The sequence below is a fragment of the Notolepis coatsorum genome (assembly GCF_963971535.1).
Source record: "Notolepis coatsorum genome assembly, chromosome: 2".
Lineage (NCBI taxonomy): Eukaryota > Metazoa > Chordata > Actinopteri > Aulopiformes > Paralepididae > Notolepis > Notolepis coatsorum.
Window position 1 is genome coordinate 78451880 of NC_140166.1, and position 144179 is coordinate 78596058.

At 47.7% G+C, this 144179-nt stretch overlaps 1 protein-coding gene across 2 annotated transcripts; it reads right to left on the minus strand.

Annotated features, from left to right (window-relative positions):
- Positions 1-40766: 40766 nt before the first annotated feature.
- Positions 40767-101852, minus strand: slc39a13 (solute carrier family 39 member 13). 2 transcript variants are annotated; one of them, XM_084307839.1, is made up of 10 exons: positions 101748-101852; positions 93219-93608; positions 89219-89326; positions 85477-85622; positions 78398-78523; positions 74921-75010; positions 66578-66628; positions 65179-65311; positions 55359-55458; positions 40767-43069 (listed from the first exon to the last, which is right to left on the minus strand). In XM_084307839.1, the coding sequence occupies exons 2-10, from the start codon at positions 93544-93546 to the stop codon at positions 42994-42996; spliced, it is 1158 nt and encodes a 385-aa protein (XP_084163965.1). In that variant the 5' UTR covers positions 93547-93608; positions 101748-101852; the 3' UTR covers positions 40767-42993. The 2 variants fall into 2 exon arrangements, with proteins under 2 accessions (XP_084163965.1, XP_084163966.1); XM_084307840.1 differs by having other exon boundaries at positions 93219-93590; positions 101748-101824.
- Between the last annotated feature and the right edge of the window lie 42327 nt (positions 101853-144179).

A 144179-nucleotide genomic window follows, 5' to 3' on the forward strand; every position in this document is an offset into this window, starting at 1 on the left:
AGGAGGAGGAGGCAGCATGGTGCTGTGAGACGTGGAGGAGGAGGAGGCAGCATGGTGCTGTGAGACGTGGAGGAGGAGGAGGCAGCATGGTGCTGTGAGACGAGGAGGAGGAGGCAGCATGGTGCTGTGAGACGTGGAGGAGGCAGCATGGTGCTGTGAGACGTGGAGGAGGAGGAGGAAGAGGAGGAGGAGGCAGCATGGTGCTGTGAGACGTGGTGGTGGCAGCATGGTGCTGTAAGACGTGGAGGAGGAGGCAGCATGGTGCTGTGAGACGTGGAGGAGGAGGCAGCATGGTGCTGTGAGACGTGGAGGAGGAGGAGGCAGCATGGTGCTGTGAGACGTGGAGGAGGAGGCAGCATGGTGCTGTGAGACGTGGAGGAGGAGGCAGCATGGTGCTGTGAGACGTGGAGGAGGAGGCAGCATGGTGCTGTGAGACGTGGAGGAGGAGGAGGCAGCATGGTGCTGTGAGACGTGGAGGAGGAGGCAGCATGGTGCTGTGAGATGTGGAGGAGGAGGAGGCAGCATGGTGCTGTGAGACGTGTAGGAGGAGGAGGCAGCATGGTGCTGTGAGACGTGGAGGAGGAGGCAGCATGGTGCTGTGAGACGAGGAGGAGGAGGCAGCATGGTGCTGTGAGACGTGGAGGAGGAGGAGGCAGCATGGTGCTGTGAGACGTGGAGGAGGAGGAGGCAGCATGGTGCTGTGAGACGAGGAGGAGGAGGCAGCATGGTGCTGTGAGACGTGGAGGAGGCAGCATGGTGCTGTGAGACGTGGAGGAGGAGGAGGAAGAGGAGGAGGAGGCAGCATGGTGCTGTGAGACGTGGTGGTGGCAGCATGGTGCTGTGAGACGTGGAGGAGGAGGAGGCAGCATGGTGCTGTGAGACGTGGAGGAGGAGGCAGCATGGTGCTGTGAGACGTGGAGGAGGAGGAGGCAGCATGGTGCTGTGAGACGTGGAGGAGGAGGCAGCATGGTGCTGTGAGACGTGGAGGAGGAGGAGGCAGCATGGTGCTGTGAGACGTGGAGGAGGAGGCAGCATGGTGTTGTGAGACGTGGAGGAGGAGGAGGCAGCATGGTGCTGTGAGACGTGGAGGAGGAGGCAGCATGGTGCTGTGAGATGTGGAGGAGGAGGAGGCAGCATGGTGCTGTGAGACGTGTAGGAGGAGGAGGCAGCATGGTGCTGTGAGACGTGGAGGAGGAGGAGGCAGCATGGTGCTGTGAGACGTGGAGGAGGAGGCAGCATGGTGCTGTGAGACGTGGAGGAGGAGGAGGCAGCATGGTGCTGTGAGACGTGGAGGAGGAGGCAGCATGGTGCTGTGAGATGTGGAGGAGGAGGAGGCAGCATGGTGCTGTGAGACGTGTAGGAGGAGGAGGCAGCATGGTGCTGTGAGACGTGGAGGAGGAGGAGGCAGCATGGTGCTGTGAGACGTGGAGGAGGAGGCAGCATGGTGCTGTGAGACGTGGAGGAGGAGGAGGCAGCATGGTGCTGTGAGACGTGGAGGAGGAGGCAGCATGGTGCTGTGAGACGTGGAGGAGGAGGAGGCAGCATGGTGCTGTGAGACGTGGAGGAGGAGGCAGCATGGTGCTGTAAGACGTGGAGGAGGAGGAGGCAGCATGGTGCTGTGAGACGTGGAGGAGGAGGCAGCATGGTGCTGTGAGATGTGGAGGAGGAGGAGGCAGCATGGTGCTGTGAGACGTGTAGGAGGAGGAGGCAGCATGGTGCTGTGAGACGTGGAGGAGGAGGCAGCATGGTGCTGTGAGACGTGGAGGAGGAGGCAGCATGGTGCTGTGAGACGTGGAGGAGGAGGCAGCATGGTGCTGTGAGACGTGGAGGAGGAGGAGGCAGCATGGTGCTGTGAGACGTGGAGGAGGAGGAGGCAGCATGGTGCTGTGAGACGTGGAGGAGGAGGCAGCATGGTGCTGTGAGACGTGGAGGAGGAGGAGGCAGCATGGTGCTGTGAGACGTGGAGGAGGAGGAGGCAGCATGGTGCTGTGAGACGTGGAGGAGGAGGAGGAGGCAGCATGGTGCTGTGAGACGTAGAGGAGGAGGCAGCATGGTGCTGTGAGACGTGGAGGAGGAGGCAGCATGGTGCTGTGAGACGTGGAGGAGGAGGCAGCATGGTGCTGTGAGACGAGGAGGAGGAGGCAGCATGGTGCTGTGAGACGTAGTGGAGGAGGAGGCAGCATGGTGCTGTGAGACGAGGAGGAGGAGGCAGCATGGTGCTGTGAGACGTAGTGGAGGAGGAGGCAGCATGGTGCTGTGAGACGAGGAGGAGGAGGCAGCATGGTGCTGTGAGACGTGGAGGAGAAGGAGGCAGCATGGTGCTGTGAGACGTGGAGGAGGAGGCAGCATGGTGCTGTGAGACCAGGAGGAAGAGGAGGAGGAGGCAGCATGGTGCTGTGAGACGTGGTGGTGGCAGCATGGTGCTGTGAGACGTGGAGGAGGAGGCAGCATGGTGCTGTGAGACGTGGAGGAGGAGGCAGCATGGTGCTGTGAGACGTGGAGGAGGAGGAGGCAGCATGGTGCTGTGAGACGTGGAGGAGGAGGCAGCATGGTGCTGTGAGACGTGGAGGAGGAGAAGGCAGCATGGTGCTGTGAGACGTGGAGGAGGAGGAGGCAGCATGGTGCTGTGAGACGTGGAGGAGGAGGCAGCATGGTGCTGTGAGACGAGGAGGAGGAGGCAGCATGGTGCTGTGAGACGAGGAGGAGGAGGCAGCATGGTGCTGTGAGACGAGGAGGAGGAGGCAGCATGGTGCTGTGAGACGTGGAGGAGGAAGAGGAGGAGGAGGCAGCATGGTGCTGTGAGACGTGGAGGAGGAGGAGGCATCATGGTGCTGTGAGACGTGGAGGAGGAGGAGGCAGCATGGTGCTGTGAGACGAGGAGGAGGCAGCATGGTGCTGTGAGATGTGGAGGAGGCAGCATGGTGCTGTGAGACGAGATGGAGGAGGAGGAGGCAGCATGGTGCTGTGAGACGTGGAGGAGGAGGAGGCAGCATGGTGCTGTGAGACGTGGAGGAGGCAGCATGGTGCTGTGAGACGTGGAGGAGGCAGCATGGTGCTGTGAGACGTGGAGGAGGAGGCGGCAGCATGGTGCTGTGAGACGTGGAGGAGGAGGCGGCAGCATGGTGCTGTGAGATGAGGAGGAGGAGGCAGCATGGTGCTGTGAGACGTGGAGGAGGAGGAGGCAGCATGGTGCTGTGAGACGTGGTGGAGGAGGAGGAGGCAGCATGGTGCTGTGAGACGTGGAGGAGGAGGAGGAGGCAGCATGGTGCTGTGAGACGTGGAGGAGGCAGCATGGTGCTGTGAGACGTGGAGGAGGAGGAGGCAGCATGGTGCTGTGAGACGTGGAGGAGGAGGAGGCAGCATGGTGCTGTGAGACGAGGAGGAGGAGGAGGCAGCATGGTGCTGTGAGACGTGTAGGAGGAGGAGGCAGCATGGTGCTGTGAGACGTGGAGGAGGAGGAGGCAGCATGGTGCTGTGAGACGTGGAGGAGGAGGCAGCATGGTGCTGTGAGACGTGGAGGAGGAGGAGGCAGCATGGTGCTGTGAGACGTGGAGGAGGAGGCAGCATGGTGCTGTGAGACGTGGAGGAGGAGGAGGCAGCATGGTGCTGTGAGACGTGGAGGAGGAGGCAGCATGGTGCTGTGAGACGTGGAGGAGGAGGAGGCAGCATGGTGCTGTGAGACGTGGAGGAGGAGGCAGCATGGTGCTGTGAGATGTGGAGGAGGAGGAGGCAGCATGGTGCTGTGAGACGTGTAGGAGGAGGAGGCAGCATGGTGCTGTGAGACGTGGAGGAGGAGGCAGCATGGTGCTGTGAGACGTGGAGGAGGAGGCAGCATGGTGCTGTGAGACGTGGAGGAGGAGGAGGCAGCATGGTGCTGTGAGACGTGGAGGAGGAGGCAGCATGGTGCTGTGAGACGTGGAGGAGGAGGAGGCAGCATGGTGCTGTGAGACGTGGAGGAGGAGGAGGCAGCATGGTGCTGTGAGACGTGGAGGAGGAGGAGGAGGCAGCATGGTGCTGTGAGACGTAGAGGAGGAGGCAGCATGGTGCTGTGAGACGTGGAGGAGGAGGCAGCATGGTGCTGTGAGACGTGGAGGAGGAGGCAGCATGGTGCTGTGAGACGAGGAGGAGGAGGCAGCATGGTGCTGTGAGACGTAGTGGAGGAGGAGGCAGCATGGTGCTGTGAGACGAGGAGGAGGAGGCAGCATGGTGCTGTGAGACGTAGTGGAGGAGGAGGCAGCATGGTGCTGTGAGACGAGGAGGAGGAGGCAGCATGGTGCTGTGAGACGTGGAGGAGAAGGAGGCAGCATGGTGCTGTGAGACGTGGAGGAGGAGGCAGCATGGTGCTGTGAGACCAGGAGGAAGAGGAGGAGGAGGCAGCATGGTGCTGTGAGACGTGGTGGTGGCAGCATGGTGCTGTGAGACGTGGAGGAGGAGGCAGCATGGTGCTGTGAGACGTGGAGGAGGAGGCAGCATGGTGCTGTGAGACGTGGAGGAGGAGGCAGCATGGTGCTGTGAGACGTGGAGGAGGAGGCAGCATGGTGCTGTGAGACGTGGAGGAGGAGAAGGCAGCATGGTGCTGTGAGACGTGGAGGAGGAGGAGGCAGCATGGTGCTGTGAGACGTGGAGGAGGAGGCAGCATGGTGCTGTGAGACGAGGAGGAGGAGGCAGCATGGTGCTGTGAGACGAGGAGGAGGAGGCAGCATGGTGCTGTGAGACGAGGAGGAGGAGGCAGCATGGTGCTGTGAGACGTGGAGGAGGAAGAGGAGGAGGAGGCAGCATGGTGCTGTGAGACGTGGAGGAGGAGGAGGCATCATGGTGCTGTGAGACGTGGAGGAGGAGGAGGCAGCATGGTGCTGTGAGACGAGGAGGAGGCAGCATGGTGCTGTGAGACGTGGAGGAGGCAGCATGGTGCTGTGAGACGAGATGGAGGAGGAGGAGGCAGCATGGTGCTGTGAGACGTGGAGGAGGAGGAGGCAGCATGGTGCTGTGAGACGTGGAGGAGGAGGAGGCAGCATGGTGCTGTGAGACGTGGTGGAGGAGGAGGAGGCAGCATGGTGCTGTGAGACGTGGAGGAGGAGGAGGAGGCAGCATGGTGCTGTGAGACGTGGAGGAGGCAGCATGGTGCTGTGAGACGTGGAGGAGGAGGAGGCAGCATGGTGCTGTGAGACGTGGAGGAGGAGGAGGCAGCATGGTGCTGTGAGACGAGGAGGAGGAGGAGGCAGCATGGTGCTGTGAGACGTGTAGGAGGAGGAGGCAGCATGGTGCTGTGAGACGTGGAGGAGGAGGAGGCAGCATGGTGCTGTGAGACGTGGAGGAGGAGGCAGCATGGTGCTGTGAGACGTGGAGGAGGAGGAGGCAGCATGGTGCTGTGAGACGTGGAGGAGGAGGCAGCATGGTGCTGTGAGACGTGGAGGAGGAGGAGGCAGCATGGTGCTGTGAGACGTGGAGGAGGAGGCAGCATGGTGCTGTGAGACGTGGAGGAGGAGGAGGCAGCATGGTGCTGTGAGACGTGGAGGAGGAGGCAGCATGGTGCTGTGAGATGTGGAGGAGGAGGAGGCAGCATGGTGCTGTGAGACGTGTAGGAGGAGGAGGCAGCATGGTGCTGTGAGACGTGGAGGAGGAGGCAGCATGGTGCTGTGAGACGTGGAGGAGGAGGCAGCATGGTGCTGTGAGACGTGGAGGAGGAGGCAGCATGGTGCTGTGAGACGTGGAGGAGGAGGAGGCAGCATGGTGCTGTGAGACGTGGAGGAGGAGGCAGCATGGTGCTGTGAGACGTGGAGGAGGAGGAGGCAGCATGGTGCTGTGAGACGTGGAGGAGGAGGAGGCAGCATGGTGCTGTGAGACGTGGATGAGGAGGAGGAGGCAGCATGGTGCTGTGAGACGTAGAGGAGGAGGCAGCATGGTGCTGTGAGACGTGGAGGAGGAGGCAGCATGGTGCTGTGAGACGTGGAGGAGGAGGCAGCATGGTGCTGTGAGACGAGGAGGAGGAGGCAGCATGGTGCTGTGAGACGTAGTGGAGGAGGAGGCAGCATGGTGCTGTGAGACGAGGAGGAGGAGGCAGCATGGTGCTGTGAGACGTAGTGGAGGAGGAGGCAGCATGGTGCTGTGAGACGAGGAGGAGGAGGCAGCATGGTGCTGTGAGACGTGGAGGAGAAGGAGGCAGCATGGTGCTGTGAGACGTGGAGGAGGAGGCAGCATGGTGCTGTGAGACCAGGAGGAAGAGGAGGAGGAGGCAGCATGGTGCTGTGAGACGTGGTGGTGGCAGCATGGTGCTGTGAGACGTGGAGGAGGAGGCAGCATGGTGCTGTGAGACGTGGAGGAGGAGGCAGCATGGTGCTGTGAGACGTGGAGGAGGAGGAGGCAGCATGGTGCTGTGAGACGTGGAGGAGGAGGCAGCATGGTGCTGTGAGACGTGGAGGAGGAGAAGGCAGCATGGTGCTGTGAGACGTGGAGGAGGAGGAGGCAGCATGGTGCTGTGAGACGTGGAGGAGGAGGCAGCATGGTGCTGTGAGACGAGGAGGAGGAGGCAGCATGGTGCTGTGAGACGAGGAGGAGGAGGCAGCATGGTGCTGTCAGACGAGGAGGAGGAGGCAGCATGGTGCTGTGAGACGTGGAGGAGGAAGAGGAGGAGGAGGCAGCATGGTGCTGTGAGACGTGGAGGAGGAGGAGGCATCATGGTGCTGTGAGACGTGGAGGAGGAGGAGGCAGCATGGTGCTGTGAGACGAGGAGGAGGCAGCATGGTGCTGTGAGACGTGGAGGAGGCAGCATGGTGCTGTGAGACGAGATGGAGGAGGAGGAGGCAGCATGGTGCTGTGAGACGTGGAGGAGGAGGAGGCAGCATGGTGCTGTGAGACGTGGAGGAGGAGGAGGCAGCATGGTGCTGTGAGACGTGGATGAGGCAGCATGGTGCTGTGAGACGTGGAGGAGGAGGCGGCAGCATGGTGCTGTGAGATGAGGAGGAGGAGGCAGCATGGTGCTGTGAGACGTGGAGGAGGAGGAGGCAGCATGGTGCTGTGAGACGTGGTGGAGGAGGAGGAGGCAGCATGGTGCTGTGAGACGTGGAGGAGGAGGAGGAGGCAGCATGGTGCTGTGAGACGTGGAGGAGGCAGCATGGTGCTGTGAGACGTGGAGGAGGAGGAGGCAGCATGGTGCTGTGAGACGTGGAGGAGGAGGAGGCAGCATGGTGCTGTGAGACGAGGAGGAGGAGGAGGCAGCATGGTGCTGTGAGACGTGGAGGAGGAGGCAGCATGGTGCTGTGAGACGTGGAGGAGGAGGAGGCAGCATGGTGCTGTGAGACGAGGAGGAGGAGGAGGCAGCATGGTGCTGTGAGACGTGGAGGAGGAGGCAGCATGGTGCTGTGAGACGAGGAGGAGGAGGAAGCATGGTGCTGTGAGACGAGGAGGAGGAGGCAGCATGGTGCTGTGAGACGAGGAGGAGGAGGCAGCATGGTGCTGTGAGACGTGGAGGAGGAAGAGGAGGAGGAGGCAGCATGGTGCTGTGAGACGTGGAGGAGGAGGCATCATGGTGCTGTGAGACGTGGACGAGGAGGAGGCAGCATGGTGCTGTGAGACGAGGAGGAGGCAGCATGGTGCTGTGAGACGTGGAGGAGGCAGCATGGTGCTGTGAGACGAGATGGAGGAGGAGGAGGCAGCATGGTGCTGTGAGACGTGGAGGAGGAGGAGGCAGCATGGTGCTGTGAGACGTGGAGGAGGAGGAGGCAGCATGGTGCTGTGAGACGTGGACGAGGCAGCATGGTGCTGTGAGACGTGGAGGAGGAGGAGGCAGCATGGTGCTGTGAGACGTGGAGGAGGAGGCAGCATGGTGCTGTGAGACGTGGAGGAGGAGGCAGCATGGTGCTGTGAGACGTGGAGGAGGAGGAGGCAGCATGGTGCTGTGAGACGAGGATGAGGAGGCAGCATGGTGCTGTGAGACGTGGATGAGGAGGAGGCAGCATGGTGCTGTGAGACGTGGAGGAGGAGGAGGCAGCATGGTGCTGTGAGACGTGGAGGAGGAGGAGGCAGCATGGTGCTGTGAGACGTGGAGGAGGAGGAGGCAGCATGGTGCTGTGAGACGTGGAGGAGGAGGAGGCAGCATGGTGCTGTGAGACGAGGAGGAGGAGGCAGCATGGTGCTGTGAGACGAGGAGGAGGAGGCAGCATGGTGCTGTGAGACGTGGAGGAGGCAGCATGGTGCTGTGAGACGTGGAGGAGGAGGAGGCAGCATGGTGCTGTGAGACGAGGAGGAGGAGGCAGCATGGTGCTGTGAGACGTGGAGGAGGCAGCATGGTGCTGTGAGACGTGGAGGAGGAGGAGGAAGAGGAGGAGGAGGCAGCATGGTGCTGTGAGACGTGGTGGTGGCAGCATGGTGCTGTGAGACGTGGAGGAGGAGGAGGCAGCATGGTGCTGTGAGACGTGGAGGAGGAGGCAGCATGGTGCTGTGAGACGTGGAGGAGGAGGAGGCAGCATGGTGCTGTGAGACGTGGAGGAGGAGGCAGCATGGTGCTGTGAGACGTGGAGGAGGAGGCAGCATGGTGCTGTGAGACGTGGAGGAGGAGGCAGCATGGTGCTGTGAGACGTGGAGGAGGAGGAGGCAGCATGGTGCTGTGAGACGTGGAGGAGGAGGCAGCATGGTGCTGTGAGATGTGGAGGAGGAGGAGGCAGCATGGTGCTGTGAGACGTGTAGGAGGAGGCAGCATGGTGCTGTGAGACGTGGAGGAGGAGGCAGCATGGTGCTGTGAGACGAGGAGGAGGAGGCAGCATGGTGCTGTGAGACGTGGAGGAGGAGGAGGCAGCATGGTGCTGTGAGACGTGGAGGAGGAGGAGGCAGCATGGTGCTGTGAGACGAGGAGGAGGAGGCAGCATGGTGCTGTGAGACGTGGAGGAGGCAGCATGGTGCTGTGAGACGTGGAGGAGGAGGAGGAAGAGGAGGAGGAGGCAGCATGGTGCTGTGAGACGTGGTGGTGGCAGCATGGTGCTGTGAGACGTGGAGGAGGAGGAGGCAGCATGGTGCTGTGAGACGTGGAGGAGGAGGCAGCATGGTGCTGTGAGACGTGGAGGAGGAGGAGGCAGCATGGTGCTGTGAGACGTGGAGGAGGAGGCAGCATGGTGCTGTGAGACGTGGAGGAGGAGGAGGCAGCATGGTGCTGTGAGACGTGGAGGAGGAGGCAGCATGGTGTTGTGAGACGTGGAGGAGGAGGAGGCAGCATGGTGCTGTGAGACGTGGAGGAGGAGGCAGCATGGTGCTGTGAGATGTGGAGGAGGAGGAGGCAGCATGGTGCTGTGAGACGTGTAGGAGGAGGAGGCAGCATGGTGCTGTGAGACGTGGAGGAGGAGGAGGCAGCATGGTGCTGTGAGACGTGGAGGAGGAGGCAGCATGGCGCTGTAAGACGTGGAGGAGGAGGAGGCAGCATGGTGCTGTGAGACGTGGAGGAGGAGGCAGCATGGTGCTGTGAGATGTGGAGGAGGAGGAGGCAGCATGGTGCTGTGAGACGTGTAGGAGGAGGAGGCAGCATGGTGCTGTGAGACGTGGAGGAGGAGGAGGCAGCATGGTGCTGTGAGACGTGGAGGAGGAGGCAGCATGGTGCTGTGAGACGTGGAGGAGGAGGAGGCAGCATGGTGCTGTGAGACGTGGAGGAGGAGGCAGCATGGTGCTGTGAGACGTGGAGGAGGAGGAGGCAGCATGGTGCTGTGAGACGTGGAGGAGGAGGCAGCATGGTGCTGTGAGACGTGGAGGAGGAGGAGGCAGCATGGTGCTGTGAGACGTGGAGGAGGAGGCAGCATGGTGCTGTGAGACGTGGAGGAGGAGGAGGCAGCATGGTGCTGTGAGACGTGGAGGAGGAGGAGGCAGCATGGTGCTGTGAGACGAGGAGGAGGAGGCAGCATGGTGCTGTGAGACGTGGAGGAGGCAGCATGGTGCTGTGAGACGTGGAGGAGGAGGAGGAAGAGGAGGAGGAGGCAGCATGGTGCTGTGAGACGTGGTGGTGGCAGCATGGTGCTGTGAGACGTGGAGGAGGAGGAGGCAGCATGGTGCTGTGAGACGTGGAGGAGGAGGCAGCATGGTGCTGTGAGACGTGGAGGAGGAGGAGGCAGCATGGTGCTGTGAGACGTAGTGGAGGAGGAGGCAGCATGGTGCTGTGAGACGAGGAGGAGGAGGCAGCATGGTGCTGTGAGACGTGGAGGAGAAGGAGGCAGCATGGTGCTGTGAGACGTGGAGGAGGAGGCAGCATGGTGCTGTGAGACCAGGAGGAAGAGGAGGAGGAGGCAGCATGGTGCTGTGAGACGTGGTGGTGGCAGCATGGTGCTGTGAGACGTGGAGGAGGAGGCAGCATGGTGCTGTGAGACGTGGAGGAGGAGGCAGCATGGTGCTGTGAGACGTGGAGGAGGAGGAGGCAGCATGGTGCTGTGAGACGTGGAGGAGGAGGCAGCATGGTGCTGTGAGACGTGGAGGAGGAGAAGGCAGCATGGTGCTGTGAGACGTGGAGGAGGAGGAGGCAGCATGGTGCTGTGAGACGTGGAGGAGGAGGCAGCATGGTGCTGTGAGACGTGGAGGAGGAGGAGGCAGCATGGTGCTGTGAGACGTGGAGGAGGAGGAGGCAGCATGGTGCTGTGAGACGTGGAGGAGGAGGAGGCAGCATGGTGCTGTGAGACGAGGAGGAGGAGGCAGCATGGTGCTGTGAGACGTGGAGGAGGCAGCATGGTGCTGTGAGACGTGGAGGAGGAGGAGGAAGAGGAGGAGGAGGCAGCATGGTGCTGTGAGACGTGGTGGTGGCAGCATGGTGCTGTGAGACGTGGAGGAGGAGGAGGCAGCATGGTGCTGTGAGACGTGGAGGAGGAGGCAGCATGGTGCTGTGAGACGTGGAGGAGGAGGAGGCAGCATGGTGCTGTGAGACGTGGAGGAGGAGGCAGCATGGTGCTGTGAGACGTGGAGGAGGAGGCAGCATGGTGCTGTGAGACGTGGAGGAGGAGGCAGCATGGTGCTGTGAGACGTGGAGGAGGAGGAGGCAGCATGGTGCTGTGAGACGTGGAGGAGGAGGCAGCATGGTGCTGTGAGATGTGGAGGAGGAGGAGGCAGCATGGTGCTGTGAGACGTGTAGGAGGAGGCAGCATGGTGCTGTGAGACGTGGAGGAGGAGGCAGCATGGTGCTGTGAGACGAGGAGGAGGAGGCAGCATGGTGCTGTGAGACGTGGAGGAGGAGGAGGCAGCATGGTGCTGTGAGACGTGGAGGAGGAGGAGGCAGCATGGTGCTGTGAGACGAGGAGGAGGAGGCAGCATGGTGCTGTGAGACGTGGAGGAGGCAGCATGGTGCTGTGAGACGTGGAGGAGGAGGAGGAAGAGGAGGAGGAGGCAGCATGGTGCTGTGAGACGTGGTGGTGGCAGCATGGTGCTGTGAGACGTGGAGGAGGAGGAGGCAGCATGGTGCTGTGAGACGTGGAGGAGGAGGCAGCATGGTGCTGTGAGACGTGGAGGAGGAGGAGGCAGCATGGTGCTGTGAGACGTGGAGGAGGAGGCAGCATGGTGCTGTGAGACATGGAGGAGGAGGAGGCAGCATGGTGCTGTGAGACGTGGAGGAGGAGGCAGCATGGTGTTGTGAGACGTGGAGGAGGAGGAGGCAGCATGGTGCTGTGAGACGTGGAGGAGGAGGCAGCATGGTGCTGTGAGATGTGGAGGAGGAGGAGGCAGCATGGTGCTGTGAGACGTGTAGGAGGAGGAGGCAGCATGGTGCTGTGAGACGTGGAGGAGGAGGAGGCAGCATGGTGCTGTGAGACGTGGAGGAGGAGGCAGCATGGTGCTGTGAGACGTGGAGGAGGAGGAGGCAGCATGGTGCTGTGAGACGTGGAGGAGGAGGCAGCATGGTGCTGTGAGACGTGGAGGAGGAGGAGGCAGCATGGTGCTGTGAGACGAGGAGGAGGAGGAGGCAGCATGGTGCTGTGAGACGTGGAGGAGGAGGCAGCATGGTGCTGTGAGACGAGGAGGAGGAGGAAGCATGGTGCTGTGAGACGAGGAGGAGGAGGCAGCATGGTGCTGTGAGACGAGGAGGAGGAGGCAGCATGGTGCTGTGAGACGTGGAGGAGGAAGAGGAGGAGGAGGCAGCATGGTGCTGTGAGACGTGGAGGAGGAGGCATCATGGTGCTGTGAGACGTGGACGAGGAGGAGGCAGCATGGTGCTGTGAGACGAGGAGGAGGCAGCATGGTGCTGTGAGACGTGGAGGAGGCAGCATGGTGCTGTGAGACGAGATGGAGAAGGAGGAGGCAGCATGGTGCTGTGAGACGTGGAGGAGGAGGAGGCAGCATGGTGCTGTGAGACGTGGAGGAGGAGGAGGCAGCATGGTGCTGTGAGACGTGGACGAGGCAGCATGGTGCTGTGAGACGTGGAGGAGGAGGAGGCAGCATGGTGCTGTGAGACGTGGAGGAGGAGGCAGCATGGTGCTGTGAGACGTGGAGGAGGAGGCAGCATGGTGCTGTGAGACGTGGAGGAGGAGGAGGCAGCATGGTGCTGTGAGACGAGGATGAGGAGGCAGCATGGTGCTGTGAGACGTGGATGAGGAGGAGGCAGCATGGTGCTGTGAGACGTGGAGGAGGAGGAGGCAGCATGGTGCTGTGAGACGTGGAGGAGGAGGAGGCAGCATGGTGCTGTGAGACGTGGAGGAGGAGGAGGCAGCATGGTGCTGTGAGACGTGGAGGAGGAGGAGGCAGCATGGTGCTGTGAGACGAGGAGGAGGAGGCAGCATGGTGCTGTGAGACGAGGAGGAGGAGGCAGCATGGTGCTGTGAGACGTGGAGGAGGCAGCATGGTGCTGTGAGACGTGGAGGAGGAGGAGGCAGCATGGTGCTGTGAGACGAGGAGGAGGAGGCAGCATGGTGCTGTGAGACGTGGAGGAGGCAGCATGGTGCTGTGAGACGTGGAGGAGGAGGAGGAAGAGGAGGAGGAGGCAGCATGGTGCTGTGAGACGTGGTGGTGGCAGCATGGTGCTGTGAGACGTGGAGGAGGAGGAGGCAGCATGGTGCTGTGAGACGTGGAGGAGGAGGCAGCATGGTGCTGTGAGACGTGGAGGAGGAGGAGGCAGCATGGTGCTGTGAGACGTGGAGGAGGAGGCAGCATGGTGCTGTGAGACATGGAGGAGGAGGCAGCATGGTGCTGTGAGACGTGGAGGAGGAGGCAGCATGGTGCTGTGAGACGTGGAGGAGGAGGAGGCAGCATGGTGCTGTGAGACGTGGAGGAGGAGGCAGCATGGTGCTGTGAGATGTGGAGGAGGAGGAGGCAGCATGGTGCTGTGAGACGTGTAGGAGGAGGCAGCATGGTGCTGTGAGACGTGGAGGAGGAGGCAGCATGGTGCTGTGAGACGAGGAGGAGGAGGCAGCATGGTGCTGTGAGACGTGGAGGAGGAGGAGGCAGCATGGTGCTGTGAGACGTGGAGGAGGAGGAGGCAGCATGGTGCTGTGAGACGAGGAGGAGGAGGCAGCATGGTGCTGTGAGACGTGGAGGAGGCAGCATGGTGCTGTGAGACGTGGAGGAGGAGGAGGAAGAGGAGGAGGAGGCAGCATGGTGCTGTGAGACGTGGTGGTGGCAGCATGGTGCTGTGAGACGTGGAGGAGGAGGAGGCAGCATGGTGCTGTGAGACGTGGAGGAGGAGGCAGCATGGTGCTGTGAGACGTGGAGGAGGAGGAGGCAGCATGGTGCTGTGAGACGTGGAGGAGGAGGCAGCATGGTGCTGTGAGACGTGGAGGAGGAGGAGGCAGCATGGTGCTGTGAGACGTGGAGGAGGAGGCAGCATGGTGTTGTGAGACGTGGAGGAGGAGGAGGCAGCATGGTGCTGTGAGACGTGGAGGAGGAGGCAGCATGGTGCTGTGAGATGTGGAGGAGGAGGAGGCAGCATGGTGCTGTGAGACGTGTAGGAGGAGGAGGCAGCATGGTGCTGTGAGACGTGGAGGAGGAGGAGGCAGCATGGTGCTGTGAGACGTGGAGGAGGAGGCAGCATGGCGCTGTAAGACGTGGAGGAGGAGGAGGCAGCATGGTGCTGTGAGACGTGGAGGAGGAGGCAGCATGGTGCTGTGAGATGTGGAGGAGGAGGAGGCAGCATGGTGCTGTGAGACGTGTAGGAGGAGGAGGCAGCATGGTGCTGTGAGACGTGGAGGAGGAGGAGGCAGCATGGTGCTGTGAGACGTGGAGGAGGAGGCAGCATGGTGCTGTGAGACGTGGAGGAGGAGGAGGCAGCATGGTGCTGTGAGACGTGGAGGAGGAGGCAGCATGGTGCTGTGAGACGTGGAGGAGGAGGAGGCAGCATGGTGCTGTGAGACGTGGAGGAGGAGGCAGCATGGTGCTGTGAGACGTGGAGGAGGAGGAGGCAGCATGGTGCTGTGAGACGTGGAGGAGGAGGCAGCATGGTGCTGTGAGATGTGGAGGAGGAGGAGGCAGCATGGTGCTGTGAGACGTGTAGGAGGAGGAGGCAGCATGGTGCTGTGAGACGTGGAGGAGGAGGCAGCATGGTGCTGTGAGACGTGGAGGAGGAGGCAGCATGGTGCTGTGAGACGTGGAGGAGGAGGCAGCATGGTGCTGTGAGACATGGAGGAGGAGGAGGCAGCATGGTGCTGTGAGACGTGGAGGAGGAGGAGGCAGCATGGTGCTGTGAGACGTGGAGGAGGAGGAGGCAGCATGGTGCTGTGAGACGTGGAGGAGGAGGAGGAGGCAGCATGGTGCTGTGAGACGTAGAGGAGGAGGCAGTATGGTGCTGTGAGACGTGGAGGAGGAGGCAGCATGGTGCTGTGAGACGTGGAGGAGGAGGCAGCATGGTGCTGTGAGACGAGGAGGAGGAGGCAGCATGGTGCTGTGAGACGTAGTGGAGGAGGAGGCAGCATGGTGCTGTGAGACGAGGAGGAGGAGGCAGCATGGTGCTGTGAGACGTAGTGGAGGAGGAGGCAGCATGGTGCTGTGAGACGAGGAGGAGGAGGCAGCATGGTGCTGTGAGACGTGGAGGAGAAGGAGGCAGCATGGTGCTGTGAGACGTGGAGGAGGAGGCAGCATGGTGCTGTGAGACCAGGAGGAAGAGGAGGAGGAGGCAGCATGGTGCTGTGAGACGTGGTGGTGGCAGCATGGTGCTGTGAGACGTGGAGGAGGAGGCAGCATGGTGCTGTGAGACGTGGAGGAGGAGGCAGCATGGTGCTGTGAGACGTGGAGGAGGAGGAGGCAGCATGGTGCTGTGAGACGTGGAGGAGGAGGCAGCATGGTGCTGTGAGACGTGGAGGAGGAGAAGGCAGCATGGTGCTGTGAGACGTGGAGGAGGAGGAGGCAGCATGGTGCTGTGAGACGTGGAGGAGGAGGCAGCATGGTGCTGTGAGACGTGGAGGAGGAGGAGGCAGCATGGTGCTGTGAGACGTGGAGGAGGAGGAGGCAGCATGGTGCTGTGAGACGTGGAGGAGGAGGAGGCAGCATGGTGCTGTGAGACGAGGAGGAGGAGGCAGCATGGTGCTGTGAGACGTGGAGGAGGCAGCATGGTGCTGTGAGACGTGGAGGAGGAGGAGGAAGAGGAGGAGGAGGCAGCATGGTGCTGTGAGACGTGGTGGTGGCAGCATGGTGCTGTGAGACGTGGAGGAGGAGGAGGCAGCATGGTGCTGTGAGACGTGGAGGAGGAGGCAGCATGGTGCTGTGAGACGTGGAGGAGGAGGAGGCAGCATGGTGCTGTGAGACGTGGAGGAGGAGGCAGCATGGTGCTGTGAGACGTGGAGGAGGAGGCAGCATGGTGCTGTGAGACGTGGAGGAGGAGGCAGCATGGTGCTGTGAGACGTGGAGGAGGAGGAGGCAGCATGGTGCTGTGAGACGTGGAGGAGGAGGCAGCATGGTGCTGTGAGATGTGGAGGAGGAGGAGGCAGCATGGTGCTGTGAGACGTGGAGGAGGAGGAGGCAGCATGGTGCTGTGAGACGTGGAGGAGGAGGCAGCATGGTGCTGTGAGACATGGAGGAGGAGGAGGCAGCATGGTGCTGTGAGACGTGGAGGAGGAGGCAGCATGGTGTTGTGAGACGTGGAGGAGGAGGAGGCAGCATGGTGCTGTGAGACGTGGAGGAGGAGGCAGCATGGTGCTGTGAGATGTGGAGGAGGAGGAGGCAGCATGGTGCTGTGAGACGTGTAGGAGGAGGAGGCAGCATGGTGCTGTGAGACGTGGAGGAGGAGGAGGCAGCATGGTGCTGTGAGACGTGGAGGAGGAGGCAGCATGGTGCTGTGAGACGTGGAGGAGGAGGAGGCAGCATGGTGCTGTGAGACGTGGAGGAGGAGGCAGCATGGTGCTGTGAGATGTGGAGGAGGAGGAGGCAGCATGGTGCTGTGAGACGTGTAGGAGGAGGAGGCAGCATGGTGCTGTGAGACGTGGAGGAGGAGGAGGCAGCATGGTGCTGTGAGACGTGGAGGAGGAGGCAGCATGGTGCTGTGAGACGTGGAGGAGGAGGAGGCAGCATGGTGCTGTGAGACGTGGAGGAGGAGGCAGCATGGTGCTGTGAGACGTGGAGGAGGAGGAGGCAGCATGGTGCTGTGAGACGTGGAGGAGGAGGAGGCAGCATGGTGCTGTGAGACGTGGAGGAGGAGGAGGCAGCATGGTGCTGTGAGACGTGGAGGAGGAGGAGGAGGCAGCATGGTGCTGTGAGACGTAGAGGAGGAGGCAGCATGGTGCTGTGAGACGTGGAGGAGGAGGCAGCATGGTGCTGTGAGACGTGGAGGAGGAGGCAGCATGGTGCTGTGAGACGAGGAGGAGGAGGCAGCATGGTGCTGTGAGACGTAGTGGAGGAGGAGGCAGCATGGTGCTGTGAGACGAGGAGGAGGAGGCAGCATGGTGCTGTGAGACGTAGTGGAGGAGGAGGCAGCATGGTGCTGTGAGACGAGGAGGAGGAGGCAGCATGGTGATGTGAGACGTGGAGGAGAAGGAGGCAGCATGGTGCTGTGAGACGTGGAGGAGGAGGCAGCATGGTGCTGTGAGACCAGGAGGAAGAGGAGGAGGAGGCAGCATGGTGCTGTGAGACGTGGTGGTGGCAGCATGGTGCTGTGAGACGTGGAGGAGGAGGCAGCATGGTGCTGTGAGACGTGGAGGAGGAGGCAGCATGGTGCTGTGAGACGTGGAGGAGGAGGAGGCAGCATGGTGCTGTGAGACGTGGAGGAGGAGGCAGCATGGTGCTGTGAGACGTGGAGGAGGAGAAGGCAGCATGGTGCTGTGAGACGTGGAGGAGGAGGAGGCAGCATGGTGCTGTGAGACGTGGAGGAGGAGGCAGCATGGTGCTGTGAGACGAGGAGGAGGAGGCAGCATGGTGCTGTGAGACGAGGAGGAGGAGGCAGCATGGTGCTGTGAGACGAGGAGGAGGAGGCAGCATGGTGCTGTGAGACGTGGAGGAGGAAGAGGAGGAGGAGGCAGCATGGTGCTGTGAGACGTGGAGGAGGAGGAGGCATCATGGTGCTGTGAGACGTGGAGGAGGAGGAGGCAGCATGGTGCTGTGAGACGAGGAGGAGGCAGCATGGTGCTGTGAGACGTGGAGGAGGCAGCATGGTGCTGTGAGACGAGATGGAGGAGGAGGAGGCAGCATGGTGCTGTGAGACGTGGAGGAGGAGGAGGCAGCATGGTGCTGTGAGACGTGGAGGAGGCAGCATGGTGCTGTGAGACGTGGAGGAGGCAGCATGGTGCTGTGAGACGTGGAGGAGGAGGCGGCAGCATGGTGCTGTGAGATGAGGAGGAGGAGGCAGCATGGTGCTGTGAGACGTGGAGGAGGAGGAGGCAGCATGGTGCTGTGAGACGTGGTGGAGGAGGAGGAGGCAGCATGGTGCTGTGAGACGTGGAGGAGGAGGAGGAGGCAGCATGGTGCTGTGAGACGTGGAGGAGGCAGCATGGTGCTGTGAGACGTGGAGGAGGAGGAGGCAGCATGGTGCTGTGAGACGTGGAGGAGGAGGAGGCAGCATGGTGCTGTGAGACGAGGAGGAGGAGGAGGCAGCATGGTGCTGTGAGACGTGTAGGAGGAGGAGGCAGCATGGTGCTGTGAGACGTGGAGGAGGAGGAGGCAGCATGGTGCTGTGAGACGTGGAGGAGGAGGCAGCATGGTGCTGTGAGACGTGGAGGAGGAGGAGGCAGCATGGTGCTGTGAGACGTGGAGGAGGAGGCAGCATGGTGCTGTGAGACGTGGAGGAGGAGGAGGCAGCATGGTGCTGTGAGACGTGGAGGAGGAGGCAGCATGGTGCTGTGAGACGTGGAGGAGGAGGAGGCAGCATGGTGCTGTGAGACGTGGAGGAGGAGGCAGCATGGTGCTGTGAGATGTGGAGGAGGAGGAGGCAGCATGGTGCTGTGAGACGTGTAGGAGGAGGAGGCAGCATGGTGCTGTGAGACGTGGAGGAGGAGGCAGCATGGTGCTGTGAGACGTGGAGGAGGAGGCAGCATGGTGCTGTGAGACGTGGAGGAGGAGGCAGCATGGTGCTGTGAGACGTGGAGGAGGAGGAGGCAGCATGGTGCTGTGAGACGTGGAGGAGGAGGCAGCATGGTGCTGTGAGACGTGGAGGAGGAGGAGGCAGCATGGTGCTGTGAGACGTGGAGGAGGAGGAGGCAGCATGGTGCTGTGAGACGTGGAGGAGGAGGAGGAGGCAGCATGGTGCTGTGAGACGTAGAGGAGGAGGCAGCATGGTGCTGTGAGACGTGGAGGAGGAGGCAGCATGGTGCTGTGAGACGTGGAGGAGGAGGCAGCATGGTGCTGTGAGACGAGGAGGAGGAGGCAGCATGGTGCTGTGAGACGTAGTGGAGGAGGAGGCAGCATGGTGCTGTGAGACGAGGAGGAGGAGGCAGCATGGTGCTGTGAGACGTAGTGGAGGAGGAGGCAGCATGGTGCTGTGAGACGAGGAGGAGGAGGCAGCATGGTGCTGTGAGACGTGGAGGAGAAGGAGGCAGCATGGTGCTGTGAGACGTGGAGGAGGAGGCAGCATGGTGCTGTGAGACCAGGAGGAAGAGGAGGAGGAGGCAGCATGGTGCTGTGAGACGTGGTGGTGGCAGCATGGTGCTGTGAGACGTGGAGGAGGAGGCAGCATGGTGCTGTGAGACGTGGAGGAGGAGGCAGCATGGTGCTGTGAGACGTGGAGGAGGAGGCAGCATGGTGCTGTGAGACGTGGAGGAGGAGGCAGCATGGTGCTGTGAGACGTGGAGGAGGAGAAGGCAGCATGGTGCTGTGAGACGTGGAGGAGGAGGAGGCAGCATGGTGCTGTGAGACGTGGAGGAGGAGGCAGCATGGTGCTGTGAGACGAGGAGGAGGAGGCAGCATGGTGCTGTGAGACGAGGAGGAGGAGGCAGCATGGTGCTGTGAGACGAGGAGGAGGAGGCAGCATGGTGCTGTGAGACGTGGAGGAGGAAGAGGAGGAGGAGGCAGCATGGTGCTGTGAGACGTGGAGGAGGAGGAGGCATCATGGTGCTGTGAGACGTGGAGGAGGAGGAGGCAGCATGGTGCTGTGAGACGAGGAGGAGGCAGCATGGTGCTGTGAGACGTGGAGGAGGCAGCATGGTGCTGTGAGACGAGATGGAGGAGGAGGAGGCAGCATGGTGCTGTGAGACGTGGAGGAGGAGGAGGCAGCATGGTGCTGTGAGACGTGGAGGAGGAGGAGGCAGCATGGTGCTGTGAGACGTGGTGGAGGAGGAGGAGGCAGCATGGTGCTGTGAGACGTGGAGGAGGAGGAGGAGGCAGCATGGTGCTGTGAGACGTGGAGGAGGCAGCATGGTGCTGTGAGACGTGGAGGAGGAGGAGGCAGCATGGTGCTGTGAGACGTGGAGGAGGAGGAGGCAGCATGGTGCTGTGAGACGAGGAGGAGGAGGAGGCAGCATGGTGCTGTGAGACGTGTAGGAGGAGGAGGCAGCATGGTGCTGTGAGACGTGGAGGAGGAGGAGGCAGCATGGTGCTGTGAGACGTGGAGGAGGAGGCAGCATGGTGCTGTGAGACGTGGAGGAGGAGGAGGCAGCATGGTGCTGTGAGACGTGGAGGAGGAGGCAGCATGGTGCTGTGAGACGTGGAGGAGGAGGAGGCAGCATGGTGCTGTGAGACGTGGAGGAGGAGGCAGCATGGTGCTGTGAGACGTGGAGGAGGAGGAGGCAGCATGGTGCTGTGAGACGTGGAGGAGGAGGCAGCATGGTGCTGTGAGATGTGGAGGAGGAGGAGGCAGCATGGTGCTGTGAGACGTGTAGGAGGAGGAGGCAGCATGGTGCTGTGAGACGTGGAGGAGGAGGCAGCATGGTGCTGTGAGACGTGGAGGAGGAGGCAGCATGGTGCTGTGAGACGTGGAGGAGGAGGCAGCATGGTGCTGTGAGACGTGGAGGAGGAGGAGGCAGCATGGTGCTGTGAGACGTGGAGGAGGAGGCAGCATGGTGCTGTGAGACGTGGAGGAGGAGGAGGCAGCATGGTGCTGTGAGACGTGGAGGAGGAGGAGGCAGCATGGTGCTGTGAGACGTGGATGAGGAGGAGGAGGCAGCATGGTGCTGTGAGACGTAGAGGAGGAGGCAGCATGGTGCTGTGAGACGTGGAGGAGGAGGCAGCATGGTGCTGTGAGACGTGGAGGAGGAGGCAGCATGGTGCTGTGAGACGAGGAGGAGGAGGCAGCATGGTGCTGTGAGACGTAGTGGAGGAGGAGGCAGCATGGTGCTGTGAGACGAGGAGGAGGAGGCAGCATGGTGCTGTGAGACGTAGTGGAGGAGGAGGCAGCATGGTGCTGTGAGACGAGGAGGAGGAGGCAGCATGGTGCTGTGAGACGTGGAGGAGAAGGAGGCAGCATGGTGCTGTGAGACGTGGAGGAGGAGGCAGCATGGTGCTGTGAGACCAGGAGGAAGAGGAGGAGGAGGCAGCATGGTGCTGTGAGACGTGGTGGTGGCAGCATGGTGCTGTGAGGCGTGGAGGAGGAGGCAGCATGGTGCTGTGAGACGTGGAGGAGGAGGCAGCATGGTGCTGTGAGACGTGGAGGAGGAGGAGGCAGCATGGTGCTGTGAGACGTGGAGGAGGAGGCAGCATGGTGCTGTGAGACGTGGAGGAGGAGAAGGCAGCATGGTGCTGTGAGACGTGGAGGAGGAGGAGGCAGCATGGTGCTGTGAGACGTGGAGGAGGAGGCAGCATGGTGCTGTGAGACGAGGAGGAGGAGGCAGCATGGTGCTGTGAGACGAGGAGGAGGAGGCAGCATGGTGCTGTGAGACGAGGAGGAGGAGGCAGCATGGTGCTGTGAGACGTGGAGGAGGAAGAGGAGGAGGAGGCAGCATGGTGCTGTGAGACGTGGAGGAGGAGGAGGCATCATGGTGCTGTGAGACGTGGAGGAGGAGGAGGCAGCATGGTGCTGTGAGACGAGGAGGAGGCAGCATGGTGCTGTGAGACGTGGAGGAGGCAGCATGGTGCTGTGAGACGAGATGGAGGAGGAGGAGGCAGCATGGTGCTGTGAGACGTGGAGGAGGAGGAGGCAGCATGGTGCTGTGAGACGTGGAGGAGGAGGAGGCAGCATGGTGCTGTGAGACGTGGATGAGGCAGCATGGTGCTGTGAGACGTGGAGGAGGAGGCGGCAGCATGGTGCTGTGAGATGAGGAGGAGGAGGCAGCATGGTGCTGTGAGACGTGGAGGAGGAGGAGGCAGCATGGTGCTGTGAGACGTGGTGGAGGAGGAGGAGGCAGCATGGTGCTGTGAGACGTGGAGGAGGAGGAGGAGGCAGCATGGTGCTGTGAGACGTGGAGGAGGCAGCATGGTGCTGTGAGACGTGGAGGAGGAGGAGGCAGCATGGTGCTGTGAGACGTGGAGGAGGAGGAGGCAACATGGTGCTGTGAGACGAGGAGGAGGAGGAGGCAGCATGGTGCTGTGAGACGTGGAGGAGGAGGCAGCATGGTGCTGTGAGACGTGGAGGAGGAGGAGGCAGCATGGTGCTGTGAGACGAGGAGGAGGAGGAGGCAGCATGGTGCTGTGAGACGTGGAGGAGGAGGCAGCATGGTGCTGTGAGACGAGGAGGAGGAGGAAGCATGGTGCTGTGAGACGAGGAGGAGGAGGCAGCATGGTGCTGTGAGACGAGGAGGAGGAGGCAGCATGGTGCTGTGAGACGTGGAGGAGGAAGAGGAGGAGGAGGCAGCATGGTGCTGTGAGACGTGGAGGAGGAGGCATCATGGTGCTGTGAGACATGGACGAGGAGGAGGCAGCATGGTGCTGTGAGACGAGGAGGAGGCAGCATGGTGCTGTGAGACGTGGAGGAGGCAGCATGGTGCTGTGAGACGAGATGGAGGAGGAGGAGGCAGCATGGTGCTGTGAGACGTGGAGGAGGAGGAGGCAGCATGGTGCTGTGAGACGTGGAGGAGGAGGAGGCAGCATGGTGCTGTGAGACGTGGACGAGGCAGCATGGTGCTGTGAGACGTGGAGGAGGAGGAGGCAGCATGGTGCTGTGAGACGTGGAGGAGGAGGCAGCATGGTGCTGTGAGACGTGGAGGAGGAGGCAGCATGGTGCTGTGAGACGTGGAGGAGGAGGAGGCAGCATGGTGCTGTGAGACGAGGATGAGGAGGCAGCATGGTGCTGTGAGACGTGGATGAGGAGGAGGCAGCATGGTGCTGTGAGACGTGGAGGAGGAGGAGGCAGCATGGTGCTGTGAGACGTGGAGGAGGAGGAGGCAGCATGGTGCTGTGAGACGTGGAGGAGGAGGAGGCAGCATGGTGCTGTGAGACGTGGAGGAGGAGGAGGCAGCATGGTGCTGTGAGACGAGGAGGAGGAGGCAGCATGGTGCTGTGAGACGAGGAGGAGGAGGCAGCATGGTGCTGTGAGACGTGGAGGAGGCAGCATGGTGCTGTGAGACGTGGAGGAGGAGGAGGCAGCATGGTGCTGTGAGACGAGGAGGAGGAGGCAGCATGGTGCTGTGAGACGTGGAGGAGGCAGCATGGTGCTGTGAGACGTGGAGGAGGAGGAGGAAGAGGAGGAGGAGGCAGCATGGTGCTGTGAGACGTGGTGGTGGCAGCATGGTGCTGTGAGACGTGGAGGAGGAGGAGGCAGCATGGTGCTGTGAGACGTGGAGGAGGAGGCAGCATGGTGCTGTGAGACGTGGAGGAGGAGGAGGCAGCATGGTGCTGTGAGACGTGGAGGAGGAGGCAGCATGGTGCTGTGAGACGTGGAGGAGGAGGCAGCATGGTGCTGTGAGACGTGGAGGAGGAGGCAGCATGGTGCTGTGAGACGTGGAGGAGGAGGAGGCAGCATGGTGCTGTGAGACGTGGAGGAGGAGGCAGCATGGTGCTGTGAGATGTGGAGGAGGAGGAGGCAGCATGGTGCTGTGAGACGAGTAGGAGGAGGCAGCATGGTGCTGTGAGACGTGGAGGAGGAGGCAGCATGGTGCTGTGAGACGAGGAGGAGGAGGCAGCATGGTGCTGTGAGACGTGGAGGAGGAGGAGGCAGCATGGTGCTGTGAGACGTGGAGGAGGAGGAGGCAGCATGGTGCTGTGAGACGAGGAGGAGGAGGCAGCATGGTGCTGTGAGACGTGGAGGAGGCAGCATGGTGCTGTGAGACGTGGAGGAGGAGGAGGAAGAGGAGGAGGAGGCAGCATGGTGCTGTGAGACGTGGTGGTGGCAGCATGGTGCTGTGAGACGTGGAGGAGGAGGAGGCAGCATGGTGCTGTGAGACGTGGAGGAGGAGGCAGCATGGTGCTGTGAGACGTGGAGGAGGAGGAGGCAGCATGGTGCTGTGAGACGTGGAGGAGGAGGCAGCATGGTGCTGTGAGACGTGGAGGAGGAGGAGGCAGCATGGTGCTGTGAGACGTGGAGGAGGAGGCAGCATGGTGTTGTGAGACGTGGAGGAGGAGGAGGCAGCATGGTGCTGTGAGACGTGGAGGAGGAGGCAGCATGGTGCTGTGAGATGTGGAGGAGGAGGAGGCAGCATGGTGCTGTGAGACGTGTAGGAGGAGGAGGCAGCATGGTGCTGTGAGACGTGGAGGAGGAGGAGGCAGCATGGTGCTGTGAGACGTGGAGGAGGAGGCAGCATGGCGCTGTGAGACGTGGAGGAGGAGGAGGCAGCATGGTGCTGTGAGACGTGGAGGAGGAGGCAGCATGGTGCTGTGAGATGTGGAGGAGGAGGAGGCAGCATGGTGCTGTGAGACGTGTAGGAGGAGGAGGCAGCATGGTGCTGTGAGACGTGGAGGAGGAGGAGGCAGCATGGTGCTGTGAGACGTGGAGGAGGAGGCAGCATGGTGCTGTGAGACGTGGAGGAGGAGGAGGCAGCATGGTGCTGTGAGACGTGGAGGAGGAGGCAGCATGGTGCTGTGAGACGTGGAGGAGGAGGAGGCAGCATGGTGCTGTGAGACGTGGAGGAGGAGGCAGCATGGTGCTGTGAGACGTGGAGGAGGAGGAGGCAGCATGGTGTTGTGAGACGTGGAGGAGGAGGCAGCATGGTGCTGTGAGATGTGGAGGAGGAGGAGGCAGCATGGTGCTGTGAGACGTGTAGGAGGAGGAGGCAGCATGGTGCTGTGAGACGTGGAGGAGGAGGCAGCATGGTGCTGTGAGACGTGGAGGAGGAGGCAGCATGGTGCTGTGAGACGTGGAGGAGGAGGCAGCATGGTGCTGTGAGACGTGGAGGAGGAGGAGGCAGCATGGTGCTGTGAGACGTGGAGGAGGAGGAGGCAGCATGGTGCTGTGAGACGTGGAGGAGGAGGAGGCAGCATGGTGCTGTGAGACGTGGAGGAGGAGGAGGAGGCAGCATGGTGCTGTGAGACGTAGAGGAGGAGGCAGTATGGTGCTGTGAGACGTGGAGGAGGAGGCAGCATGGTGCTGTGAGACGTGGAGGAGGAGGCAGCATGGTGCTGTGAGACGAGGAGGAGGAGGCAGCATGGTGCTGTGAGACGTAGTGGAGGAGGAGGCAGCATGGTGCTGTGAGACGAGGAGGAGGAGGCAGCATGGTGCTGTGAGACGTAGTGGAGGAGGAGGCAGCATGGTGCTGTGAGACGAGGAGGAGGAGGCAGCATGGTGCTGTGAGACGTGGAGGAGAAGGAGGCAGCATGGTGCTGTGAGACGTGGAGGAGGAGGCAGCATGGTGCTGTGAGACCAGGAGGAAGAGGAGGAGGAGGCAGCATGGTGCTGTGAGACGTGGTGGTGGCAGCATGGTGCTGTGAGACGTGGAGGAGGAGGCAGCATGGTGCTGTGAGACGTGGAGGAGGAGGCAGCATGGTGCTGTGAGACGTGGAGGAGGAGGAGGCAGCATGGTGCTGTGAGACGTGGAGGAGGAGGCAGCATGGTGCTGTGAGACGTGGAGGAGGAGAAGGCAGCATGGTGCTGTGAGACGTGGAGGAGGAGGAGGCAGCATGGTGCTGTGAGACGTGGAGGAGGAGGCAGCATGGTGCTGTGAGACGTGGAGGAGGAGGAGGCAGCATGGTGCTGTGAGACGTGGAGGAGGAGGAGGCAGCATGGTGCTGTGAGACGTGGAGGAGGAGGAGGCAGCATGGTGCTGTGAGACAAGGAGGAGGAGGCAGCATGGTGCTGTGAGACGTGGAGGAGGCAGCATGGTGCTGTGAGACGTGGAGGAGGAGGAGGAAGAGGAGGAGGAGGCAGCATGGTGCTGTGAGACGTGGTGGTGGCAGCATGGTGCTGTGAGACGTGGAGGAGGAGGAGGCAGCATGGTGCTGTGAGACGTGGAGGAGGAGGCAGCATGGTGCTGTGAGACGTGGAGGAGGAGGAGGCAGCATGGTGCTGTGAGACGTGGAGGAGGAGGCAGCATGGTGCTGTGAGACGTGGAGGAGGAGGCAGCATGGTGCTGTGAGACGTGGAGGAGGAGGCAGCATGGTGCTGTGAGACGTGGAGGAGGAGGAGGCAGCATGGTGCTGTGAGACGTGGAGGAGGAGGCAGCATGGTGCTGTGAGATGTGGAGGAGGAGGAGGCAGCATGGTGCTGTGAGACGTGTAGGAGGAGGCAGCATGGTGCTGTGAGACGTGGAGGAGGAGGCAGCATGGTGCTGTGAGACGAGGAGGAGGAGGCAGCATGGTGCTGTGAGACGTGGAGGAGGAGGAGGCAGCATGGTGCTGTGAGACGTGGAGGAGGAGGAGGCAGCATGGTGCTGTGAGACGAGGAGGAGGAGGCAGCATGGTGCTGTGAGACGTGGAGGAGGCAGCATGGTGCTGTGAGACCAGGAGGAAGAGGAGGAGGAGGCAGCATGGTGCTGTGAGACGTGGTGGTGGCAGCATGGTGCTGTGAGACGTGGAGGAGGAGGCAGCATGGTGCTGTGAGACGTGGAGGAGGAGGCAGCATGGTGCTGTGAGACGTGGAGGAGGAGGCAGCATGGTGCTGTGAGACGTGGAGGAGGAGGCAGCATGGTGCTGTGAGACGTGGAGGAGGAGAAGGCAGCATGGTGCTGTGAGACGTGGAGGAGGAGGAGGCAGCATGGTGCTGTGAGACGTGGAGGAGGAGGCAGCATGGTGCTGTGAGACGAGGAGGAGGAGGCAGCATGGTGCTGTGAGACGAGGAGGAGGAGGCAGCATGGTGCTGTGAGACGAGGAGGAGGAGGCAGCATGGTGCTGTGAGACGTGGAGGAGGAAGAGGAGGAGGAGGCAGCATGGTGCTGTGAGACGTGGAGGAGGAGGAGGCATCATGGTGCTGTGAGACGTGGAGGAGGAGGAGGCAGCATGGTGCTGTGAGACGAGGAGGAGGCAGCATGGTGCTGTGAGACGTGGAGGAGGCAGCATGGTGCTGTGAGACGAGATGGAGGAGGAGGAGGCAGCATGGTGCTGTGAGACGTGGAGGAGGAGGAGGCAGCATGGTGCTGTGAGACGTGGAGGAGGAGGAGGCAGCATGGTGCTGTGAGACGTGGTGGAGGAGGAGGAGGCAGCATGGTGCTGTGAGACGTGGAGGAGGAGGAGGAGGCAGCATGGTGCTGTGAGACGTGGAGGAGGCAGCATGGTGCTGTGAGACGTGGAGGAGGAGGAGGCAGCATGGTGCTGTGAGACGTGGAGGAGGAGGAGGCAGCATGGTGCTGTGAGACGAGGAGGAGGAGGAGGCAGCATGGTGCTGTGAGACGTGTAGGAGGAGGAGGCAGCATGGTGCTGTGAGACGTGGAGGAGGAGGAGGCAGCATGGTGCTGTGAGACGTGGAGGAGGAGGCAGCATGGTGCTGTGAGACGTGGAGGAGGAGGAGGCAGCATGGTGCTGTGAGACGTGGAGGAGGAGGCAGCATGGTGCTGTGAGACGTGGAGGAGGAGGAGGCAGCATGGTGCTGTGAGACGTGGAGGAGGAGGCAGCATGGTGCTGTGAGACGTGGAGGAGGAGGAGGCAGCATGATGCTGTGAGACGTGGAGGAGGAGGCAGCATGGTGCTGTGAGATGTGGAGGAGGAGGAGGCAGCATGGTGCTGTGAGACGTGTAGGAGGAGGAGGCAGCATGGTGCTGTGAGACGTGGAGGAGGAGGCAGCATGGTGCTGTGAGACGTGGAGGAGGAGGCAGCATGGTGCTGTGAGACGTGGAGGAGGAGGCAGCATGGTGCTGTGAGACGTGGAGGAGGAGGAGGCAGCATGGTGCTGTGAGACGTGGAGGAGGAGGCAGCATGGTGCTGTGAGACGTGGAGGAGGAGGAGGCAGCATGGTGCTGTGAGACGTGGAGGAGGAGGAGGCAGCATGGTGCTGTGAGACGTGGATGAGGAGGAGGAGGCAGCATGGTGCTGTGAGACGTAGAGGAGGAGGCAGCATGGTGCTGTGAGACGTGGAGGAGGAGGCAGCATGGTGCTGTGAGACGTGGAGGAGGAGGCAGCATGGTGCTGTGAGACGAGGAGGAGGAGGCAGCATGGTGCTGTGAGACGTAGTGGAGGAGGAGGCAGCATGGTGCTGTGAGACGAGGAGGAGGAGGCAGCATGGTGCTGTGAGACGTAGTGGAGGAGGAGGCAGCATGGTGCTGTGAGACGAGGAGGAGGAGGCAGCATGGTGCTGTGAGACGTGGAGGAGAAGGAGGCAGCATGGTGCTGTGAGACGTGGAGGAGGAGGCAGCATGGTGCTGTGAGACCAGGAGGAAGAGGAGGAGGAGGCAGCATGGTGCTGTGAGACGTGGTGGTGGCAGCATGGTGCTGTGAGGCGTGGAGGAGGAGGCAGCATGGTGCTGTGAGACGTGGAGGAGGAGGAGGCAGCATGGTGCTGTGAGACGTGGATGAGGCAGCATGGTGCTGTGAGACGTGGAGGAGGAGGCGGCAGCATGGTGCTGTGAGATGAGGAGGAGGAGGCAGCATGGTGCTGTGAGACGTGGAGGAGGAGGAGGCAGCATGGTGCTGTGAGACGTGGTGGAGGAGGAGGAGGCAGCATGGTGCTGTGAGACGTGGAGGAGGAGGAGGAGGCAGCATGGTGCTGTGAGACGTGGAGGAGGCAGCATGGTGCTGTGAGACGTGGAGGAGGAGGAGGCAGCATGGTGCTGTGAGACGTGGAGGAGGAGGAGGCAGCATGGTGCTGTGAGACGAGGAGGAGGAGGAGGCAGCATGGTGCTGTGAGACGAGGAGGAGGAGGAGGCAGCATGGTGCTGTGAGACGTGGAGGAGGAGGCAGCATGGTGCTGTGAGACGAGGAGGAGGAGGAAGCATGGTGCTGTGAGACGAGGAGGAGGAGGCAGCATGGTGCTGTGAGACGAGGAGGAGGAGGCAGCATGGTGCTGTGAGACGTGGAGGAGGAAGAGGAGGAGGAGGCAGCATGGTGCTGTGAGACGTGGAGGAGGAGGCATCATGGTGCTGTGAGACATGGACGAGGAGGAGGCAGCATGGTGCTGTGAGACGAGGAGGAGGCAGCATGGTGCTGTGAGACGTGGAGGAGGCAGCATGGTGCTGTGAGACGAGATGGAGGAGGAGGAGGCAGCATGGTGCTGTGAGACGTGGAGGAGGAGGAGGCAGCATGGTGCTGTGAGACGTGGAGGAGGAGGAGGCAGCATGGTGCTGTGAGACGTGGACGAGGCAGCATGGTGCTGTGAGACGTGGAGGAGGAGGAGGCAGCATGGTGCTGTGAGACGTGGAGGAGGAGGCAGCATGGTGCTGTGAGACGAGGATGAGGAGGCAGCATGGTGCTGTGAGACGTGGATGAGGAGGAGGCAGCATGGTGCTGTGAGACGTGGAGGAGGAGGAGGCAGCATGGTGCTGTGAGACGTGGAGGAGGAGGAGGCAGCATGGTGCTGTGAGACGTGGAGGAGGAGGAGGCAGCATGGTGCTGTGAGACATGGAGGAGGAGGAGGCAGCATGGTGCTGTGAGACGAGGAGGAGGAGGCAGCATGGTGCTGTGAGACGAGGAGGAGGAGGCAGCATGGTGCTGTGAGACGTGGAGGAGGCAGCATGGTGCTGTGAGACGTGGAGGAGGAGGAGGCAGCATGGTGCTGTGAGACGAGGAGGAGGAGGCAGCATGGTGCTGTGAGACGTGGAGGAGGCAGCATGGTGCTGTGAGACGTGGAGGAGGAGGAGGAAGAGGAGGAGGAGGCAGCATGGTGCTGTGAGACGTGGTGGTGGCAGCATGGTGCTGTGAGACGTGGAGGAGGAGGAGGCAGCATGGTGCTGTGAGACGTGGAGGAGGAGGCAGCATGGTGCTGTGAGACGTGGAGGAGGAGGAGGCAGCATGGTGCTGTGAGACGTGGAGGAGGAGGCAGCATGGTGCTGTGAGACGTGGAGGAGGAGGCAGCATGGTGCTGTGAGACGTGGAGGAGGAGGCAGCATGGTGCTGTGAGACGTGGAGGAGGAGGAGGCAGCATGGTGCTGTGAGACGTGGAGGAGGAGGCAGCATGGTGCTGTGAGATGTGGAGGAGGAGGAGGCAGCATGGTGCTGTGAGACGTGTAGGAGGAGGCAGCATGGTGCTGTGAGACGTGGAGGAGGAGGCAGCATGGTGCTGTGAGACGAGGAGGAGGAGGCAGCATGGTGCTGTGAGACGTGGAGGAGGAGGAGGCAGCATGGTGCTGTGAGACGTGGAGGAGGAGGAGGCAGCATGGTGCTGTGAGACGAGGAGGAGGAGGCAGCATGGTGCTGTGAGACGTGGAGGAGGCAGCATGGTGCTGTGAGACGTGGAGGAGGAGGAGGAAGAGGAGGAGGAGGCAGCATGGTGCTGTGAGACGTGGTGGTGGCAGCATGGTGCTGTGAGACGTGGAGGAGGAGGAGGCAGCATGGTGCTGTGAGACGTGGAGGAGGAGGCAGCATGGTGCTGTGAGACGTGGAGGAGGAGGAGGCAGCATGGTGCTGTGAGACGTGGAGGAGGAGGCAGCATGGTGCTGTGAGACGTGGAGGAGGAGGAGGCAGCATGGTGCTGTGAGACGTGGAGGAGGAGGCAGCATGGTGTTGTGAGACGTGGAGGAGGAGGAGGCAGCATGGTGCTGTGAGACGTGGAGGAGGAGGCAGCATGGTGCTGTGAGATGTGGAGGAGGAAGAGGCAGCATGGTGCTGTGAGACGTGTAGGAGGAGGAGGCAGCATGGTGCTGTGAGACGTGGAGGAGGAGGAGGCAGCATGGTGCTGTGAGACGAGGAGGAGGAGGCAGCATGGTGCTGTGAGACGTGTAGGAGGAGGAGGCAGCATGGTGCTGTGAGACGTGGAGGAGGAGGAGGCAGCATGGTGCTGTGAGACGTGGAGGAGGAGGCAGCATGGTGCTGTGAGACGTGGAGGAGGAGGAGGCAGCATGGTGCTGTGAGACGTGGAGGAGGAGGCAGCATGGTGCTGTGAGACGTGGAGGAGGAGGAGGCAGCATGGTGCTGTGAGACGTGGAGGAGGAGGCAGCATGGTGCTGTGAGACGTGGAGGAGGAGGAGGCAGCATGGTGCTGTGAGACGTGGAGGAGGAGGCAGCATGGTGCTGTGAGATGTGGAGGAGGAGGAGGCAGCATGGTGCTGTGAGACGTGTAGGAGGAGGAGGCAGCATGGTGCTGTGAGACGTGGAGGAGGAGGCAGCATGGTGCTGTGAGACGTGGAGGAGGAGGCAGCATGGTGCTGTGAGACGTGGAGGAGGAGGCAGCATGGTGCTGTGAGACGTGGAGGAGGAGGAGGCAGCATGGTGCTGTGAGACGTGGAGGAGGAGGAGGCAGCATGGTGCTGTGAGACGTGGAGGAGGAGGAGGCAGCATGGTGCTGTGAGACGTGGAGGAGGAGGAGGAGGCAGCATGGTGCTGTGAGACGTAGAGGAGGAGGCAGTATGGTGCTGTGAGACGTGGAGGAGGAGGCAGCATGGTGCTGTGAGACGTGGAGGAGGAGGCAGCATGGTGCTGTGAGACGAGGAGGAGGAGGCAGCATGGTGCTGTGAGACGTAGTGGAGGAGGAGGCAGCATGGTGCTGTGAGACGAGGAGGAGGAGGCAGCATGGTGCTGTGAGACGTAGTGGAGGAGGAGGCAGCATGGTGCTGTGAGACGAGGAGGAGGAGGCAGCATGGTGCTGTGAGACGTGGAGGAGAAGGAGGCAGCATGGTGCTGTGAGACGTGGAGGAGGAGGCAGCATGGTGCTGTGAGACCAGGAGGAAGAGGAGGAGGAGGCAGCATGGTGCTGTGAGACGTGGTGGTGGCAGCATGGTGCTGTGAGACGTGGAGGAGGAGGCAGCATGGTGCTGTGAGACGTGGAGGAGGAGGCAGCATGGTGCTGTGAGACGTGGAGGAGGAGGAGGCAGCATGGTGCTGTGAGACGTGGAGGAGGAGGCAGCATGGTGCTGTGAGACGTGGAGGAGGAGAAGGCAGCATGGTGCTGTGAGACGTGGAGGAGGAGGAGGCAGCATGGTGCTGTGAGACGTGGAGGAGGAGGCAGCATGGTGCTGTGAGACGTGGAGGAGGAGGAGGCAGCATGGTGCTGTGAGACGTGGAGGAGGAGGAGGCAGCATGGTGCTGTGAGACGTGGAGGAGGAGGAGGCAGCATGGTGCTGTGAGACAAGGAGGAGGAGGCAGCATGGTGCTGTGAGACGTGGAGGAGGCAGCATGGTGCTGTGAGACGTGGAGGAGGAGGAGGAAGAGGAGGAGGAGGCAGCATGGTGCTGTGAGACGTGGTGGTGGCAGCATGGTGCTGTGAGACGTGGAGGAGGAGGAGGCAGCATGGTGCTGTGAGACGTGGAGGAGGAGGCAGCATGGTGCTGTGAGACGTGGAGGAGGAGGAGGCAGCATGGTGCTGTGAGACGTGGAGGAGGAGGCAGCATGGTGCTGTGAGACGTGGAGGAGGAGGCAGCATGGTGCTGTGAGACGTGGAGGAGGAGGCAGCATGGTGCTGTGAGACGTGGAGGAGGAGGAGGCAGCATGGTGCTGTGAGACGTGGAGGAGGAGGCAGCATGGTGCTGTGAGATGTGGAGGAGGAGGAGGCAGCATGGTGCTGTGAGACGTGTAGGAGGAGGCAGCATGGTGCTGTGAGACGTGGAGGAGGAGGCAGCATGGTGCTGTGAGACGAGGAGGAGGAGGCAGCATGGTGCTGTGAGACGTGGAGGAGGAGGAGGCAGCATGGTGCTGTGAGACGTGGAGGAGGAGGAGGCAGCATGGTGCTGTGAGACGAGGAGGAGGAGGCAGCATGGTGCTGTGAGACGTGGAGGAGGCAGCATGGTGCTGTGAGACGTGGAGGAGGAGGAGGAAGAGGAGGAGGAGGCAGCATGGTGCTGTGAGACGTGGTGGTGGCAGCATGGTGCTGTGAGACGTGGAGGAGGAGGAGGCAGCATGGTGCTGTGAGACGTGGAGGAGGAGGCAGCATGGTGCTGTGAGACGTGGAGGAGGAGAAGGCAGCATGGTGCTGTGAGACGTGGAGGAGGAGGAGGCAGCATGGTGCTGTGAGACGTGGAGGAGGAGGCAGCATGGTGCTGTGAGACGTGGAGGAGGAGGAGGCAGCATGGTGCTGTGAGACGTGGAGGAGGAGGAGGCAGCATGGTGCTGTGAGACGTGGAGGAGGAGGAGGCAGCATGGTGCTGTGAGACAAGGAGGAGGAGGCAGCATGGTGCTGTGAGACGTGGAGGAGGCAGCATGGTGCTGTGAGACGTGGAGGAGGAGGAGGAAGAGGAGGAGGCAGCATGGTGCTGTGAGATGTGGTGGTGGCAGCATGGTGCTGTGAGACGTGGAGGAGGAGGAGGCAGCATGGTGCTGTGAGACGTGGAGGAGGAGGCAGCATGGTGCTGTGAGACGTGGAGGAGGAGGAGGCAGCATGGTGCTGTGAGACGTGGAGGAGGAGGCAGCATGGTGCTGTGAGACGTGGAGGAGGAGGCAGCATGGTGCTGTGAGACGTGGAGGAGGAGGCAGCATGGTGCTGTGAGACGTGGAGGAGGAGGAGGCAGCATGGTGCTGTGAGACGTGGAGGAGGAGGCAGCATGGTGCTGTGAGATGTGGAGGAGGAGGAGGCAGCATGGTGCTGTGAGACGTGTAGGAGGAGGCAGCATGGTGCTGTGAGACGTGGAGGAGGAGGCAGCATGGTGCTGTGAGACGAGGAGGAGGAGGCAGCATGGTGCTGTGAGACGTGGAGGAGGAGGAGGCAGCATGGTGCTGTGAGACGTGGAGGAGGAGGAGGCAGCATGGTGCTGTGAGACGAGGAGGAGGAGGCAGCATGGTGCTGTGAGACGTGGAGGAGGCAGCATGGTGCTGTGAGACGTGGAGGAGGAGGAGGAAGAGGAGGAGGAGGCAGCATGGTGCTGTGAGACGTGGTGGTGGCAGCATGGTGCTGTGAGACGTGGAGGAGGAGGAGGCAGCATGGTGCTGTGAGACGTGGAGGAGGAGGCAGCATGGTGCTGTGAGACGTGGAGGAGGAGGAGGCAGCATGGTGCTGTGAGACGTGGAGGAGGAGGCAGCATGGTGCTGTGAGACATGGAGGAGGAGGAGGCAGCATGGTGCTGTGAGACGTGGAGGAGGAGGCAGCATGGTGTTGTGAGACGTGGAGGAGGAGGAGGCAGCATGGTGCTGTGAGACGTGGAGGAGGAGGCAGCATGGTGCTGTGAGATGTGGAGGAGGAGGAGGCAGCATGGTGCTGTGAGACGTGTAGGAGGAGGAGGCAGCATGGTGCTGTGAGACGTGGAGGAGGAGGAGGCAGCATGGTGCTGTGAGACGTGGAGGAGGAGGCAGCATGGTGCTGTGAGACGTGGAGGAGGAGGAGGCAGCATGGTGCTGTGAGACGTGGAGGAGGAGGCAGCATGGTGCTGTGAGATGTGGAGGAGGAGGAGGCAGCATGGTGCTGTGAGACGTGTAGGAGGAGGAGGCAGCATGGTGCTGTGAGACGTGGAGGAGGAGGAGGCAGCATGGTGCTGTGAGACGTGGAGGAGGAGGCAGCATGGTGCTGTGAGACGTGGAGGAGGAGGAGGCAGCATGGTGCTGTGAGACGTGGAGGAGGAGGCAGCATGGTGCTGTGAGACGTGGAGGAGGAGGAGGCAGCATGGTGCTGTGAGACGTGGAGGAGGAGGCAGCATGGTGCTGTGAGACGTGGAGGAGGAGGAGGCAGCATGGTGCTGTGAGACGTGGAGGAGGAGGCAGCATGGTGCTGTGAGATGTGGAGGAGGAGGAGGCAGCATGGTGCTGTGAGACGTGTAGGAGGAGGAGGCAGCATGGTGCTGTGAGACGTGGAGGAGGAGGCAGCATGGTGCTGTGAGACGTGGAGGAGGAGGCAGCATGGTGCTGTGAGACGTGGAGGAGGAGGCAGCATGGTGCTGTGAGACGTGGAGGAGGAGGAGGCAGCATGGTGCTGTGAGACGTGGAGGAGGAGGAGGCAGCATGGTGCTGTGAGACGTGGAGGAGGAGGCAGCATGGTGCTGTGAGACGTGGAGGAGGAGGAGGCAGCATGGTGCTGTGAGACGTGGAGGAGGAGGAGGCAGCATGGTGCTGTGAGACGTGGAGGAGGAGGAGGAGGCAGCATGGTGCTGTGAGACGTAGAGGAGGAGGCAGCATGGTGCTGTGAGACGTGGAGGAGGAGGCAGCATGGTGCTGTGAGACGTGGAGGAGGAGGCAGCATGGTGCTGTGAGACGAGGAGGAGGAGGCAGCATGGTGCTGTGAGACGTAGTGGAGGAGGAGGCAGCATGGTGCTGTGAGACGAGGAGGAGGAGGCAGCATGGTGCTGTGAGACGTAGTGGAGGAGGAGGCAGCATGGTGCTGTGAGACGAGGAGGAGGAGGCAGCATGGTGCTGTGAGACGTGGAGGAGAAGGAGGCAGCATGGTGCTGTGAGACGTGGAGGAGGAGGCAGCATGGTGCTGTGAGACCAGGAGGAAGAGGAGGAGGAGACAGCATGGTGCTGTGAGACGTGGTGGTGGCAGCATGGTGCTGTGAGACGTGGAGGAGGAGGCAGCATGGTGCTGTGAGACGTGGAGGAGGAGGCAGCATGGTGCTGTGAGACGTGGAGGAGGAGGAGGCAGCATGGTGCTGTGAGACGTGGAGGAGGAGGCAGCATGGTGCTGTGAGACGTGGAGGAGGAGAAGGCAGCATGGTGCTGTGAGACGTGGAGGAGGAGGAGGCAGCATGGTGCTGTGAGACGTGGAGGAGGAGGCAGCATGGTGCTGTGAGACGAGGAGGAGGAGGCAGCATGGTGCTGTGAGACGAGGAGGAGGAGGCAGCATGGTGCTGTGAGACGAGGAGGAGGAGGCAGCATGGTGCTGTGAGACGTGGAGGAGGAAGAGGAGGAGGAGGCAGCATGGTGCTGTGAGACGTGGAGGAGGAGGAGGCATCATGGTGCTGTGAGACGTGGAGGAGGAGGAGGCAGCATGGTGCTGTGAGACGAGGAGGAGGCAGCATGGTGCTGTGAGACGTGGAGGAGGCAGCATGGTGCTGTGAGACGAGATGGAGGAGGAGGAGGCAGCATGGTGCTGTGAGACGTGGAGGAGGAGGAGGCAGCATGGTGCTGTGAGACGTGGAGGAGGAGGCAGCATGGTGCTGTGAGACGTGGAGGAGGAGGAGGCAGCATGGTGCTGTGAGACGTGGAGGAGGAGGCAGCATGGTGCTGTGAGACGTGGAGGAGGAGGCAGCATGGTGCTGTGAGACGTGGAGGAGGAGGCAGCATGGTGCTGTGAGACGTGCAGGAGGAGGAGGCAGCATGGTGCTGTGAGACGTGGAGGAGGAGGCAGCATGGTGCTGTGAGATGTGGAGGAGGAGGAGGCAGCATGGTGCTGTGAGACGTGTAGGAGGAGGCAGCATGGTGCTGTGAGACGTGGAGGAGGAGGCAGCATGGTGCTGTGAGACGAGGAGGAGGAGGCAGCATGGTGCTGTGAGACGTGGAGGAGGAGGAGGCAGCATGGTGCTGTGAGACGTGGAGGAGGAGGAGGCAGCATGGTGCTGTGAGACGAGGAGGAGGAGGCAGCATGGTGCTGTGAGACGTGGAGGAGGCAGCATGGTGCTGTGAGACGTGGAGGAGGAGGAGGAAGAGGAGGAGGAGGCAGCATGGTGCTGTGAGACGTGGTGGTGGCAGCATGGTGCTGTGAGACGTGGAGGAGGAGGAGGCAGCATGGTGCTGTGAGACGTGGAGGAGGAGGCAGCATGGTGCTGTGAGACGTGGAGGAGGAGGAGGCAGCATGGTGCTGTGAGACGTGGAGGAGGAGGCAGCATGGTGCTGTGAGACGTGGAGGAGGAGGAGGCAGCATGGTGCTGTGAGACGTGGAGGAGGAGGCAGCATGGTGTTGTGAGACGTGGAGGAGGAGGAGGCAGCATGGTGCTGTGAGACGTGGAGGAGGAGGCAGCATGGTGCTGTGAGATGTGGAGGAGGAGGAGGCAGCATGGTGCTGTGAGACGTGTAGGAGGAGGAGGCAGCATGGTGCTGTGAGACGTGGAGGAGGAGGAGGCAGCATGGTGCTGTGAGACGTGGAGGAGGAGGCAGCATGGTGCTGTGAGACGTGGAGGAGGAGGAGGCAGCATGGTGCTGTGAGACGTGGAGGAGGAGGCAGCATGGTGCTGTGAGATGTGGAGGAGGAGGAGGCAGCATGGTGCTGTGAGACGTGTAGGAGGAGGAGGCAGCATGGTGCTGTGAGACGTGGAGGAGGAGGAGGCAGCATGGTGCTGTGAGACGTGGAGGAGGAGGCAGCATGGTGCTGTGAGACGTGGAGGAGGAGGAGGCAGCATGGTGCTGTGAGACGTGGAGGAGGAGGCAGCATGGTGCTGTGAGACGTGGAGGAGGAGGAGGCAGCATGGTGCTGTGAGACGTGGAGGAGGAGGCAGCATGGTGCTGTGAGACGTGGAGGAGGAGGAGGCAGCATGGTGCTGTGAGACGTGGAGGAGGAGGCAGCATGGTGCTGTGAGATGTGGAGGAGGAGGAGGCAGCATGGTGCTGTGAGACGTGTAGGAGGAGGAGGCAGCATGGTGCTGTGAGACGTGGAGGAGGAGGCAGCATGGTGCTGTGAGACGTGGAGGAGGAGGCAGCATGGTGCTGTGAGACGTGGAGGAGGAGGCAGCATGGTGCTGTGAGACGTGGAGGAGGAGGAGGCAGCATGGTGCTGTGAGACGTGGAGGAGGAGGAGGCAGCATGGTGCTGTGAGACGTGGAAGAGGAGGCAGCATGGTGCTGTGAGACGTGGAGGAGGAGGAGGCAGCATGGTGCTGTGAGACGTGGAGGAGGAGGAGGCAGCATGGTGCTGTGAGACGTGGAGGAGGAGGAGGAGGCAGCATGGTGCTGTGAGACGTAGAGGAGGAGGCAGCATGGTGCTGTGAGACGTGGAGGAGGAGGCAGCATGGTGCTGTGAGACGTGGAGGAGGAGGCAGCATGGTGCTGTGAGACGAGGAGGAGGAGGCAGCATGGTGCTGTGAGACGTAGTGGAGGAGGAGGCAGCATGGTGCTGTGAGACGAGGAGGAGGAGGCAGCATGGTGCTGTGAGACGTAGTGGAGGAGGAGGCAGCATGGTGCTGTGAGACGAGGAGGAGGAGGCAGCATGGTGCTGTGAGACGTGGAGGAGGAGGCAGCATGGTGCTGTGAGACCAGGAGGAAGAGGAGGAGGAGGCAGCATGGTGCTGTGAGACGTGGTGGTGGCAGCATGGTGCTGTGAGACGTGGAGGAGGAGGCAGCATGGTGCTGTGAGACGTGGAGGAGGAGGCAGCATGGTGCTGTGAGACGTGGAGGAGGAGGAGGCAGCATGGTGCTGTGAGACGTGGAGGAGGAGGCAGCATGGTGCTGTGAGACGTGGAGGAGGAGAAGGCAGCATGGTGCTGTGAGACGTGGAGGAGGAGGAGGCAGCATGGTGCTGTGAGACGTGGAGGAGGAGGCAGCATGGTGCTGTGAGACGAGGAGGAGGAGGCAGCATGGTGCTGTGAGACGAGGAGGAGGAGGCAGCATGGTGCTGTGAGACGAGGAGGAGGAGGCAGCATGGTGCTGTGAGACGTGGAGGAGGAAGAGGAGGAGGAGGCAGCATGGTGCTGTGAGACGTGGAGGAGGAGGAGGCATCATGGTGCTGTGAGACGTGGAGGAGGAGGAGGCAGCATGGTGCTGTGAGACGAGGAGGAGGCAGCATGGTGCTGTGAGACGTGGAGGAGGCAGCATGGTGCTGTGAGACGAGATGGAGGAGGAGGAGGCAGCATGGTGCTGTGAGACGTGGAGGAGGAGGAGGCAGCATGGTGCTGTGAGACGTGGAGGAGGAGGAGGCAGCATGGTGCTGTGAGACGTGGAGGAGGCAGCATGGTGCTGTGAGACGTGGAGGAGGAGGAGGCAGCATGGTGCTGTGAGACGTGGAGGAGGAGGCAGCATGGTGCTGTGAGACGTGGAGGAGGAGGCAGCATGGTGCTGTGAGACGTGGAGGAGGAGGAGGCAGCATGGTGCTGTGAGACGAGGAGGAGGAGGCAGCATGGTGCTGTGAGACGTGGAGGAGGAGGAGGCAGCATGGTGCTGTGAGACGTGGAGGAGGAGGCAGCATGGTGCTGTGAGACGTGGAGGAGGAGGAGGCAGCATGGTGCTGTGAGACGTGGAGGAGGAGGAGGCAGCATGGTGCTGTGAGATGTGGAGGAGGAGGAGGCAGCATGGTGCTGTGAGACGTGGAGGAGGAGGAGGCAGCATGGTGCTGTGAGACGTTGAGGAGGCAGCATGGTGCTGTGAGACGTGGAGGAGGAGGCAGCATGGTGCTGTGAGACGTGGAGGAGGAGGCAGCATGGTGCTGTGAGACGTGGAGGAGGAGGCAGCATGGTGCTGTGAGACGTGGAGGAGGCAGCATGGTGCTGCGAGACGTGGAGGAGGAGGCAGCATGGTGCTGTGAGACGTGGAGGAGGAGGAGGAGGCAGCATGGTGCTGTGAGACGTGGTGGTGGCAGCATGGTGCTGTGAGACGTGGAGGAGGAGGAGTGAGACGTGGTGGTGGCAGCATGGTGTCATGGGGCTGTTTCTCAGCAGGGACCGGGCCACTCAATCAGGAGGGAAGACTCAGGTTTTAAACTGTGGATACCAAACAGAGAAGGTAAAGACGACTTTAAACCGTTAAAACAGTAATCCAGAACTATTTTATTGCACTGTAAAAAATTGTATGTCTGCACTTTATATGCTCATTTTATGTCTATTATATTCTACTATTTGATTGCACTGCACTATTGCACTATTTTACTCTGTCTATTCTATCTTGTTGTTTTTATTATTGTCTATTTTTAAAACTGAATCAAACCATAAACAAGGTGGCCTGTTGGGATGTTAGATCCTAATGTGAAAAACTGTGATTTTATATGTCTGCACTTTATGTGCTCATTTTATGCCATGCGATATCTTTTTCTGTTGTAAAGCACTTTGAGCTGCAATTTTTGTATGAACGGTGCTATACAAATTTGTTTGTACATTTACATTTGTGAATAGGGAATGTTGCTAACAACAAGATTAAGCGAATGAGGAAAAAGTTTCCTCATCACCAGTACATATTGATTGCAGCCAAATATCACATTTCTGAAATAAAGTGCAAAATCTGAGTATATGTTGATATTAAAGCTAGAAATGATTATGATTATGATTAATTGAAAATGGGGGACCCTGATGTAAACAAGACGAAAGTCTCTCTCTGGTCTGCATCCCCCTAACAATTGTGTGTATATTCTACCCATTCTGCAATCTGTTAATAACATTTTCAATCAATCAATCAATCGTTCACAAAAAGAGCAATTTTGTATTAATATCCTTCTCAAATTTCTTAAGTGTTTTCCAGGGTTAACATCTAGATAACTTGAATGAAATCTCTTTTACCTCATTTGTTAGTAAAAAAACTTGTAAGATCATCCGCATGACATGGAAACGCTACTTGAGAGGCCCGGTTTGATTCCCGCTCCTCCCGGGCAGCTCGTCGAAGTATCCTTGAGCAAGACACTTAACCCCTAACTGCTCCCGATGAGCAGGTCGGCACCTTGCATGGTCGCCTCCGCCGTCGGTGTGTGAAAGTGTTTTTTGTTTGTTTTTGATCCACTTTTTCTCCACAATTCCCCCCTGCCCTTCCTGGTTGTTGCACGCATTTGCCCCCTACTTGCCGGTCTAGGGAGCCCTGAAGTCTATCACATGCTTCCTCCGATACATAGGAGACAGCCAGCAGCCTCTTTTCACCTGGCAGCGAGGACTCTCATTGGGTGAGTGTAACGCGTGGGAGGGCACACTACCTCGCCCAGATCCCTTCCTCGCTGTGCAGGCGCCCTGACCGACCTGTAGGAGTCCAACGACCAGAATATCGGCTTCCCTCCCGCTGAAACTGCCAATTGTGTCAGTATGACGACCGGCCAAGCTGACAGCTGGATTCGATACCAGTGTCTCTGCGGTGGTAGACAGACGCTTATTCCGCTGCGCTACCCGGCCGACAGGTGTGTGAATGTATGAAATGTGAGGAACAAAATTGTGAAGCACTTTGGCTAAAAGTGCTATATAAAAATGCACCATTTAGTTTTAAAAAGATCCCATTTGGAGGACGTTGTAAGAGAGAATGTGTAAATAAAAGGTGGGAAAAAGTTTGATTTAATACTTTTTATTTCAGGCAGTAAGGCAACAAGATGTGAAACACTGGTAACGGGATGTAGACTTAAACAAGGCACTGAAACCTAACAGAAGACACTTAACTGAGGCACTGTAACCTAGACTTAACTGAGGCACTGTAACCTAACACTGAGAAGACACTCAAGTCTGCGTTGTAGTGGTTTGTTGTTCTGTGATGCCCACAGACGACAGGCAGCTCACAAGAAAGCTAACGGCAGGGGAGTCGTTATGGCAATGGGATTGTACTAGACAGACTGGACAAGTTGAACACACAATCAATACCCCCACTCCGCCTCACTCCCATGATATTTTAGGCACACAATTTTCACCGTAAAAAATATACTTGTTGTAGATATTTAACAGCTTTCGCTCAGAAGGGGCGATTCAATGCAATGGGCTTTCTTGGCACGTTGCAAAAAGGCATATCAATTGATAGCGGACCCCCCATTGCATTCCTTATGCTTTTCATTAGATGACTTACTTTGCAACAAGCAGTAAAATAGGTTTCATACAAATTCAAACAAATTCTGAGATTCATCGTCAATGTTTGCTTACGGAAATGTAGGTTATGAAGATTTGAAAGGTTGGTGCCTTTCTGTGTAAATTATATTGCTGTATGGCAGCTTGCTGATTAATGTGCACACAGTATGTACTTACCATCATTTTCACATTGCTAACATGATGCGTTATCTCCATTATTTTTTCCCATTAACGATACATTGGAAACTAGTAATGTGTTCATTACCATCAAACATTATCAAAAGTTATTATGTACATAGTACATTATGATCTTGGCTTGAAAAAATATATTTTAGAGGCAGTACTACACAAACATTTCCATAATTATTTTCGTCACTGCCGTGTTGGCAGAAATACAATGATATTGCCATCAGTAAAGCGGTTTCAATTGGATCACACCATGGTGTCATTGAAGTACAATGGTGCACCATAACAGTATCATGGTAAATTATTTATACAATGGCTGGTACATCTTTAAACCTGAAATTACCATCAAACTGCCATGATACATTTTCGTAAGGGATAAATTAAGTCTTTTTTTTCTTTCAAAAAAATTAATTATACAACGCTTTTGAATGAGACAACATTTACATAATATATATATATATGAAACCTATATTATTATATCAATAAATTCTTTCATTTATTACTTTAAACAATAGGTAATGAGATGTGGTTATTGAATTATTTAGTGTAATCAGAATAGCATGTGGGCAATAAAACAAACAAAAGAACTAGGAAACAAAAACAACAACGTGCTTTGGTGTACAGCGATCACTAACCGAGTATCTCAACAAGCAAGAAACTGTTTCCTGGCACTTGTTCCATAAGGTACTGTAGTGCAATGGCGTGGTGGTGACTATTAAACATATTATGTTCCTCTGTCCGACCTTTGTCAATAAATACACTGCAGCTAACGCAGAAGACGGGTAACAATATCACGACGTAAATATAAAGTAACACTATCACAACATGAATATGAAGCTGGCACGGCTTCTAGAGGCCGAGGAGTAGAAGTAGAACACCTTTCTTACTGAGCAGGTACATCGTGAGTACCTCTGTATGTATGTACTGTATGTGCAAAAGAACACGATTGTCTGACCGACTATGCGCGGCAATGTTGTAACAAGCAGCCACCACTTAACTCCTGCGCTGTTCAATGTCCGGCACGTCATTGTGACCACGACCAAGACATGGTCAGTAGGTACTGTGAAGACAGCGGAGTCTGTGTCTCCATAGCCGTCCTTCATAGTACCATTCATGGTGTCTGATCTTTTCTCCTTTGATGTTGCCATGGTGATGGTGATGATGGTGGTGGTGGTGGTGATGATGATGATGGTGGTGGTGGTAGGAAAGATGATGGTGGTGGTGGTAGGAAAGATATGTTATTGCACTGCAGCTGGGATGATTGTCGAGGGACATCTTAGGAGTTAGTGGAGGGTTTCTTTTTTTTCTTCTCTCCAATGTTTTAGCGAATATTTAATTGGTAAGACAAGAGGGTATCTCCTCCACGGTCAGTCTACAAGAGGTCATCTCTTCCACGGTCAGTCTACAAGAGGGTATCTCCTCCACGGTCAGTCTACAAGAGGACATCTCCTCCACGGTCAGTCTACAAGAGGGTATTTCCTCCATGGTCAGTCTACAAGAGGGTATCTCCTCCACGGTCAGTCTACAAGAGGACATCTCCTCCACGGTCAGTCTACAATGGCAGACAGTAACGCCATGACAGCCACTCCACAGCAGAGGAGCAGGATCTGCAGCAGGGAATGCCTAGGAGAAGGGTAAAGACAGGCTCAGTGAAATTGTAAATCACAGATTTGTCCCATCAGCCCATTTAACAACATACCGCTGCTGTCGGGACAAAACCTCATAACTCCAAAAACCCAACTTTTCAGCAGATGAAAAAAACTAACACAGATTTGAGGGTGAATAGAGTTAGGAGGTTTAGACAGATGATCGGTTTAATGCTTTCCCATTGTTTAAACTTTGTAAAACCCACACACACATATGGAGGATGATCTACGGAGTTGATTTATATAATAAAAAAAAATTCAAAAAATGGAGTTATGAGGTTTTGTCCCGACAGCAGCGATACTCAGCCTCACTCTCACTCTGTTTATCATACTCAGCCTCACTCTGTTTATCATACTCGGCCTCACTCTCACTGTTTATCATACTCATCCTCACTGTTTATCATACTCAGCCTCACTCTGTTTATCATACTCATCCTCACTGTTTATCATACTCAGCCTCACTCTGTTTATCATACTCATCCTCACTGTTTATCATACTCAGCCTCACTCTGTTTATCATACTCAGCCTCAATGTTTATCATACTCAGCCTCACTGTTTATCATACTCATCCTCACTCTCACTGTTTATCATACTCATCCTCACTGTTTATCATCCTCATCCTCACTCTCACTGTTTATCATACTCATCCTCTCTGTTTATCATACTCAGCCTCACTGTTTATCATACTCATCCTCACTGTTTATCATACACAGCCTCACTCTGTTTATCATACTCAGCCTCACTGTTTATCATACTCACTCTGTTTATCATACTCAGCCTCACTGTTTATCATACTCAGCCTCACTGTTTATCATACTCAGCCTCACTGTTTATCATACTCAGCCTCACTGTTTATCATACTCAGCCTCACTCTGTTTATCATACTCAGCCTCACTGTTTATCATACTCAGCCTCACTGTTATCATACTCAGCCTCACTGTTTATCATACTCAGCCTCACTGTTTATCATACTCAGCCTCACTGTTTATTATACTCAGCCTCACTGTTTATTATACTCAGCCTCACTGTGTTTATCATACTCATCCTCTGTTTATCATACTCAGCCTCACTCTCTCTGTTTATCATACTCAGCCTCACTCTCTCTGTTTATCATACTCAGCCTCACTCTCTCTGTTTATCATACTCAGCCTCACTCTCTCTGTTTATCATACTCAGCCTCACTCTCTGTTTATCATACTCAGCCTCACTGTTTATCATACTCAGCCTCACTCTCACTCTGTTTATCATACTCAGCCTCACTGTTTATCATACTCAGCCTCACTCTCACTCTGTTTATCATACTCAGCCTCACTGTTTATAATACTCAGCCTCACTCTCACTGTTTATCATACTCAGCCTCACTCTCACTCTCTTTATCATACTCAGCCTCACTGTTTATCATACTCAGCCTCACTGTTTATTATACTCAGCCTCACTGTTTATTATACTCAGCCTCACTGTTTATCATACTCTGCCTCACTCTGTTTATCATACTCATCCTCTGTTTATCATACTCAGCCTCACTCTCTCTGTTTATCATACTCAGCCTCACTCTCTCTCTGTTTATCATACTCAGCCTCACTCTCTCTGTTTATCATACTCAGCCTCACTGTTTATCATACTCAGCCTCACTCTCACTCTGTTTATCATACTCAGCCTCACTCTCACTCTGTTTATCATACTCAGCCTCACTGTTTATAATACTCAGCCTCACTCTCACTGTTTATCATACTCAGCCTCACTCTCACTCTGTTTATCATACTCAGCCTCTCTGTTTATCATACTCAGCCTCACTCTGTTTATCATACTCAGCCTCACTCTCACTCTGTTTATCATACTCAGCCTCACTGTTTATCATACTCAGCCTCACTCTCACTCTGTTTATCATACTCAGCCTCACTCTCACTCTGTTTATCATACTCAGCCTCACTGTCTATCATACTCAGCCTCACTCTCACTGTTTATTAGGGGTGTAACGATGCAACCTCACAACGATTAATTTCGATTACGATTATTCAAGCAACGATTCAATGCATCATGAAATCACTGTTTATCATACTCAGCCTCACTCTGTTTATCATACTCAGTCTCACTGTTTATCATACTCAGCCTCACTGTTTATCATACTCAGCCTCACTGTTTATCATACTCAGCCTCACTGTTTATCATACTCATCCTCACTGTTTATCATACACAGCCTCACTCTGTTTATCATACTCACTCTGTTTATCATACTCAGCCTCACTGTTTATCATACTCAGCCTCACTGTTTATCATACTCAGCCTCACTGTTTATCATACTCAGCCTCACTGTTTATCATACTCAGTGTTGTGAAGGGCCAGATTAAACCGAATATATATATTTATTATATATATATATTTAATTGTATTTGTATATTCTCCAATATTCCCTGATATCCCTTGTATATTCCTTGTACAATATGCATTGAATATCCATTCTAGCCTACTGAACATCCCATAATAGTCTCCATTCTACTATTGGTCGAGACCTTGGTGCCAGGCTGCCATACCCCCCAGACCCAGTTCAAACGTACCGCTCAACATGTACGAACAAGTCCTAGTTCCGCGTAGGAATCTGGCTACCGCACCACTAATGGGACTATTTGTTCATAGTGCGTATATATACTGCGCTACTAAAGTAGGACTTCCTTTTCAGTCCAGTTTCTTACCCTCCAATAGAGTGACAGACGTAAAGCCTCCCCGTGATGCCACGTGTGGGAGTAAGGCCAAGTTCGGCCTACCATCGGTATTGAGACATCGTGTATATTAATATTTGAATAGTCATATTTGGCACTATATCGTCGAGTTGGACGTAGTCTATTAAGCTAATAATAGTCTGTTAATATATAGTGCTTCGTGCGGTGAGAATACTACCGTAGTCAGTACCCCATCGTTTCGGGCAGAAAACTGGCTGCTTATCCAGGATGATCGACCCCATGTGAGATTGCACCCGAGGAGCCCCAGAGCCGACGAGCGAGTGGACCTGTATACCGGATTATTCTACCGACGACAGCCCGCCTTCCCAGGCACGGATTATGCTTTGTATACGTTGATTATTCCATGGATAAAGACCCCCGACACTGCCGTGTGTTGGAACCCCCCCCCCCTGGAGAGGACGCAAGGTGAGGAGACGCTCTGCAAGACGAGGTCGCTTCACGTCTCTCCTCCGTGGACCGGAGGACGCCGGCCCACAAAGAGTCCATCTGCTTTCATCTGCGGTCCAAGGATCGCCGGCGCATTGAACGGCACTACAGTGGGTTCACCTGGGATACCCTTGGCCGGATGAGGCAGCCGGACTCTACCCCCCCCCCCCCTTCCTACTCCTGTCGGCTTACAAGCGACCGGATTAACCCCCCCTAGTGTATCCAGTCTGTAATCATTAAAGTATCATTGCTGTTATTCCTTAAACTATTCCAGGTCGTATATGTACCACCTGCGCCTTCAGAGATTGGACATTCTCTATTGATATACCAACGAATACTCTTGCCATAAAAGTGCATACTAATTCCCATTCATAAATGTGATTGATTTGATTAAGTGCTTGCTCTACACACCATCGCTGTGTAGAAATAAAGACCTATTTCTAATTCGTACATTTGTGTTGGATCCGTTTCATCTACGTGACAGTGTTCATCATAATATATTTATGCCGAGTACTGGGTGGCCGAATATTAAGTACAAAGGTAGTGGTAGTAAGTATCATATCTAGTAATACAGTCAGGGAATTGTACCCCTCAGTTACACTCAGCCTCACTGTTTATCATACTCAGCCTCACTCTGTTTATCATACTCAGTCTCACTGTTTATCATACTCAGCCTCACTGTTTATCATACTCAGCCTCACTGTTTATCATACTCAGCCTCACTGTTTATCATACTCAGCCTCACTGTTTATTATACTCAGCCTCACTGTTTATTATACTCAGCCTCACTGTTTATCATACTCAGCCTCACTGTGTTTATCATACTCATCCTCTGTTTATCATACTCAGCCTCACTCTCTCTGTTTATCATACTCAGCCTCACTCTCTCTGTTTATCATACTCAGCCTCACTCTCTCTGTTTATCATACTCAGCCTCACTCTCTCTGTTTATCATACTCAGCCTCACTCTCTCTGTTTATCATACTCAGCCTCACTGTTTATCATACTCAGCCTCACTCTCACTCTGTTTATCATACTCAGCCTCACTGTTTATAATACTCAGCCTCACTCTCACTGTTTATCATACTCAGCCTCACTCTCACTCTCTTTATCATACTCAGCCTCACTGTTTATCATACTCAGCCTCACTGTTTATTATACTCAGCCTCACTGTTTATTATACTCAGCCTCACTGTTTATCATACTCTGCCTCACTCTGTTTATCATACTCATCCTCTGTTTATCATACTCAGCCTCACTCTCTCTGTTTATCATACTCAGCCTCACTCTCTCTGTTTATCATACTCAGCCTCACTCTCTCTGTTTATCATACTCAGCCTCACTCTCTCTGTTTATCATACTCAGCCTCACTCTCTCCGTTTATCATACTCAGCCTCACTGTTTATCATACTCAGCCTCACTCTCACTCTGTTTATCATACTCAGCCTCACTGTTTATCATACTCAGCCTCACTCTCTCTGTTTATCATACTCAGCCTCACTCTCACTCTGTTTATCATACTCAGCCTCACTCTCACTCTGTTTATCATACTCAGCCTCACTGTCTATCATACTCAGCCTCACTCTCACTGTTTATTAGGGGTGTAACGATGCAACCTCACAACGATTAATTTCGATTACGATTATTCAAGCAACGATTCAATGCATCATGAAATCTCGTCATTTGACCACGATTCGATTCGATACATTTTCGATACATTTTCTATCAGTTAATTCCCCCAAAAATATTGAATACACAAATGTGGCTGGGGGAACTGATTCACTCAGCATGAATGGACTATAGGTCAATAAAAAACAATACACACAAAAAAAACATTAACCTTTTTTTTGTTGTTGATTAATTTCGATTTATAATCGATTCTAACATTTTCTTTTCGCCTGAGATCATTACAACTAACCTCAGGCCGGACCTGGTCTTGTGGTCAACCTCCCAGAAGTCTGTATTCATTGTGGAACTAACTGTACCATGGGAGGCTGCAGTTGGTGAAGCATATGAACGTAAACGACTGAAGTACTCCGACATAGCAGCCGAGGCAGAACAACGCGGCTGGCGTGCCCAGGTGCTTCCGGTTGAGGTTGGATCTATAGGATTTGTTGCCATGTCCACAACCAAGCTTCTCAAGGGGATGGGAGTGCAAGGACAGGCGTTCCGACAAGCTGTCAAAACACTGTCAGAGGCTGCCGAACGAAACAGCAGATGGCTATGGATTAAGAGAAAGGACCCCAACTGGGCTGCAAAATGACCATCGAGGGGTAAAAGCAGAGGGGGGCACACCTGGGACGCCAGGTGTTGCCGTTGAGCCCTTCGGAGGTGTCGTGGGCCTGTCAACGAAATACCAATGAAGGAGGGTGCCCACCTGAAGACCCCAGTGAAGCTTTTACCACTACCCCATTCAATAAAAAGTGCTGATTATCTAAGGGATTGTAATATCGTCCTATAAGCTCAACTTTTCAAATCGATGCAGTTGAATCGTCACATTAGAATCGATGCATTTCGATTAATCGATGCATCGTTACACCCCTACTGTTTATCATACTCAGCCTCACTCTGTTTATCATACTCAGCCTCACTCTGTTAATCATACTAATCCTCACCCTCTGTTAATCATACTAATCCTCACCCTCTCTGTTTATCATACTAATCCTCTCTCTGTTTATCATACTCAGCCTCACTGTTTATCATACTCATCCTCACTCTCTCTGTTTATCATACTCAGCCTCACTGTTTATCATACTCAGCCTCACTCCGTTTATCATACTCATCCTCACTCTCTGTTTATCATACTCAGCCTCTCTATTTATCATACTCATCCTCACCCTCTCTGTTTATCATACTCAGCCTCACTGTTTATCATACTCATCCTCACTCTCTGTTTATCATACTCAGCCTCACTCTGTTTATCATACTCAGCCTCACTCCGTTTATCATACTCAGCCTGACTGTTTATCATACTCATCCTCACTCTCACTCTGTTTATCATACTCAGCCTCACTTTGTTTATCATACTCAGCCTCACTCTCACTCTGTTTATCATACTCAGCCTCACTCTCACTGTTTATCATACACAGCCTCTCTCACTGTTTATCATACTCAGCCTCACTCTCACTCTGTTTATCATACACAGCCTCACTCTCTCTGTTTATCATACACAGCCTCACTCTCACTGTTTATCATACTCAGCCTCACTCTCACTCTGTTTATCATACACAGCCTCACTCACTCTGTTTATCATACACAGCCTCACTCTCTCTGTTTATCATACTCAGCCTCACTCTCACTCTGTTTATCATACACAGCCTCACTCTCACTGTTTATCATACGCCAGCCTCACTCTCACTCTGTTTATCATACACCAGCCTCACTCACTCTGTTTATCATACTCAGCCTCACTCTCACTCTGTTTATCATACACCAGCCTCACTCACTCTGTTTATCATACACAGCCTCACTCTCACTGTTTATCATACACAGCCTCACTCACTCTGTTTATCATACACAGCCTCACTCTCACTCTGTTTATCATACACAGCCTCAATCACTCTGTTTATCATACACCAGCCCCAGCCTCCCCAGCCAGGCTTTTTCGGACCAGAGGGACTTTTCCCATAATGTAGTTCTAAGAACTGTTAGAAGTTGAAGTCCTTTTTGTTGTGTCCACACGGTAGGAACTGAGGATCATTGTAGTTCTTAGAACCCCCGTTTTGAGGCCCCGTTTTAAGGCACCTTACTTCAGGGCAGGTGCACTCACAGCACAGAGGAACCATACATGACATGACATAAGTGTGTGGCGACTGGTCCAGATGTCATGGTCTGAGACCCAAGTGTGCTCTGCTGCGTGGGGCCGGGGAGACAGACATGTCAACCTGCTATTGTGGTTGAAATACCCATGCATTAAAAAAATACATCGTAGTTACATCAATATTGTGCTGTTGGAACAGTTTTGGGTTTGTAGGTTAAGTATTTAAAGTGCATTAGTGGCAATTTTAGCACTCTCATCTAGTCATCAACCAGGAAATGTTTAATTGTAAGTTGATCTAGTGTGATCCATGTACAAAAACGATTACTTTTCAGCAAATCTGAATTACAACGATATTGTAATAAGCTAAGCAGTGTTGTGTTTATACTGTAGGTGAAGCAATGTTATTTCCACTGTTTGCTATTTGGCCAAACTGGAACGCGGCCAAGCTTTCTCACTACACGCCCAGCCACCGTCCCCTCTCTCCGCTCCCCGGGGCTGGAAGGCAGCCAAGCTTTCTCACTACTCGCCCAGCCACTGTCCCCTCTCCGCTCCCCGGGGGAGGGAAGGCAGAAGCAGGGTCGGCTCACGTCACCTGTTTACCCTGTTGGTGGTAAACAGACAAAAAGCCCTGGAGGTATCTAGTTCTCGGGGGAGCTCCACAGCGGGTAGTTCCTCTCAGGGAGCCCCCAGAACTGTGTGGTCTGAAAACGTTTACCACATTCAGCCCCAGCCTCACTCTGTTTTTAAAGTCACTATTAGGGGTGTAACGATGCGACCTCACAACGATTAATTTCGATTACAATTATTCAGGCAACGATTCAATGCATCATGAAATCTCTTCATTTGACCACGATTTGATTCGATAAATTTTCTATCAGTTAATTCCCCAAAAAAAATTTAATACACAAATGTGGCTGGGGGAACTGATTCACTCAGCATGAATGGACTATAGGTCAATAAAAACAATACACAAAAAATAATTCATTTAGATTATTATCGATTCTAACATCAAATCGATGCAGTTGAATCGTCACATTAGAATCGATGCATTTCGATTAATTGATGCATCGTTACACCCCTAGTCACTATTGGTAAGATTTTCCATCGTTTGGAATGAGGATGATGTACTACTGTAGACTCAACCAAATACAAATGCCAATAAGAACATCATTTAATTGGAACGAGAGCAATGTAGACTCAACTACATACAAATGACGTTCAATGAGAAGGTAATTGCATTTTGCCAGCCTGACAAAAGTGAGGACCACTTAACCCTTTCACTGCCGCACTACCAAAAACGGTTAACTTTTTCACTGCGACAATACACAGAGGGTTAACCCTTTCACTGCCACGCAGCAGTGGGTTAACACTGGCGTCCGTTCACGAGTATATACGTGTTTCGAAAAAGAGCGTTGTGGACCAGAGCCACGTATATACTCGTGGCAAGTTATTGTTTTATTCCATATTTATAACGCTTATTAGGTACCCGATCCACTAGCAGGATCTTTCCACATATTTGATTTTCGAAACATGCAGTACCGGCCAGATCCGCTTAGGGGCGCCATCGCTCCACTGCAGTATCATTGATGGGATTAAAAAAATATGCTTTTACAGTTCTGTGGGCGGATCATAGATCCTTGATTCCAAAAGAAGAATCTTGGATCAGCTTGCCGAAAGTTTTTTTCAGCGTGGAATAATGGGATTTATGATTAGCCAATGTGCATATCGATCTACCAGAATCCGATGACTGGTGAGGAAATGCTGCCGGCGATCACATGGCCTGACGGTAGGATAATATTACCCCAAATTACAGCTGGATTGGACATTGTTTTATAACGTAACGTGATCGATCAGTGAAAATGCTATATTGAACGCACACTGTATTGCTAATCAATAATAGTAATCGGCGTTCCCCGCGCACCCATTTCATCCATAGATGCTCTGTAATAGTCCGGATGCTACACAGTTTGTTTTATTTCATTCGTATATATACAGCAGAAATGGCCTTTGATATAACGGCGCCAAAGTTTAGCCTTTTTTGCAGCCTCCTGCAGAAAAGCCTAGACGAAAAGCGTGATATACCTTATATTCACGACGCTATAAAATGACAACCAACCGATGGATTTTTATTTTCTTTAAGCCATTATGAAGGCACGGTTTATGCACTCAAGTGACAATGAGAATGGACAGATAGCAATACTATAAATGATATATAAAGCTCTTAGAAAGTACATCGGTTTGTTTACAATCCTCTGTCCTCTGAGGCCTAAATCGCCGCGGGGCGCCGGTCGTCATAGTGTTAAGAACCACTGTCGGTTGTGTGATAGTAAAGGGTTAACCTTCTATGGTGTGGCAGTGAAAGGGTTAAGACTCAACCATTAAATGACATTATTATTGAATGTAATAATCCCTTTGAGCTTCTCTGATGCATTAGAATGGAATATCCCTGCGCTGCTACCGCACTGGTGAACTGGTGTACACAAAGAGATGTGTTTTGGAGAAAGTCTGGCTACTAAAGTGAAGGGTGGAGATGTGTCTCGTCGTCAGGCGTCACGACTCCCACAGCGTCCGGGAGGGATGGAGCGCTGAACACAGCACTTAGTGCCATGAACACAGTAGTCTCCCTCAGACAGCATGTTTGTCACCTATTTATAGCCAAATGCATGAAGAACTCGTTTCCACATTGGTTGACAAAGTCGGATGGACTAAGCAAGCAAACCCCCACACACTTTAGAGGCGACAATGGCTCGGGAGGTAGAATGGTCGTCTGGTAATCCAGAGGTTCCCGGTTCGATTCCCGCTCCTCCTGGGCAGCGGTGTCGAAGTGTCCTTGAGGAAGACACTTAACCCCTAACTGCTCCCGATGAGCAGGTTGGCACCTTGCATGGTCGCCTCCGCCTCCGTCAGCTGTTATATAAAAATGCACCATTTACACTCCATGGAGTTGGACGAAGCGCATATGCCTGGCCGTGAGATTGACCAATTACAAACCTCTGTGCAATGCCCAAGGTGTTCCATTATAACGGCAGAGCTGCATGTAAAGGTGACTAGACCTCCTATGGTCAGAGCATTTGTAGTTCTGAAGAGGACTGGCTACGTGAGACTAATGTATTACAACGTCAGTATTGAAAAAGGCATTCGGCTGCTTCTAGAACAGAGCTGCAAGGTTAGTCTTACATTGTTCCATGAGAACAAACACTATAACTATGCACCGGCAACTCTCATGGTTAACGGTAGAGAATAGGCTGGTTTTCAACACAGTTAAATTTGTCAGGAACACTGTCTTTTCGTCTCAACCCGTTTTCTTATACAAACAAATTGTCAGATGCAGTCAGGTTCATTCTTATTTTACTAGGTCAGCTGATGATGGACAGATTATGTTACCACGTCCAAAATCAAATGCTTTATAGAGGACTGTTGTTTATCGTGCCATCAATCATTGGAATAACTGCCCACTGAACATAAGTTAATTGAATAGTAAAGTGTCTTTCAAATACCACCTGAGAATGCACTACTTAAATATGTGAGCAAAATATTCTGATGTTGATAATGATGTCTACAATGTTTTACTGTTTTTAGATTATCATTGTTAATTGTGATTGTCATATGTATCTCATGTTGTTATGTTTTGTGTTTTCTTTCTGTGTGGACCCCAGGAAGACTAGCTCGCCACTTAGGTGACAGCTAATGGGGATCCTTTTAACACAATGGCGCCCGAGGAAGTATTTATCCGTGTTTCGATTCCAACGGTTGTGGACAGAGGCACGGATAAATCCGTGGCAAGTTGTTATTGCTTTTATTCCATTTTAATAACCTATTCAAGGTCGCCGAGCGGCACTGCAGATCTACCCTACTCTATGAATTCGAGAAGGTGAAATACCGGCCAGATCCTCTTAGGGGCGCTATCGCGATAATGCAGTGTTCCCTGTGGCCGAACGGTGGACTCTTTTTTTTAACTTATTTTTGGAGTTTCCAGTAGCAGGATACTGGATGTGTAGCCTGTACCTTGGATTACGTTTTGCATCGCAGATTTCACCATGCAATAAGGGGATTTATCATCAGCCAATGGACATATCGATCTACCAGATGGCGATCGATAACGGGGAAATGCTCGGGCGATCCCACCGGACCACAGTAAGATCTTTTTCACGTAAAGTACATCCCGATCGGGCCTTGTTTTGATAGCCATCCAGGCGTTCGGCCTATGAGGCTAACGCGGTTATTGCTAATCAATAAATCAGAAACGACGTCCCCCGCACCCCCCCCCTTTCATGCATACATACGTGAGAATCGTACCAATCATAATGCAGTTTGAGTTTTAACTGGAGCGTATCTATAACCGAAATGCCATTGGATTTAACGTTATTAGCTATTAGCCCTGTATCTCGGCTTCCAGGAAATATACTAGACCGAAACCGGTATAATGCTTATAATATTCTTATATTATATAAAAATTCTCATAATTTTTATAAAATGGAGAGAATTGAGGTGTGCAAAATAAATTGCTAGTGATGCAGAAATCGCATTGTGTGAGGCGTTAGGGTAATGAAGCTAGGTAAGATAATGCTACACCTCATTTAATAATAATCAAGCTAGGTAAGCTACCTAGCTAATGCTACAACTCAAAGTAATTTAATAATAATCAAGCTAGGTAAGCTACCTAGCTAATGCTACACCTCAAAGTGATTTAATAATAATCACGCTAGGTAAGCTACCTAGCTAATGCTACACCTCAAAGTAATTTAATAATAATCAAGCTAGGTAAGCTACCTAGCTAATGCTACAACTCAAAGTAATTTGACCAGTTGTCTCAGCTGATCAGTTGTCTGCTCTCTAGCTTTCAGCAGCCCACTAGTGAAAAACCACAACAACTATGTTATCATTTTAATGTTTGTGGCCGATTAACTTTAAAGTAGTGTGAATTTACCAATACTAGTTCTGCTCTGAATGCTGCTAAAGATAATGTGAATAGTGTGAAAATGTAACCCTTGCACTTAAGAACCATATACGTAAGTCAGTTTTCAATTTATTTCTTTAGACAGTCCATGTATTTGGAGTTGTGAAATTAATCTAAATCACTTGGTGATTTGAGTGTGAATGTGATATATAACAAGGAACTACTCAACCTCTACTGTCTTTTACTATGAGTGAACACAACACTATAACTTACCATCTTTAGATAGTAAAGTACTCAACCTCGACTGTCTTTACCATTGAGTGAACACAACACTCTCACTTACCATCTTTAGATAATAACGTTTGAAAACATTGTCCCTCAGAAAACTTGATGAAAACGGACTTATGTGGTTCTTTGTCTGAGGTACCCGAATACCAACCATACCTGAGACTGGTCTCCTCCAGCAGGTCAGGCACCACGTTCACCAAGGCTATGTACAAGAAGCTTCCAGATGTGAACGGCAATATCCACACGGTCGCATCCTCTGGAGAGAATAAGGAGGGTTTCAAATTACTTGGTGTGAAACATGTAAAACAGGTGTTTCTGTGGAAACAAATTTTTTTTTTTACTCCAGGACACTCGCAATGTGATAAGTGATGATGGTAGTGAATCTCCATGTAATGTCCCGTCTCTGGGTAATGTCCTGTCTGTCTCTGGGTAATGTCCCGTCTCTCTCTGGGTAATGTCCTGTCTCTGGGTAATGTCCTGTCTGTCTCTGGGTAATGTCCTGTCTGTCTCTGGGTAATGTCCCGTCTCTCTCTGGGTAATGTCCTGTCTCTCTCTGGGTAATGTCCTGTCTCTCTCTGGGTAATGTCCTGTCTCTGGGTAATGTCCTGTCTCTGGGTAATGTCCTGTCTCTGGGTAATGTCCTGTCTCTGGGTAATGTCCTGTCTCTCTCTGGGTAATGTCCTGTCTCTGGGTAATGTCCTCTCTCTGGGTAATGTCATGTCTCTCTCTGGGTAATGTCCCGTCTCTGGGTAATGTCCTGTCTCTGGGTAATGTCCTGTCTGTCTCTGGGTAATGTCCCGTCTCTCTCTGGGTAATGTCCTGTCTCTGGGTAATGTCATGTCTGTCTCTGGGTAATGTCCTGTCTGTCTCTGGGTAATGTCCCGTCTCTCTCTGGGTAATGTCCGGTCTCTCTCTGGGTAATGTCCTGTCTCTCTCTGGGTAATGTCCTGTCTCTGGGTAATGTCCCGTCTCTGGGTAATGTCCTGTCTCTGGGTAATGTCCTGTCTCTCTCTGGGTAATGTCCCGTCTCTGGGTAATGTCCTGTCTCTGGGTAATGTCCTGTCTCTGGGTAATGTCCTGTCTCTCTCTGGGTAATGTCCCGTCTCTGGGTAATGTCCTCTCTCTGGGTAATGTCCTGTCTCTCTCTGGGTAATGTCCTGTCTCTGGGTAATGTCCCGTCTCTCTCTGGGTAATGTCCTGTCTCTCTCTGGGTAATGTCCTGTCTCTGGGTAATGTCCTCTCTCTGGGTAATGTCCTGTCTCTCTCTGGGTAATGTCCTGTCTCTGGGCAATGTCCCGTCTCTGGGTAATGTCCTGTCTCTCTCTGGGTAATGTCCCGTCTCTCTCTGGGTAATGTCCTGTCTCTCTCTGGGTAATGTCCTGTCTCTGGGTAATGTCCTGTCTCTGGGTAATGTCCCGTCTCTGGGTAATGTCCTGTCTCTCTCTGGGTAATGTCCTCTCTCTGGGTAATGTCCTCTCTCTGGGTAATGTCCTCTCTCTGGGTAATGTCCTGTCTCTGGGTAATGTCCCGTCTCTGGGTAATGTCCCGTCTCTGGGTAATGTCCTGTCTCTGGGTAATGTCCTGTCTCTCTCTGGGTAATGTCCCGTCTCTGGGTAATGTCCTGTCTCTCTCTGGGTAATGTCCTGTCTCTGGGTAATGTCCTGTCTCTGGGTAATGTCCTGTCTCTCTCTGGGTAATGTCCCGTCTCTGGGTAATGTCCTGTCTCTGGGTAATGTCCTGTCTCTCTCTGGGTAATGTCCTGTCTCTGGGTAATGTCCCGTCTCTGGGTAATGTCCCGTCTCTGGGTAATGTCCCGTCTCTCTCTGGGTAATGTCGTCTCTCTGGGTAATGTCCCGTCTCTCTCTGGGTAATGTCCTCTCTCTGGGTAATGTCCTGTCTCTCTCTGGGTAATGTCCTCTCTCTGGGTAATGTCCTCTCTCTGGGTAATGTCCTCTCTCTGGGTAATGTCCTGTCTCTGGGTAATGTCCTGTCTCTGGGTAATGTCCTGTCTCTGGGTAATGTCCTGTCTCTGGGTAATGTCCTGTCTCTGGGTAATGTCCTCTCTCTGGGTAATGTCCTGTCTCTCTCTGGGTAATGTCCCGTCTCTCTCTGGGTAATGTCCTGTCTCTCTCTGGGTAATGTCCTGTCTCTGGGTAATGTCCTGTCTCTGGGTAATGTCCCGTCTCTGGGTAATGTCCTGTCTCTCTCTGGGTAATGTCCTCTCTCTGGGTAATGTCCTCTCTCTGGGTAATGTCCTCTCTCTGGGTAATGTCCTCTCTCTGGGTAATGTCCTGTCTCTGGGTAATGTCCCGTCTCTGGGTAATGTCCCGTCTCTGGGTAATGTCCTGTCTCTGGGTAATGTCCTGTCTCTCTCTGGGTAATGTCCCGTCTCTGGGTAATGTCCTGTCTCTCTCTGGGTAATGTCCTGTCTCTGGGTAATGTCCTGTCTCTGGGTAATGTCCTGTCTCTCTCTGGGTAATGTCCCGTCTCTGGGTAATGTCCTGTCTCTGGGTAATGTCCTGTCTCTCTCTGGGTAATGTCCTGTCTCTGGGTAATGTCCCGTCTCTGGGTAATGTCCCGTCTCTGGGTAATGTCCCGTCTCTCTCTGGGTAATGTCGTCTCTCTGGGTAATGTCCCGTCTCTCTCTGGGTAATGTCCTCTCTCTGGGTAATGTCCTGTCTCTCTCTGGGTAATGTCCTCTCTCTGGGTAATGTCCTCTCTCTGGGTAATGTCCTCTCTCTGGGTAATGTCCTGTCTCTGGGTAATGTCCTGTCTCTGGGTAATGTCCTGTCTCTGGGTAATGTCCTGTCTCTGGGTAATGTCCTGTCTCTGGGTAATGTCCTCTCTCTGGGTAATGTCCTGTCTCTCTCTGGGTAATGTCCCGTATCTGGGTAATGTCCCGTCTCTGGGTAATGTCCCTTCTCTCTCTGGGTAATGTCCCGTCTCTGGGTAATGTCCTGTCTCTGGGTAATGTCCCGTCTCTCTCTGGGTAATGTCGTCTCTCTGGGTAATGTCCCGTCTCTCTCTGGGTAATGTCCTCTCTCTGGGTAATGTCCTGTCTCTCTCTGGGTAATGTCCTCTCTCTGGGTAATGTCCTCTCTCTGGGTAATGTCCTCTCTCTGGGTAATGTCCTGTCTCTGGGTAATGTCCTGTCTCTGGGTAATGTCCTGTCTCTGGGTAATGTCCTGTCTCTGGGTAATGTCCTCTCTCTGGGTAATGTCCTGTCTCTCTCTGGGTAATGTCCCGTCTCTCTCTGGGTAATGTCCTGTCTCTCTCTGGGTAATGTCCTGTCTCTGGGTAATGTCCTGTCTCTGGGTAATGTCCCGTCTCTGGGTAATGTCCTGTCTCTCTCTGGGTAATGTCCTCTCTCTGGGTAATGTCCTCTCTCTGGGTAATGTCCTCTCTCTGGGTAATGTCCTCTCTCTGGGTAATGTCCTGTCTCTGGGTAATGTCCCGTCTCTGGGTAATGTCCCGTCTCTGGGTAATGTCCTGTCTCTGGGTAATGTCCTGTCTCTCTCTGGGTAATGTCCCGTCTCTGGGTAATGTCCTGTCTCTCTCTGGGTAATGTCCTGTCTCTGGGTAATGTCCTGTCTCTGGGTAATGTCCTGTCTCTCTCTGGGTAATGTCCCGTCTCTGGGTAATGTCCTGTCTCTGGGTAATGTCCTGTCTCTCTCTGGGTAATGTCCTGTCTCTGGGTAATGTCCCGTCTCTGGGTAATGTCCCGTCTCTGGGTAATGTCCCGTCTCTCTCTGGGTAATGTCGTCTCTCTGGGTAATGTCCCGTCTCTCTCTGGGTAATGTCCTCTCTCTGGGTAATGTCCCGTCTCTCTCTGGGTAATGTCCTCTCTCTGGGTAATGTCCTCTCTCTGGGTAATGTCCTCTCTCTGGGTAATGTCCTGTCTCTGGGTAATGTCCTGTCTCTGGGTAATGTCCTGTCTCTGGGTAATGTCCTGTCTCTGGGTAATGTCCTGTCTCTGGGTAATGTCCTCTCTCTGGGTAATGTCCTGTCTCTCTCTGGGTAATGTCCCGTATCTGGGTAATGTCCCGTCTCTGGGTAATGTCCCGTCTCTCTCTGGGTAATGTCCCGTCTCTGGGTAATGTCCTGTCTCTGGGTAATGTCCTCTCTCTGGGTAATGTCCCGTCTCTCTCTGGGTAATGTCCCGTATCTGGGTAATGTCCTGTCTCTCTCTGGGTAATGTCCTGTCTCTCTCTGGGTAATGTCCTCTCTCTGGGTAATGTCCTCTCTCTGGGTAATGTCCTGTCTCTGGGTAATGTCGTCTCTCTGGGTAATGTCCTGTCTCTGGGTAATGTCGTGTCTCTGGGTAATGTCCTGTCTCTGGGTAATGTCCTGTCTCTGGGTAATGTCCTCTCTCTGGGTAATGTCCTGTCTCTCTCTGGGTAATGTCCCGTCTCTGGGTAATGTCCCGTCTCTGGGTAATGTTCCGTCTCTCTCTGGGTAATGTCCCGTCTCTCTCTGGGTAATGTCCTGTCTCTGGGTAATGTCCTCTCTCTGGGTAATGTCCTGTCTCTGGGTAATGTCCCGTCTCTCTCTGGGTAATGTCCTGTCTCTGGGTAATGTCCTGTCTCTGGGTAATGTCCTGTCTCTGGGTAATGTCGTCTCTCTGGGTAATGTCCCGTCTCTGGGTAATGTCCTGTCTCTGGGTAATGTCCTCTCTCTGGGTAATGTCCTCTCTCTGGGTAATGTCCCGTCTCTCTCTGGGTAATGTCCTGTCTCTCTCTGGGTAATGTCCCGTCTCTGGGTAATGTCCTGTCTCTCTCTGGGTAATGTCCTGTCTCTCTCTGGGTAATGCCCTGTCTCTGGGTAATGTCGTCTCTCTGGGTAATGTCGTCTCTCTGGGTAATGTCCCGTCTCTGGGTAATGTCCTGTCTCTGGGTAATGTCCCGTCTCTCTCTGGGTAATGTCCCGTCTCTGGGTAATGTCCTGTCTCTCTCTGGGTAATGTCCTGTCTCTCTCTGGGTAATGTCCTCTCTCTGGGTAATGTCCTCTCTCTGGGTAATGTCCTGTCTCTGGGTAATGTCGTCTCTCTGGGTAATGTCCTGTCTCTCTGGGTAATGTCCTGTCTCTGGGTAATGTCCTGTCTCTCTCTGGGTAATGTCCTGTCTCTGGGTAATGTCCTGTCTCTGGGTAATGTCCTGTCTCTGGGTAATGTCCTGTCTCTGGGTAATGTCCTGTCTCTGGGTAATGTCCTGTCTCTGGGTAATGTCGTCTCTCTGGGTAATGTCCTCTCTCTCTCTGGGTAATGTCCTCTCTCTCTCTGGGTAATGTCGTCTCTCTGGGTAATGTCCTGTCTCTGGGTAATGTCGTCTCTCTGGGTAATGTCGTCTCTCTGGGTAATGTCCTGTCTCTCTCTGGGTAATGTCGTCTCTCTGGGTAATGTCCTGTCTCTGGGTAATGTCCTGTCTCTGGGTAATGTCGTCTCTCTGGGTAATGTCGTCGCTCTGGGTAATGTCCCGTCTCTAGGTAATGTCGTCTCTCTGGGTAATGTCCTGTCTCTGGGTAATGTCCTGTCTCTGGGTAATGTCGTCTCTCTGGGTAATGTCCTGTCTCTGGGTAATGTCGTCTCTCTGGGTAATGTCCTCTCTCTGGGTAATGTCCTGTCTCTCTCTGGGTAATGTCCTGTCTCTGGGTAATGTCCCGTCTCTCTCTGGGTAATGTCCTGTCTCTGGGTAATGTCCTGTCTCTGGGTAATGTCCTGTCTCTGGGTAATGTCCTGTCTCTCTCTGGGTAATGTCCCGTCTCTCTCTGGGTAATGTCCTGTCTCTGGGTAATGTCCTGTCTCTGGGTAATGTCCTGTCTCTGGGTAATGTCGTCTCTCTGGGTAATGTCCCGTCTCTGGGTAATGTCCTGTCTCTGGGTAATGTCCTCTCTCTGGGTAATGTCCTCTCTCTGGGTAATGTCCCGTCTCTCTCTGGGTAATGTCCTGTCTCTCTCTGGGTAATGTCCCGTCTCTGGGTAATGTCCCGTCTCTCTCTGGGTAATGTCCTGTCTCTCTCTGGGTAATGCCCTGTCTCTGGGTAATGTCGTCTCTCTGGGTAATGTCGTCTCTCTGGGTAATGTCCCGTCTCTGGGTAATGTCCTGTCTCTGGGTAATGTCCCGTCTCTCTCTGGGTAATGTCCCGTCTCTGGGTAATGTCCTGTCTCTCTCTGGGTAATGTCCTGTCTCTCTCTGGGTAATGTCCTCTCTCTGGGTAATGTCCTCTCTCTGGGTAATGTCCTGTCTCTGGGTAATGTCCTGTCTCTCTGGGTAATGTCCTGTCTCTCTCTGGGTAATGTCCTGTCTCTGGGTAATGTCCTGTCTCTGGGTAATGTCCTGTCTCTGGGTAATGTCCTGTCTCTGGGTAATGTCCTGTCTCTAGGTAATGTCGTCTCTCTGGGTAATGTCCTGTCTCTGGGTAATGTCCTGTCTCTGGGTAATGTCGTCTCTCTGGGTAATGTCCTGTCTCTGGGTAATGTCGTCTCTCTGGGTAATGTCCTCTCTCTGGGTAATGTCCTGTCTCTCTCTGGGTAATGTCCTGTCTCTGGGTAATGTCCCGTCTCTCTCTGGGTAATGTCCTGTCTCTGGGTAATGTCCTGTCTCTGGGTAATGTCCTGTCTCTGGGTAATGTCCTGTCTCTCTCTGGGTAATGTCCCGTCTCTCTCTGGGTAATGTCCTGTCTCTGGGTAATGTCCTGTCTCTGGGTAATGTCCTGTCTCTGGGTAATGTCGTCTCTCTGGGTAATGTCCCGTCTCTGGGTAATGTCCTGTCTCTGGGTAATGTCCTCTCTCTGGGTAATGTCCTCTCTCTGGGTAATGTCCCGTCTCTCTCTGGGTAATGTCCTGTCTCTCTCTGGGTAATGTCCCGTCTCTGGGTAATGTCCCGTCTCTCTCTGGGTAATGTCCTGTCTCTCTCTGGGTAATGCCCTGTCTCTGGGTAATGTCGTCTCTCTGGGTAATGTCGTCTCTCTGGGTAATGTCCCGTCTCTGGGTAATGTCCTGTCTCTGGGTAATGTCCCGTCTCTCTCTGGGTAATGTCCCGTCTCTGGGTAATGTCCTGTCTCTCTCTGGGTAATGTCCTGTCTCTCTCTGGGTAATGTCCTCTCTCTGGGTAATGTCCTCTCTCTGGGTAATGTCCTGTCTCTGGGTAATGTCCTGTCTCTCTGGGTAATGTCCTGTCTCTCTCTGGGTAATGTCCTGTCTCTGGGTAATGTCCTGTCTCTGGGTAATGTCCTGTCTCTGGGTAATGTCCTGTCTCTGGGTAATGTCCTGTCTCTGGGTAATGTCCTGTCTCTGGGTAATGTCCTGTCTCTGGGTAATGTCGTCTCTCTGGGTAATGTCCTCTCTCTCTCTGGGTAATGTCCTCTCTCTCTCTGGGTAATGTCGTCTCTCTGGGTAATGTCCTGTCTCTGGGTAATGTCGTCTCTCTGGGTAATGTCGTCTCTCTGGGTAATGTCCTGTCTCTCTCTGGGTAATGTCGTCTCTCTGGGTAATGTCCTGTCTCTGGGTAATGTCCTGTCTCTGGGTAATGTCGTCTCTCTGGGTAATGTCGTCGCTCTGGGTAATGTCCTGTCTCTGGGTAATGTCGTCTCTCTGGGTAATGTCCTGTCTCTGGGTAATGTCCTGTCTCTGGGTAATGTCGTCTCTCTGGGTAATGTCCTGTCTCTGGGTAATGTCGTCTCTCTGGGTAATGTCCTCTCTCTGGGTAATGTCCTGTCTCTCTCTGGGTAATGTCCTGTCTCTGGGTAATGTCCCGTCTCTCTCTGGGTAATGTCCTGTCTCTGGGTAATGTCCTGTCTCTCTCTGGGTAATGTCCTGTCTCTGGGTAATGTCCTGTCTCTGGGTAATGTCCTCTCTCTCTCTGGGTAATGTCCTCTCTCTCTCTGGGTAATGTCCTCTCTCTCTCTGGGTAATGTCCTCTCTCTCTCTGGATAATGTCGTCTCTCTGGGTAATGTCCTCTCTCTGGGTAATGTCCTCTCTCTGGGTAATGTCCTCTCTCTGGGTAATGGCCTGTCTCTCTCTGGGTAATGTCCTGTCTCTCTCTGGGTAATGGCCTGTCTCTCTCTGGGTAATGTCCTGTCTCTGGGTAATGTCCTGTCTCTGGGTAATGTCCTGTCTCTGGGTAATGTCCTGTCTCTGGGTAATGTCCCGTCTCTGGGTAATGTCCCGTCTCTGGGTAATGTCCCGTCTCTCTCTGGGTAATGTCCTGTCTCTGGGTAATGTCCTGTCTCTCTCTGGGTAATGTCCTGTCTCTCTCTGGGTAATGTCCTGTCTCTCTCTGGGTAATGTCCTGTCTCTGGGTAATGTCCTGTCTCTGGGTAATGTCCTGTCTCTGGGTAATGTCCTGTCTCTCTCTGGGTAATGTCCTGTCTCTCTCTGGGTAATGTCCTGTCTCTCTCTGGGTAATGTCCTGTCTCTGGGTAATGTCCCGTCTCTGGGTAATGTCCCGTCTCTGGGTAATGTCCTGTCTCTGGGTAATGTCCTGTCTCTGGGTAATGTCCCGTCTCTGGGTAATGTCCTCTCTCTGGGTAATGTCCTCTCTCTGGGTAATGTCCTCTCTCTGGGTAATGTCCTGTCTCTGGGTAATGTCCTCTCTCTGGGTAATGTCGTCTCTCTGGGTAATGTCCTGTCTCTGGGTAATGTCCTGTCTCTGGGTAATGTCCTCTCTCTGGGTAATGTCCTCTCTCTGGGTAATGTCCTGTCTCTGGTTAATGTCCTCTCTCTGGTTAATGTCCTCTCTCTGGGTAATGTCCTGTCTCTGGGTAATGTCCTCTCTCTGGGTAATGTCCTGTCTCTGGGTAATGTCCTCTCTCTGGGTAATGTCCTCTCTCTGGGTAATGTCCTCTCTCTGGGTAATGTCCTCTCTCTGGGTAATGTCGTCTCTCTGGGTAATGTCCTGTCTCTGGGTAATGTCCTGTCTCTGGGTAATGTCCTGTCTCTGGGTAATGTCCTCTCTCTGGGTAATGTCCTCTCTCTGGGTAATGTCCTGTCTCTGGTTAATGTCCTCTCTCTGGGTAATGTCCTGTCTCTGGGTAATGTCCTCTCTCTGGGTAATGTCCTGTCTCTGGGTAATGTCCTCTCTCTGGGTAATGTCCTCTCTCTGGGTAATGTCCTGTCTCTGGGTAATGTCCCGTCTCTCTCTGGGTAATGTCCTGTCTCTGGGTAATGTCCCGTCTCTGGGTAATGTCCTGTCTCTGGGTAATGTCCTGTCTCTGGGTAATGTCCTGTCTCTGGGTAATGTCCTGTCTCTGGGTAATGTCCTGTCTCTGGGTAATGTCCTCTCTCTCTCTGGGTAATGTCCTCTCTCTCTCTAGGTAATGTCCTCTCTCTCTCTGGATAATGTCGTCTCTCTGGGTAATGTCCTCTCTCTGGGTAATGTCGTCTCTCTGGGTAATGTCCTCTCTCTGGGTAATGTCCTGTCTCTGGGTAATGTCCTCTCTCTGGGTAATGTCCTCTCTCTGGGTAATGTCCTGTCTCTGGGTAATGTCCCGTCTCTCTCTGGGTAATGTCCTGTCTCTGGGTAATGTCCCGTCTCTGGGTAATGTCCTGTCTCTGGGTAATGTCCTGTCTCTGGGTAATGTCCTGTCTCTGGGTAATGTCCTGTCTCTGGGTAATGTCCTGTCTCTGGGTAATGTCCTGTCTCTGGGTAATGTCCTCTCTCTCTCTGGGTAATGTCCTCTCTCTCTCTAGGTAATGTCCTCTCTCTCTCTGGATAATGTCGTCTCTCTGGGTAATGTCCTCTCTCTGGGTAATGTCGTCTCTCTGGGTAATGTCCTCTCTCTGGGTAATGTCCTCTCTCTGGGTAATGTCCCGTCTCTCTCTGGATAATGTCCTGTCATCTTGATAATGTCCTCTCTCTGGGTAATGTCCTCTCTCTGGGTAATGTCCTCTCTCTGGGTAATGTCCTCTCTCTGGGTAATGTCCTGTCTCTGGGTAATGTCCCATCTGTGGATAATGTCCCGTCTCTGGGTAATGTCTCACCTGTGCCTTTAGGTGACTGGGCACACAGGGCGAAGATGGCGCCCAGCACCCCTACCAGCGCTGTGGACAGTTGCAGGCATGCAGCACTCCAGCGGTCAAAACCAGCCCGTAGCAGGATGGCAAAGTCCCCCACCTGCAGACGACATCAGTCATAACAAGGGCATCAACATAAAATGGAAACAATCAAAGGTAATCAATCACATAAATTAAACTACGATAAATATAAATGATCAATTATCATACTCAGCCTTACTCTCACTCTGTTTATCGTAATTTAGTTAAGAGCTTAAAATCCTAACAAGCACTTTATGATCATCTTTAACAGAGCTCTAGACTGCAGCCTTTGTTTTGGGAAGTGTGAGTTAATATTTTACTTGGGTCGCATTGTTGTGATTGGGGGCGGGGGTCGAAGGGTTCATTAAAACAAAAGATGCAGCCATGTAATAATCTGCTTTGACATACTGCTCTGGTATTGCTTAGTCTTTCTATTATAGTTAGGCAAACAATGCATTCATTGTGAAGAAGAATATTGCCTACTCAACTCATCCAAGTGCCCAAATTAAGCTGTCGACAGCCGATTATTTAAAATGGCTAAATAAGGGGAGGAGAGAGACGGGAATGATGAGGCAGAGATGCAGAGCCACCCTTCTGTCCCAATCCTGCGACTAATTCTGTTTCTTGTCTTGTTCCAAACCTGTGATTAATTCTGGTTCTTGTCTCAATCCTGTGACTAATTCTGACTCTTGTCCCAATCCTGTGACTAATCCTGACTCTTGTCCCAATCCTGTGACTAATTCTGGTTCTTGTCTCGTCTCAATCCTGTGACTAATTCTGTCTCTTGTCTTGTCCCAATCCGGTGACTTCTGTCTCTTGTCTTGTCCCAATCCTGTGACTAATTCTGACTCTTGTCTTGTAAAATTAATAAAAAGGACTCATATCCCATCCATATATCTAAATTAATTTGTTATGTTGCTTTATGCAACAAACGAAGCCTGTAGTGACAGATATGTGACCCAGAACCCCGAGCCCCTCCCGACTACTCTTCAACTCTTCAGATGAAAACAATCGCTCAATGGAGGAGAACGAAATGGTCATCCGGTTCAACGCTGAAAAATAACTCCCCCGTATCATTTATCTATATTTAATTTTCTGAAAAGAGTTCACTTGTAATATCAGCCACTGCTCATGGGTAGAAAATAGAGAACATAAAAGAAAAAGATCATTATGCAATTAAGGTCCTGAAAACTGAGCAGCAAAAAACGACGAAAAATTACAAGAGAACAAATCTTGTGCTGGTGCCACCAACTAAAGACCGTCACATCAGTGCCACTGGTGGGACAGTTGGTTTAGAGGCCCGTTCAAGATAGTAGTAAGAGGATAACGGTGTCTGTGATCTCACCTCGTGGGGGATCTCATGCAGCAGGATGGCAAAGGTAGTCAGGAGCCCAACCTGCAAGAACAGCAACATTAGTACAAAGACCAAGACATTTTCAGTTGTTTATCTGCCAAAGTGTCTAGTAGAGTGCAGTGTTTCATTTCTATACACTGAGCTGAAATGAAACGATTGCACATAAATTAGGTAAATAAATATTATATATATATATAAAAAAAAATATTAACTATATTTATTTACAACACATACATTTACTTATTTACAATTATACATACAGTAGTGACAACACGCATATGAACAATTTACAATACAGGGAGTGACATATAACGCTCATAACCATTTACAACCAGTGTCAGAGCGCACACACTCAGGGCTAGATCCAAAAAGAATGGAAGTTGCACCCTTACTTACAATTCATTATGAATTGAAAATGGGGGACCCTGATGTAAACAAGACGAAAGTCTTTCTCTGGTCTGCATCCCCTTAACAATTGTGTGTATTGAGCCGTACTGTATTGTACCCATTCTGCAATCTGTTAATAAAATGTTCATTCAATCAATCACTGTGCAGAATGAACCCAGATAAGAGTCCCCTCTGCCAGCTAGTCAGAAATCTCTGCCCACAAACACCAGGGCTTCAGGACAGACACCAAGCAATCTGGCCCAACCAAATATTCTCAAAACAAAAAGAAAATTATATAGAATATTGGAACAAATCTACCAAATCACAAAGTAAATTAGAATTCTATTTGACCCTAAACAGAGAGTGCACGGTGGCAGAATACCTGACCACTGTGAATGATATAAAATTAAGAAAGTCATTGACACGGTACAGACTGAGTGGACATAGCCTAGCCATAGAAACAGGCGTCACAGGCAGAACTGGCTGCCCAGAGAGGCCAGGCTGTGTTCACTTTGTCATCAGGGGGATGTTGAGACAGAATCTCACTTCCTACTACACTGTGAGAAATATAAGGATCTAAGATAAGTTTTCTTTGATAAAATAAATAAAATTGATCCACAGTTTATCCATCACCCTGATCATCAAAAGCTGTTGTATATGTGTGGGGAGAAAAGTCAGTGTACAGCATTAGCTGCAAAATATGTAGATGGTTGTCATACAATAAGAGAACAAGCTCTGTAAATACATGTATCTGGGTGGCTACATCTGTAAAATGACTACCCGATTGAATGATTATTTTGTAATTGAATATGTTTCTGTTGATTGTCTTTACTGTTATTACTAATATTATGGTATTTTATAGCTTAACCCATTCTCTGCCACGCTTATATCCATCGCTGTTTGATCTCTGCCAGCACTGTAAGTCTATGGAGATGTTCACCTTCTTTGCAGGGCTATAACTTTTTAAATTGTATTGCTAAATTGACATTACTATGGCCCATTCAACATCGATTAACCATCGTTCAGGATGTAGGAACGTTTTACTTTTTCATTCACACATTCATACGAAAATACCGTCTAGAGCAGGGGTGGCCAACCCGCGGCTCGCGAGCCGCATGCGGCTCTTTGCCCGTCAATGTGCGGCTCTTCCATCCATAAAAAAAAAAAAAAAAAAAAAAAAAAAATTTACTTTTTTTTTTTTTTTTTACTTTTTTTTTTTTTATGTCACTCATTCCATAAGGACGTAGAATAAACATTTACAATTTTTTTTTAAATGGTCCATTTGCATGTTCTTGGTATCTGAATCTAGGGACATATATGGATCAGTGTCAGAAATAGTGTGTCTGTTACTAGGCTTGAGTAAATTGTAATGAACCAAAGGAGAATATCAATTCTATTAAAAAAAAAAATAATTCTATGACTGTAAATAACACCATGCTAAAATTGACCAGACCTGAAAAATCTAAGCAAATGAATAAAGGGAAGATGATTAAACAGAAGGTTTTGTAGATACAGTACTGAATTCTGCCATCTTTTTTATAATGTACATTTCTCCACCATTCTTCATCGTATTGCAACACCGTTTTTTGCAAGACGTTCACAGAAAGGTAGAGAAACTAACTGCGTTCTGTTTTATGGCAATAACGTTCAGGTTTGTGGGAGATAATCCCAAAAAATAAGAGAAATAAAAAAGTAAATCCAGAAGTCAGATGATTGACAGGGGCTGGTGTGAGCTGGGTAGGGTAGTTTTTCGAAATTTGAAAGCCCTGAGTCTCTTCCTTCAAAAGACTACACTCACTTTTGGCTGTGCCACTTCCTCCTGTCAATATGCGCCGGTTTCCGACTCAATGCCCTGAGATTTCTATAATCTTATATTTCACTAATAACAGTTAAAATAATTGGTAAACAAACATAATGCTGAAAATATACACTTTTACTGTATATCTCGGGCTTAAGAGGTTAACCCTGTGAGGCCCAAATTAAAAAAAAAAAAAAGAAAAAAAACCTAGGTGTTCCATAGACTCACAGGAATTGTGTAAAAGTGCCCAAATAGTGAAAGAAATTGTAAAATAGTTCCCCTTTAACATTTTTTAAATAAACATTATTTTTTTAAATGGCTAAAAGTGATTTTGTAATTTTGCAACCATGGGTCTCACAGGGTACTTTTAACCCTGTGAGGCCCAAATAAAAAAGACATTAGCAACTTCAGAGGCCAGAGGGTGAGACCTATAAACACATGAAGGGTGCCGTGACTGGAAAAAAAGGTTGAGAAACGCTGGTATATGGTGTGGCTCTTTGTGGTACCACAGTCATTTTTTTGTGGCTCTTAGTCTCTGACTGGTTGGCCACCCCTGGTCTAGAGTATAAATATGTTTTTATCGTTTTCTGCAGTATTTCCCAGAACGTGAGATATAGGCACAAATGCATATATTAGATCATCAAATGCAGTTTGATACCGATAGACGCTATATTAAAAATTTCAACTGTACATGGTCCTAAACGGTATGACTGATCATGCGCAGGTGAACGGAGGGGGGGGGGGTCGTTTATAATTCCGTGATAGTCGTTAGATGCTTCATGTAGTATGGGTGATATATTGATCAGAGCAGTTTGTATCGAAAATGATAAACAAAAACGCTGAAACTCACGTCAGTCTCCTCGTACCGGGGGGTGATGAGAGTGGAGCAAACATATCCCAGTTATGTGGTGGGGATCTAGGCGATCCATTTCCGGTTTGTATATTACTAATACACGCCCAAATCATGTAGATTATTGAGTTATGGCAAAGATCCATATCCACTGTGTGTGTATTGAGTCCCGCGACGATAAACGAGTGGCCGGACGGAATAGGGAGACGCACCGGGATCACAAGAGATCCACTTCCGGTTGCAACTCGCCGATCAGCCACCAGGTGGCAGTATTGAAGCGTTGCAGAGTTGTGCTGGCTCACACAGCATCCGACAAGGCTCCGTGAGTGAAATATGAATACCATGGCGAAAATATGAAATTATGATCAGAATCACGTCGTACGCCGTTATTGGCAGAATTCGCATGAAAGTGTCTAATAGAGTGGGTAAAGTGTCTAATAGAGTGGATAAAGTGTCTAATAGAGTGGGTAAAGTGTCTAATAGAGTGGATAAAGTGTCTAGTAGAGTGGGTAAAGTGTCTAATAGAGTGGATAAAGTGTCTAGTAGAGTGGGTAAAGTGTCTAGTAGAGTGGGTAAAGTGTCTAATAGAGTGGATAAAGTGTTTAGTAGAGTGGGTAAAGTGTCTAATAGAGTGGGTAAAGTGTCTAATAGAGTAATAGAGTGGGTAAAGTTAGGGATGCCCCGATCGATCGGCCAGCGATCGGTATCGGCCGATATTCAGTATAAATATGAGATCGGTGAATTCCGATAATGATTTCGCCGATCGTGAAAACGATCGATGACACGTGCGAAAAACATGATCCAATTCTCAGCAGTTCTCACTCGCTCTTCTCTCACAGACACACAGCTGCTGCTGCTGCACGTCTTGCCCCTCCTCCCCCTCCCCCTCCCAGACCCATGTCAACATCCTCCGGCATAGTCGAGTGCATGAGCAGCTCAGAGCTCCTCTTTCAACATAACAAGCATTAAACAAAATGGCCCAGTCGACTATTCACTTTAGTTTAATACATGAGGCGTTGTCTAATGTTATCTAGCTACTGATAGCTCCTGATATCAACAAATGCTCCTGATATCAACAAATGCTCTGACAATAGTCGAGTGCATGATACCTCCGTTAGCTAAGTAGCTCACGTTAGCTCACTGTTTAAACGAAATGACCCAGTAAACTAAATAGTTCACTTTAGTTTAATACATGAGGCGTTGTCTAACGTTATCTAGCCAGCTAGCAGTAGCTACAGATAGCTCCTGATATCAATGTCTTATAATATAATTGACATTATTCATTTTTGCAGCTGTTGGCTAATTAGCTATCATGCTTCATAACTGAACACTGCGAACATCTTATACGTTTCAGACCCTGTTAGTCAAGTTGAACTATCGCTCTGACTGGGGACGCTGAGGGCATGCTGAATGTGATTTGACCAAAGCAGAGTATACACACAGACAGTGGAGCTGTTTGCAGAGAGCGAGTATTTTGACTTGTTGTGTGGTGGCGATGTCTCGCAGATAATACAACTACAAGTATAATTATATAATATATATATTTTATAAAAAATAAAATAATATATTTAAAATTTTCTTTTTTTATGAAACCAAAAACAATTGGTATCGGCAGTGTATCGGCCGATATGGCTCATAGACGATCGGTGATCGGTATCGGTGGCAAAAAAACGTGATCGGGGCATCCCTAGGTAAAGTGACTAATAGAGTGGGTAAAGTGTCTAGTAGAGTGGGTAAAGTGTCTAGTAGAGTGGGTAAAGTGTCTAGTAGAGTGGGTAAAGTGTCTATTAGAGTGGGTAAAGTGTCTAGTAGAGTGGGTAAAGTGTCTAGTAGAGTGGGTAAAGTGTCTAGTAGAGTGGGTAAAGTGTCTAGTAGAGTGGGTAAAGTGTCTAGTAGAGTGGGTAAAGTGTCTATTAGAGTGGGTAAAGTGTCTAGTAGAGTGGGTAAAGTGTCTAGTAGAGTGGGTAAAGTGTCTATTAGAGTGGGTAAAGTGTCTATTAGAGTGGGTAAAGTGTCTAGTAGAGTGGGTAAAGTGTCTAGTAGAGTGGGTAAAGTGTCTATTAGAGTGGGTAAAGTGTCTAGTAGAGTGGGTAAAGTGTCTATTAGAGTGGGTAAAGTGTCTATTAGAGTGGGTAAAGTGTCTAGTAGAGTGGGTAAAGTGTCTAGTAGAGTGGGTAAAGTGTCTATTAGAGTGGGTAAAGTGTCTAGTAGAGTGGGTAAAGTGTCTAGTAGAGTGGGTAAAGTGTCTATTAGAGTGGGTAAAGTGTCTAGTAGAGTGGGTAAAGTGTCTAGTAGAGTGGGTACAGTGTCTATTAGAGTGGGTAAAGTGTCTAGTAGAGTGGGTAAAGTGTCTCTTACAAAGTGCTGCTGACGTTATAGGATTTGCTTCATGCCTTTAGTTGGGAGCACTATCTCATGTGATACATGGGCATTAAACCACCACACGTGGGAGTGCGTTGAAGACATCTAGTTGACTTCCTCTCTGGCACTCTGCACTACTGTCCATGCTGTTAGCCTTATGCCTCTCCAGCTGGACTCTCTCCTACCCACCACCAGCACAGAGAACACTCGCTGCGTGGGGACATGATTCATCGTTCACTGCTATTCAGAAAAGCCTACTTCTCATCTATAAGCTCATCAAAGAGTAATACATTTCAATCATATGATGATATTTTCTAATGTATTAAGACTTGGGGTTATAGTGTCTATAGACTGTGTTATAGTGTCATGCTGAGGACTCGGAACAATGAGTTGTGTCCATTTAGGGCCGACAGAGAGCTGACACAGCAGATCCACGCGCTGCCAAGAGACCGGGACGGTGTGCCAAACATGATGGTCACGAGGTTAGGTAATGATCTGTGCCAATTCGTACATGTAAGTCATCGCATATCTTTGAATGTCACAGCACCCCTCTGCGGCCATTTTGCATCCTTTTTTTTTTCTTGATCTTTTCCCCCCTCCATTTTCCTCAGATTTTCTCCCATCCCAATGTTAGTCGTATGCAAATTCCCAATCCCTTCCTGGTCGCTGCGCACTTACCCCCCACAGTCAGATCATCTGGGAGAGTGGAGGCTACCACGTGCTTCCTCCGACACACGTCCAGCCAATCACCGCTTCTTTTCACCTGGCAGCGCGGATTCTCATTGAGAGGGCGTAGCGTGTGGGAGGATCACACTATCCCCCTCAGGTCCTATCCGCGCTTAGCAGGCGCCCCGACCGAACTGTAGGAGTCGCTGTTTACAATGACCCGGACCCACCCCGCCAGCTTCTCCCACCCTCTAATACAGCCAATTGTATTAGTGTGAACGGCCAGCCAAGCTGGTGACAACCCCGAATCCAGCTCACAGCTCCGGGGCTGGTGACGAACGCAATCTCCGCTACACCACCTAACCGCCTCTGTTTTGATAAGGGATGCAAAATGGGTAAAGTACCAGAATTCCCATAGCTACTAATCAAAAGTACCTAATTGCCGGACTATAAGCCGCACCTTTTTACCCATGTTTTGAACCCTGCGGCTTATACAACGATGCGGCGAATCTATGGATTTTTACAGCGAACGGCCACCAGGGGCGCTCTCGCAGGTGTCTAGTGGACACCTGCGGCTTATAGTCAGGTGCGGCTTGTATATGTACTAGTGCTGTCAATCGATTAAAATATGTAATCTGATTAATCGCATGATTGTCCATAGTTAACTCGCGATTAATCACAAATTACCGCAATCGCATTTTTTTTATTTGTATCTACCTTAAACTGATATTTTTCAAGTTTTAATACTCTTATCAACATGAGTCAACAAATGCTTGCTTTATGCTTTATGCAGCCATTTAACACAAAATGATGACCCTCATGCACTGCAAATTTGCATAAAAATTCAAAACAGAGTGATGCACAAAATAACTTAAAAGAAAATAATAATTTAAAACAATGAATAAAGTGCATGAAATAATAGGGGAAAGAAAACGTTAGGAACTTGTTACATTCACCCACACAAGGGCTGAGAACTCACACCCCGTGACCCCGCCCCCCCTCTCTCTCTCTCTCTCTCTCTCTCTCACACTCACACACACACACACACACCCACCCACCCAGCTCTTTCTCTCTTGCCCCTTCCTCATCTCTCTCACCCCCCTCTCTATATCTCTCTCTATCTAAAAAAAAAAAAGTAAAAAAAATAGATTTTTTTTTTTTGAAAAAGTTAATCGTGAGTTAAAAAAAATTGTGGCGTTAATAGAATCGGGCATTAACGCGCTAATACTGCGTTAACTTTGACAGCCTTATTATGTACATTATGTATTTTTCGTTCTACATCTAGCTGGTGCGGCTTATATTCAGGTGCGGCTTATAGTCCGGCAATTACGGTACTGTTGAAGCCTTCATCTGGTGTTACTCTGGAGAGATGATTTGGGCTGGGTTTACAAAAACAAATCATGACACGTTCCACTGACGATGCATTGCTGAGTTACAATGCAACAAAAACTTTATTATACATGGACTGCATTTATATATGTTATATATACTGCTTTTAATCAAAGCGCTTTACAATGTATGCCTGGCATTCACCCATTCACTCACACATTCACAGCCATGCAAGGTGCCAACCCGCTCATCGGGAGCAGTTAGGGGTTAAGTGTCTTGCTCAAGGACACATCGACACACCGCCCGGGAGGAGCAGGAATCGAACCGGCAACCTTCCGATTACCAGACGACCGCTCTACCTACCTACCACCGTCGCTGTTATAGTGACACATTCTCCAAAACCGTTATGATATCATTTCTATAGGCAGGGGAGTCTGAGGAGTCTTAAAAGGAACACGCCGACATTTTGAGAAATTAGGAAGCGGAAGCGGAATGGAAGCGGAGAGTGCCGGTTAGCCTTCTGGAGAGGTGTTAGTTGGACAATGCCTAGGCTAACTGGCACTGTCCGCTTCCATTCATTGTGCTAAGCTAGGCTAACATGCAGCCAGATTCAAATTCAGATTCCTTTATCGTCACTTATTTCAGTACTTTACTTTAAAATAAAGATGACTATATACAGTTCTAAAAGTGTGCAGTGCAGATAAAATAAGATAAAAATACAATAAATTTAGCATAGAATAAAATAAGATGACTAAAAAAATGATTACTACGGTATATACAGTTCTAAAAGTGTGTATCAGGATGTAGATAGCTCTCTACTGAACGCACAGAGAGGAAACTGGTATCTATCTTCGTGTCTCTCTCTGGAGAAGACGGTAAGCTAAAGTGTTGGCGTGTTCCTTTAAGAGGAGATGGCGCTCCTGGTCCCAGAGGGACTCCTCACCTTCTTGCTGACCAGGAAGCTCCCTGACACCGCCAGCCCGTGGGTGAAGTTGTCGATGCAATTGGCCAACAGGTTCAGGTAACCACTTATCTGCAACGCAACACACAAAACACTGTTGTTACAACACATTATTCATCACCAATCACCCCCATAATATATACATGCATGTGAAATACTGTAGTGTATCTTGTAGACCAGGCCCATTGCCAGTTGCTGTACTCTGTCGTGCCATCCTAGGTTGTCAAAGTGGGCAGGGGTGAGGTGGGTTCTAGGAGTAAGGTACAGCAGTAGTCTGACCAGTTTGTTTTGAGATGTTTGTAATTTAGTTTTTAGCGCCTTTGAGGTGCTTTGGTACCATGAGGTACCAAACCCCTAACTGCTCCCGATGAGCAGGTTTGGCACCTTGCACCTCCGCCGTTGGTGTGTGAATGGGAAAAATGTGAGGAACAAATTGTAAAGCGCTTTGGATAAAAGCTGCTATATAAATGCACCATTTACCATTTTACCCTCTCATTCCTTCTGTACGGTTATGGATTCAAATACAAATCCTCTGTCAACTTTAAAAGGGGAATGACACCCATTTTAAGAATTCACATAATGTTCTTTCTGTGCCCCAGCACAGTTCAGGTGGCATTTGTGAACACGCACCACTCTCTTCGAAAGCCATACACAACGAATGGGGCTCCTACTTTGTGAGGCCATAAATGTTGGCGTGAGCTCTTAAAACCCGAATTGCATTTTAATTCCGTCTCAGCAACCTGCAGATGCTAGAATGTAAACGTCATTTAGGTCTAACGCCTCACACAAAAATGTTATGGCCTCACAAAAGCCAAAGCCACCATTTATTGTCGTGCGTGTTCACAAATACTGACTGAGCTTTCCTGTGGCACAGGAAGAACATATGTGAATTCTTAAAATGGGTGGTATTCTCCTTTAACATGGCAACATTATCACCTATACCCTGGTTTCTGTTTACCGCCAACACTACTGGTTTAAAGTGCACTGGCTGAGAGAGGAGAGGAGGAGGTTAAACGACCCTGCTGACCTCCAAGGGCGAGGCCAACGCAACAGACTAGGGATTGCCGATATATCGGGCTGATACCGTCAGTTTCGGTATCCAAATTCCGATATCGTAGTCAGCCCACCGACATTACCATCTTTCACATGCTCTAGCAGGCAAAAATGGTAAATGGTGCTGTGCTTTTGTATAGCAGCTTTTATCCAAAGCGCTTTACAATTTGTTCCTCACATTTTACCCATTCACTCACACACCGACGGCAGAGGTAACCATGCAAGGTGCCAACCTGCTCATCGGGAGGAGTTAGGGGTTAAGTGTCTTGCTCAAGGACACTTCGACACGCTGCCCGGGAGGAGCGGGAATCGAATTGGGAACCTCCGGATTACCTCCCGAGCCACTGTCGCCCTTTCTTATGGTAGCCCAGTAAACATGCGACACCATTTCCACTAGAAACATGTTGAAACCGGTCCACCATAGCCTCCAATTCAACCATATATCAACCACACAAAAACACAACAGGAGAACATGTGGAATGGCCTGTAACGTGTTGACTCACTCGCCTGTGCACGTTCACGTGCACCCTACTCCACATGCACAGAACTGCATTTAATGTCAGTGGAAATAATAATAATACATCATGACGTTCTTCCAGCAAAACATCAATATTGTAGTGGTGGTCTATTTTGTCAAGACATCTGCATAGTAATTTTCAGATATATTACCGTTGGCTTGCATGGTATTTAATTTCACTTTTGTTTTTATTTTGACGGTGTGGTCGGCAGTCTTCATTCAAGTCTAGGTCATCAGGAGCTAAACCCAAATAAAACAGATTCATGGAAAGTATTTCCTTCTTTCATAATTTGTCGCTTTAAGACTGGTGCGTTGTGGGATATGTTTACTCTCAAACTATCTATGTTCGTATGGTAACCAATCTGCACCACTGTTTACGTGGTTTATTTTTCTCATATTTTTGTATTCGGAGTAGGGCTGTCTTAAATAAGTCTAAGCTTCGTTTGATGGGCATGGGATTCGAATATGAAAATAAAATTTGAATATATTAAAAAATAAATTTTTATTTTTAAATCTTTTTGTGTGCAAAATCAACTCTGCCTCTCTTTGTTAAAACAACAAGCAATGCTGTTTGTTATTTAAGATGAGGTCGGACTCGGCACTGACAGATTTGTGTTCATTGTGCTGCTTTTATAAAGCCTCAAAATGACGCCTTACAATATTTCATGAAAGCAAAGTGTTTCGTTTGTCTAAGATTTAAAAAGGTTTAAACGTTACAGCACTGACAAAGTTGAACAAAGTGCTGTACAAGTCCCACAACATAAAAAAAAAAGAAAAAAAAAATTAAAACATATTATAAAAGAAAATTTATCTCGACTTCGAATTAAAATCGAATCTCGGCCCAGAAGCTTCGAATTCCAAAAAAATATTCGAAGGTCAGCCCTAATTCGGAGTTAATTCTACCATTCAGGATTTCTACCATTACCCTGCCCATTCATGTACCTCCCCTCCCCCCTCCCCCATGCTGCTACAACGCCTGCATTTCCCCAAGGGGAGCAATAAAGGATTATCTTATCTTATCTTCATTATGCTAGTTGGTACACGGAGCTGGCAGCGAGGGGATGAGGGAAAGAATGCTACAGTACCAAGGGATTAAGTGAATGTGACCTGTATTAACCCTTTCACTACCACACTACAGAATGTTACCCCTTTACTATCACACTACAGTGTGATAGTAAAGGGTTAACCTTATGTAGTGTGGTAGTGAAAGGGTTAACCCTTTGCCGTGCGGCAGTGAGTTAAGTGTATGGAATAAATGTGTATGGAATAAATGCCTCAGTCCTCAAGAGTAGAGAGGTTCCCAACTTGTACCGGGTTGAATCCATAACATCAAAAGATTTCCTCGGTAGAGGTAAAAGAAACAAAAACAAACACTTTCTACCAAATGTATCAGTTTGAATCTGTGACATCTTAGTTTGTGCATCTTTAAGTAATTTGTTACACGTTACACCGATAAAGTAAAGGCCACTATCTAGCAGCGGAGCGGGGTTGGGGTGTTGGTCCTGGGGTCCTGGGGTCCTGGGGTGGGAGTGGGGGAGGAAATGTCTTTTGTAGCATCTTTTGTGGCGTCTGTAATAGTACAAGTTGGTTTCTATGTTCTGTATTTATTATTGTTAATGTGGTTATTGTTGCTATTATTGTTGTGGTTCCGTGTGGTCTTGTTATTATTACTGTATTGTTAAACGTGCTCAATTTGGCCTGGAATCAAGAGCCAGGGGATTCCATTTACTTTTGCACACTTTTATCGAGTAAAATCTTTTTTTAAATCCTGCTAGGTCAATTAGAAACCTTGAACAAGCTCCGTAGTGAGACCGTCCCTTCCCTTCCATTTGGTTTAGTCAAATCTTTGAAAACAAGGTCCCCGGCCCCCCTACGTTTCCCAAACATGCCTTGATTTTCTCTGGAACTTCCTGCAGGCTGGTCCTTGGCTCGGACGAGTTCCACGACTGAGGGTGGCTCCCGTTCTTGAGCGGCGGCGAGACAGCCTCTCTGCTGAACGCTGAAGGCCGCGACGTCTTTGGAGAGAAAGGGGGAGAAAAAAAAGGGACCATCACAATGGGTAGGTCAGCAGTTATCTCCTAACATGCTGCAAGGAATGTTTTCAATGCCCTTTTGTCCCCTGTGTTGGAACAAACAACAGCAAAACGACAGCAAGAACAACAGTTGCTATGTGTTGATGTATGAGAAATATATCAACAGAAATGTAATAACTTGGGCTCTTATTACTGGATATACTGGTAACAGTATATCATGTTTTTTTAGGCATTAGGGATTTTCTTTTGAAACCGGTTACCGGCTGGAAGGAGAACTACACAAACATTCAGTGCAAGGCCTCTATTTGGTCCGTGTTGAAGGCGATTCCAGAGAATGAGTGAGCTTGTGTGAGCTTACTCACCATACCACAAGCCATGTTGCGGACCATTGGGGACAGGGCTTTTAGTGTTGCTGCCCCCACCCTTTTGGAACTCCCTCCCCATGGACATCCGAAATGCAAACTCTCTCGCCCACTTTAAAAACCTGCTGAAACCCCACCTCTTCACCCAGGCATATGGTCCTATTCATTCCGTTTGTTCCATTTAGTTTTGTTGCGTTGTTCTGTTCCGTTTGCTCTGTTCCGTTTTTGTAATTTGTTTCTCAGTTTAGGCCACCATTATCCTCTCCCCCCTCCCCCTTTTATTGTAAAGCGCCTTGGGTATGTGAAAAGCGCTATACAAATCCAAGCCATTATTATTATTATTATTATTATTATTATTATTATTATTATTATTATTATTATTATTATTATTATTATTATTATTATTATTATTATTATTATGTCCATCTGAAATAGAGCACGCTCAGCATCACCTTTCAAGCCCGGCACCTCGACAACAAAGGCTTTCCACAGCCTGTGTGGAAGACTGCCTGCCGATCAGAGGGAAATATCTTTGTATTATTATTATTTTAATCCTCCTGGTGCCTCTGGGAGAAAACCTTTATAGCATGTTTCAGCTGGACCAAAACGCTGCTGCTCAGCTGTTGACGGGAGCACATCACTCCTGTCCTCGCCTCCCTTCATTGGCTGCATATAGGATCCATTTTAAGATCCTGTTTTTGCATATAAAGCAATAAATGGTCTGGCCCCACCCTACCTCACCGAGATCCTGCACCCCTACACCCCATTACTGTCTCTGAGGTCTGCTGACCAGTCCCTCCTTGTTGTCCCCAAATCCAGGCTAAAGAACAGGGGGGACCGTGCATTTAAGGTTAGAGCCCCCAAACTCTGGAACGAGTTGCACCCCCACATTAGGCTGGCCCCAATGCTCCCAATGTTTAAACCCCATCTAAATAATCTGTTCTCCCTAGCATTTAAAAAAACGTACAGTCTAATTCAATTTATGAAATCGTATTGTATTTTTCCACATTTCTTTTAGTCCTGTCAAAATCAACTTTGATATTAAATATGGCAGTTGTAATGATTTCTACAAAATTTGTTTTGCAGCTAATAAACTGAAGTTTAATTATCATCAACTATCATAACCAGCTAAATGTTTATACTTTACATTATCACAATCATAACCATAATTTCCTCTCCGTTGTTGGCCAAATGGAACATACAAACAACCACCCGGGCACCGGTTTTGATAGATACTATCAACACTATATACACTTTGATAGCCATATGAAATCCGCGTTCACGGAATCGGGGACGGAATCACGGAATTTACCAATAAAAATGGAATCAACTGCAAAAACATGGAATATTGCAGAATTTGGCCTAATCTGGACTGAAATTCCGTTTTTGGGTGGAACGTTTGTTGCAAAGCAAACATGAGGAGGCGGGGACCGCTGCGTGTTACACACAACACAGCAGTGCTCAAGCGTCTTGCTGCTTCGGTGTTAACGCCGTCAAGAAGCTAAGAAATTCCACAATAAGCCCTAAATTCAGAGCAGAGCAGTATGCTTCAGTCGATAAGGTGTTTTGCAAATTCTGTCAACATACCGTGGGGACTGGACCCGCAAAAACACGTGCAAAGATCACTTCAAAAGCCATGTCAGGAACAAGGACCGTGCATCCCAAAACACACCAACTCTCTAACGATGATCTCTGGTGATCACAATAGATACAGCTAGAGGGCGAGGCTATGTAACTATGTACATGTAGCTATGTAACATTATGGAAATTATAGCTTCTTGCTAAATCTGGTGCACCCATCTATTTGCAAATGATTGTCAGTAGGCCTACACACTGTATAAATGAAATAAACTAAAGGTGCATAAATTATGCATTACTATATTCCATCACAATAGAATAGAATAGATGATATAGCTAGGCTACTGACATTGTGATAAAAGTAGCTAGCTGTATCTTGTTTACACTTGAAATGTGTATTTTTATTTTGTCACAATATTATTTGAAGCATATTGTGTCAAATTGAACTGTATTTCTGAGTTGCAGCACTTAAAAACATTAAATGTACTGTTATATCTTATTAAATTGTGGACATTTATTCATTCCCACTTATTAAACACTATTTCTGATGGTAAATGTGCAAAATACAGAATTCTGAAATATTAAAATGGAAAAAACTGAATTTGGGGGGAAATAAAATGGAATTTGGAAAATAATCAAATGGATTTCATATGGCTCTAATTGATACCATAGCTTCTAAAATGTGTACGGTTATAAAACATGTTTAAGTGTGGTTAATACGTGAAACTGGTTCATCTCCACACGCCTGATCCTAATACCGTCTCGTTGCATTGTTCCACTCGTTTACATTCTGAAAACTCCCTTCTACTGTGGCAACATGAATGGGCTTTTACTCTTCATTTTCTTAAAGGAACACGCCAACTTTTTGGGAAATTAGCTTATTTGCCATCTACCCTGGAGTTAGACAAGCAGATTTTTTTTCTTTTTTGCCGAACCACTGCTGCCTGGGCGCAGTGATTTCATCTTATCAAAAGCCCTATTTCTTTTTGAAAAACGGGGCTTGTGAGGTGATGAAATCACTGCGCCCAGGCAGCAGTGGTTCGGCCAATAATTGTTCAGAGTATATTTGCTTAGAAAACAAAAATGTAATTTTTTTTCTCCACATGGTAAATACACAGGTCACAACATGTTTATTCTTCGTTGAGTCTTCAGCAGAGGACTCAAGGTATGGCTGAAATCAACGCAGCAGTGCTCACATATGTAGATATTTGGAGTGCGTTTTGTGACTGTTGGGAACTGGGTTACACTGGCACACCTACTTCCAGTGAATGACACTAAGCTAGGCTAACGGTGCGGCTGTTCCCTAAGCCTAATGCATGCACAGAGAAGAAAAGGGTATGTATCTGCTTGTCTAACTCCAGGGTAGATGGCAAATAAGCTAATTTCCCAAAAGGTTGGCGTGTTCCTTTAACACAAGACACAGCATGATCAGGCTTTGCATGTTTTGAATATAAAAAGACTTCTTCACCCGAGGCTATTCTCCTAGTTTTTTCCGAGAAGAGCTAACTTCCCTGTTCCCTCGTTTGGAAACCACTCACGCAGCCATTTGGACAAAATAGTCAAATTAAGCAGAGGGGGAAATAGCCGGCTGTGTTTGGGATGTGTGGACCGGAGATGGCTGGTCTATTTCCGTGATTGAAGTATGAGGAAGTGATTTAAAAGAGTGATAGTCTGATCAGACTCACTGTGAGACATGCTGATGAGAATAAGAGGATGACGCCACAGGTGAATCACATCATTCAAACAAATCCAATTGAAGATTTTGAATAGGGAAACCAGGGAGTGTGAATCACACACAAACACACACACCTTCACACATGCACACTTGACCTCAACGCCAAATGCCAGCCTCCTAGGGTGAAAACTGTGGCCCCTAGAGGGTGGGGACAGTTTTGTGGACCGACCAACCAACAGAGCGAGCTCTAGATCTGCTGGTCGCAGCTAAAAACAGGCACATAACTCATGTAGGTGCTCTCAGAGTAGCATTGAGCTTTCTAGAACGAGCATATTTACTAGTGGTGGGGGGAAATATCGATACAGTATAGTATTGCGATACTTTGCGCGGAGATACTGTATCGACGCCAAGTCCTTATATATTTTATTATGCAAATTTGTTTAAAAAAAATGTATAAGGAAGTTGCATTGTTCATTTCAATACCTACCTGTAATAGTACAGTAGTCCACACACACAATGTGTGCATTCAGTTAAATTGGAATATGACTGTAATACAAACAGTTCAGTTTGTCAGGTACATGCAACACAGATTACAGTGTTGACATCCGTCTGCTTGAGAAAATCCCATTTGCTGCAATAAAAATTATTGAAGTGAGATGAACAGACTGAAAACTTTATTTTGTTAGATAAAACATGTTGACAGTTTTACTTTGAAGTTGAAAAAAGGTAATAAATCGCAATATATCGCAATATTAATATCACAATACTCAGCATATCGCAATATATTTTGTATCGCAATACTATCGTATTGTGACTTAAGTATCGTGATAAACTGATAATATCGTATCATGAGGCCTCTGGTGATTCCCACCCCTAATATTTACTGTTTAAACGGTTAACGAGTTAACCTACAGTATGTGGGGGCGGGGCTATCCTACACCATCCATTACTAGGTCCAAAAAGAAACTATTTGCGCGTTATGATAGGGGGCGTGGCTAAATAATAGGGGGCGGGGCTAACTCACACCATTGAAAAAGGTTACTCTGCCGAGTCAAATGATGCCTCTCACAAGGGTCAACGACAAACAGTGCATGAGCTATGAAAGGAGGTGTAGCTAAAGTATAGAAAAAAACAACTCTGCTGAGTGCAATGATGCCTCCCGCAAGAGTCTATGGCTAAACGGTTTGCAGGGTTCTTACAGACATTGCAAAATAAATTTCAAGGACTTTCAAATACTTTTCCAAGCTCTATATTTCATTTTAAAAGGGCATTTAAAGGGATACAATTCACTTTTAAATGCAGTTTTTTATAGAAAGAAATATCTGATCCAATATTTATGGCTTAAAACCAATTTTCGACAATTAGTTACACTTTAAATAAAAAGATATATATTCCTGATTCAAAACTATTCTCATGGATGAACAACATGTGCAATGCGAATGGTTGATTTGAATTCCAATTACTTTTTAAAGCACCTTGTTAAACAATAGGCTGTTTTCAAGGAATTCCAGGCCTTGACTTTTTTTGTAAAAAATCAAGCACTTTAAGCACTTCAAGGACCTTGTGCGAACCCTGGGTTTGTGAGTTATGCAAGGGGGCATTTTATAGCCGTTTGATGGTGAGGGAACAGGCTCCTAGTCTCACACCGTCCCTGGTCCATCTGTCCGTCTGTCAGCTGAGCTGCTGTGGTCGGTCTGAAGAGGCACAGCTGCTTCACCCAATTCTATAAATAGACGCTACACTGAGTCCAGACAGAGACGTAGTTCTTCCTCCTCGTAGGCGCGAGAGAGATGAGAGGGAGGAGGGTGACCCGCAGGTCTATTTAAGTGCACCCAGACACTACTCCTGAATGGGATTGTCAAAATGATAAGATCAAAAAGGAAAGGACATTTCTTAGCCTAAAAACCCAAGTAGAATTACAATTAGCCTACTACTGGATGCAAACTAGTAAACAGTTTCACAGAATGTTGATTTATTCATTATGATCTGTTTGAAAATTAGAAATATAGGCCTCTCTCTTATACATGCCTCCTCCTAATACAAGCCTGGTATCCGCTACAGTTGAAACAAATACAAGCCGGGGTTACTATTATAGATAGATAGATAGATAGATAGATAGATAGATAGATAGATAGATAGATAGATAGATAGATAGATAGATAGATAGATAGATAGATAGATAGAGATAGATGCAGTGTGCTTGTTTTGCAGTGAATGAATGCTGCAAGCAGTGGTAAGGTAATAATAGTATTGACGTGGCATTGATCCATTGATCCAATGCCGTGCGCCTCGGTAATAATAATAAGCAGCGTTTTTTCTTCCTTCTTCCCAAGATGCACAGTTAGATAGATAGATAGATAGATAGATAGATAGATAGATAGATAGATAGATAGATAGATAGATAGATAGATAGATAGATAGATAGATAGATAGATAGATAGATAGATAGATAGATAGATAGATAGATAGATAGATAGATAGATAGATAGATAGATAGATAGATAGATAGATAATCACTTCCTATATTTGGTTCGCGTTTGGTTCGATGAAGCCGAACCGAGACCGACGTTTTCAGGCGGACCAGAGTTCGCCTGTTTGGTCCGCGAACCGAGTTCGACACGCATTCACACAAACCCGAAAAACCGGACTATCGAATTCTGGTCCGAAAGTCCGGACCAAACAGCCCCTGTGTGAAAGCGACCTTCGTGTCAACATAGCTGATGAAAACCTACAATGTGTTTCTCCTACTTACAAGTACGGTCCATTCTGCAAACAGCAGATTATAGCTCGTATCCAGAAGTCATAGAACTGTATTGTTGTCCAAAAACATTTAAAAACAGGTCACCAAGGCCATACTGTGTGTGTTGGTCAGTATAATTCATCATAGCGATGAATCCAACTCATTGTGGTTTTTCCCTGGAATTACTTGTTTGACTTACTTGAATTACAACATTGTGTGTGTGTGTGTGTGTGTGTGTTGTGCTGGTGAGGGGGGGGGCAGGGGATAGCAGGCAGGTGTGTGTTGTGTTGGTGAGGGGGGGGGGGGGGTAGCAGACAGGTGTGTGTTGGTGAGAGGGGTGTAGCAGGCAGGTGTGTGTTGGTGAGGGGGGGGGGGGGGGGGGGGGGTAGCAGAACCTTTAAAACCCGGGACCACGTCATATGGATAAGAGGACTAGTATGCCTCTGGGACTGACCTCCCAGTCTCTCATCACCGAGCCGTCCTGATTTATCATACGATTACATCTTCCTAGTTCATATAGACCTCCGTGGAGCCCCACCTCAGACAGCAAGAGGCAAGATTCCGACGTGCAAAAACGTACCGTGGGGTTGGAACAGTGGCCTGCCTCCCGGGGAGGGTCCTCCTCCTGGCTGCTCCGGTCTGAGAACATCTTCTCCAGGACCAGGAAAGACAGTAGGCCAGCGATGACCCACAGGCCTAGTTTCATGTACTGATGGTGGCCTCCGCCTGGACAGGGGAGGGACGAGGGCAATGGTAGCAGCTGTGAGATTGCGTGTGAAAGTGAGCAAGAGTTAGTGACAACTACTGTAAGGCTGACTCAAAACCTCTTTTTCAAGGCGGACCACTTTGAAAAAAGAAAAAAAAGCTTTGAGCGATTTTCCTGGGTCTCCCCAGAGCTCGCGCCAGCCGCGGCTCCGCCCCTTCCTCGATGAGTTACATTGATGAGCGCGCTCCTTTCCAAAAAAGTTGAACGAGTTTCAACTTTATGAGCCGAGAGCGCTCAGACCAAAAACGCTGCCGCCTAGAGCTCATAAAACGTGAGGCGCGTCGCCGGGAAGAGATACAGAAAGAAATGAATGACAGAAAGGAGCTGACAACTCATAAAACGTCCCCTATGGACACAAGCCCTGAGACCACTTATCGGTTTAACGATAATTATTGCATGTGTAAAAAAAAAAGTTTTATTATTTTATTTTTTATATACTGTATACTTTATACAATACTAAAATACTAGGTCTTGTGGCATTTTTTTGGTAAAATATCCCCATTTCATGTAAATTCAGTTGAATTGCAACTCTGCACTGTCACCATCACATCCAGAGACCAGCGACTATAAAATGAGAAGGATCACTGTGGTAGTTTTGAATGGGGAAATCTATAACACTAAAGATGGCGGCAACGACAAAGAATTGCTGCAAAATAAACATTAATTTGTTGTTTAAATAATCATTTAAAAAAATAAAATAAAACATACCGGTAATTATATACTAATAAAAATATGGTCCCGATTTATCGATTCTTCCAAATGGCATATTATCGTCTCGTCTCAGCCTTAGTGACAACGTACTAATTGAAAATGCTATATTAGCACTGAATATGCAAGAGTGACCCCAACAAACCGATCCTGTTTCTCCTGACTTTTGCACTTTACACACCATCGAGGAATATTATAAACCCTTCTCTTCACAGCACAGCACATATTCAAAACACTTCAAAAATAAATCAGTTCATATTAATGCTGGCCCGAATATCACGTTTCAGTTCATTATCAGTTTAGAAATGTACATTCTAAATAATTGTTTTAAAATCAAAATATAAATCTGATAAATATAGGCTAAACATGTAATTATAAAACACACCATGGAGCATTACTTAGGAGGGGCATTTGACCCATAATTAGGGTTGCCGCGGTGATGTGAAATGTCCTATGATTAATAAACTCATGACAACAACGGTATTAGACAATACATTACAAAATGATGTTCAATATGTATTCTGTGTAGAGCACTTACTTTGATCTTTAACATTATGCGACTACATTGATATGTCCTTCCGTCTACGTCTGTTTTTAATTAAACATTCCTTAACTCATTGACCGCCGGGGATTAGAGGGGTCCCGTTGTAGCTATGCCACGCTTTAAAGATAGGAGTGTGCATCACCTTGTTTGTAGAGCTATATCTATATTCTATATTATAGCTATGGGGACAATACTATGGTCATTTGACAGTGACTTTCTTCCGTCCAAGATGCAAAAAAGAGAAAATGTTTCCATGCATACGTTCGCGCGTTTTACCGTGGTGAATAAAAGTATAATTTCAGAGTGGTCTGGGGTAATTCCCGAAAGGCTGAGTTATAGCCTTATACGTGAATTATACTATAATCGTTGGCGTTTCTTGCCTGGACACGCTACTATTCCCAAATCAAATGTATATAATAGGTATTATGTTATTATGTTTCATCATGAATGCATGAAAGGGGGGGGGGGGGGGGGGGCGTTTCTGATTATTTGATTGCCAGTAACGGCATTCGTATTGAACACAAAAACGCTGATAAGCTGGATTGGTATAAAAACATTGCACGGTCAAGCTAGAATTGACGTCAGATAGTCCTTACCTGTGATCGGGAGTATTCCGAAAATAATATTCCAATTGTTTGATCGCCATCTGGTCCACGACATAACCCACCACAACATATGGATCGGGGGCATTTGACGAGCCTATATGCAATCGGGAGAACCGCTCGACTCGCCCGACCCAGAAAACTGCACCCAGAGACATTTTGAGTGTAACACAGGGTCTGGAACAGGGTTTACTGCACTCTCGATACTGCCACCTGGGAGGATCTGGCCGGTACTGCACCCTCGGGTGGCAGTATGCCTTTTAACGGCAACATACGGGTCCCTGACATTGAATAGAATATTAAAATCGACCAAATAACGTATATATTCGTGGTTGGCACTCAACGGTCGTCGGCCAAACACGTATATAAACGTTGTTGGTGGGGAATGAGTTAAAGGAACACGCCAACATTTTGAGAAATTAGCTTACCGTCTTCTCCAGAGAGAGACAAGAAGATGGATACCAGTTTTCTCTCTGTGCGACTTTGCGTTCAGTAGAAAGCTATCTGGCTGCACGTTAGCCTAGCTTAGCACAACGAATGGAAGCGGACAGTGACAGGTAGCCTTCGGGAGAGGTGCAAGTTGAACAATGCCTAGGCTACCCGACCCGTCATTGTCAGCTTCCATTCATTGTGCTAAGCTAGGTTTCAGCTAATTTCTTGTTCTTTTAACTATCAGTTTGTGAGATTATGAGCGTTTAAAAAATAATCTGCTTCATGTTTTGATAAAGTGCCGATTTGATAGAAGCAAAAAATGTGGTCCTGCAATTCTTGTTGCTTCAGTGTTAAGGAGCCTTTGAAGAAGCACTTAGACGTCAATGAAAAAGGGCCTGTGTGGAGGCAGCCACTAAATGACATGCTAATTCCTCCCAACTGTGGGTGTACGGTTGATCTTCATGGCATCATAGTCTCCATTTCAAATGATTGAAAATCTTTAAGTTATCATTATTATAAACCCTGCCCTTCAATTATAATGAGTCATAATTACAGTATTATGCTCGTGCTAAATATACACTTCAATTGAGCGTTGGAAAGCTGCTGTGAATGAAATGTACGGGCACATTCGGCACGTTCTGCCCGCTTCACGTCGTTCCCTCCATTGTGGCTTCGTTAATAACACTTAGCGACACTGACCTCCATTAATGCACGCCGTAGAAATTCCATCACCTGTGTGCAAGGTGGGTCATTAAACCTCAGGCATATGATAAAGATCCTGCGTGTTTTGTAAACGGTGCATTCATGAATGGTAAATGGCTGCATTTATATAACAGCTTTTTATCCAAAGTGCTTTACAATTTGTTCCTCACATTTTACCCATTCACTCACACATCCACACACCGATGGCGGAGGCGACCGTGCAAGATGCCCGACCTACTCATCGGGAGCAGATAGGGGGGAGCGGGAATCGAACACGGGAACCTCCGGATTACCAGACGACCGCTCTACCTCCCGAGCCACTCATTGTGATTGGTTTCAGAATCATTTGATTGAGATACAACGCCATATTCATCCACAACATGGTATAAATGGATGAATGCATGTTCACTCTTTGATTCTTCTGATCTTTTCTCTATACAACATTGGTTAGAATGAGCCTTCCCGTTGCTTCTATTTCAATACATGTTTGATGTACCGGGGGGGAGGGGGCAAACAAATGACAAAAGACAGAAAAGAGGGGGGGGGGGGGGGGGGGTTGTTGACTCACCAGACCTGCCATATATGGTCCAGGCTTCAGGGAGGAGGTGCAGGAACACGTCTCCTAGGAGACCTCCAATCGCGAAGCTCAAGAGCTGCTTCAGCTTCTGACAACCAGCTGGGGAAACACAAACAGTGGAGGGGACGTGTCGCAATTCAACAGCCGTTACTCCTTATACACATTACAGTTCTACACTCGTTTAAGTGCAAAGAAGACACATTGAATTAATACAACATCACAGGCCTATTTTCTTTCACGAATCGATGCTTCGAGTTTTCAAGTTTTGTTTTATTTGTCACATAAGTAATGTGTACAGTGAAATGCTTGGTTCTATATTCGCCCCCTGAGAATATGCCTCATACAGTAAAAAAAGTTAAAAGAATAAAGACCAAACTCTATACGAAATATACAAGATACAAAACTAAAGTACAACCTAAAGTACAAAATGCAAACAACGAGGCAGAAAAATGCAAAAAATAATAATAATGCTGAATGCTAAAATGGGGTATGAATGTAGTGCAAAACTGCAAATACTTTTGTACCGAATAGATGTTTTTTCTTTATAATGCCATGAACACAGCTCTTTGTGCCTTCATCCGTTGAGACTTGATACGTGCTGGTCTGTCTCTTTTCAGCTGGAATAATAAGCGCATGAATGCGTACTACTACCTCCGAGACTACTAAGACCACTAACAAAGAGATGATTATACAAGTGTGGCCCAGAAGCCCAGTCGATGCCGCCGTGTTAATGACTTCCTGTGGTAACTGACTGTAAGTAAGTAAGTATTTATAAAGCACCTTTCATACATGTTATGTAGCTCAAAGTGCTGTACACAAACATAGGCATATATAAGGATAAAAGTAATAAAGTCACAGTGATCAGTTAAGATCAATGTTTAAAATAAAATAAAAGATTAAAATAGAAATAAATAAATAAAAAATAAAGATAAAAGTAAAATAAAATAAAAGCATCACATTAGTAAGACAACAGTAATAAAAGTACGGCAATAGGCAAAGTACAGTAAAATAACGTTTCAGTAAAAGATCAGTACATAGTGAATACATAGTAGGTTGGCAGCTATCCTCTCCAATCCCAGAAGCTACAGGGGGGCCAAGCCCTGCAGGGATCTACATTCTTACACCACCAGATGTCGGTGCTGATAATAGAAAACTTTGTAATAATTATAGGCATTTTTATTAAGTAAGTTCTACTGTGTGCAAAAGGAAATGATTCATCTTTCTAGTCTTTATACAATTAATGTTTGATTAGGTTGGCAATTAAATATACTTTAAATCTGACTTACTTACTGACTAACCTCAGGTCAGGAATGCCCCCAGAAACACCACGGCCTGAAATACACACTCCAGGGCTGCGTTTCCAAAAGGGTGGGGCTTCTTAAAGAGCCAAGAGGCCTCAGGTTAACCTCACCGCGCTGTTCCCCCGCCCCCAAAAGGGAAGGAGTTCAAACGTCTTCATGTTTCCCAGGCAGACGGGAATCCTCACTTTTGCTATGATATAGACGTTGATCATTTGCAAAGTGAGGATATTAGAAGTCAATATTAGAAGACTTCATTCAAGGCCAAGAGCGAGAGAGACACCGATGAAGACCACGGAGACGGGCGGAGCCGCAATTACGACACATGTCAGAGGTCTATTCATGAAGGCTCTGCCTCTTTTCCATTGCATAGTACCTACTCGACTCTACTCGCTTTAGGTACCTGGTACATCGTTCCTTTTCGACTGCAGGTAGTACTCCGTTTGTCTCCGTGTGGGGAGGCGGGGCCGCTGGCGTACAGCATGAGCTCTGTGAGCATAGCTATGTCCGTGGGGGCTTGGAGCAAGCCAGAGTAAAACACAGTTTCAATCAATAACAACATTAACCAGACTCTCGTGTGTCTATTCCGCTAACGTTACCTCTCGTGTCTATTCCGCTAACGTTAACATGACCTCTCGTGTCCATTCTGCTAACGTTAACGCTACCTCTCGTCTATTCTACTAACGTTAACGTTAGCATTAGGTAATAATAACCGGTTTAAAATGGATGATGATTACCTCACGTTGTGTCTATTCTACTAGCATTAACGTTACTAGTACAAACAATCAATTGCGAGTTATATTGATCTGTGCACACTATGTACGCTAGCCAAATGCTAACGGTAAAACGCAATCACATAAACTAACAAATCAGCGATCTTTTTGTGAGAGTAAACTCTCTGCTCGGTGGTAAATTGTGTTGATGTTGGTTTTGTTTCATCAATAAATGAGGCAGAATACACAGTGAATGTATCCTTTTTTGTTTATTGCACTTGTTCCTGCTGCAAACAAATAATGAAATCCTATGCGAGGCATTAAAGATGGCGGCTTTCTGTTTTTGTGCAGACGCTCCAATGTGTGACGCTTCTCTCTTCTGACCAATCAGTGGTCTGCAGTGTTTCACGTAACTTTTTTGGTACCAGTTCTACTCGCTTGGAACCTCGACAGAGCAGGGACTAAAAAAGAACCCAAAAAGTACCCGGTTCCAGGTATTTTGGCAATGGAAAACCGAAAATGCCGAGTAGAGTAGAGTAGAGTCGAGTAGGTACCATGCAGTGGAAAAGGGGCATAGACGACTGCACTTCCGCTTTACATTGAGCTCATGGGAGAGAGAGCGGGGGGAGAAAATGTATGAATGTGGATGAGAGCCTTGACATTAAGTGGTTGTAGCTACGGCTGTGGGGGTGCTAGAGACATGATCCAAGAGACTTTTATACGCCCTCCTGAACACGGAGAGACCAATCCCACTTTCTCTGCCGAGCTATAGTCACTTTTCCGCACCTACTCCCGAACTCCGCATGTGCAGATTGCCCACAGAGTTGGTAGGTTCGGGAGTAGAGTAGGTTCGGGAAAGTGAAGATCAACTTGGAATTGGGCTCTTCATGTTCAGGAGACTCAGGCGTATAAAAGTATCTTGGATCATGTCTCCAGCCCCCCCACAGCCGTAGCTACAACCACTTAATGTCAAGGCTCTCATCCACATTCATTCATTTTCTCCACCCACTCTCTCTCTCCCATGATTTCAGAATACCGGAAGTGTTGCGGAACTTGCGGTGGTCTATACTGGCCATATACACAGCCCTGCAAAGTTTAAAAGGGAAAATCAAAGAATAAATGTCCTCGACCTTCAGTTTCTTCTTTGAACCGACACCAGTGTCACTCCCAAAACTTTGGAGGAAGTTGATACAATAATTAAAACATGAATCGTGAAATGTAATATACCAGGGCTACACGGACCATGTTCCATTCAGACAGCGCTGAATCTGGTCCACCAAACGCACTCCGTTTCATGCAAGTCGTGACAGAAAACAGGGTCTTGTGCAGAAGGGAAGCACAGCTGTGCTGTCACGCGTCAAAATAGACTGTGGATCACCTCTCATTGATCACAGTGGCAGGGAATAGTCACACGTTGTGCAAGTGGCCGGTGTTGCTGCACTGGCACGTTCTGCAAGCGGCCGGTGTTGCTGCACTGACATGTTCAGCAGAAGAACTATTTTATCTATTTATTACTAAAAGATTTGCACTACATCTCTACCTCATTTTTGCATTTTTGTTGCATTATGTACTTTAGTTTAGTTTTGTATATTGTATAGTGTCTTTATAGTAGTCTTTATTTTTTCACTGCATTTAGTATTTCACTGTAATGTAAATACATGTACCTTATTCTTGTTTTCTTTTGGTTTCAGTTATTCATTTATTTTTAAATGACATTTTGTATTACCGGTAATTTAGTAAATTCCCATTGACTCCAATTAATCATGAAGTGTACCAATACATGGAAATATTATACAGTGAACTGGTGTAAAATAAAATCACAATGTACTGAATGAGATGGGAGACAGAAAGTGTTTTGTATAGAGAATCTTTTTGGAGCCCTAATCATCGGTGTCGACAGAAAGGTCGGTGGCGATTCCCATCCCCGATAACAACATAAAGCTCTGTTGCCGTCACTTGCTATTGCTATGCATCCTTTACCTTCAGTCTTCAGGGCCGCTCCAGCCTCGATGGGAATGACGAGCAGCGGGAGCACCCCACTGAGGCCCACGGCGACCGACCCCACGATGGAGCACAGCCAGACGTCTGCACGTTCACTGGCAAAGAAATCTACTACCGCCCGGAATCCCAGGAGGTCAGCCGTCAAGCTGGGGCCCGGTCCTGCAGCGGTGGCTGTGGCGTGGGCCACGGCCGCCTGGGACATCTTCTGGCCTCCCGACGCCCCCCTGGAGGTCACCGTCAGAAGGGTAACGCTGGTGAACAGAGCAGCTAGAGCCCAGCCGGGCGTCCCACGGCCTCCTGCCTTCATCCGGCCCACAGTCCAAAGAGCACTCGTACCCAACGAGGACAGCGCTGCAGGAGGAAAGCACGCTGTGAACCGTCAAATAAATGACTTATTATCAGTATTACATTGACAGATATGGTGGTGTTGAATTGGGTATCTTACTGGGAATCCATCTCATCGGCACAAGGTACAGGATTGCCATGACTGCATGGAACATCCTATGGTGTGTCACTATATCATGCAGTGTGACAGTTTTTCCATGTTGCACCGTATGATATGCATGTCACATCTGGGGATATATATAACACCATATGATATATCTGTAACACCATAACACAATGTATCTGTAACACTATGATATATCTGTAACACTAGGGGTGGGACGATACATCGATCCAGATCGATCTGTTATCAATGAACCAATAGGATCGATGCAACGTAAAAAGATCGATTCATATTGCGATACTCTTATTTTTAAAATCCTGTGGAGAGTCGTATCCGCTCAGTCAACATCCCAGCAGTAGCGTCTGAAACGCGGACATTACAACAGAGCAAGGCTACATAGTCTGCCTATTTTGCGACCCAAAACAAGTCCTTGCTGTTTTATTCCGCAACGGGTCAAATGCATCCAACATGCTTTGCAATCCTCGCCATTCCTTTATGCCCACGTCGCGTTAAAGACCAAAATTAACATTACGTTAGCGTAAGCTAACAAGCTAACCATAGACACGACAGAGAGCCATAGACAGAGAGAACAGCAGAGTGGCGACTGGGGAAGGCTTTCTCCCTTTCTGTGTGTGTGCGTTTGGAAAGACCAAGTATATTATATTGATAGTAAATGTACTGAGGATGGACAGATAATGTTGATATTTAAACATAAAAAATACAATACATAATAAATGTATTCATGATCATCATGCAACATAAAACAATTGTAGGAACGGTTTGGGAGAGGAAGGGTTTTTAGGTTGCGTGTTGTGAGTTCCAAAAAGATTTACTTAAAGTTTAAAGCTCAATATATCAAAACGTGGTACTTTACAGTGAACAGGAGGTCTATTTATATTAAAAACAATAGATTGTTTTTCATTTAAATGTCTGGAAGAGCTCAAATTAAAATGTCAAATGATATTTCCGTTGCCTTTTTTTAGTTGATCTAAATGTTACTGATTGTGTTAAACACCATATTATATCTGTAACACCATATATCTGTAAGACCATATGATATATCTGTAACACCATATGATATATCTGTAACACCATATGATATATCTGTAACTAGGGATGGGTACCGAATTCGGTACTTTTGAGGTACCGAACCGAAACACGTCGGTACTACCGAGTATCGAATCAAGTGAGAAACCGAGAAAAAAAAAAAAAAAAAAAAAAAAAAATGTTTTACTTTTTTCTTTTCGTGTCAACGTTCACACGCACAATATATGCTTACCTAGGATTTGACTTGATTCAACAACAAAGCAGTCGGAGCAATGACAAGCCGAAAACTGTCAATTGTAGTTATTTGAAGTTTGGATTTTTTTTTTTTACAACTGAGGTAGGTAAATTAAATTTCTTGAGACTAAAGTACCGAAAAAAGGTACCGTTGGGTACCGGTATCGATTCACAGGTACCGGTACCGGTATCGGTTCAAATGTGAAAGGTACCCATCCCTATCTGTAACACCATACATCTGTAACACCATATGATATATCTATAAGACCATATTATGATATATCTGTAACACCATATCTGTAACACCATATGATATTGATATATCTGTAACACCATATGATATATCTGTAACACAATGCGATATATCTGTAACACCATGTGATATATCTGTAACACCATATATCTGTCAAAACATACAATATATCTGTCACACCATAGGATATAAACTCTCATTTGTGTTAATATGTGTTCTTTCATTTTATAAACATTTAATAACGTTTTGAATTAGGCCTAGTTGCAACAGATAATAGAGTTATGTGCAAGTTAATGCTGTGTTCTAGAGCCTAACTGATATATCTGTTGGCCTATATTATCGGTCAACAGGCTGATATATCGGTATCGGACTGTACAGTATGTTACCGATATCCCGCCAGTTGATTAGTTGTCTTTTAAGGGCTCTGGGGAGTTCATTTTTTAAACTAGTGAGAAGACACTACTATCATATGAAGGAGATCATAATAGGAATCTTGATAATATTGAGGGGGTAGATACTGCTCCACTGTAGCACTCAACACTTTAATGAACATTGTTACTCAGCTGATAAGAGTTGTGCCCTTCCTGATGACTTGTCGTACAGAACTTGTAAGTCGCTTTGGATAAAAGGGTCAGCTAAATGACATAAATGTAAATGTAAGTTAAGCTATTTTAAGCCATCTTCATTTTGATAGTGTGGAGAGGGGGGGGGGGCATTTTTAAAGGGGTCTCTTGACCTCTGACTTCAAGATAACTGATAAAAACCTTTACAGCCATGCCCAATTTATGCTAGCCCCATGCAGAATTAGTCCCAAACAATGCAGTTTTTTTTGCATGCAGTACAAATGGATTACTTTTGCCTTTTCATACATAAAGACACATGTATAAAATATCCCGCCTCTAGTACATTATCTTTGTCACAACTCTTTGATAACTAAATTTGAGGGATCTGTGCTAAAAATGTGTGCAAATATCCGCCAATATATTGACTTTTTTATTTTATTTTTTACTCCCAAATATCAGTATTGGCCCCAGAAATCAAGTATCAGTCTGGCTCTACTGTGTTCACTAATAGAAGGAACATTGATTATTGTAGTGTATACATATAGCCTATTTAACATGATTCGTATATTCTAAGATAAAATACATACCGTAGTAGCCTGCTCTTGTATATGGCTGGGTTAAACAATTAATCCAACCCCTCTCAATAGCTTGAATAATATTGTGATTGGAGGATTGAGATCCCGAGGAAAGTAACTGATTCTTAGTTTCAGTATCAGCCCATACAGAAAGTACAGATAGAATTTGTTGCCTTCATTAAACAGTAATAGACATAGACCATAATTTGAACAAAAAATCAATGTACATCATTTGTCATTGGACAAAAATGTAAATAGGTCTAATAATCTTTTCTCCATTACAGATAGCTTAAAGTTATGTATGTATCAAAAATGCAGTAGGATTTCTGAGTTAGACTTCTGGTTGGGGTTAGAAGTGAATCGACATCCCCAATAAGACCCTTTAGACTCCTCTCATAACAGTCTGACGGTGCCAAAAACAAGCACTCCTGGATGGGTACACTTGCCCCAAAAAACATTACATCATTACATTAGTCCAGTTAGCAGCAGCCAGATGAAGCTAGCTTGCTTGCTCAGTAGTGAATCAATTCAAACGGCAACCAACTTGTGTTCAGCTTTTCGTTCAGCGTTTCTCTGATTGGCCACACGGCCACGTGACCGCCCGCCCCCTTTTGCCGCGAGCGCGGCAGAGGTCCCAAATGAAATGAATGAAGCGCGGAGCATAATGTATAATGTTATTTCGCGGAGCATAATGTATAATGTTATTTCGCGTTTGTAACGTCATAACATCAGTGGAGGCTGCTGACTGATTAATAATAAGCTCTCTTTATTTCGCGGAGTATAATGTATAATGTTATTTCGCGTTTGTAACGTCATAACATCAGTGGAGGCTGCTGACTGATTAATAATAAGCTCTCTTTATTTCGCAGAGCATAATGTATAATGTTATTTCGCGTTTGTAACGTCATAACATTTCAACTTGCTTGTGAAGCACTTTGGTGTCAGCTGCCGCTGCTTGGAAATGTGCTATACAAATAAAACTGACTTGACTTGACATCAGTGGAGGCTGCTGACTGATTAATAATCAGCTCTCTTTTTACACCCATGGGCCATGTGGAACACCTTTCTAAAAAGTTGAAAGTAAAAATATGTATAGAAACAAATCATGCTTTTCTGCTGCCAGTAAGAAGACCATTGTACAATAATCCACAATTATGTCTGTATTTGATTATGGTGAAATTATGTACATGCATGCCTCTCCCTCCACCTGAAAGCCCATCCACGCTGTGTATCATAGAGCACTGGGTTTTATCACTGGAGATACATTTCTCACTCACCATTGTATTTTATATGAAAATAATTGTAAGTAGGTGAATTCTACACATCTGACAACGCCATCTGACAATATCATAATGATGTGTTTTCTATATTATATCCACAATCATTCATCTAAAAAAAATTATGGGCGTAAATACATGTTAAGATATCCAAAATCGTCACAGCAGTATAGTTTGTTTATACTTCAGAAGTATGATATTTGAACGCAGTCCCCAAAATGAATGGAAGCGAATGAGGCGCCTGACACCTGACACCTGGGAGGAATGGGGGCGTGTTGCAGCGTTGGGGATGTTTAAAAAATATAATTTAATATATAATATAATATAATATAATAATAATCTGGTCAGCAGCCTCCACTGATGTAGAGTGATTCAAACCCCGTCAATGTGCAGTTTCTAGTTAATCAGTCAATTACGCAGCCTCCACTGATGTACAGTGACGAGTAGAGCTGCCGCATTTACCGCATTACCGCGGTATCGCGGTTACATCACGCCCACCGCAAGAGTAGGCTGAATACCGCATCACCGCTGTCTTTTTATAATAATAATAAAGTACCCTCCTCTCGTTGGGCTTGCGGCTCTGCAGATATACCCTACTCCTCTATCGAGGTTCCAAGCGACCCTATTGGGTACCAGAAAAGTCACGTGAAACATTGCAGACCACTGATTGGTCAGAAGAGAGACGCGTCACACGTTGGATCAGAGCTCATCACAACACGGCTAATAACGTTAGCTTTAGCTCCCCGCCGGAGTGGACTACCATCGCTCCTCAGGAGTACTAAACGAGACATAATGATTTTACTGTCTGCAACGAATGTTATAATAAAAGCCCTTCGTTCTATACACTTGTCTGATTGAAAACTTTATTAACAGACCGCATAATGGGACAACTCAGCATGCTCTGAGCAAAGAAAGGAACTGAGATATGAATTGAGTATTTCTTGCCTTGCTATGGTCCGGTAAATACGCTGATGTTATTGAACGTGTAACTATATAACGTTAATGCCACAAAACGAATGCCTTTATTATAAAGTAGTAACTTTATAATAATAATAAGAAGAAAGGGTCGGGGGGGTAACCACCCCTGCCCGCGACACCGAGTGAACGGCGCACGACCAGAGGGGAAACTTCGAATCCGTGTTTCACTTTCAATAACGAATGCGTGCTTGCCGAATCCCAAACAATATTCATGCTGCAAAGTCATCCTCTAAAGATAAACATTTAGACTAGAGGCAGGCTATATGCTATAAAGAGTAGACTACTAAAAAAATGCATTCAAACTTTTTTTTTAATTTTTTTTGTGCGTGCGGTAATAACCGCGGCGGTAGGAAATATTTCGCAAATTTGTGCGGTAAGGAAAACATCAATACCGCGGCAGCTCTAGTGACGAGTGAATCTGGTAGTTGGTTTATGACGTTACGAGTTAATCAGTCAACAGCCTCCACTGATGTTATGACGTTACAAACGCGAAATAACATTATACATTATGCTCCGCGAAATAAAGAGCTTATTATTAATCAGTCAGCAGCCTCCACTGATGTTATGACGTTACAAACGCGAAATAACATTATACATTATGCTCCGCGAAATAAAGAGAGCTTATTATTAACACTTTAATCGCCGGAAACGCCGAAACTCGTCATTGCCCGCCATGCTCATTCTGCCGAAGACGCCGTAACACGTCTTTGATATCAATATTTCAAAAATCTGTGATCGAAATCATATTTCTCCTCCGGGGACCTGAGATATACTGCTGAGCTCCACTCAACTCTCTAACGGTTCAAGAGCGCCATCTGGTGGCCGATCGGCAGATCGCCCAACAGGAAGTCATGTGGATGAAGTGGTGCTCACTGCTCACCCATATTTCGTCCGGGCACTCGCTATCATTAGCAGGACTCCATCTTGACACAGTGAACACCGATCGGTGCAAATAACTCGACAAACAACATGATTTGGACGTATATACTATTATACAACCTGGAGATGGATCGAGTATTTATACATCCCATAATAGGAATATCTCTGCTCCACGCTCATCGCCCAACGGCGCGAGGAAGATACGGTAAGATCCAGCGTTATTTTCCAACGTGTTCTTTACTAACTGCTCTGATGATCATATCACCCACACAAGATGAATGATATAACGTTGCCCACAGAATTATAAACGACCCCCCGCCCATCCGGTCAACATCAGATGATACGGAATAACTTCTAGAACCACGTCCAGTTGAAATTTTTTATCTCGTGCCGATTGCTATCAAACTGTATTTCATCATCAATATAATGCATTTGGAGCTATAAATCACGTTCTGGAGAAAGCTGCAGAAAACGATAAAAACATACTTATACTTTAGACCGTATTTTAGTATGAATATGTGAATGAAAAAGTATAACGTTGCTACACCCTGAACAATAGATATAGGACATTGAATGGGCCATAATAATGTCAATTTAGCAATACAATTTAAAAAGTTATAGCCCTGCAAAGAAGGGGAACTTCTCCATAGACAAATAGAGATGGCGAGGGATGGTAAATTATGAATTTAACCATGGCGATCAAAGTGTTAATCAGTCAGCAGCCTCCACTGATGTTATGACGTTACAAACACGAAATAACATTATACATTATGCTCCGCGCTTCATTCATTTCATTTGGGACCTCTGCCGCGCTCGCGGCAAAAGGGGGCGGGGGGTCGTGGCCAATCAGAGAAAAGCTGAACACAAGTTGGTTGCCTTTAATATTCACGCGTCCCCATCAGTTGGTTGGACACCAAATTACAGACAAATTGGATCCAGGTAAAAAATAAACAGTTATCCATCATTATGAATTGAAAATGGGGGACCCTGATGTAAACAAGACGAACATCTTTCTCTGGTCTGCATCCCCTTAACACTTGTGTGTATTGAGCTGTACTGTATTATTGTACCCATTCTGCAATCTGTTAATCAAGTTTTCAATCAATCTTTAACAGTATCCTTCAATCTAAACTCTTTGATTGATTGATTGAACATTTTATTAACAGATTGCAGAATGGGTACAGTACAGCTCAGTACTGTACAATTGTTAAGGGGATGCAGACCAGAGAAAGACTTTCGTCTTGTTTACATCAGGGTCCCCCATTTTCAATTCATCATAACATAAATTATATGACATACGGATGGACAGTACTGCTACATCTATACATTTATGACATACCAGATTTGCAAATACAGTACTGTTTGTGATACAACTCTCTTGCATTTGCATCCACATGAATACAGATACATCCCAAAAGCTTTCTTCTGTTGTTGTCCACATGGACCTGGTTGCTATGATACATACAGGCGTGTTATAGATATCGTACAATTTTCTCAAAAATACATCATTGCCAAAAATAAGCGGAGCCAATCGTGACTGTGACGCCGAAATGCCGTTTTGTGGAACAATGTTTCACACTTATTTGTGATGTTTTTTAACTGTTCTTATTTGAATGTTTCAAAACGAACGTATTTCAAATATTGTTTTGGAATCAAAACGCTGCTGGTTGTCTGCTACGGTTCATCATATGCTGCGACACAAACCCACTGCTTAGTTTACTTCACTCGAAATAACGCATTTTGTGTGTCATCTGTCCGTTTAATCGACCGTGTTAGTGAAATTGAAAAATAAATAACTTAACTGAGTTTGTGACTTTTTCCCCTGACTTGTTGTTGTCATGGTTTTTAAATAAGATAAAACGTGTCGACAAAAAAAAAACATTTTCCAAACAGTTTTGTCAATGCAAGCTTCATCTGGATAAGTTAAATTCCAGAGAAGTCATCATCACTGGCAACAATGATACTTTATTAACTTGCATAAAACGTTGTACGAACTCGCACTCCTAAAAAAACTAAAGTTACTTTAAAGTTAGCCGACAAGCTTAGCTAACCAACATTCAGGGCTGGGCTCATGTTATCTAGGCTTGCTAACAAGCTAACGTTGTAGCCACCAAGCAAGCAATAATAAATCACAGCAAAACTCGTTAGCAGCATCGCTCATGTTTGTTGATAAACACAAGTTAATAATATGATGTTAAAAAAAAAAAAAAAAACATGCGTTAACATGACACAACATCATGCACTTTTTGTTCACCTGGTGATTGTCGGTAGTCTAGTCTCTCAGCAGCACCGCTGTGTCCCTGCCATCCAGTCCGGCTCCACGAAGGCAGGCTCGCGCCGCGGAGGTTCTGGTTCTCCACTCAGCTGAAACTCAGCAGCGCGCGCCCGAGGCTAGTGCCTAGTACAGCTGAGTAGGGTCCAGCTGCAGCGCCGGAGAATCCTCTCAAGGGGCAAGCCTGTGGCAGCCACCACGAACCTACTTTCTATAGAAGCAGCTGATTGATTGATTGATTGAAAAGTTTATTAACAGATTGCAGAATGGGTACAGTACAGTACAGCTCAATACATACAATTGTTAAGGGGATGCAGACCAGAGAAAGACTTTCGACTTTGTGTCTCGGAGGAGGTGCGCTGTTTAAGTGAGCGTGTGTTATTTGGATTGATTGATTGATTGATTGAACATTTTATTAATGTCCGCCTTGTTTCGAACTGGTTATGCTTAGGCCCTCTCTCTTTCGAAGTCGGTTATGCTTAGAGTGTATCCTTCTTAGAGCAGGGCGATAGACCACCAGCCCTGATTCCAATTCTCAGCATATTGCAGTCAGTGTTGCGTTCCTCATATCAACACTGGTTGCACGCACGCTAATGACGCCACGTGCAAGTGTAACGGAGTGCCGTGTGTCTATCCTACAGTCACGATGGACAGTGTTGTGAAGTGACTGTGGACGGCAGCGGTACTGCAGGTAAACTCACTCCCCAGAGGCGTCCAGACCCATTACTTAGAAGTGAATTCACCTCTTGGTATATTGGTATAGTGGTCTGTGATGCCGCCCGTCACGCGGGAGACCAGGGTTCAACTTCCACTCGGGGCATGTCCGAACCGATCTGTTACACTGGTGCCAAGTGACCCCGATGCCTTGGGTGGTGTGAGTTAAGGGGGGTGAGTGTAACGGAGTGCTGTGTGTCTATACAGTCACGATGGACAGTGTTGTGAAGTGACTGTGGACGGCAGCGGTACTGCAGGTAAACTCACTCCCCAGAGGCGTCCAGACCCATTACTTAGAAGTGAATTCACCTCTTGGTATAGTGGTCTGTGATGCCGCCCGTCACGCGGGAGACCGGGGTTCAACTCCCACTCGGGGCATGTCCGAACCGATCTGTTACACACACGTGCTCCCGGTCGCGTGAATATTAAAGGCAACCAACTTGTGTTCAGCTTTTCTCTGATTGGCCGCGACCCCACGCGGCAGGCAAGCGGCAGCTCCAAGGAGCAAGCGGCAGCAGTGGAGGACGCAGATTCACTCGTCACTGTACATCACTTCTGAATGATTATGAAATGCGCGAGGCAGTCACTGTACATCACTTCTGAGTTCTGAATGATTATTTTGAATATCTTAACATGTATTTAGAGCACCTGGGGGAGCCTCATGCGCATGCGCGGCCACTCTCTGCCGCGCCGCGTCTGCCGCGTCTCTCTCTGTTACTGACAACACACAGCGCGGATGCTAGGGCGGTCACGTGGCCGTGTGGCCAATCAGAGAAACGCTGAACGAAAAGGCGAACACAAGTTGGTTGCCTTTAATATTCACGCCTCCCGGTCGCGTGCGCGGACTCCCGCGCCGCATAAATGTTCCCTTGCATAAGGACAGACTAAAAACAGTGCCTAATTGCCTCTAGTTTCAAATTTCAAGTTTCTTTAATAGTTGTCATACAGAAGTACAGAATACTTTTATACAAAATGCTTCTAAGTTCTTACTGTTACGCTCCAGAGACTGTGCTAGACAAGATGGAATGTAACACCTGACGGCCGGCGCTATTGATATGCAAAGTAGCCAGGTGGGTACTGCGAGTTAGCGCATCAGTCGAGTGTAGCGCATTCCTGTGTGCACGCGCGTGCACATCCGTGCATGTGCAACCCCGTCCCATGAGCAACGCATCACTGGGTGCAGTGGTAATATCAGAAGTGGTGGGATGGTGGGGATGTTTTTGTAAATATTGCTTTGAAATAGAGAAGCTGAAAAGGGTCTGCTCAGAAAAGTGGTGGGATGGCGTGGTACCGCACAGAGCATAACCAAACCGACTTCGAAAGAGGGCGACTTCGAAAGGGGGCCTAAGCATAACCAGAAACAAGGCGAACATTAATACAATTTTCAATCAATCAATCAATCCAATAACACACGCTCACTTAAAACAGCGCACCTCCGAGCTGCTTCTATAGAAAGTAGGTTCGTGGCTGCCACAGGCTTGCCCCTTGAGAGGATTCTCCGGCGCTGCAGCTGGACCTCCCTACTCCAGCTAGCGGTCACACATGGAGGATGGAACAGCCACGTATCACGGTCTAGAGGAGAAAGTAGGAGCAGCCGACAAACACAAACACGGCCATCATCATCACCAAGGTACCCCCCCCCCCCCCGCCGTGGTTCCAGGAAGTGTCCTTTCCAAAGAATTCTGTCAAAAGAGCATTTGTCTCAGGTCTTTCTTAATTCTTCTTCCAGTGTAGACCAATATATTTTTTTCTTTGGCGCTTTAGCCATGTTATTGGCACATCCAGTCGAGTAAACTAGCAACACTATAGTACTAGACTAGTAGGCTGTGCTGGGAAATTAATCAAACACAGTGCCAGTAAACTAGTTACTCTAATCTGATAACTTTTTTCAGTAACTAGTAATCTAACTTGTTACTTTTTACAAGCCAGTAATCGGATTACAGTTACTTTTCCAAGTGGCTGTGCGTTACTATTTAGTTACTATCTCATAATGCTGATGATACAAGAGCCAGGGGTAGGCTACAGTCAGCTACACAGTAAAATTTGCAGTGTCAAATTAACACTTAAAGAGTCGAATTTAACACTATTCCAGAGTGTATATGACTCCAACTACGAATAGTGTTAAATCGACTCTTGCTCCTGTGTTAAATTTTTTGAGTTAAATTAACTCTAAATAGAGTACAAATTTAACACTCGCTTACACTGTATGGTGTTATTTAAATCGACTCTTGCTCCTGTGTTAAATTTTTTGAGTTAAATTAACTCTAATAGAGTACAAATTTAACACTCGCTTACACTGTATGGTGTTATTTAAACTTAACACTATAGGTTTAATAACACTTGAGAGTGTAATTATTATTCTCAGAAGTGTTGATAATTTACTCTTATGTGATAACAAATTAACTCTGATTGAGTTGAATTCCAATGCTCATTAACACTGCATTGAGTTATTAAAAGTTAACACTGAGGTCAAATAACTCTGCTGAAATGTTGACATTACACAGTACTGTGTTGATAATTTACTCACTAGTAGTGAAAAAACAGCTCTGCAAATAACACCCATTAACACTGCACAGTGTCAATGACACCGGACACTATATTGGTGAAAATAAACCTCACTGGTGTTAATTTTACACTTAATTTACTCTTGTATAGTGTGAAATTGCATTTACATACAATATACATTTAAAAAATCACAAGTTACCACAAAATGATTTCAACAATTTTATTGTTGGTCAGGCAGGGTCAGGCAGGCTTATAAAAAAATAAAACATAAATATACATTGACCTCAGCAGGTCTGCATAAAGTGCAATATGGAACAATACTTCACAGCTGATTTATACAACACCTTTACAACTATATAGGGTTGGGCATCGTTTGGATTTGAACGATTCCGGTTCAGATTTTTTTTGAAAATGTGTACATTTTTTCATACTATTCACATTTTCAGTTGACTTGATACAGTTTAATTTGGTTGCTGTACTGTAACTATGGTATTAATTAACAAAGTAAAAAAAATAAAAAATTAAGAATCGAAATGCAAATATGTTACTTCCGGTTCCAGAACCGGATGTTAGGAACTGGTTGCTATTAGAACCGGTTTTCGGTACCCAACCCTATTTACAACTCCGTCTGGATGCAGTAATAAAACAATCACATTAGCAGGTCTGCATAAAGTGGCAATATGGAACAATATACTTTGAGCAATCTGTCGTTCGATAATTCATTTGAATATCAAATGGTTTAAAGTAACACAGCTGATTTATATCCAAGACCTTTACAACTCCGTCTGGATGCAGTCTGACCTTAAAGGCATGGTAATGGTCATCAAAACACATGGTTTCCATCAGTTTTCCACAGAGCAATACACTGTCATCTTTCACAGCAATAGTCTTGATCTTACAAAACACAGGCATCTCAAATGCTACCTCAGTACAGATAATCAAGTCACAGCGGTACTCTGTACCATGATGTTTTATCCACTTGGCAGAAAAAACACTGGTTACATCTCCAAATAAGGAAGCAATCTCTGGACCTTCTTTGAGCTCAACAAGTGCCACCATCTTTCCTGGACCTATGGTTAATCTTTCTTTGGTAAAGGACTCCCGATACATTGCCATACAACTTTGGTGCTTTTGGGCTAATGTCTTTGTAATGTTTTTAAAGCTTTTTAATTGTCTCTTAAAGAAGTTATGTTTAGCTTCATAACGCATGCACCACATGTGCAGAATTGGGCCAATGTTCCTTATATTACGAGGGTAATGTATCATGAAGTGATGCTTTGGCAATAGGTTGCTTCTAGGAAATAACTGCTTGAAGAGCCGATGATGATCAGTGATTACATGTTTGAGATAAATGGTCATGCCATATGACAGGACTGGTGAAAATACAATGTTAACAATCTGTAGAAGCAAAAGCAGAAGATGCCAGTACTTATCATCAGTCTGTATTAAATCACCAAATATCAGAGGCATATTGCGCAACAAGCACCAAGACTGTGTGGCATTCAACCCCAAATCCTTACTTTCATCCAACAACTTGACTCTTGGCGGACGGTTTCGCTGCTGATTGTAACCATAGTCAAAAGCATGTATTCTGCCATCCAGTTGTTCAGCATTTAGAAGTTTCTCCTGAAGAATGTACTTGAGAATAAGTTTCACCTCAAACTGAGCAACCCCCTCTAAAATATCATGCATGATATCTACAGAGAAGTTTGTGGCTGTGTTGAAATACTCAAGTGAATTCAACAGACAACTGCGTTTCACGCCATATATATGAGGTAGCGTTGGATCTGTCTGTATAGTTTGACAGTGTTGTGCGTGCATCTCAACAGTTCTTAGTACAACAGCCGGATCATCTTCACAGAATACAGTCTGAAAACAAGCTTTCTCAAGGAGACAGAAACGACAGCAATACCGAGCCCCAAATGACTCCACAAACCCAAACAGACCATGCAAGCCAAGGTTATCCCCAGTGACCTGAACTATGGTACCACGAATTACGTGTCTAAACATGGGAATTTTAAGTCCCTCTGTCTCCAGTACTTTCAGATCATTGACAAGTGGCTCAAGTATCAAATTGAAATCATAACGCTTAATGTCCTGTGCATGGAAAAGAGCACACAAATGAATATTAATCAAAGAGGAATTATAGATTGGGGGGAAATTTCTTAATGTAAAGTATACACCACCTAATTTATGTATACCCTTTTTAGAGCCCAATGGATTTGCAGTTTCAAAGTCATCATAAAAAAGTTGAATTTGAAAGGAATCTTTTTCTACTGAAAACAGGGGACTTTCTTTCAAATAGGTGGCATCTCTCAAGTCTGCATACACACATTCCTTAGTCATGTGCCTGGGCTTTAACATGTCTGCAAGTTCTGGGTTTTGAAAAATGCTCTTCAGCGTTTCCAAAATGGGAACATATGCAAACTTATCAGTTACAATGACCTGGTCATATGTCCCAGTAGTTTTGTTTCTTCTGCTGTCAAATCTTGTGCCAGGCACCTTTTCAACGGGTTCAACTTTTCCCCATTTCTCTTTGAAGTGTTTGTTTATTTTTGCCTCAGAATTTAAGTGTGTGAATGGGTTTTCCAACTTTTGGAATGACTGTTCTAAGCTGTTCTTATTTTCTGTGTCCTGTGGAGATAAGCACTGTAGAGCTGCATCTTTAGCGTGACTATGAATCTCAGAAATCACTTCTTCCATGGTTGAGACAAAACTTTTTACAGTAGACTGACTGGTTCCAGCAGCCTTGAGTTGTGCAACAGCAGTTGCACACATATCGAGAGTGCTCCTATTAGAGTTTCTGAACAGTCCACATGTGGCCGTCGCATCGACATCAGATGTTGTGGCGGTCTCATCTACATTAGCGATCACCGCCTCTCCTACACTGTTTACATTAACATCAGTGTCAACCTCTTGGTCAATATACTCAGTGTGTTTGTTGTCTAAATGTTTCCTAAAACCTGAAAACGTACCAAACCTATAGCCACATCCAGTCTGAGCACATTTAAGGCGAAGCTTTTTTCCTTGAACGTAACCTTGAACTATTCGCAAATGCCTAACAAGCCTATTTGTACAACCTAACTCCTTCCGACAATCAAAACACTTCATGGCAGAGGAGAAGCCTCATGCACTAATGAAGCAACCTCGCCCTAACTTCAGCAACACAAGGACTCTCCTTGACTTTCCCAACATCAATACTATACACAGTGGTCTGGAGGAACGTGTACATGTTGCGCAGCATGGTGTTGTATGCTGTGCCAAACACATAATGTGCCTTAAAGAGTTCATCTAAAGCACCAAGAGAAGAGATTGACTTGCAAGGTATGGCCTTCTTGTCAAGAATGATGTAGAACCGGTGGATCGCATTCTTCTTCACTCCAACAGCCAGGAGATAGGGTTGATTGCTGGTAGTGATGGCATCAAGATGCTCTTGGATGCTTGTTCCAGTCTGAGAAGACAAACACACATGGAGAAACAATTAGAATTACATGATTGTGGCGGCTGGGTGGCGCAGCAGTCACGAAAGGGGCTAAGAATTGGCATAACGACTAACATTGGAATGGGAGAAAAACAGAGAAAAAGGAGGGGGGGAATATAAAAAATAATAATAATAATAATTACATGATTGTAGCATTATAATTATAAATTTGTACATTAGGAGAAAATACCAACCTTCTTGAAGATCACAAGATGCTGCTCCGCGTTGGACGCCGACACCTTCCCTGGTCTCTTCCGCCCCTGAGCAGAGGGTGGGATCAAGTGCAACAGCAGTAGAATCGATGAGAGGTCACTGTCCCAACCTGTAACGATACAAGTTGGATGTTAAGACACTTGAATTATGTAGACCATAAACAAAATTCAGTCCATCTGCAATGTTAGCAGTATTTTTACAAAATAAGATAAAAGACAGCAGTTCATCACAAGAAGCTCTGCCACTCAAAATATGAATATACAGTACCAGTAAAAAGCTTGGATGCACTCATTCAAGTGAATGGGAAGACACTTTTGACTGGTTGATAATACAAAATGCCTCGTACATTTTTCACAGAAGTTCAGTGAAAAACAACAAGAATGGTATGCTCAAAAGCAGCTTACCAACGTCAGCATCCACTTCAGTGTCATCCTCAGGAGGATCAGCTATCAGCAGGAGCTCTTGAAGCTCACTGGTGGATGGAAGCCGTCTGCATTGTTGGATGATCTTTTTCTTGTATGTGGTCGGCCACTTTTCCAGAAGCTTGCCCGATACACCTTCTCCAAACATCAGAACGAAATCCTGTTCAACCTGTAGAGGGGTGATTGGGGGACAATTTCAGGATTTCACAGCCAACCAAAGTTAGTGGGTGCTAGTTGAGGTACAATACATCTACCGTCTATCATTCAAGTGTCACAAAATGGTCAAAATAATGGCAGATAATTACCACAGGCCGAAACGTTGTGTTCAAGTATATTAAAACTTGGGAACACTTTATTTCAAGGTACATCTGGCAAGGGCGGAGACCTAGAATTAGATACAAGAGTCTACAACTTCTGCACTGCAACTTTTAAGTTAAGTAATAATTATTAACAATTGATGCAATTTGTACAGCAGAAGGCGAAATCAAGATATTGTTTGTATGGACCATGGTGAAAATCAATAAAAAGATAATTTCAAATAAAACTTGGGAACACTACAGACGGTGTGCAGACTTTTTTTCCACAACATTACAGATCTATTTTGAGTCTAGCACCCGTGACTATACACTTGGGATGTGCGTGAGTCTTTTCTACTAACTATAGATAATTACCAAGCCCTTGACGTCTTGGAAACGTGGAAAGTCAGACAGTATGTTGCTTGACTGCTGGGGGTCGAGGACCTTGTTGTGCCTATAGTCAAATGTCAGTTTCATCTTGTTCTCACTGTGTCCTCATCAGCTGAATGTTTCATTAGTGAGATCGCTTCCTTGCACTCCTCTTCGCTCAGGGCAGTCTCTGCAACAACATGGGAATCTCGTCTGGCAGTTGGTCCTCCTCCACGAGATGGTTCTCCACAGGATTCTACAGAATATGGGGAAAAACACAAAAAAAAAGAATCTACCAAAGGCCTGATTGATGGAGTTCTGCAGGTACACAGTCATGGCCGTAGCCAGCTATGAGGCCACCGAGGTCAAACTCCCCAACCAAACAAGCACACCATTGATTTAATTGACATATAAATCACACATAAAGATCTAACTATTACTCCTCTCTGAGCATGAATATAAAACAGGTGATCTATTTACTGTGTAAACCTTATGCAATATTCATCATGGATATTTGGATACTTGAAATCTGTATGAACTGAGTAGTTAGTATCAAATGAAATAAGATGGAACAGCTCCATGCAGGCGGAATAACATCCGCATTGTAGGGCTTGATGAAGCAGTAAACTGCGAAGATGCCAACTTTCCAACAGTGCTATCAACGATTTTGGGTAACAACGATCCAAACACAGTGCCAGAAGTGGACCATGTTTACAGAATCGGTTCTCGGGGGCAAAGAAACATCGGGCCAAGAGTCATCATTGTTACTCTGCGGAAGACTACAACAAGGGATGACATCATCAAATTTGCTCGCATCCAACGTGGGAATCTGAATTATGGTGATAAATCAATATTTATCTACGAAGATTTGAGCAAAGAGGCCATCATTCGACGTCTACCATACAAGGAGGTGATGCAAAAGCTGTTCAAATCTGGTCACAAGCCAAGGTTATCATACCCGGCGCTGTTATCATTCGTGGGCAGTGACGGCCACAGGTCTGGTGTATACACACCTAAAGAAGCTGAGGATTTTCTGAATCGAAATGGAGCAAATAACCCAAGGCAGGACGACAATGCCGGAAACAGATAAGCCTCTTTCTCAATGTATACCAGTGTTAGAATGACTTTATTGTGTTCATCAAGGTAGCAGACGATATGCAAGCCGTCTATAACAATGTGTACTGTGTATAATACGATTCGTAATACATTATAATTTCAGACTCTGGTCTCTGGGGAGACAAATACATATCATTGCAAAAAGATCTATCTGGAATATTCTGGGTTTATCGCTCAAATGCCCTGGGTCTCTTAGATCATTCTGGAACATAAAAATAGTCTATTGCACTAGTATACTCTACAACCTTCTAGAATATAAGGCACCATGACAACGAAGGCCTACAACTCTAACAATAAACATCCGGTGTGTATACACATAGCAGATAATCAATTGAATGAAGTTCAATCAGTCCTTAATAATACTTTAAAAATTAACCACACCTAAACGTATGAACACTACAAGGTTATTCTAACAATTTAAGTAATCACTCCATTGATGGTGACTGGCACATTGAAGCTCTAAAAGGCTCTGCTTTTCTATCTTATCTAATCTGTTAATTCGGTTCTAGTGGCTTCTCCACGTTAATAATTATTCTATCTCTCATTCCTTATCTATATCTTTCCTTTAATTTTTATTTTATTTAATTTTTTCTTCTCATTACTCTATTTTTTATATATATTTTAACTTACATTGTTCTTTTCCACTGTTCTTCACATTAAGGTGTCAATATTGCTCTACAATCTTTTCCTTTTTTCCTTTTTTTCCACACGTTAGTAGAGGGTTCAAATGAATATGTCGATGAAAGTTTGTTCTCTTTTTTTATTTTTTATTTTTTGTCATTTATCACAATACTTCATTACAGTAAGGGAAGGTGCAAGACCAAAAGCGACATTCTATTGCAATAGAATGGAAATGTTAGATCCTATGGCAATTAGCATAGGAAGATTAAGATTACAATGCTCAATTTGGGCAATCCGGTGGACTATGGGAGAAAGTCAATCGCGGAGGATGTGTTTTTGGAACACAGGCCTGTACGACTTTCTGGGTGAGGGGAAAATAGGGGATTTTTATTTGTATATATATATGTTTTTAAGCTCAGCTCTCAACGGGACCTCATTAATTGGATGTACATCTATTGTAGCTTCGCACTCCAGAAGCATTACCAAAAACTACACAAAAACATGCATAGATTATGGCTAGTTTGAATATAATGGTATGGAACACCGGTGGGATAAACAAACAACACAAACGCAAAAGCATGCTCACACTGATGAAAAAAGAACATGTGGACGTGGCTCTATTAAGCGAAACGCACATTTTAGAGGAAGACATAAATACGTTAGCGGATAACATATACCATAATATTAGTCACTCTTCTTTTGTTACGAGAACTAGAGGGGTAACCATAGTCGTCAGACGCAAATTAAATATCGAATTGAAAGGGGTATGGTCGGATGCTGAGGGGCGCATAACTATAGCTAGGATTATACACAATAACAGGAAAATTGCGTTGGCAGCGGTATATGCCCCAAATTTGTACGAAGTGGGTTTCTTCTCTTCACTAACCGGAGAAATGTTAAACCATCCCGAGTACTCATATATAATAGGTGCGGATTTTAATGCCATTTGGAACCCAAGGATGGACAAAACTTACCTTACCTTTTCCAGCGAACAAAAAAATTCATCTAAAGCATTAAAAGATTGGTCAAAATCAACAGGGGTAATTGATTTATGGCGTTCACTTAATCCCATGACCCGCAAGTACTCCTGTCGTTCGGCGAGACACAACACACTATCCAGAATTGATTACGTCTTTGCATCCCCGAGAATATTTGATAAATATGAAGTGGAAATGACACCCAATGCGCTATCAGATCACTGCTACTTAATCCTGAAAGCTACATTTGGTACACTATCTTCCCGGGCCCCAAGATGGCGTTTTAATTCTATGCTGCTTAACAACAAGGAATTCATTACACAAATTAAAGAAGCTCTCACAGTATTCCTACGGGATAATGCAAACTCGGTGCAAGATCCCAGAATATTATGGATGTCGGTAAAGAGTATGATCAAGGATTTCACGGATAGATTTTCCTCCATATTGCGCAAAAATCAATGCACAAAACTGTCTGAAATGGAAACGCTTTACTCAACGCTTTTTAATTCTTTAAAATACAACAACTCTACTAGACTAGAAAACCAAGTTAACATTCTAAAGACAGAGATCAAAGCAATATACAGACAAAAATCGGAATTGCAAATACGCAGCACAAGACAACAGCAGTACTTCCAAGGATCTAAACCTAGTCACCTATTAGCCATGCGACTAAGAATTAATGCAAAATTTGCAGATATAACTGCCATTAGGAAACAACAAGCTCTAGTAACAGAACCCAAAATAATAAACGATACATTCAAAGAATTCTACTCCGATTTGTATAATTCAGAAACGACCTTTGATCAAGACAAATTAGACACATATCTTAATCAAATTACTCTCCCTAAACTTTCAGAGGACGACGCTAAACAGTTAGAAGCACCGATCACATTAGAAGAACTCAAGAAGGCCATATCCGGAATGAAAAACGGCAAGGCTCCGGGAATTGACGGTATCCCATCAGAAATGTACATTTCTTGCTGGGACATATTTGGACCCTTATTACTAAATATGATCTTATACTCAGTCAAAGAGGGAACCTTCCATAAACACCAAAATATCGCACTCATTTCAGTTCTTCACAAAAAAGACAAAGACCCCACTGAGTGCGGTAGTTACCGACCTTTAAGCCTCCTCGGAACCGATGTCAAACTGTACTCTAAGATATTAGCCATCAGATTGCAAAAGCATATGACGTCTTTAGTTCATCCAGACCAAACAGGCTTCATAAAAGGTCGCCTGATCAATGATAACATAAGGCGAATACTGCACGTACTAGATGCAGACAAAGAGGACACCACACCTAAGGCGATGCTATCCCTGGATGCTATGAAAGCATTTGACAGGTTGGAATGGTCGTTTCTATGGGCAGTATTAGAAAGGATGGGGTTAGGAAAAGGATTCATTGATATGATTAAAGTACTATACAAGGACCCATCGGCCAGGATTACAACAGGCACATTCATCTCCGATATCTTTCCGGTATCACGCTCAGCCAGACAGGGTTGCCCTCTTAGTCCCGGACTATTCGATCTATCATTAGAACCTTTAGCACAATTTATAAGACAATCCCAACACATAGAACCAATAGTAATCAAGGGCACACAACATAAAATTTGTTTATATGCGGACGACGTAATATTGTTCATGCAAAACCCCAACAACACATTGCCGCATATACTCAAGTTGATAGAGAACTTTGGTGATTTATCGGGATTTAAAATAAATTGGCCTAAGTCGGCTTTTCTTCCTCTTAACATCAGTGCAAAAAAAGACACAACCCTCCCAGGTGCGATACCCATGGTCAAACATTTTAGATGCTTGGGTGTGGAAATATTTCCCACCATAAGACAAACGGTGAAGCACAATTACACAAAAATACAGAACAAAATCAAAGACGACCTGGACAGGTGGGCAAAACTTAAAAACTCAGTACAGGCAAGGGTATCAATAGTTAAGATGGATGTATTACCAAGAATCAATTTCTTCAGCTCAATGCTTCCGTTACCTCCTCCAGAGGGCTACTGGAAAAGATTACAAACCTCCACATACAAATTTATTTGGAATAACAAACCACCTCGCATAAAAAGATCCACCGCACAGAGAAATAAAGCAGACGGTGGCATGGCAGTTCCAGATTTTTTACAATATTTTAAGGCCTTCACATTAAGACCATTGAAGATATGGTTTGACCCCCAGGCTTTGGTATCTTGGAGAGAATTAGAAGAAAACATAGTAGCCCCACAGAGACTGAAAGACATAGCACACACTAAACTTTCAATCAAGCATTGTGAGCGAGAATTTGGCCCAATAATTACCCATGCAATCAGAACATGGCGGGAAACACAAAAGAAATATCCTAACCCTCAAGAATGGCATAATCACACTCCCATATTCAATAACAATGCACTCTTAATGGGAAAACGCCCTATAAGATTCCCTATATGGGAAGAGCAAGGCATACACTCATTAGGGGATATTTTTAATAACCAGGGCCTCTGTAGTTATGTCGAAATATGCACAAAGTTTAACCTCACCGAGTCCACATGGCTTTTTTACATACAGTTACGACTTTGTCTGAGGTCTCACGGTGTTCCATTACTCATACCAATTGAACACCACAGATACCACACATTTTTCTATGAAAGAGAAACATTGGGAGGTTTTGTATCAGGTTTTTATTATCAATTACTAACGTCCTCGTATGAAACCCTTCAACTAGACACTGTCTGGAGGAGGGATATACCAGACCTGGAAAATGACTTTGATTGGCAAGGAGCCTGGGCAAATGTCCGACTTACATCAAGGAACCCGGATCATCAACAAATCAATCTGAACTATATTCACAGGACATACTTGACTCCTATAAGGCTGTGCAAAATGGGGCTTAAACAAGACTCCAAATGCTCCCAATGTACAAATGGGGACGAAGGAACATTTATGCACATGTATTGGGACTGCCCACCAGTTAAGGCATTCTGGAAAGATGTGTCCCAACAATTATCAATACTCGTATCTTGGAATATACCTGTACACCCCTCGGTATTACTATTGAATGATGTTTTTGAGTTTGCAGTGAATCCACAACTAAAGAGATTGGTTTTATCGGGTATCACAGTAGCTAAAAAACTGATCGCATCACGTTGGTTTCAACCGGAAAAAATTCGCCGAAAAGTGTGGTTTCTTACATATCTCGATGTGATATATCAAGAAATATCTACAGCAAGAATTCTGGGTCTCAATGAATCCAAAATGTCAATGTGGTTAGAAGTGGTGGAGAGAATAAAAGCTAGCTTATAATGGTAGTGTCTGGTTAGGAGTGAGGGATAATGGAGGTACTATCCAAGAGGGGGTCCGGGAGGGGGGGTTCGAGCTGGAGCATATGTGTGTAGGGTTTTAGAAAATAGGTATTAGGGGTATATTATATACTAACATTTATATAATTGTAATTTCGCTGGATATACACTGTATACGGTTAAAATGTTATTATAGACTATTTTTGTTTTATCTTGTTTCTGTACTTGCATATATTTTAACCACCTTTACTGAAAGTTTCATTATGCATTGTGTGTTGAGTACTGACTTTTAATAATTTTTGTTTTGCAATAATAAAAAAAAGATAAAAAAAAAGAGACGACAGGGCTTTGGTGCACTCTTTAGGCCACTCACCAGTAAGTGCCCCCGCGTCCTGTAAATTACTTTGTGAGTGACTGACCTTAAGTTGATCTCTAGATAATAAAGTTTGTATAAAAAAAAAATGTACCTCCCTAATTTCTAAACCCTGGCTACGGCCCTGTATACAGTAATCAATAATGCTGCTTGTTTTGTTAATCAACTCGTTGTACTCAAGATATGCATTATTAGTGTTACCTCCAAATGATGATCGTTTGTCTTTAGCAGCGGTTCTCTGAATAGTTTTAATCCTCCAGGCCAAGTATCCACTGCCACTCTGGCCATCATAATAATGCTCCTTGGAGGGTGGAATAAAAACAGACACTTCACATTTAAAAGTGAAAAACAGCATGCTCTGGTAGGATTAAAAATGTATCAATATTGCCACAACCATTACTGTGTGCAACTCACATAGCCATTCTTAGAGTGTGGGTCACTGAGGTAGGGCAATAAGGTCACGATTCCTCTGGCATACTTTTCCTTCAGATGTCTGGGTGGTGAAGTACTGGAAGATTAAGATTAAAGAAGAATGTATTTCTCAGTCATATTCCCTGGATTTCATTTAGATTTCAAATTAATCGGAAAGCTAGATTGAGAACAAACTAAAAACAAGGAGCTAATTACCCATTCTTCTCTGTCAAGTCAGCTGCCAATAGGTTCACCATTTTCCTTCTGTTGTCATCGTGCAAGGACTTGGTTCGATTGTATTCATTTATTATGCGTTCTCCACCAGATTTCTCACGAAGAATGGATTCCACCAACTTGAAGCACAAAAGCACATGCACAAAAAACAATTCAGTGTTAGGAATATACTGTAGACTGCAATTCAAAGTTAAGGTAAAGGATAAGTATCCTTAATATCAGTTTTAACCCTATCTGAGGTCTGTCTAGCATGCTTCTGACTCGTGGAGATGATAATTTGAGAGATCCATCCAATCTCAAGTGAGCTACAATATTCTTACAGGCACGCGACCAGTACAATGGAAAAGATGGGGGCATAACATTGACAGTAAAAAACATGCATTTCTGAGTTGTGAATCACAGGGTGATGCATACATATTACATGTGTGTCAACTCTTACTTGCTTGGCCTCTGTATCCAGCCTATGGCGTTTTCGTGAAGGGTCCTCTGAAATGATGACAGTATCCTGTGATCCTGACGAATCCAGGGATGATGGCTGTGACCCTGACGAATCCAGGGATGATGGTTGGGACCACTCAGATGAGGCTAGCGTGGAGACAGACTGCTCAGATGAGGCTAGCGTGGAGACAGGATAAATAAATAAAAAGATTATACACAGTTTCCTCATAAAGATGTCCCTTATCTAATCGAATGTAAGCTTCACATGACAAATAACTTATTCATTAAATATATATTACAAATGTAATCAAACCTGTGTCATATTTGATGATTAGCACCCCAGTGGATGCATCTCTTGCTACCTCCTCAAAAACATCGTCATCCAATTCGGTCCCCGAACTGTCAAAAACGTTCACACCTTCCGTTACAGCTGGGACACCAAACTTTGCAAATGCTAGAAACGGGCACAAAAGCTTTTGTAAACAGAAATGTCATTGGATGTATCCAGTGATTTCTAAATCTACTCACTAAATATTCACTTAATCTTGAATAATTGCTGTCTGCAATACAATAGATGAAGCCACAGATCCACCCAGTGGATAACCATTGAGTATCACATTGAGGACAATTTCCCAATGATCCCAATTTCTTACCTGCACTCAGAAACTCGATCAGATTTATTTCTGTAATCCGAACAAACTTTTGGACATCTCCCAGTTGGACTTTCAACAGCATGCTTGCAGCAAGCCTGCAAGAGAGTTACCAACGAGTGGGCAACTTGAACACAGGGAAGTGTGGGAAATTAGTGTCAGGCTGGAATATTCAGTGACTTTGTACTTATTATTTACCTTATTGGGGACATTGATCTAAGTTAAGTTATTATTAAATCTTTTACTTAGATCAATGTCCCCAATAAGGTAAATAATAAGTACAAAGTCACTGAATATTCAAGCCTGACACTAATTTCCCACAGATGCAAACAGACAAAAAAAGGAGAGCTATATAACCCAGGGTTTTTTCCTTGCATTTTCCCTGTGTTTCTTCCATTAAACTCAATCAACCATATTGTATGCATTCTAATGCACTCACTCTCATAACACACCATTTCATAGTACAGATTACTTATATCATTCAAGGGTATTTCCCCGCATTAACATTAGCAAGACACATTTGAAAAAACTCACGAAGGGTATAGGCTGGCTCACGTTCAAGGCCTCCCTCAACGTGAAATGGCGCACGTGCAGTCTTCTTGGCTGTCGCCGAAATCTGTGGACTTAACAAAATAATAACATTGGTCAAATGCCAAATAACTGTTACTTGATTTCATACTGTAGGACACATTTACCTCAGAACATGGCATGCAAATGTTTGTTACTAAGCCAATGTTAGCAGCTTGGTAACAGGGCCTTCCTTGCATTTTCCCTGTGTTTCTTCCATTAAACTCAATCAACCATATTGTATGCATTCTAATGCACTCACTCTCATAACACACCATTTCATAGTACAGATTACTTATATCATTCAAGGGTATTTCCCCGCATTAACATTAGCAAGACACATTTGAAAAAACTCACAAAGGGTATAGGCTGGCTCACGTTCAAGGCCTCCCTCAACGTGAAATGGCGCACGTGCAGTCTTCTTGGCTGTCGCCGAAATCTGTGGACTTAACAAAATAATAACATTGGTCAAATGCCAAATAACTGTTACTTGATTTCATACTGTAGGACACATTTACCTCAGAACATGGCATGCAAATGTTTGTTACTAAGCCAATGTTAGCAGCTTGGTAACAGGGCCTTCCTTGCATTTTCCCTGTGTTTCTTCCATTAAACTCAATCAACCATATTGTATGCATTCTAATGCACTCACTCTCATAACACACCATTTCATAGTACAGATTACTTATATCATTCAAGGGTATTTCCCCGCATTAACATTAGCAAGACACATTTGAAAAAACTCACAAAGGGTATAGGCTGGCTCACGTTCAAGGCCTCCCTCAACGTGAAATGGCGCACGTGCAGTCTTCTTGGCTGTCGCCGAAATCTGTGGACTTAACAAAATAATAACGTTGGTCAAATGCCAAATAACTGTTACTTGATTTCATACTGTAGGACACATTTACCTCAGAACATGGCATGCAAATGTTTGTTACTAAGCCAATGTTAGCAGCTTGGTAACAGGGCCTTCCTTGCATTTTCCCTGTGTTTCTTCCATTAAACTCAATCAACCATATTGTATGCATTCTAATGCACTCACTCTCATAACACACCATTTCATAGTACAGATTACTTATATCATTCAAGGGTATTTCCCCGCATTAACATTAGCAAGACACATTTGAAAAAACTCACGAAGGGTATAGGCTGGCTCACGTTCAAGGCCTCCCTCAACGTGAAATGGCGCACATGCAGTCTTCTTGGCTGTCGCCGAAATCTGTGGACTTAACAAAATAATAACGTTGGTCAAATGCCAAATAACTGTTACTTGATTTCATACTGTAGGACACATTTACCTCAGAACATGGCATGCAAATGTTTGTTACTAAGCCAATGTTAGCAGCTTGGTAACAGGGCCTTCCTTGCATTTTCCCTGTGTTTCTTCCATTAAACTCAATCAACCATATTGTATGCATTCTAATGCACTCACTCTCATAACACACCATTTCATAGTACAGATTACTTATATCATTCAAGGGTATTTCCCCGCATTAACATTAGCTAGCAAGACACATTTGAAAAAACTCACGAAGGGCTGGCTCACGTTCAAGGCCTGACTCAATGTGAAATGGCGCACGTGCGTGCAGTCTTCTTGGCTGTCGCCGAAATCTGTGGACTTAACAAAATAATAATGTTGGTCAAATGCCAAATAACTGTTAATTGATTTCATACTGTAGGACACATTTACCTCAGAACATGGCGTGCAAATGTTTGTTACTAAGCCAATGTATCGCCCTGTGTTTTTTTCGATCTTTTTTTCCAAACGATACAATTCACAATCACCCCTCCACATTGTATTTAACAACATTAACATTACCTCTTGCAAGTTGCTGGAAGCCAATAGCTACAGAATTAATTAATTAATATGTGATTAGGAGAAACTTACCTGCCGAGTTACCTCTGCCGCGACGTGAAGAAAATGGCGTGTCTTGGACGTTCTTCAAGAGAAGGAGATGGGCGGAGCTTCCCAGAGTAGTGATGACACCAGCCAATTAACTACGAAATATTTCACCAACACTGTCTGCATTTTACTCAAACTGTTGTTGTAATAACTCTGAAAGAGTCAATGTACTTTGACACTGCATATTTGACACTGCGAATTTTACTGTGTAGACCGGAGATGGGACGTGCACGCACGCACACAGCCACACACACATGTTTACGTTTATAGCTGATTGATTTGATTTATGACATTATGCACTTTCAATAAAGCATTATTTAAAAAAAAATAAACGTATGTGGCAGCAGCAGGGACGACGACTTCGTAACCTAGTTACGTTACTTTGATAATCAAGTAATCAGTAAAGTAACTAGATTACTTTTTAAAGGAGTAATCAGTAATCAGATTATTTTTACAAGTAATCTGTGGCATCAATTCAAATGTTAACAAAGCTGCCCAATCCCTGGTTTATCTGTTTTATTTTACACACACTGTATAGCGATTCACAATTCCAACAAGAATAGACCACCACTGGAGTTGATTCATAATAATAAATAAAAGTCCTGCTCACCCAAGGACTTCCAATATTTTGGGAAATACACTCATCATCTATAATCTTCCCTAGTCAGACAATACACAACTAAAAAGGTGCGCTCAGTAGAGCACAAATCTCCACCAGGCAGCACCAATGAAAGCAGATTACAGCAAATAAAAAGTTGCCAGTGGAATGTCCCATGACAATTAGGGTTGGGTACCTTTTACATTTGAACCGGTACCTGTGAATCAATACCGGTACCCAACGGTACCTTTTTTCGATACTTTAGGGCCCTTTCTCACTCACCTATTCGTTTCTATTCCGTTCCGTTCTGGCCCCGTTCCGAATCTGATGCGAACTCCCCCCCCCCCCTCTCTCCCCTCTAGTTTGTGTACACACTGCGGTCTTGGTTCGCTTCGGGTTCTGTTTACGGTTTGCCTTTTGAGCGTTTACGCTTGCCGTAGGCGATGATGTCACGTTCGAAAATGTAAACAGGAAGTGTCTTAACACTACTGCGGAGACTGGATGATGATATAAATGAACAAATTGCCAATAAATATGAAGTTATATTTGAACCTCTGTTGTCAAGCCTTGTCAATATAACCCACCATATTTTATCACGAATGGATGGTGTTGTAGAGTCCGCTTTTGAGCGTTTTAACGATAGCGCTAAGCTAACGGCTAAACGCTAGTTAGCTTAGCCTTTACTAGTAACATTGCTGCATCGATTATATGCATTATATTGAATGTCATTGATCTACTGGTCGACCACGGCCGACTGGTTGGGCACCACTGGTCTAATAGAAATAAACATTCAACAAACATTCGAACAATGTATAGACATAGCAATGCCAAACAAAATTGCCAGGCCTAACCGCCCCCACACTAGCGCGCACCTGAGACCACCTATTTCAGCGGTCCAGGTTCTGCGCCCCCCCGGGGACGAATCAGCGGGGGGCGGGGACGGGGGACAGCGTTCTCACTCACTCAGACAGACACACCCTTTTCTGATGCAAGCCGGGTCTGATTCGACACAGAGCAGTGAGTGAGAAAGGGCCCTTAGTCTCTAAGGGTGTGTTCACACCGACCCTGTTTGGTCCACTTTAAATGGACCATGGTCCCTAGATCAATAGTCCGTTTAGTTTGTACAGGTGTGAACACAAACCGAACTATTTTGAAGACCAAACAACCGAACCATGGTCCTCTTGAAAAGTTGGGACTCGGTTAGTTTCAAAGTGGACCATGGTGTGTTTGCTGTTGGTGTGAACGCGATCGAACTTTATATAGTACCTAATCTAGAGCAAATGAGTGACAGCGCCGAGTGACAGCGCCAAGTGACAGCTTGCGCGCGACCCAACTCAAATTAATGACAGGCGCGCGGACAGTCTCTCTCTTCCTCTCTCTCTCTCGACTCGCGCCGCGCGCGGACACTACTGTAGACTCGCGCCTCTCTCTCTCTCTCTCTCTCTCTCTCTCTCTCTCTCTCTCTACTCTCTAGTCGACTTGCGCCGTGCTCGTAATAGTATCTCTCTCATTACGCTGTCGGCAACTGTTTACGTTTGTGAGTGCTATAGTCCAATAGATGAACGACTTGGCGACTGTATAGTCGTTTGTTTACAAATTAGATCCGCACCAAAAAGGGTAGTGTGAACGCAGACCAAAATCAAACAATGTATCATTTTCACATTTGGTCCACCAGAAAGTCTATCCGCGGACTTTCAGGTGTGAACACGCCCTAAAAATGTAATCTACCTACCTCAGTTGTAAAAAGAAAAAAATCCAAACTTCAAATAATTTATTATCATATATAATATATAATATTGCACAAAAAAAATTAAAAAAGAAAAAATCTTATTTACATTTTCTTAATATTTTTTGTATCCACATTTTTTCTCCTTATTTTTCTCCCTTCCCAATTTCGTGTATCCAATTCTCCCCTCCCCTGTCTTGAACATTGCTCAACTATGCGCCCCACTGGTCGGTTGTAGAGAGGATAGAAGCCTTGCATCACATGTTCCCTCCAACACACGAGGAGGCAGCCTGTCACATCTTTTCGCCTGCCAGCGTGGACTCTCATTGGCGAGGTGTAACGCTGAGGTGTAACGCATGGGAGGCTCACACTACCCTCGCCACTTCCTGTCTCTGCTGTGCAGGCGTCCCCCAACCGACCTGTAGGGGTCGCTGTCCACAACGTCCAATCCCCACCCATCGACTTCCACCCAGTAACTCTGCCAAATGAGCCAGTACGACGGCCGGCCCAAGCCGAAGGCAATGCTGAGACTGGGATTCGATACTGGAGTCTCTTGCATTGGTGATTTAAAAAAAAAAAGTATAGTACCGAAATGTGATCCGGCGGATCTCACGTGAATAGGTACTCGGTAGTACCGATGTGATTCGGTCGGTACCCTTAAAAGTACCTAATTCGGTACCCATCCCTAATGACAATACGGTGTTTAGGATACATCAATATTGTGAATATTTTTTTTATTCCTTCTCTTTTCCTTCTATTTTGACCTGGACTTTCTGTGTAACTGTAGCAGTTTTAGGAGGCTACTTAACAATGATTGACTGACAAGGCTAATACTTGCTAATGTTATGGGAATACCATGTATGCTAATCAAATTAAACATGTACAAACCTCTGATTATTAATTGTGCATTGGAAGGCTATAAACTAACCCTTAGCTATAAAACAACAAAGACATATATTTAACTTTTAGCAAAACCTTTAACCACTTATGCATTGGGCAAAAATGGGGCTAGTTTTGCATAACACGCCTAACAATTGCATACCCAAAGTAATTTGCGATTTATTATACTTTATACTTATAGCACATCCATGAGTCTGGTCTATTTTGAAAGGAAATATACTGATCAGATCTTCACAACAAAGAAGAATCACTCTGAGTGCTAATAAAATAGAGTTACAGAGGTTTGAACACACTGAAGTAAAAGTTTTGTGTACTCACATTTCTGTTTACTTGTTGCCAGATGCCTTTATTTAAGTTCCAGCTGAGAGGTAGGAGCTGGAAAACATAACGGTTCCATAGCCTGAAGTCTTATCTACAGTACAGGTCCAACGTCTATAACAATCCCACGGAAGACTTGTGTTTTACAAAGGTTTTTGTTATGTGTGTACCAGCGTTAACCGTTTCTGCGCCAAAAACGAGTTAAGTTATAGCCCGCCAATCGTTGGCCACCAACAACAAGTATACTCGTTATTATGATCGTTATTTATTTTATTCGCTATTTCCATTCATAATTCATCCTGCTATGGTGTAGGACTGTGTTGCACTCTGTCTGACGCCTTGCGGCCGCTATTGCACTCCATTTGAAACGATGTGGTTTGTTTTCCTGGCCGAGCTGCAGCATGCTCACGGGGTCTAAACACTCCAGCTAGGCAAGCGCTCATAACGATGCATCGACGAGGCTCCACCGACCCGCCCGTTAATTTTCTTTGGTGTTAAACGTGGGACACACTACTGCGACCAGTATTTGGAATGGCGATCAGATAATTGGATTATTCTTTTTGCAGTACATCATAGACAAGGTAAGGACTATAATCAATCTGGCGTTGATCCGATAATTGTTTTCCCGTGATTGCAGCCTGTTTCAAGTTTCTCAAGTTTCTTTAATAGTTGTCATACAGAAGTACAGAATACTTTTATACAAAATGCTTCTTACTGTTTCGCTCCAGAGACTGTGTTAGACAAGATAGTATGAAATAAAATAGTATAGCATGTAAAATAGAAGTAAAAATAGAGGTCACAGTGTTCAGTATAGACATATGTACAATGTTCGATGCAGAATAGAAGTAACTGAGTTACCATACAATATACAATATACTATGCAATGTACTAATATACAATACTATATAGTGCAGAGCAGAAATGGGATGAGGTACAATTTAGGTACAATTTACAGTAAGGTGTGCGAGTTGTAGTGCAAATCCTTTACCAATAAATATAAAGTGTAAAGTGTGTTTAGGTGTTCTAAAGTGTGTAAAGTGGGTGCTGCAGTGAGTTGCCCGTTTAAAGTGAGTGTGTGCGTGTGGATGTGTGTGCTGTGTGCATTTGATGGTTGCTGCATAGTGTTTATTGTTCGTTGAGCAGCCTGATGGCCTGGGGATAGAAGCTCCTTCTGAGTCTTTCTCTGTCTGTGTGTGTGTGTGTGTGCCGTTGGCTGCGATCAAAGCACGGAGGGCCGGTTTTCCCCCCGTCCCCTTTCGTGCATGCATGATGAAAGATAATACCGATAATCTAGCGTTGATTTCAGGATGATTCAATAATCAGGTGAGAAATGGCAACGTGTTTAGTGAATCTCACTAAAGGGCTGTTTGACGGAGTTCCCTGGGATTACACAGGATCACTCTACAACTATACTCATATTCACCACGGTATAAAACGGAAATTAATTAATCAAAAAATAATCAGTTTTTTGCATGTTGACCAGAAGAAACCCACTGACAATCGACAGCGTTATTAGATCCATAGCTATAATATAAAATATAGGTTTAGCTCTACAAACAAGGTGAGCGATTACATGGGGTTAATAGGTGGCATGGCCTATGCACTTTCCGGAAGGGGCGTGGCACTCAATGTGTTAATTCGGCATGATTATCCAAAATGGCCGTCCGCTTCCATTGATTCTGAGGCTCTAGTCAAAACAAAGGACTTCCCTAGCTTCTTCTACCCCTTTCCCCTTGTGATCAGCCCCCACATGGGATAGCATTGGCTCCAGAATTTCATTGGCTACAAAGGTGGTAATCTTTCATAATTTTTCAGTGTCACTCGTCGGAACAGCTTGTCAAATGACGCTCGTCGGATATTTAGTCTTGTAACTCGAGACCCGAAGCACGCAATAGGTTGAGTGTTGTGACGATCGAAAGGTGGCAAATTCAACTTTCAAACAATGCCACAATGATCGGCAAAAAATGCAGCCCGCGGAAAAGGGCAAAGTGCCGCGACGTGCGTGCGTCAGTGCACGGGCGTGGCGTACCATATATGGTATGCTGAACATACCTCTTAACAAGTGGGCAGAAAAGTGGCAATTTTTTTACTTGACCTTGAGGACTGCATACTTTTTTTGCAAACCAAAACAACATACTTTATACTTATAGCCTGGTCTCTTTTGAAAGATGACATTCTGAAGTTTCTGATTCCAGAAAAAAATTTCACTTTTAGTACTAATGTAATAGAGTAACATAGGTCTGAACTTGAGTTGTAAAAAAACGTGTTACTCAAGTTTTTCTGTAGTAGTTAGTAGTCCAGAGGTAGTATTTCCCCAGAAGGTTGTATGGCTTAATCCAGACGGACCCATAGCCTGAAGCCTTATGTAGTACATATCCAAATTTCATAAAGATCCATTCAGAAATGAGTGATTAGGAGTGATTTTGGTGAACTGTGTACAAAGAAAAACTCAGTTTTCTTATAGACTTCAATTCATTCGGCTGTTTTGCTCTTCCTGTTTTTGTGTTTCTTCGTGTTTTTTGTTTTTTTAATTTAGATCCCCATGTGGAGTATCATTGGAAAGCCACACTCATTTGGTACAACGATCCACAATCATTTTCGAGATCGGATCTAGATTGACGGAACTACTGCAGCCTGAGTCGGGAGTGGTATGTGGCGCAATACCGTGTACTTTGCACAAGCCTCAAATACCGGCATGTAACTCGAGAACCGCTGAACGGATTTTGTCTGAGTTTGTCGCTATCGACAGGCAACAAATAAGCCTTAAATTAGATATATATATTGTATAACAAAATATGCACACCCGAGCCACTAGGGGTCGCCAAAGTGCCGGTTGCAAAAAATCCGAAAAACATCCTATGAGGGACGTTGCAGCTTAAAATTATTAACTAACGTTATTATCTCCAAATTCTGTAAGACGTCTCAACAGAGATATTATCATATTGCTGGCTAACATTAGCTAAACAAAGTGTGAATGCTAACTTGGTTATTTGACAAACAAGTACTGGTAATTGATCAAATATGTATAGAGGCATATGGAATTTGGTGATTAGCGCCACCCTGTCACTGACAATGTCAGGAGAGCTGGCTAACATTAGGCCTCTTGGATATTTAATATCATTAACAGTTTGATGGTTGGTTAGTTATTGATAATCAAATACAAATACTGCTTTTAGGATCAGCCAATGATCTTCTGGAAATGTCAAAGAAACTGAACATACATTCATTACATGAAACTTTCCTGCTGCTGTCTTTCAATCAGAAAACACACTGATTAGCAATATCATGATTGGCAACATGGTTAACATTTTGACTTGGCCAAGTCAGAAAAAGACTAACATGTAGTCCTATCATTAATGGAAATACAACATCTGCTCTGGTAAATCATAGAAGGACCAACATGACTAGTTATCATTAATGGAAACATTAACACCATTATATCTTCTCGTAGATCAAAAAAGGACATGAATAATATGACTGTATGAATGGAAACACAACACTATGTGGTTATTGCAGACGTGACTAGTATAATCCTCAGTGGCAAACATTTTACCACCACACAGTGCAGACCAAAAAGTGATTTATTTTCCTCTTTCCAAAAGACCCCAAATAGAAGTATTAATAAAGAGGGCAGGGTCCAATGCATTCCATTCATGGCAGCCTACAAAAGAGAGACTGTGCGAGGTAAGTTAGAGCACTTCAACCCAAAGAAGCACTTATCTGAAAAGTCAATAACAAGTAGCATCACTACACAGGGCTCTAGACTTTCTCCACTAGGAGCACTGGTTCTCCTTATTGAAAATCTTAAGAGTACCAGCACAAAAGTTAGGCACACCACTTAACACATTCCCGGCCATTAGATTAGATGGGCCCCACTCTAGGACGCCAGCTTTTCATTACAACTTTTCACTGTGCGTCACGTTGTTTGTAGAGCTAAATCTATATTTTATATTATAGCTAATGTATCCATTGTCATTGTCAATTGACAGTATAAACCTTCCCTTCAATATGCCATAAAGAAATAATCTTTTCATCAATACGTTCCCGTTTTATAGCGTGATGAATATGAGTGTTATATCGAAATGGTCTGGGATCATTCCTGCAAGGCTAGTTATAAGGCGCTAAGCTAATAACGTTAAATCGATGGCGTTTCGGCCCTACACAAGCTAGAGTTAAAAATCTAAATGCATATGAGTATGAGCAGGGGAATGGCTATGAGAACAAGGCCCGACCAGGCTGAAATTTACGTCAAATCGCTCTTACCTGTGGCCGGTTGGATTCCAAAAAGAATTTCCCAGTTATTTGATCGCCATCTGCTAGATCATATAGTCCATTGGCTGCCATATTCCTTTACAGTATAATGAATTCGGCGTAAAAAAATAAGTATTTCATGCGATCTGGTGAAGCCATAGCTTCAGGCTAACAGAATAGTATGCCCGGACCGAAAAAAAAGTTACACCAGGTCTGCAACAGGGGAAACTGCATTCTCAAGACAGCGCCAATACCAGGATCTGGCCGGTACTGCACTTTCGGAGTCCCAATATGCATTTTCCAGCCAAAATACAGCTCTGTGACATTGAATAGGATATTAAAATGGAATAAAAGAAAAAACAAGTTAAAAACGTATATATACGTGATTGGCCGTCAAGCGCTGGCTCCCAATCACGTATATATGTGAATGGCCGGGAAAGTGTTAAGAGAACATGCCAACATTTTGGGAATTTAGCTTATCGTCTTCTCCAGAGAAAGAGACAAGAAGATAGATACCAGTTTTCTCTCTGTGCATTCAGTAGAGAACTTCTCTCTGGAGAAGACGGTAAGCTAATTTCCCCAAATGTTGGCGTGTTCTTTTAAATCTAGAGAGAGACAAATGGAGCAGCAATTACTGTAATCGATCAGATAGATTCAAGTTTCAAGTTCAAGTTTCTTTATTAGTTGTCATACAGAAGTACAGAATACTTTTATATAAAATGCTTCTTTCTGTTTTGCTCCAGAGATTGTGCTAGATAAAAATAGATAAGTATAAAAAGTATAGTAAGTATAAAATAGAAGTCAAGTACGTAGACAAAACGTGTTCAATATATACATACAGGGCCGCCTCAGGGGGTGTGCGAGCAGTGCGGTCGCACAGGGCCTCGCGGGAAGGGAAGTGTTTTTCAGTGGTAGCCGCATAGCTTGCTTCTGCGTTAGCTAATGGTTAGCGATAGCCGGGTTGAGCTAACTGTTAGCCAGTTAGCTGTTTAGCTACGACGTTAGCTGCCGGCTGCGCTCGGCTGGGAACGTTAGTTTGATGCTATCAGTTAGCCTAGAGTTAGCTGTTAGCTTGTGCTACGACCATTGACATTAGCCGTGAGAATAGCAGGGGGTTCTGGCACTCTGACTACGACATCATCTTTGACAGAAGATGTAGTCGGGCCTGCACCATGACAAGGCCCCGGCCATAGCTTCTTTTTGTCCCGCCAGCGAGAGGCCTTTCGTCAACGTGGAGACCTGTGTTGCGGCCTTTCGCCCTGCGTTCCTTGGTGCAGGTAAGATGAATGAAAATGTCATGACATTACCCCACTCTTCCTTCCTTCCCCTCCCGAATGTTTTGTTAATAACGATGTTTTTTTCCAGGCAAAACATATGTTACTTCACAACATTTGGAGATACGACATGTGCTGTGTGTGAATTGTCTTGGTCGTTTGTGTAGCTTGGGTAGCGTTGGGCGGTTGGCCAAAGCTGTGTGTGGCCTGGTGTCAGTACCTGGCTAGCCTATTTAGCTGATGTCGGCCATTGGCTCCTTGCTGCTTTGTTTTCTCTGGTATAGACCCTCTTCTCTTTGGATTTAAGTGTTGATCTTTGTCCTTTTGGATCTATGTATATTCATGTTGCCTTTGTGAAGTTATCTTTTCCTTCTGTTTTGTTCTTCCATTAAAAGTTGAATATCCTTTAGGGGCTCATCTTTGCTTATCTCTCTCATACATGCTCTTTCTCTAACACACACACACATGACAAACACACATGCTCTCTCTCTCTCTCTTTCTAACACACACAGTCTGCCTATGGCGGCCTTTTTCGATGGCTAGGCTGTGCTCGCTGAGTCTGTACCTAGTCAAGGATCTTCAGTCACAGTGCTCAGGTATTCTGCCACTGTGTACTCTCTGTTTAGGGCCAAATAGCATTTCAATTTCTTTCCAATGTGTCTCTCTCTCTCTTTCTCTCTCTCTGTACACTGTATATTGACTGTAGAACGGGAGCTCTCTCTCGCTCTCTCTCTTGCTATATGTTGACTGTATCATGCCCAGCCTCGGGCAGCGCTATTATTTAAGAATATGTTGACTGTATAAAAAAATTATATTATTATTAATTATATATATATATATATATTTTTTTTTACCTTTTGGGGGGGGGGGGGGGGGGGGGGGGGGGCTCGCATTTAAATCTCGCTCAGGGCCTCGCATTTCTCCCAGGCGGCCCTGTATACATATACAGTATACAAGCTCCTTCTGAGTCTCTCTGTGCTTGTCATGAGACTCCGGTATCGCTTGCCTGACCGCAGCAGTTCAAAGAGGCAGTTGTTTGGGTGGCTGGAGTCTTTGATTATTCTCTTCGCCTTGCCCATGCACCGCTTGTTGTAAATGCCTTGGAGAGTGGGAAGCCCCCCTCCAATTGTGTGTTCGGCTGAACGGGCCACTCTCTGTAGTCTGCAGTGCTTGTGCAGTGCTATTCCCAAACCAGGAGGTGATATTGCCAGTCAGGATGCTCTCTATTGTCCATGAGTAGAAGTTATTGAGGAGCTTCTGACTCACATTGAACTTCCTGAAGCACCTAAGGAAGTAGAGGCGTTGTCATGCCTTCTTGATAACACTGTCAATGTGTGTGGTCCATGTCAAGTCCTCGGATACGTGGACTCCGAGGTACTTAAAACTGTTCACTCTCTCAACCGGTGCCCCATCGATGCTGAGGGGGCTGTAGTCCCTGACTCCCGACCTCCTAAAGGTCCTTCTACTAGTTTGGAGAGTGTGTGTGGAGAGTGTTGGGCAGCAAGAGAGAAAAAATGGGAAAGTTATTTTCTGCCAGGTACGCTTTTCTAGTGGTCTGAGTGGATATTATTTTAGATCCACACTTAATTAGTCTCAGTTCAGGCGGCTGGGTGGCGCAGCGGACATTGCGCTCGTCACCAACACAAGAGACACTGGGTTCGAATCCGGCTGTCTGCGTTGCCTCCGGCTTGGGCCGGCCGTCATACTAACTTAATTGGAGTTAGCGGGTGGAAGTCGATGGGTGGTAATCTGGACGTTGTGGACAGCGACTCCTACAGGTCGGTTGGGGGACACCTGCACAGCAGAGACAGGAAATGGCGGGGGTAGTGTGAGCCTCCCACACGTTACACCTCGCCAATGAGAGTACGCGCTGGCAGGTGAAAAGATGTGACAGGCTGCCTCCTCGTGTATCGGAGGGGACACGTGATGCAAGGCTTCTATCCTCCCTACAACTGGCCAGTGGGGGGCATATGTGAGCAACGTTCAAGACAGGGGAGGGGAGAATTGGCACAGCGAAATTGGGATGGGAGACAAATAGAAAAAGAGGAGAAAAAGTGGAACAAATTTTTTTTTGTCTCAGTTCCTTGTCTGGCTATGCGGTCGGTCTGATCGGGACACGGAGGCGGGAAAATGGTCTTTTTACCTGGGAATCGATACCGGTACCCAACAGTACCTTTTTCCATTACTTTACTCTCTCTGTAAAACTAAACTAAGTCTAAACTTCTCCATTTCAACATTGTTATCACACCACACAAGCTAAAACGTGTAAGTCGCTTTGGATACGCGCAATATCAAGGTTCCTGGATGAATAATGAATAAAAATATCAAATAAAGGAATAAACGACCAAAACCCATGGCGAGTTCAGTTAACCCGACTTACCTCGGGTTTGGCCTCCATTGAGTTAAAGGCAGACAAGGTTAAGGTGGAAGACAGAGTAAACCAGATAGGGATGTGCCTAGTTCACAGAATAGTGCACAAGGTAGTGCCAGTGTACTTTAACAACTACTTCAACCGAATCAGAGACACCCACACATACCAAACTAGGCGCAGATCAACTGACTTTGTGCCAGTCAGATTCAGGAGCTGTATGGGGAAGGAGTCTTTTCTGTATTCAGCAGCTGTCTATTGGAATAGTCTGCCCAGTGAACTGAAAATCATAGACAATGCCGTTAGATTCAAGTCCAGCCTGAAGACATGGCTCAAAAGGGACTACACTTGACCTAGACACTTAGCTTAAGGCACCCTTGCATGTTGTATGAGTCTGTATGTATATAAATGTTAAATGGTATATGTGATGTGTTGTGATGTCACGTTTTGTATGATGCATGTTTTAAGCATCACACTCCCCCACCCCCCTACAAGGACCACAATGGAAATAAGCTCTGAGCTGTTTTGTGTTCATCCTTGGCAGTATATCCCGACTGTGCTCTTCTGTCACATGTTTATTTTTATATTGTCAAATAAAGTCATTCATTCATTCATTCAAGGCCCTATCTCTGAACCCAATGTAATAATAATAATACAGAGATCCCACACGGGTGAGGGTGGGGAAGGTTGACGAAGAAGACCTTTGTCCCGACTCTATCGTCAGAATGTTATGAAGTGGACGGCCATTTTGGATAAGGATGCTGTATTTTTTTACCGGTACACACATTACAAAAACCTTTCTACAAAACAAATGTTCTCGTTACTTTGGACTGTATGACTATAAGACTTCGGGCTATGGAACCGTTGTGTTTTCCAGCTCCTACCTCTCATCTGGAACCCAAAAACGGGAATCTGGCCACAAGTCAACACAAAAGTAAGAAAATATATTTTAAATATACATAAATACATCAGAATCGTCGTCATTTGGGCGGTCAGGTGGCGTAGCGGAGATTGCGCTCGTCACCAATGCAAGAGACTGCGGTCTCGACTCCCGGAGTCAGCATTGCCTTGGCTTGGGCTGATCGCTTTACTAACTCGTTTGGGTTAGGGGGAGGGATGCCGTGGGTGGGAAACTGGCGTTGTGGACAGCGACGCCTACAGGTCAGGTCTGGGCGCTTGCTCAGCGGAGGCAGGACTTGAGGAAGGCAGTGTGACCTCCCACGCGTTACACTTCACCGAATGAACTTGTGCTTCTGAGCCAAGCTTCCCTGAAGAGCCAGGCTGATGGCAGAGAAATACAGTATGGCAGCGGATCAGCCACGAGAGCAACAGCCATCCATTAAGGGGAGACACTGCAGGTGAATAGGGTAAAAAACTTGTATTACAAGTTTTCTGAAATTGTATGTTTAAATATGCAAATGAGGCATGATCTACTTAAATATGCACTAATTTGCATATAATTCCAGGACAGAAATCTGAACATTGGATAAAGCCATTTTCAAAATTATAGTTTCATTTTGTTGACATATTAGAGCCAAAGGTTATTACAGAGGGGATTTTGGCTATCTCTTTTTATCACTCCATAAATCAGAAAATACTCCATTCAGTCCATTTTTATGGTAAAATTCCATATTTCGCCATGTTTTTAGGAATAAAATGTGATATAAATCAGGGTATGAATGCGATATCAACAAACCCTTCTGTAAATACCTTCAGAACATAGATATGAATAGAACTGGAAGGTTTGGTGTATGTGAGTGCTACTGAAGTGGAGATTTCTGGCTCAGAGTATGAGGAAAAACTCTTAAAACTAATTTTTGGGAAAACGCCTTCAAAGTTCTGTATTGTAAAATGCCATACTTTTTTTTTTTAAACAGATATTTACAAACACAATACCTAATCAAACCATTAGTAATAGACAACCTAAACACATGCCTGATAACTGAATAATAATAATAATGATGTTATTGAACTGAACAGAACTACACACAGGCTACAAACAGTGTAGTACAGTGTAGTACCCCCTAATAGGCAAACAATATTTGAATAGATATCACTATGAAACTTTCCCAATTTGTTATGTACATATAAACTAAGAAAAGATATATTGCAAGTTTTCTGAAATTTATGTTTATATATGCAAATGAGGCACTTCCCCATTAAATATGTGCATATTTATGGATGCAATAAGGCAAAATGAAGTAAAATAAACAACTAAATGTGTGTTATTGACGTTTTATTGTCACTAGTTTCATAGAAGACATGTTTAGGAAGCAAAATATAACAAAATCAAAATCAACAAAAAAAGGATATTTGACTATTCACCTGGGGTGTCTCGCCTTAAATCAACAAACAAATCTGTTATGTTAGATAACAACAATCTCAATTAACTCCAGTCAATTACCATTGTTATTATTCATTTCATGACCAGCTATTGATGAGACAAGATCAATGTTAGCTAACGTTATCAATGCTAAGCTTTAACATTATTAAACTTCACCACCCTGAGGGGAGAAGGTGGAGATGGCGAAGACCTACAAGCTCCTGGGAGTACACTTGAACAATAAACTAGACTGGTTAGACAAAACAGAGGCCCTCTACAGGAAGGGACAGAGCATAAAATTTGTCTGTACGCAGACGATCTGTTATTATTTCTTGACAATACACCACGGTCCCTACCTGTAGTCTTAGACACTATTAAACATTTTAGTTTTATTTCAGGTTACAAGATCAACTTGAATAAATCAATTTTACTTCCCATAAATACAGCAGCAAGTAGTCCCCAACTACATACAGAAATACCAGTGGGTTCTGGTTTCAGATATTTAGGTATAGATATATACCCATCCATTGACAGAATTGTGTCAAAAAATTACAAGAGCCTTAAGAAGGTAATATCTGACAAGTTAAACCGTTGGTCACTATTATTAATCCCATTTTCAGTCAGGCTTTCAGTAGTCAAGACCCATATTCTCCCTAAGATCAATTTTCTGGTAAGCATGATTCATTTACCGCCACCTCCAGGATTTTGGGAGAAGCTACAGGGGCTAGTATTCAAATTTATATGGCGCGAACAACATCCACGAATCAGCAATTCCACACTCCAAAACAGTAGGAAAACAGGAGGACTATCGGTTCCTAATTTCGAACAGTACTATTTTTCTTTTATGCTCAGACCGTTACTAAGATGGTTCAATAATGATTCTGACATACCATGGGTGAATATGGAGAGGCACATTGTATCTCCATATACACTCAAAGATATCCTCTTTTCTGGTCTATCCCAAAGCTTTTGCCGTACTAAATTCGGCCCAATTATAGCACATTCAATTTACGTTTGGAAATATATTGCCGAAACGGGACAGTGGAACACAAAATGGCACCTAGATACCCCTATTTTTGATAACAACTTCTTACTGCTGGGAGGGAAACCAGCTACATTTCCCAATTGGCAAAGACAAGGTATTCACAAACTATCTGACATATACAGTGAATACGGTCTCAGATCCTTTCAAGAGCTCAAACAAATCTATAATGTCCCTAGTACATCCTTCTTTTTTTATTTACAGTTACGCACTGCAATGCGCACTTATGGTGTCCCATGGAATCAGCCTTTACCAAGTCACCCTTTAATGAATATAGTGAGTGGCATAAATGTTAAAAATGGTTTTGTTTCTGGGTTATATAATAAAATACAAGGAAAACTAAACAGAACTACAGGTAATACCACTGTCTGGAACATTTAAAGAATTACAACGCCTGCATAAATTGGCAGAATGTATGGGATAATATTCCGTTAACCTCTCGTAATTATAATAATCAATTAACTCATTACAAACTGATACAAAGATTTCACCCAGGAAACTCTGTCAAATAAAAAAATTTCAAAGTCCTCTATGTGCTTTATGTCCGCAAAAAGTCATAGGAACATACATACATATGATGTGGGAATGTCCAGGAGTACTAGCTTTTTGGGCCAAGGTTGCATTATTTCTCACTAATATAACGGAGATAAACATACCTTGTTTACCACACATTTTATTATTAAATGATGATTCATCTCTAAAATTAACACCTCACAAAAAGAGAGTGTTTCTGGCCGGTTTAACGGCAGCAAAGAAAATGCTCGTAATGAGATGGAAACCACCTCATAGTCTCAATATTTACCGTTGGAAACTGTCCTTCTACGAAGTATTGAGATTAGAGGCATCCAGTGCTAGAGCACAGGGAGCAAGGACAGAATCGATCCAAATATTACTTATTGCGGCCCAGAAGGTAAAATCAGTACTCCACTAGGTTGAACACTTGTACCTTGACACCAGAGAATGAACAAAAATCAAGTTGTTGTTGTTTTTTTATCTTTTCTTTTTCTGTTTACTGTTATATTTTGTTGTTGTTCCTAATTGTATTTTTCCCTATTACTTTGTAACAGGATCAGAGGTTACCTAACAAACATAATTATGATATATTTTTTTAATTAATTGTATCCTATACATGTATGCATCATGGTTTCCCCCTTTCCTAAAATGTCTATGCAAACCTAGGGGGCTAGGAGGGGGGTTAAGAAGCGGCCTGGGCTGTCTTGCAGCCACAGGACCGCCAGAACAGAGGAAAAGACTGTCACAACTGAAAACAGGCAGGCTACACAGTATATGAATATACTGACGGACAATCTATATACTGAAAAGACACTTTTTATGCCACTGTGTGAATTAATATGAAATGCTGATGTGAATGTCTCTTTCCTCTGAACTTGTTTTAAAAAAAGACAAAATAAAAAGTTGGTCACAAAAAAAAAGGAAGGGACAGAGCAGACTGTTCTTCCTGAGGAGACCCAGGTCATTTGATGTGTGCAATATACTGCTGCAGTAATTTTACCAGCCTGTAGTAGCCAGCTCTCTCTTTTTTGCCGTTGTATGCTGGGGAGGGGTACCATTTAACTCAAGGGACACCAACAGACCGAACAAGTTGATGAGGAAGGCTAGCTCCGTAGTGGGAGTCGAGCTGGTCAAATTAGAGGTGGTGGCAGAGAGGAGGCCATCAGGCTCCACAACTGGGGGCATGGACTGTTGCTAGCAGCTGGAGAATGATGGCAGAACATGACTAGAAGTGTCTGACTCTGACCACTAAACCCTGCATGGACTATAACGTATAGGGTATACAGACCCACATCTGCACCTTTGTCGTTTACTATTTACTTTGATAAAAAATTTATATTCAGATTACATTTTTTTATTGCCTATATTTATTGTCTTCCTAATACCTTGCCCAAACCTGTACAGTACCTCCTCTCCTCCATGCTGCTATGGCACCTGCATTTTCTCAAGGGGATCAATAAAGAATATCTTATATTAAATATTTTTAGTAATGTTTGAAAGCATGTGTTACGGACGGTGTCCTTATGTGTATATGTTATCTGTTGTGCGTGTGTGTGTATAGGCATGTTTTGGTTGTTCTGTTTTTGTCTCCCTCCTGTGTAACATATCCCATTCTCAGGTGTCTCCCAGTTACAGCAGCAGAAGCAGCAGCAGCAGCTGAGGCTCATCAGACTAATTAACCTCCACATCCCTTCATATACCCCAATTGTGTGCAGTGTTGGTTAGCTCTTTTGGCTCAGTGTGGTGGTGGGTGTCTCTCTGTGTTTGGTGATAATTCTGTGTGTGCCTGCGTGGACCAAACCCTGTGTGGGGTATATATGCTGTTGGCCCTGTCTTGCCATTTACAACTGTATGTGGGGTATGTATATTTGAGCTAGGTAATGCTCTATTTGCTCTAATGTTTGGTGTGTGAGCTAGGTAATGCTCTAGTGATAATTATGTGTGTGCCTGAGCTAGGTAATGCTCTAGTGATAATTCTGTGTGTGCATACGTGGACCAAACCCTGTGTGGGGTATATATGCTGTTGGCCCTGTCTTGCCATTTACCACTGTATGTGGGGTATGTATATTTGAGCTAGGTAATGCTCTATTTGCTCTAATGTTTGGTGTGTGAACTAGTTAAATGCTCTATTGCTCTCATTGTTTGGTGTGGGTGTTTCTTAGAGATGTCCAGGTAGAGATGTCCAGGTAGAGGTACATTTGGTAGAGCTGGCGAAAGCTCTGGTTCACTCCATGTGTTTTGGTGTGTTCTTTGTTGTACATTTCTGTTAACCCATAACCTGTTTGTGTATTTGTTTATTCCTTGTGTCACCCAGCCTATGGTGATTGCTTTGCTTTGTATTAACCTTTTGTTTCGCACACAGGGACATTGAGGGCAGGAAGATACCCTGGGTCTACATTTTGCATCACGTAGGTGACCAACTGTTAAAGAAGTACTTTGGGGTGTTCGCGCCTGTAAGGGGGTGTGGGCTTGTTTCTTTTTGATATTTGATTTGGTGCTCACTGGTAGGTCCTCCGTGCTCTGTGTTGCCGAGTTTTGAATATTGTGAAATAAATATTATTATTTTGCAAATTGTCTCATGTGTTTTGTGTCACTGCACCCTCACCTATCCTGTCTGTGGCCTAGTGTTGCGTCTCCCTACGGGGGTACGTAACAGCATGTCATTGTAAACTTAGCTAGCATCATTATTGTACTTAACATATTTGCTTCATAATAACATAGTAACTTAACTACTAAAACAAGTAACGCTAATTACAGTAACTAGTAGCTACACTACAGCTATTAACTTTAAAGCCCAACCTCCAGGTTAAACCCTACTGATCAATTATGGGTAGTTTACATCATTGGTATATAATTTCATTATTTTTTTCCCCCCATTTGACACCGGAAATGCCACTCTGAAAGAGTTAAAAAGGTCCACGCACGAATAACATGCACGCGCGAATCAAAAAAGCGTATCAAACGCCGACGTCACAACAGGTGCATATTAATGAGCCGAATCTAAAAGCTTATCAGACGCTAGCACCTAGCACGGCCGTGACGTCACTTCAGGAAACGTATGCCTTATGTCCGTCCGGGTCATAGTACTAGATCAATGGTGGCTCACTCGGTGCATCACAGTTAGCCTATATCTCCGCCGTCCCTGCTACACTCACTGACGTTAGCCTATAGCCCGCCGTCCCTGCGGGTGGTTCTCTCCTCTTTGTGTGCCCCCGTCCCCGCGGAGGAGCTTGTGGACTCGACAACAGCGGCGGCCGCAGGGCGCCAGAGCCCGCAGCGCTAGTTAGCTCATAGCTATCGTGTAACACTAGCCTTTACGGGCTCGAGCACCCTACGGCTGCCGCCGCCGTCGCGTCCATGGGCCCCCCGGCAGGGCACCCGTGGGGACGGGGTGTACAGAGAGGAGAGAACCATTTTGGGTCGGCCGTTCATGCCGGCCAGCGAGCCGGATGTCGGGATATGTTGTTAGCACAATAGCTACCAAGCTAAGCTATGTTATCTACTAACGTTATAAACACAATATGTGTACAACGACACAATGATTTACATTATTACAAATATGGTAACGTGGTTGTGGCTTTTACAAATAGTGGTTAGCTTTAGAGATGGATGGCTATAATCACGGAGCAATAGTGAGGTGAAACAGATACATTTTCATTCGGCTAGTAGTAGCAAGCATATATCTATGGTAGCAAGGCTCTCTGCCTGCCACTAGCTGTGTGACTCTCAGCGCCCCCTGGTGAGCCCCCTGGTGCCCTGCACCTGTTGTGACGATCATTTCGATTACACACGCACGTTATGAACCATTGATTAAAATATGCACGTGCGTGGTGATTGTGTTGGGCAGACAAAATGTTTGATAAAAACGCTAAAACTGGGTCAATTTCAATACTTTTTTCCCCTTCTTCATGAAAGCCACTGTTGGCCTAGTCCACATTGTTTATTGAACAAAAATACAACGTGGAGGTTGACCTTTAAGCTATTTACCCAGAAAATATTTAGCTAACGACGTCAGTCTCTTGCCTTTGGTGGAGAAAAGCTCCAGTTCTCAGCCTTAGCCTTAAATATACAAGCTATCTGAAGAAATATACATCAACCAATATATCAAACGTTGACTAGTTAACAATGCAACACATTTCCAATGATTCTGAGATCCAAGATAATAACCTGTTTTAAATGACAAGTCAAACGAGGAGATTGCGATCCCATTCAACTCAATGTACTGTAGGCTGAACGAAAAGTTTCCACACTTGGCACCAATGTGCATTCATGTGCCACACAGTGACATAATGACCCTTCCTTCTTTTATAGTTCCCTTGGAAGTAAACAGGAAGTGACAGATGTTATTTTATTTTGAAAAACCCAGACCGGAAGTCTAAGCCACTAGGTGGCACTCAGGTTCCAAGCACCAAGGCAGAGCTGGGGTAAACGGGAAGCAGGAAGTGAGTGACAGACTAAGAGGCTCAGGCAGAATCGTTCTTATGGTCTAGCATTAGCATGCAAATTTGAATGATAATAACTATAATTGGAGAGCGGTCATCCTCTTGCATTCAAAATGTTTACTTCATACTCTATATGGATTTCAATGGACAATGATGGAAATTAATTAATTCCAGAATTCATGTCCTTGGCCTATCTGCAACGTTTCATCCAAATTGGCCTTGTAGTTTGCGAGATTTGCTGCAGATAGATACACAAACACACGCAATCATTGTAACTCACTGTGCCTTGTTGTATTGTATATATATTTTTTATCTATTTTATCTTATTTTCTAGCACTCGCTTGTATTTAAATATGTTTTAGTTAAGTACTGTGTGATTTTTTTTTGTGAAGGGTGGACTAGCAAAGTAAGATTTTCATTGTATGGCAAACTGTCGTTTTAACTGTGCATATGACAATAAACAATCTTGAATCTTGAATGATCTCCCCCTAGCCCTAGAATGGCTGATATTCCATATACAGCTCTATGCAATTTGTTGGGGGGGGGGGGGGGGGGGTATTTCCCCCCACGGTATTCTAATTAGTCGCGTTCTGTGTGAACTCACCCAATAATGAATTGCTGTGACTGGCAGTTAGATCTTGTTTATAGTATCAAATCCCTTTGAAAGTTATGGCAGAAAACTCATATTTAGCTAAATATCTCCACTTTGCTCTCTTTTAAATTGCTGCTTTGAAATTCAAAATCCCCTGCCTTAGCAGAGAGAGAAATCAATATTTGAAGACCTTGTTCAAGCTAAAGAACCTGCATGAACTACACACTAGGAGCGATCCATTAATTGCCTATTTATTTTCCTATAGCTACAGGAGATCCTGGAGAGATGAGAGCAGCTGGAAACATTACCTCAAACTAAACCTGAGCAAAACAGAGCTTTCACTTGCCGGATAAATCCCACTGACCAACCCTTCAATCACAGTGGAGAATATAGCCGTGGCTCCGACCCCGACCACCAAGAACCTAGGCATGGTCCTTGACGACCGGCTGGACTTCTCTGCTCACGTTGCCTCAACAACCAGAACTTGCAGATTCTTCCTGAGCAACGTGATAAGGATCCGCCCTTTCCTGACTAAAGAAGCCACGACTCCTCCTGCACGCCTTTAGTATTGCAATGTTCTGCTAGCTGGTCTACCAGGCCACCTACCAAGGTGCTTCAACTCATAAAGAATGCAGCGGCCCGCCTGATCTCCAACCTACCAAAGTCAGCCCACTTCACCCCACTATTCAGAAAGCTGCACTGGCTTCCCATTGCTGCATGAATCCGCTTCAAGGTTCTTCATCTGACATTCTGTGCAACAAGGGGCTTCCATGCAACAAAAGGCTCCCTCCTACCTCTGGTCAATGGTCTCTAACTACACACCATCAAGACCCCTAGACTCTGCATCTTCTAACTACACACCCTCAAGACCCCTAGACTCTGCATCTTCTAACTACACACCCTCAAGACCCCTAGACTCTGCATCTTCTAACTACACACCCTCAAGACCCCTAGACTCTGCATCTTCTAACTACACACCCTCAAGACCCCTAGGCTCTGCATCTTCTAACTACACACCCTCAAGACCCCTAGGCTCTGCATCTTCTAACTACACACCCTCAAGACCCCTAGGCTCTGCATCTTCTAACTACACACCATCAAGACCCCTAGGCTCTGCATCCTTTAACTACACACCATCAAGACCCCTAGGCTCTGCATCTTCTAACTACACACCATCAAGACCCCTAGGCTCTGCATCTTCTAACAGTACACACCATCAAGACCCCTAGGCTCTGCATCTTCTAACTACACACCCTCAAGACCCCTACGCTCTGCAACTTCTAACTACAGTACACACCATCAAGACCCCTAGGCTCTGCATCTTCTAACTACACACCATCCTATGTTCCCCAGCTCCTATATTCCCCAGGTCCTATGTCCCCCAGGTCCTATGTTCGCCAGGTCCTATGTTCCCCAGGTCCTATGTTCCCCGGGTCCAATGTTCCACGGATCCTATGTTCCCTGGGTCCTATGTTCCTTGGGTCCTATGTTCCCTGGGTCCTATGTTCCCCGGGTCCTATGTTCCCCGGGTCCTATGTTCCACGGGTCCACGGGTCCAATGTTCCCCGGGTCCTATGTTCCCCAGGTCCTATGTTCCCCGGGTCCTATGTTCCCCGGGGCCTATGTTCCCCAGGTCCTATGTTCCCCGGGTCTTATGTTCCCCGCTCCTGAAAAAAGGGTCCAATGTTCCCCGCTCCTGAAAAAAGGGTTCTATGTTCCCCGCTCCTGAAAAAAGTGTCCTATGTTCCCCGCTCCGGAAAAAGGCTTCTAGATCCCTGTTTCCATAAGATTTTCAAGCTAATTAACTACTAAATCAAAGTAAATTTGAGCGATAATTACAAGCATCTAGTTAGTTTTCCATAAACAAACATTAAACTTCTATTCCTAAAAGAACATCAGTGATACCAAGGTAGGCTAATGACAGTATGACCCGGGGGAACATACTGTAGGACCCTTTTTCGGAAGGGAGATATCTGACCTTTTTTTTGGGAGGAGGAACAAGGGGAACATAGGACTTTCTTTCTTCAGGAGAGGGAACATTGGACCTGTGGAACATAGGGATCGCCCCTCTGTCTGTAAGTGTGTATGCTGCTGGGTGACCTACTCATCTTGATAAACTAAAAGGATGTGCACTTCTTGTTTGCAGTGCCAACCTTTCAAATACTTGGCCATTTATTGATGAAATAGTTTAATGACTCTTTATGAGAGTGCCTGTTTCTTGGGTGCCGACCTCTCTATTGCTCAGCCTATAAGTTATTGATTGCTTTATGCAACTCATAAGTGATCTTTCGGTGTCTCCAGCTGTAAACCATGAAGGTATCTTGTCGTGCTTTTGACCATATGTTCTATGTAATGCATTTGATTCATAGGTCATAGATGTGGCTGTGGCAAGCGCATCTAGGCTATTGAAAAATCTATAGCTTTTTCTCAGAGGGGTGCATAGACAAAGCGATTTTATTCTCATTTTGTTATTACATTTAAACATTGAATATTATATCAAAGAGGTTTAATCTGGAATGGTCTACCTTTGACTATAAGAGATTGTCATCATCATTTCCATCCTTTAAATTCAATCTAAAAAAATTGTTACTTGACAACCAAACCTGTGACACAATGGAGCCGTGCTGCCGCTTGTGATTGGTGGAGGCGGGACCAGGCGATACAACTGATTGACAGCGGAGGCGGCGAATGGAATGGCAGACGGCACTCAGATGCAGAATAACAGACAGGCAATGAGCCAGGTAGTGAGGGACTCGGGAGAGATACAGTAGAGCGAAAGTCAATTAACGTTGATGTCAAGATGGACAGTGGAAGAAAGAGAAAGGGTGGAGGAGAGAGGGATAAAACAAAGAAAAAGAAAGGCCCTTACACGAGAGAGTGGTTAACTGTATTATAATAGTAAATAGAAAAATATGTTGTGCTCTTGCTTTTTTCTTTTTGAAGGTGGAGAGAGTAGCATTGCTAGTGCCACAACAGTTTTATTTGAGGTCCATAACAGTACATTGTACTAAGCAATTGTTGGCTCATTAGTTTGTGATTCACATGCACAAAAATTCACCAGAATGCAGGAAATTAAGTCTTTGTAACAAAAATAATCCTGGTGGGGGACCCCCAGACCCCCTGCTTAAAAAGTGGCCTGATTGGGGCTATATTTCGCGCTATATCTCCCGGTATGAATTATTTCCCCAGTCCGGCCCTGCCTGTGACCATGTATAGTCTTAACTCATTCAACGCCAATAACGAGTGAACTCGTTATTGGCCGCCAAGCGTTGAGCGCCAATAACGAGTAAACTAGTTTTGAGATCCTTGTGTAGTGGGTGCTATGGACATAATTCACCATTGTATTGTTTTGATGTATTGATGGGGCACTGTCACTTTAAGGAGGTTGGTTGGGGTTGGGCTTAGAGAAGACACGCTGGTGGAATGTCATTGATAAAAGGTTTGTTTACTACGAGCTGCCAGAGGCTAGCACGGCATAGAT

Excerpts from the sequence above, each read along its gene's own strand:
- slc39a13 (XM_084307839.1), bottom strand. The coding sequence starts at position 93,546 with ATGAAGGCAGGAGGCCGTGGGACGCCCGGCTGGGCTCTAGCTGCTCTG. Across the intron at positions 85,623-89,218 it reads GACCATATATGGCAGGTCTG|GCGGAGGCCACCATCAGTAC; the intron begins GTGAGTCAACAA and ends TCCCCTGTCCAG. Across the intron at positions 66,629-74,920 it reads GCTTCCTGGTCAGCAAGAAG|GTTGGGCTCCTGACTACCTT; the intron begins GTGAGGAGTCCC and ends CTGTTCTTGCAG.